This window comes from Salvelinus namaycush, chromosome 8 (assembly GCF_016432855.1).
Source record: "Salvelinus namaycush isolate Seneca chromosome 8, SaNama_1.0, whole genome shotgun sequence".
NCBI classification, from domain to species: Eukaryota; Metazoa; Chordata; class Actinopteri; order Salmoniformes; family Salmonidae; genus Salvelinus; species Salvelinus namaycush.
The window spans coordinates 11,105,980-11,250,158 of record NC_052314.1 but is presented as its reverse complement, the minus strand read 5'-3'; the positions used below and the strand labels follow the sequence as shown (position 1 = coordinate 11,250,158).

Genomic DNA, 144,179 nt, shown 5'->3' with positions numbered 1-144,179 from the left:
ACAGGCGGAATCCTCCTCTGTTGTGGACTGGTCAATTAAAGAACTGTTAGTTCCACTGGGGATGAACTATGACTGACTCACCAAATTAATCAGACAGGGGCTACGTCCCAAATGGCACCCTATTCGCTTTATAGTGCACTAATTTTGACCAGAGCTCTATCCCTGCAAACAATAATGTGTCGTTGTTAGGACGTCCATCGGACGTTACGAAATTGTCGCCTAAAGTCGTCAGGGCGTTGTGTCATGGTCCCCTGGAGGTTTTGTCTAGTTCACCTAGTGGTTGCAAAGAAAATGTTCTTCCCCTAAAAAATCTTCTACCCAGGGCACACCACCCTAGTTTCATTACACATCACCCTGTATTACTGTTGCCAAGCCCATCAAGGACCTGATTGGTGAACTGCTCAAGTCGCAGCTCTTTTGGCAACACTAGGGACAACCACACAAACAGTGCTTTTAACATAGTGTTTTTCAATTTACATATTTGACATACATGATTACATTATGTATGTGTATTCATACAGTAATGATAATTTCCTGAGATTGAAACTCACAACCTCCTGGTTCACAGCATTCTGAACTTCCTGCTACGCCATCATGTCTGTATTAATGACTGATTTCACCTATAGGCCTATTCCTACACTTTTCACTTCAAAATAAATCTCAGCTCTGTTAAAAATACACTGAATAAAAAACGATAATATTTTTCACAGTAATTCAGTAACATTAAAACAGAATAATATGCCCCACCAACATTAGACAACTATACTGAAAACCCAAACTCAAATTGCTGAAATAAGTCAATGAAATCAATGAGAGAATAGTCAGATGAACTGATAATTAAGTACGCAGGCACTATTTTGCTAAGTGCAGAGATGTATTTTAGGTAATGAATGTGTAGGGGACTTATGAAATACTACAGAGTTTGTGGCACAGCACAAAGATTAGCATACCCCAAAACCAGAGGTTGTGAGTTCAAATCCAAAAGGTCATGGGATGGCAGGGTAGCCTAGTGGCTAGAGCGTTGGACTAGCAACCAAAAGGTTGCAAGTTCAACTACCGGCGCTGACAAAGTAAAAAATCTGTTGTTCTGCCCACTGTACCTAGGCCCTCATTGAAAATAAGAATTTATACTTTACACCACTGCTTAGTAGGGGTGTGGCTTTAGGATATATCATTTTTTGGCCACCCGTTAGAGTAAAGGTTGAGCACTGACAGTTTTGTAGCTTCAATGAGGCTAACAGAAGTGTATGAGTTCAAGGGCCAAAATGAACCCCTGCCATCACAAAAAGGTTCCTCAAAGACCCTTTTCAGAGTGGTTCCTCTAGGAACCTTTTTCAACTGGAAAGGTTCCGCCGGTGTGGCAACACAAAAAGCTCTTCCAGTGTGTACTGCATCTATAACTTTGACCATTACTCCAACAGCCTGTTAGTCAAACAATTTCTTGGTCACCCCAATCCTAGAATAACCACGATATCTGCTACCGAATGTGATCATTTAACTTCATCTTACTATATTAGAATCTTAAACAAAAGTACTCCCTGTCTTCAAGGCGACTCTACAGATGACAATGAAAGCAGTATATTTAAATAAAATCACATCTAGCATGAGCTATAAATGCAATATGATTCTTTCTGATTCTCTATAAGGTGTTCTTAGTGCATTTATAGTCTAATGTTTCAAAACAGTGGTTAAGTTAATTATTCCCTAGGGGCGAATAGAGGTGTGTGGTTGTCTTTTAGAATCCAGCCCAGTAACAGCTGCTGAAGAATTTCCTAGCAGAGCCCATTACAATGAAGTTGAATCTTATGCTTGCGTCCCAAATGGCACCCTTTCCCCTATATAGTGCACTACTTTTGGTAAGTGCACTACTGTATGTAGGGAATAGGCTGCCATTTGGGACACAACATGTGTATGGTAATTCTATTCCCAAGGGGGGATTTACCAGCCTTCTATGTACTCCTTCTCACAACTGTCTCCAAGGACTGTTTTAAAAATATATAGACCCTGGCCCCGCTCCTCCTCATAGCCAGACTACATTACGGTTACCCTTGGGGGAGGTTATGCATCTCATTTACTGAGACAAAGACCCAGCTACTGCATACGTGCACTATGATAACCGTTTGTTAAGTTGATGTGTTGGCTCAGGGATTTAATATCGGCAATGATGTTACAATGTGTTATTTATAGTCCACCGGCTGTGCTGGATGTCAGAGCAGATGAATTTGTAGGAACTTAGTCTCCTGGTCAAACTGTTATTTCGGATGAGACTCATTATATTAAGAAGTCTGGGGTGTCTCAGGGGAAAAAAATATTTTAAGGAAGCTAATGTTAGATTGTTTGACAGTGACCTCAGTCATGTGTGTTGTCCTAGGGGTATTACATGTGTATGTTTTTCCAGTGGTTGCTGGGATTGTTGATCCTGACCTGGCTTCAATTTGGTAATACCAGAAGATGTAATGCTGTCTATAACAGATTTTCTTTGCTATGGCCGAGGATGCAGGCTGACTGGCTGAGGCGCTGAAGGTCTACAGGCTGCTGTCCATGAAGGTGAGGCCAGGTCACAGTGTATAGTACAGCACCGCCACAGCATTGGGAAGGTGTTATCAGTTCAATGAAGTCTCCCCTGGAGCACATATTATGCAATGTCAGAGTGGTGCGTGGGTAGGTAATTAAACAATTTCGTCCACGGTGTTCAGTGGCCTGAGGCATTACACGTGACATCCTGCATTGATGCTGATACAGGGACGCAGGTCCGGGTGCCTTGTGAGAATTTGTCGATGAGTGGTCAACCCGCCTCTACCATCCGTCCTATTGGACAACGTGCAATCATTGGAGAATAAACTGGATGAGCTCCATTCAAGACTTTCCTACCAACGGGACATTAAAAACTATAATATCTTATGTTTCACCAAGTCGTGGTTGAACGACGACATGGATAATATACAGTTGGCTGGGTTTTCTGTTCATCGGCAAGTCAGAACAGCTGCCTCTGGTAAGAGAAGTAGTGGCGGTCTGTGTTTACAAAATCTAATATTAAGGAAGTCTCTAGGTTTTGCTCGCCTGAGGTAAAGTATCTCATGATGAGCTGTAGACCACACTATTTACCAAGAGCGTTTTCATCTATCTTTTTCATAGCTGTTTATTTACCACCACAAATCGATGCTGGCACTAAGACCCCACTCAACGAGCTGTATAAGGTCCTAAGCAAACAAGAAAATGCTCATCCAGAGGCGGTGCTCCTAGTGGCCGGAGACTTTAATGCAGGGAAATTTAAATCTGTTTTACCTCATTTCTGCCAGCTTGTTACATGTGCAAACATAGGAAAAAATCTCAAGACCACCTTTACTCCACACACAGAGACGCATACAAAGCTCCCTCTCATCCTCCATTTGGCAAATCTGACCATAATTCTATCCTACTGATTCCTGCTTACAAGCAAAAACTAAATCAGGAAGTACCAGTGACTCGCTCAATACGGAAGTGGTCAGATGACACAGATGCTAAGCTACAGGACTGTCTTGCTAGCACAGACTGGAATATGTTCATATGACATTGAGGAGTATACCACATCAGTCACTGGCTTCATCAATAAGTGCATCGACGACGTCCCCCCCACAGTGACTGTACTTACATACCCCAACCAGAAGACATGGATTACAGGCAACATCCGCACTGAGCTAAAGCGTAGAGCTGCCGCTTTCAAGGAGTGGGAATCTAAGCCAGACGCTTATAAGAAATCCCGCTATGCCCTCCGACAAACCATCAAACAGGCAAAGTGTCAATACAGGACTAAGATTGAATCCTACTACACCAGCTCCAACACTCGTCGGATGTGGCAGGGCTTGCAAACTATTACGGACTACAAAGGGATGCCTAGCTGCGAGCTGCCCAGTGACACGAGCCTACCAGACAAGCTAAATGACTTCTATGTGCACCTCGAGGCAAGCAACACTGAAGCATGCATGAGAGCACCAGCTGTTCCTGATGACTGTGTGATCACGCTCACCGTAGCCAATGTGAGCAAGACCTTTAAACAGGTCAACATTTACAAGGCTGCAGGGCCAGACAGATTACCAGGATGTGTACTGTGAAGACGCGCTGACCAAGTGTCTTCACTGACATTTTTAACCTGTCCCTGGCCAAGTCTGTAATGCCTACATGTTTCAAGCAGACCACCATAGTCCCTGTGCCCAAGAACACCAAGGTAACCTGCCAAAATGACTACCCATAGCAGTCACGTCTGTAGCCATGAAGTGCTTTGAAAGGCTGGCCATGGTGCACATTAACACCATCATCCCAGAAACCCTAGACCCACTCCAATTTGCATACCGCTCCAACAGATCCAAAGATGACGCAATCTCTATTCATCTCCACACTGCCCTTTCCCACCTGGACAAAAGGAACACCTAAATGAGAATGCTGTTCATTGACTACAGCTCAACGTTCAACACCATCATGCCCTCAAAGCTCATCACTAAGCCAATGACCCTGGGACTAAACACCTCCCTCTGTAACTGGATCCTGGACTTCCTGACGGGCCGCCCCCAGGTGGTAAGGGTAGGCAACAACACATCTGCCACACTGATTCTCAACACAGGGGCCCCTCAGGGGTGCGTGCTTAGTCCCCTCCTGTACTCGCTGTTCACCCATGACTGCATGGCCAAGCACGACTCCAACACCATCATTAAGTTTGCTAATGACACAACAGTGGTAGGCCTGATAACTGACAACGATGACACAGCCTACAGGGAGGAGGTCAGAGACCTGGCAGAGTGGTGCCAGGACAACAACCTCTCCCTCAATGTGATCAAGACAAAGAAGCTGATCGTGGACTACAGGAAAAGGAGGGCCGAGCATGCCCCCATTCTCATCGACGGGACTGTAGCGGAGCAGGTTGAGAGCTTCAAGTTCCTTGGTGTCCTCATCACCAACAAACTATCATGGTGCAAACACGCCAAGACAGTCGTGAAGAGGGCATGACAACGCCTATCCCCCCTCAGGAGATTTGGCATTGATCCTCAGATCCTCAGAAAGTTCTACAGCTGCTCCATCGAGAGCATCCTGACTGGTTGCATCACCGCCTAGTATGGCAACTGCTCGCCCTCTGACCACAAGGCGCTACAGAGGGTAGTGCATACAGCCCAGTACATCACTGTGGCCAAGCTTCCTGCCATCCAGGACCTCTATACCAGACGGTGTCAGAGGAAGGCCCAAAAAATTGTCAAAGACTCCAGCCACCCAAGTCATAGACTGTTCTCTCTGCTACCGCACGATAAGCAGTACCGGAGCGCCACGTCTAGGTCCAAGAGGCTTCTTAACAGCTTCTATCCCCAAGCCACAAGACTGCTGAACAGGTAATCAATGGCTACCTGAACTATTTGCATTGACCGCCCTTTTCTTTACGCTGCTGCTACTAGCTATTTATTATCTATGCACTTTACCCCTATCACTTTACCCCTACCTACATGTACATATTACCTCAATGACCTCGACTAACCTATACCCCCGCACATTGACCCGGTACCGTTACCCCCTGTATAGAGCCTCGTTATTGTTATTTTATTGTTGCTCTTTTATTTGATTTTTTTTTAACTTTAGTTAATTTAGTAAATACTCTTATTTTTCTTGAAACAGCATTGTAGGTTAAGCATTTCACGGTAAGGACCTGTTGTATTCGGCGCATGTGACAAATAACATTTGATTTGATCTGTAGAGTATTTGTATTTATTATGGATCCCCATTACTCTTCCTGGGGTCCAGCAAAATGAAGGCAGTTTTATAAGATTAAAAAACACTACATTACATTTCACAACAGATTTCACAACATATTAAGTGTGTGCCCTCAGGTCACTACTCTACCACCACATATCTACAACACAAAATCCATGTTATCATGTGTGTATGCGTTTGTCTGTTACTGTGTGTGTGTCTCTTCACAGCCCCTTCTGTTACATAAGGTGTATTTTTTACTATATTTTTTATCAGATTTTACTGCTTGCATGATTTACTTGATTTGGAATAGAGTTCCATGTAGTGATGGCACTATGTAGTACTGTGCGCCTCCCATAGTCTATTCTGGACTTGTGGCATGTGTTGTGGGGTATGCATGGGTGTCTGAGCTGTGTGTTAGTTGTTTAAACAGACAGCTCGGTGCATTCAATATGTCAATACTTTTCACAAATACAAGTAGTGAAGAAGTCAATCTCTTGTCCACTTTGAGCCAGGAGAAATTGACATGCATATTATTAATGTTAGTTCTGTGTACATTTAAGGGCCATTGTAATTTTCCTGAGTCCCTCTTTGTGGCACCTGACCACATGACTGGACAGTAGTCCAGCTGCGACAAAACTAGGGCTTGTAGGACCTGCCTTCATGACAGCCTTGTAGAGAAGGCAGAGCAGCCCTTTATTATGTGCAGATCTCTCCCCATCATAGCTACTGTTGCATCAACATGTTTTCACCATGACAGTTTACAATCCAGGGTTACTCTAAGCGGTTTAGTCACATCAACTTGCTTTCAGTTTTGCTTTTAGTTTTTGAAATACTTAGGACTAAATGATGTATTGCCACCCCTTCTGAAACCGACTGCAGATCTTTTTTAAGTGTTGCAGTGATTTCACTTGCTGTGGTAGGTGACGTGAAGTCAGAAGTTGACATACACTTAGGTTGGAGTCATTAAAACTCGTTTTTCAACCACTCCACAAATTTCTTGTTAACAATCTATAGTTTTGGCAAGTCGGTTAGGACATCTACTTTGCGCAGGACACAAGTAATGTTTCCAACAATTGTTTACAGATAGATTATTTCACTTATAATTCACTGTATCACAATTCCAGTGGGTCAGAAGTTTACATACACTGAGTTGACTGTGCCTTTAAACAGCTTGGAAAATTTCAGAAAATTATGTCATTGCTTTAGAAGATTCTGATAGGCTAATTGACATCATTTGAGTCAATTGGAGGTGTACCAGTGGATGTATTGTATTTCAAGGCCTACCTTCAATCTCAGTGCCTCTTTGCTTGACATCATGCGAAAATCAAAATAAATCAGAAATAAGACCTCCACAAGTCTGGTTCATCCTTGGGAGCAATTTCCAAATGCCTGAAGGTACCACGTTCATCTGTACAAACAATAGTACACAAGTATAAACACCATGGGACCACAACACCATGGGACCACGCAGCCGTCATACCGCTCAGGAAGGAGACGCGTTCTGTCTCCTAGACATGAAAGTACTTTGGTGCGAAAAGTACAAATCAATCCCAAAACAACAGCAAAGGACCTTGTGAAGATGCTGGAGGAAACTGGTGGAAAACCTCCCTGGTCTTTGAGTTTGAATCTGTGTTTGAAATTCACTGCTCGACTGAGGGACCTTACAGATAATTGTATGTGTGGGGTACAGAAATTAGGTCGTCATTAAAAAATGATGTTAAACACTATTATTGCATACAGAGTCAATGCAACTTATTTTGTGACTTGTTAAGCAGATCTTTACTCCTGAACTTATTCAGGCTTGCCGTAACAAAGGGCTTGAATACTTATTGACTCAAGACATTTCAGCTTTTCATTTTGAATTAATTTGTAAAAATTTCGAAAAACATAATTCCACTTTGACATTATGGGCTATTGTGTGTAGGCCAGTGACACAAATAGCAATTTAATCCATTTTAGATTCAGGCTGTAACACAACAAAATGTAGAGAAAGTCAGGGGGTGTGAATACTTTCTGAAGGCACTGTATATGTAAATACATTTTCATTATTTCTGTCAATGGTGAAATTGGTTAATTTGTCATGGCACTGCATATTCTATTTTTATCTCTTATGTAAATATCTTGGGACAAAGTCAAATATGACTGGATTGCTGTGTGAATAGAGAAACAAAGAGGCCAGACCTTATCCAATCTTCTCCCTAGTATGAATACATTTGTTTATTGTAATAATAGTAGCTACTCTAGTCAAGCCAACCTCGCTGGCAACCGATTATTAGGACGTTGGCTCAATGTTATTACCAGTATAATAATTGTTTTGTCTTTTACATTATACATTGTTTTCTTTGTCAATGAAAAGGAGCAATGTGAGCAATGCAAGGATATATTTTTAATTAGTTCACTAGACATGACATTACATTTTGTAAATAGATCTTGCATAATGCAAAACACAAAGATAAATGGTACGGATGTATAATTACTTAGCGGAACAAATAAATATATATATTTTTAAACAAGACAAAGGGAGACAATTATGTTGTAAACTCTTGGAACAGTTGACAAGTACAGTTAACCAGTGTATTTGTTATGTCATTATCCAGCACCTGCAAAGCTTCCTTTGGCACTAATAACCCTGGTTGCACCTCAAATTGCACCCTATTCCCTGTAGTGCACTAATTTTGACCAGGGCCCATCCCAGCAAACAGGTGATGTCATGAGGATGTTTGGTTATGTTCCCATTAGGTCCCTTAAGGGTTTTGGTGCGATGTTATTCCACTGACATTCTGAGAACGTTTGAAGAACGTCCCCGGGACAAACCGGGAACTATAAAATGGTCCCCAAGGGAATGTTTTCTTTGGTACCTCTGTATAGTTCCTTGTAAGTTACCAGGATGTCACTGAAGACCATGTCTGGAACATGTCAGGTCCTTTTTAGGACATTCTCAGGACTTTCATTTTAATTGTACTTAGGACATCGCGTGATGGTCCCAAGGGAACGTTCTCTCGGACCATTTTATAGTTCCCGGTTTGTCCCGGGGAAGTTTTTAGTACATTGTTGCATGGTCCCCTGAAGGTCCCCTGAACGTTCTTGGGATGCTGTGTCATGGTCCCCTGGAGGTTTTGTGTAGTTCCCGGTTTGTCCCAGGGACGTTTTTAGGATGTTGTGTCATGGTCCCCTGAACGTTCTTGAGACATTCTGTAATGGTACCCTGGAGGTTTTTGTCATGTGATTGTCCAAGGTGTTCCAAACAATTATAAGTAAAGTAATTACATTGTATGGGGGTTTTAAGGTAAGTGGAACGCTGTTCAGCTAAAATTGTGTAAAAATCTTTGTCACGATCGTGTAGAGGAGAGACGGACCAAAACGCAGCATGTGGAAAATAAGCCATCTTCTTTTATTATAGAAGAAGGCAAAACGAAACAAAACACTTACAAACTATCAAAACAACAAACGACCGTGAAGCTATAAACGTAGTGCACATACACAGGCTACAAACGTTCACCATAGACAATTCCCCACAACAAACTAAAGCCTATGGCTACCTTAAATATGGCTCCCAATCAGAGACAACAGAAACCAGCTGTCTCTAATTGGGAACCCATTCAGGCAACCATAGACTTTCCTAGACAACTACACACAACATAGACACAGCTAGACAACTATACTAAACATAAACCCAACTACTCTAAATAAACCCCCTAAACCTTACAATCACCCTGGACACTACAAAACCCACATAAATACCCATGTCACACCCTGACCTAACTAAAATAATAAAGAAAACAAAGAATACTAAGGCCAGGGCGTGACATAGCCCCCCCCTTGAGGTGCGAACTCCGGGCGCACCAGCACAAAGTCTAGGGGAGGGTCTGGGTGGGCATCTGACCACGGTGGTGGCTCAGGCTCAGGGCGAGGTCCCCACCCCACCATAGTCAATCCCAGCTTATATCTCCCCCTACAAATGACCACCCTCATATTACCCCCACTTAATCTTTTGGGTAACATCGACACAAGGGGCAGCACCGGGATAGAGGGATAGCTCAGGACAGAGGGATAGCTCAGGATAGAGAGGTAGCTCAGGATAGAGAGGTAGCTCAGGATAGAGAGGTAGCTCAGGATAGAGAGGTAGCTCAGGATAGAGGGGCAACTCCGGACTGAAAGGCAGCTCCGGACAGAGAGACAGCTCTGGACTGAGGGGCAGTTCTGGATAAATAGCCGCTCTGGCCTGAGGGACAGCTCATGACTGGCTGACGGCTCTGGACGCTCATGGCTGGCTGACGGCTCTGGACGCTCATGGCTGGCTGACGGCTCTGGACGCTCATGGCTCACTGACGGCTCTGGCAGATCCTGTCTGGTTGGCGGCTCTGGCAGATCCTGTCTGGTTGGCGGCTCTGGCAGATCCTGTCTGGTTGGCGGCTCTGGCAGATCCTGTCTGGTTGGCGGCTCTGGCAGATCCTGTCTGGTTGGCGGCTCTGGCAGATCCTGACTGACGAATGGCTCTAGCGGCTCCTGACTGACTAACGGCTCTGACGGCGCTGGACAGACGGATGGCTCAGACGGCTCTGGACAGACGGATGGCTCAGACGGCGCTGGGGAGACGGATGGCTCAGACGGCGCTGGGGAGACGGATGGCTCAGACGGCGCTGAGGAGACGGATGGCTCAGACTGATCCTGTCTGGCGGAAGGCTTTAGCGGCTCCTGTCTGGCGGAAGGCTCTAGCGGCTCCTGTCTGGCGGAAGGCTCTAGCGGCTCCTGTCTGGCGGAAGGCTCTGTAGGCTCATGGCAGACGGGCGGCTTTGCAGGCTCATGGCAGACGGGCGGCTTTGAAGGCTCATGGCAGACGGGCAGTTCAGTCACCGTTGGGCAGACGGCAGACTCTGGCCGGCTGAGACGCACTGTAGGCCTGGTGCGTGGTGCCGGAACTGGAGGTACCGGGCTAAGGACACGCACCTTCAGGCTAGTGCGGGGAACAACAACAGGGCACACTGAGTTCTCAAAGCGCACTATATGCCTGGTGCGTGGTACCGGACTGAGGGCACGCACCTCAGGACGAGTGCGGGGAGAAATAACAGTGTGTACAGGACTCAGGAGACGCACAGGTGGCTTAGTGCGTGGTGCCGGAACTGGAGGCACTGGGCTGGAGACACGCACCATAGGGAGAGTGCGTGGAGGAGGAACAGGGCTCTGAAAACGCACTGGAAGCCTGGTGCGTGGTGTAGGCACTGGTGGTACTAGGCTGGGGCGGGGAGGTGGCGCCGGAAATACCGGACCGTGCAGGCGTACTGGCTCTCTTGAGCACCGAGCCTGCCCAACCTTACCTGGTTGAATGCTCCCCATCGCCCGACCAGTGCGGGGAGGTGGAATAACCCGCACCGGTCTATGTAGGCGAACCGGGGACACCATGCGTAAGGCTGGTGCCATGTAAGCCGGCCCAAGGAGACGTACTGGTGGCCAGATATGTAGGGCCGGCTTCATGACATTTGGCTCAATGCCCAATCTAGCCCTACCAGTGCGGGGAGGTGGAATAACCCGCACTGGGCTATGCACCCGTACAGGAGACACCGTGCGCTCTACTGCGTAACACGGCGTCTGCCCGTACTCCCGCTCTCCACGGTTAGCCTGGGAAGTGGGCGCAGGTCTCCTACCTGCCCTTGGCCCACTACCTCTTAGCCCCCCCCCAAGAAATTTTTGGGTAGTACTCACGGGCTTTTCAGGCTTCCAGCCACGTCTCCTTGCTGCCTCCTCATATCTCCGCCTCTCTGCCTTCGCTGCCTCCAGCTCAGCTTTGGGGCGGTTATATTCTCCTGGTATTTCTCGGTCCAGAATTTCCTCCCAATTCCAATAGTCCAGTGTAGGTGGGTCCTGTTGTTGTTGCACACGCTGCTTGATCCGATAATGGTGGGGAATTCTGTCACGATCGTGTAGAGGAGAGACGGACCAAAACGCAGCATGTGGAAAATAAGCCATCTTCTTTTATTATAGAAGAAGGCAAAACGAAACAAAACACTTACAAACTATCAAAACAACAAACGACCGTGAAGCTATAAACGTAGTGCACATACACAGGCTACAAACGTTCACCATAGACAATTCCCCACAACAAACTAAAGCCTATGGCTACCTTAAATATGGCTCCCAATCAGAGACAACAGAAACCAGCTGTCTCTAATTGGGAACCCATTCAGGCAACCATAGACTTTCCTAGACAACTACACACAACATAGACAAAGCTAGACAACTATACTAAACATAAACCCAACTACTCTAAATAAACCCCCTAAACCTTACAATCACCCTGGACACTACAAAACCCACATAAATACCCATGTCACACCCTGACCTAACTAAAATAATAAAGAAAACAAAGAATACTAAGGCCAGGGCGTGACAATCTTCAATCAATGGGCTTACATAACTTCAAAATGACCCCACCTGGGATTTTTTATTTTTTATTTTACTAGGCAAATCAGTTAAGTAAAAATACTTTAAAGTACTACTTAAGTAGATTTTTTTGGTATCTGTACTTTACTATTTATATTTTTAACAACTTTTACTTTTACTCCACTACATTCCTAAAGAAAATAATGTACTTTTTACTCCTTACATTTTCCCTGACACCCAAAAATACTCGTTACATTTTGAATGCTTAGCAGGACAGGAATATTGTCTAATTCACACACTTATCAAAAGAACATCCATGGTCATCCTTACTGCCTCTGATCTGGCAGACTCACTAAACACAAATGCTTTGTTTGTAAATTATGTCTGACTGTTGAAGTGTGCCCCTGGCTATACGTACATTTAAAAAACAATAATATCGTTTTACATTTTGATACTTAAGTATATTTAAAATCAAATACTTTTAGACTTACTCAAGTAGTATTTTACTGGGTGACTTTCACTTTTACTTGTGTCATTTTCTTTTAAGGTATCTTTACTTTACTCAAATATGACAATTGGGCACTTTTCCCACCACTGCTATTAAGCCACGCCTCTACTCCAGGATACTTCCAGGAACTCCTTGCTACATTGAACCATTAAAAGTTCCTCCAAGAACCCCTCAACTAATCGAAGGTGCAGATATGAACCATTGCCTAGCAATGGTTCCTTGAGGATCTTCAGGGTTCCTCGAGTCACCACTAATTCTAAGAGTGTAGTAAATATAATAGGAGTACTAAGTTTGAGATCTCACCCCAAAGTGTTGATTTGATTAAAATAAGGAAGTGACAACATCATACTGTATTTACTCTCAGTCTCGCTCGATCAATACTAAATTGAAGGAATAACAAAATCGATGGGTTTGTTTACTTGTTTACTCACATCACACAACCCAGTGGCTTCCATCCAAAAAACAAGTTGAACCTGGATGCTTTCCAGGATCTTCATGCTCATGTGCACTTCAGATAAGGGAACAACAATTATTTAAATGTTTCCTGAAAGTTCTGAGGAGATCGTTCTTCCCCGAACGATCTACCTCAAAAAAGTCAGACTTAAAAGAATTAAAGTACTACTTAGCAGTGCACTCGCCATTAAGTCTGTGAAAAACATTGTCAGAGATAGTGGATATAATGACGAGATGCTTGTGTCTCCTCCCTAACAATGGGATTTGTTGTCCACAGAGCGGAATGGCGGACTGTCAAGCTCCCGGCTTATTCCTCTCTTTGGATCGGTGGATACATCTAGTTATTTTAATACTTTTTTGAATATTTGATGAGAGATGTTGACGTCAACCGCCTGTATTCAATGAGGAGAGATGCTATGCTACAAGCCTCATGTACAGTATAAGCATAGATGGTCTCGAATTTCAGCAGGGACACCGCCGATATTAAGTGTTTTTCTTAAAGTTGCCAGGATATTACGTGCATCACACATATCAGTACACTCGTAACAACCTAAGCATTGCAAAACTTATATTAGATCAAATAAGCCTCACGTATCAAAATCAAAATACATGTTTATCTTGACTAAATTAGACAAATCTGCTTAACGTGATTTCGGGCGGAGTAAAGCCTCTTGCTTCGCCTCTTCCTCTGTGATAATGTCAACCCCTACAATTATTGAAATGAGATTCAAATGTCCTTTGTGCCTTCAAGTGAAATTCTCTGTAAATATTTCTAATCAGTAAAAGTTCATATCTGAAATGGCTGAGCCTGATGACCTTGTTAACTCTCCTGCAACCCTGATACAAGAAAGAGGCACACTGCTGTAACACTTCACCCTGCTGAAAAACAGCAGACCCTCATGTCCCTACCACAATCAGAGACCGTGAACAAACCTGAGTGACGTGGTACATTATTAATATGACAGTCTTCAGGGGCAGCTGTAGAGCAACAGAGGTGCCCAAAATGATCTTTCCCATGTGCATCTCTTGCTGAGAGAGTGGAAATAATGCATCGTGTTCGCTAATGCAACGTCAAACTTAACGTTTGGTGCCTATGAGTTCTTCTGGCAGTTTTATGCAAGCAGTCCACCACTCGTGAACGAGCTCTGATCATGGTGCCACAGAACCACCATAGAACCCCCCCACCACCAATGTTAGAAGTAGGTAAAATGGTCCATTAGACATTTTTTTAAATTATAAAAAATATACATATTTAAAAAAAAAAAGCAGATTCATTGAGGGACTTTTATTTGAAGGCCTCTGCTGCTGGAACATGAGTCACTTCCCCCTGCCCCCACTGACTGTTCTCACTCTCGGTTGTAACAAGCAGTGTGGTAGTGTGTGAGTGAGAGAAAAAGCACTGTGCAGCACCACCATCATTACTGACCGCATCGGGGAGTAATGAGGTCATTGTTGTTAGCAACAACAAAGTAAGTTTAAGTAAAAAGTGTATCAATGTGAATAAACTTTGATATGTTAAAACTAACGTGAGCAACTATAAGCTTTCTCCTGGCTAGTTAGCGTTACAGTTTCATTTTGAGCTGTGTCAGGTTTTATCTAACTAGCTAACACCGGGTAGTTCTGGCTGTGTGAAAAACTGATAGGGAATGTTTCTTTGAAGTCACGAATACTTGCTAGCTACAGAATTACATGCACAATCACTGTCTTAGTCTTCATCATAGGGTCAGTAAGTTAGCAATGGATGCTCACCACTTAAGAGAAAAAAAAGAGGACAAAAGTTTTTTTCATTGGAGTGTAAGGACTGTAAGTGATGTTATTGGCAACTGCCTGCACACCACCCCTGGCAAACCAGCTGGCAAATGTGAGTGCTTTCAGTTTAGATGTCTAAAACTTCATCACAGTGATTATGGGTCATGATGGTGTGTTCCATGTGTTAAGACATTGTTTGGTGCTATCGTGATCATGGCAGGATAGTGAAAGCCATGAACAGACAGACAGGCAGAGAGAGACTGGCCACAAACCAACAGGTAAGCCCACAGAGTACATAGACTGATTATCTGTCATTGTGTGATCAATCTGAATGATCATATATGATCTCTGATGAAATGATAGCATCTTGAGTCTAGAGGGTGTATTACATGTGCTAACTTCCCATTGACTGCAATGTACTGAGAAGAACATCAACCCTGTGACACTCATCTTTTCCCATTCACTTCAATGTACTGAGGGGAAAAAAGTCAAGCCTGTGACACTCATCTTTTCCCATTGACTATAATGTATTAAGAAAAGCTTTAAACTTTTTGCAAAAACGTGCCAGGATGACATTTTCCTATGTTGGCAGGAGAGAGGCAGCCATGATTATATTTGATTTGTGTGTATAATTGTGTAGAGTGGATATTGATTCATTACAGTTTGACCTTTCATACCTATCTTTTTTTAAATATTTAAACTGTTTGTAACTGTGTATGTTGCTGGTTATTACAGTATAAAAACTGTATTATAAGTTGAAAATATTAAGTTTCAAACCATACAGTATGTAGAGCAGCAGTAGTAACAACCTGACAGGGGAATTGAGAAAAATACTAGAAAATTAATCATACAGTAGCAGAGAAAGAATACAAAATGGTTGTTTATTTGAATATATTCACATTAACAGTTAGACTGGTATTCAGTACGGTATGAATGGCCATGGCCCTAAGACTGATTACACTGTACCAGTGTAAGTGCCCCTCTACAAGGCCCCCCATTAGCCTTGTTTTGTCAATTTGTAAGTTAAGATTTGTCTGTATTTCTAGTGACCAAAAGTCACTGGAAATTAGCATTTAAAACCAGTTTTGCCCCCAAAAAATACTCACCCTAATGTGTCCCCACCCCAATGTGACAATGGCAGTCGCTCCTACGCCCCTGTAGACATGAGAGTCTGTCTGACAGATTTACAGCAGAGCAGCTGAAGTTATTCTGACCCACAGCATGCATGGCAAGAGCTGAGTTGACAGAGACACAAAGTAAATCTGATCAGAACGCTGAATTTAGCCAAGCTGTCACCAGGAACATACTGTAGAGTATGTGAATGTAACAAGAGCATGCATATGATTACAATTAAATTAGCACCAATTATGTTATTTTTCTGCCTCACACTTCTGTTCCAAGCCACAGGCAGAAGGGACCGGGTGTTGGGATGGCATGGGGTTGGGGCGGGGGGGGACAGCAGAACAGACAAAATTACAGAACAACAGCCACAGTAATATAAATGTCTATCCCCGTACCAGCTACCCTGTATGACAGATATTCCAGTCGACCCAGCCCCCAAAATAGCCCTTCTAAAGCATGACAATCAGTCAGGTAAATTATAGAATTTACTGTATGCTGTAGAGGTAATTATCTAGGCAGATTAAGATTATCCTTATTGAATGTGCAGTACCAGGCCGGTTGATGGAGAGGGCACTAGAACCGCTGAGGACTCTTGTAAACGGGATCATCTTTCTCTGATGACCCACTGCTGATGGAATGCTTGTGGCTTGCGCTCTACTGGCTTTGACCAGCAGAATGAGTGGAGCCATGATTTGTTTTGACTGAGCGTTTCACTGGCCACAAGTCTGATGCTCTAATGCTGCCAGAATACCACTACACTCCATTGTTCACATCCTGGTCCTGGGCAATGGAGCGGTCACATATTGTCTGCGGCCAAAATGGCAACCTATTCTCCCTATATGGCAACCTATTCTCCCAATGGACCCTGGACAACAGTAGTGCACTATATAGTGTATAGTTTGCCATTTCAGATGAATCCATTGTTAAAGAACGACTGCCCCGAAAAAACAAATCATCTCTTTGAAAACGGCCTATGTGGCTTCGATATGAGTCAGAAACATTTATTCTTAATAGGATAATTTTGTTCATAACGTCAGTCTCGTCTTAAACTGAGTTTGGAACCTAAGTGCGTCACAACGAGTAAATTAAGGTTAGGTTTGGATGACAATTATGTCTACAATTCATGCCCCCTTTTGCCAAGCTCCACGTGCAAATCGCCCCTCCACCCACTTTGCTTCTCTTCATTGAATGGGGCTCCATTGTTTTATCGCGTTCAAAGGATCAGACTGTTTGAGACTGAAAAGGCCTATACAGATTGACAATGCCTCTGGCTCCGGTTCAACAATGCATGCTTCATGTAGGATGCAGAGTCAACAATGGTTTGCATGTCCTGCTGAAGGACCCTACCATGCGGAATAGGTGGCTGGAGTTGGTTCCCAATGGTAGTGAGTATATTGGTAGCTAGACCATATACTGCTGGCTTTGTATCTGGTTATGTACAGTATATTTTGATAATCATTATCACTATCATCGCTAGCATAGCTGACGTTAGCTAGCTAGCTACCTAACTAGCTAGCTACCTGGCTAACGTTAGCCTACCTCAATACAACTCAGATTTGGCTTGGAAACACGATAACACTGATCCTTGGTCGTGAACGGATGCCGGGACCTACCAAAAGGAGCAAAGGTGGGTATCATAACATGTCCAGCAATGTAATTGCAATGGTTTAGTGACCTCCAAAAATAATTTATTTCACTGTACACTTGCTATTTTACAGCTTGTCAGGCAATACCTTATGAAAAAAAGTGTGTCATGCGACACAAGTACGAGTCTCCCTCGACTCCTATGAAAAGGACACACCATCATGAGGCCTCATAGTGACCCGAGTTACTGCCCTGATGACACAGACAGCTCCATCAACACAGTGTTCATTTCATCAACAAAAATAGTGCCGAAAATATTTGTTAAACACCAATTTTTCAGTGGCAATTGACGAGACAATAACTGACTAAATAGACACACAAAAAACTATAACTAAACGAAAAATATTTTTCATTTCGGTTGAAAAAAACGAGAAGGGACTAAATTATCTCTATAACCAAAATCTGACTAGTAAGTGGACTGTGCAAGAGTTTTTGGAGAAATTGAGAGCTTTTCAGTGTTATTAATTTGGTCCAATCAAAAGCATGCATGAAATTAGAAAAATAGTAAAGCTTTCTCACTGCAATGTTTCAATGCTGTTATTGGAAAATAAATACAATGCCGGGTCATTCACGAGTCACGTCTCTGCCGTCAACCGTTCTCCAATCTGTCGGCAACAAATCATTGATGCAAATAAGGCACACGCGATGTTTGGAGACACTTTACTTATCATGTTAATTCAAACAAGACCCAAATGCAACGTTTCCACAGGAAAAGAGACCGTTTGCCCCACAAATTGACTGAGGAAAATACTACCAACCTCAAGAGACATCTGTAACGCACCATAACAATATAAACCAAGTATACTAAACATTAAGAACACTGGATCTTTCCATGACATAGACTGACCAGGTGAATCCAGGTGAAAGCTATGATCCCTTATTGATGTCACTTGTTAAATCCACTTCAGTCAGTGTTGATGAAGAGGAGGAGACAGGTTAAAGAAGGATTTTTAAGCCTTGAGAGATGGATTGTGTATGTGTGCCATTGAGAGGGTGAATGGGCAAGACAAAAGATTGAAGTGCCTTTGAAGGGGGTATGGTAGTAGGTGACAGGTGCACCGGTTTGTGTCAAGAACTGCAACACCGCTGGGTTTTTCACGCTCAACAGTTTCCGTGTGTCAAGAATGGTCCATTACCCAAAGGACATCCAGCCAACTTGACACAACTGTGGGAAGCATTGGAGTCGACACCTTGTAGAGTCCATGCCCCGACGAATTGAGGCTATTCTGAGGGCAAAAGGAGGAGGGTGCAGCTCAATATTAGGAAGGTGGTCCTAATGTTTAGTATACTCAGTCTATACTCTCAGGTAATAATAGATTGACAATGTGACTTAGTTTGCTGCAACCTAACAGACCACTACTGATGACATAACTTTGATTACAATATAGCTACAGTATGTCAAAATACGTTATGGTCCAAACATCCTCTTTTTTAGCAGCTAAAACCATGAGTTGGTCAAACAGTAAAGTGCATGATTCCTGTATTGAAAGGGTCTGTCCAGCCCCTAGGCCTGTTTTGCTTGGACCTGTTTCTCTGGGACCTGCTGCTGTGACAAGTGAGTCACTTGATGTGCGCTCTGGGAGAGAGAAAAAATGCTTCTGATTGTATGAAATTTAATAATCCAATATTTGGGGGGAATACATAGCTTATTAGCAACTACTGTTGTTCTCAGTTTTCTTGTCATCTCTTTAATATTGAGCTCAATAGCAACTATTTTACAACCAATATATTTTATACGACCAATTGTGCATCAGCAATTGTGAGTGCATAGGGGTAGCAGAATACAACTGCAAAGGACATTAAATTCACTGTTAGATTAATACATGATTACTAGCAGTGATTATTATATTTAGTCTTAGCGATCTAGCTAATGTATTTTGAGTTTTAAATCCCTCCTTGTAGTGAATTAGCCCCAAAATAAATTAGCCTATAATATCAGCGCACATACAATTTTTGACAAATTCATCTATATTGAACAACAAAATTCAGAAAATTCTGGAGCCCTATTTTAACAGTATAATATAACAACAATAACCTATTGTCAACCCACAACTAGGTTGCACATCAATATATCTTGAATCATACATTTCTGTTTGACATGTTAGATGAAACAACTTATGACACCGCAGAAATAAATTGGTGCGACCAAATCATGGGCTGGTGCGACCACCTGAAAAAGTTAGTGGCACCAGTGCCACAATGGGAAAATGTTAGTCTGGAGCCTCACCTCTTGCCTGCTCACCAATGGCTGCCATTGGGGAGAACAGAATAAGGTAGGTTTAGTCTGACCGGTTCAAATTTCACCATGGTATCTGTTTGTGTGTCAGATATGACCTATTCTAACTGCCATTTGTAATAGAACAGTGACTATGTGTATATGTGTTGACAGAAATATGTGCCTGTATGGAGCCAGCACCAGGGAGACTTGCAAGATGATGTGGTGGATTCCAGACTGGCAGACAGGCTTGATGGTGATGTCTCTGAATGGCGAGAGACCTTGCACTTAGCAATACAATTATATAAGACACATCGATTACTTGTTATCGTCTTTTATTATTATTGAATCGGGGGGGAATTGTGGAACACATCATCCACAATATTATGTGAAGGATGACTTATTCCAAATGGAACTATTACACATGAAAGTTATCAAAACACTTTGTTTACAATATCTACATAAGTTCAGCAATTGTGAGAAGAGTGCCATCCTTCTGCATCTCACATTTGCCTGTAGTTATTGAACTCTGTCTGCTGGATCCATGAGGCAAACTTTGTCATATCCAGGACGGAGTGCCATGCACATCACCCCTCCTGCCATATGACTGCACATGTCAATAACCTGTAAAACATTACATCGATGGAAGGGACTTCATCACCCACTGGAGACTTGAAGACAGAACCACACCCATAGAGCTGTGCATGTCAGTATGTTAGACATCATTAGATTTGGGCAAATAGACCATAGAAATACAAATGCCATTCTAGTTCTGGTTAAACAATTGAAGTTGTACTCTACACACAACTGATGTTGATTTATTAGGTAAAGTGTAGGCAGAACTTTATAAGTCTTCATAAGCATATCAATATGATGTTTACAGTAGAAATGTTTTGTCTTTGTAACATGAAAACATCCATCGACTTTTAGTTGATGTATCTACGTACACTCAAGCTGGGCGATGTTTGTGCTATGTCCACATGTAGCTTACACCTGTAGGCATATTAGTTCTGGGATTTGTCTACCGGGAAAGATCTAACAGGGAACATAATGAGAGACAAAACTAGTCAGTTATAGAATATACAGTTGAAGTCGGAAGTTTGCATACACCTTAGCCAAATACAGTCGTGGCCAAAGGTTTTGAGAATGACACAAATATTACATTTTCACAGTCTGCTGCCTCAGTTTGTAGGATGGCAATTTGCATATACTCCAGAATGTTATGAAGAGTGATCAGATGAATTGCAATTAATTGCAAAGTCCCTCTTTGCCATGCAAATGAACTGAATCCCCCAAAAACATTTCCACTGCATTTCAGCCCTGCCACAAAAGGACCAGCTGACATCATGTCAGTGATTCTCTCGTTAACACAGGTGTGAGTGTTGATGAGGACAAGGCTGGAGATCACTCAGTCATGCTGATTGAGTTCGAATAACAGACTGGAAGCTTCAAAAGGAGGGTGGTGATTGGAATCATTGTTCTTCCTCTATCAACCATGGTTACCTGCAAGGAAACATGTACCGTCATCATTGCTTTACACAAAAAGGGCTTCACAGGCAAGGTTATTACTGCCAGTAAGATTGCACCTAAATCAACCATTTATCAGATCATCAAGAACTTTAAGGAGAGAGGTTCAATTGTTGTGAAGAAGGCTTCAGGGCGCCCAAGAAAGTCCAGCAAGCACCAGGACCGTCTCCTAAAGTTGATTCAGCTACGGGATCGGGGCACCACCAGTACAGAGCTTGCTCAGGAATGGCAGCAGGCAGGTGTGAGTGCATCTGCACGCACAGTGAGGCGAAGACTTTTGGTGGACGGCCTGGTGTCAAGAAGGGCAGCAAAGAAGCCAATTCTCTCCAGGAATAACATCAGGGACAGACTGATATTCTGCAAAAGGTACAGGGATTGGACTGCTGAGGACTGGGGTAAAGTCATTTTCTCTGATGAATCCCCTTTCCGATTGTTTGGGGCATCCGTAAAAAAGCTTGTCCCTGAGAAGACATGGTGAGCGCTACCATCAGTCCTGTGTCATACCAACAGTAAAGCATCCTGAGACCATTCATGTGTGGGGTTGCTTCTCAGCCACTCACATTTTGACTAAGAACACAGCCATGAATAAAGAATGGTACCAACACATCCTCCGAGAGCAACTTCTCCCAACCATCCAGGAACAGTTTGGTGATGAACAATGCCTTTTCCAGCATAATGGAGCACCTTGCCATAAGGCAAAAGTGATAACTAAGTGGCTCGGGGAACAAAACATCAATATTTTGGGTCCACGGCCAGGAAACTCCCCTTAATCCCATTGAGAACTTGTGGTCAATCCTCAAGAGGCAGGTGGACAAACAAAACCCCACAAATTCTGACAAACTCCAAGCATTGATTATGCAAGAATGGGCTGCCATCGGTCAGGATGTGGCCCAGAAGTTAATTGACAGCATGCCAGGGCGGATTGCAGAGGTCTTGAAAAAGAAGGGTCAACACTCTTTGCATCAACTTCATGTAATTGTCAATAAAAGACTTTGACACATAAAATGCGTGTAATTATACTTCAGTATTCCATAGTAACATCTGACAAAAATATCTAAAGACACTGAGGCAGCAGACGTTGTGAAAATGAATAATTGTGTCATTCTCAAAACTTTTGGCCACGACTGTACATTTAAATTCAGTTTTTCACAATTCCTGACATTTAATCCTCGTAAAAATTCCCTTTCTTAGGTCAGTTAGGATCACCACTTTATTTTAAGAATGTGAAATGTCAGAATAATAGTAGAGAGAATGATTTATTTCAGCTTTTTTTTCTTTCATCACATTCCCAGTGGGTCAGAAGTTTACATACACTCAATTAGTATTTGGTAGCATTGCCTTTCAATTGTTTAACTTGGGTCAAACATTTTGGGTAGCCTTCCACAAACTTCCCACAATAAGTTGGGTGAATTTTGGCCCATTCCTCCTGACAGAGCTGGTGTAACTGAATCAGGTTTGTAGGCCTCCTTGCTCGCACACGCTTTTTCAGTTTTGCCCACAAATTTTCTATAGGATTGAGGTCAGTGCTTTGTGATGGCCACTCCAATACCTTGACTTTGTTGTCCTTAAGTCATTTTGCCACAACTTTGGAAGTATGCTTGGGGTCATTGTCCATTTGGAAGACCCATTTGCGACCAAGCTTTAACTTCCTGACTGATGTCTTGAGATGTTGCTTCAATATATCCACATAATTTTTCTACCTCATGATGCCATCTATTTTGTAAAGCGCACCAGTCCCTCCTGCAGCAAAGCACCCCCACAACATGATGCTGCCAACCCTGTGCTTCACGGTTGGGATGGTGTTCTTCGGCTTGCAAGCCTCCCCATTTTTCCTCCAAACATAACGATGGTCATTATGGGCAAACAGTTCTATTTTTGTTTCATCAGACCAGAGGACATTTCTCCAAAAAGTATGATCTTTGTCCCCATGTGCAGTTGCAAACCGTAGTCTGGCTTTTTAATGGTGGTTTTGGAGAAGTGGCTTCTTCCTTGCTGAGCAGCCTTTCAGGTTATGTTGATATAGGACTTGTTTTACTGTGGATATAGATACTTTTGTACCTGATTCCTCCAGCATCTTCACAAAGTCCTTTGCTGTTGTTCTGGGATTGATTTGTACTTTTCGCACCAAAGTACGTTCATCTCTAGGAGACAGAACGCGTCTCCTTCCTGAGCGGTATGATGGCTGCGTTGTCCCATGGTATTTATACTTGAGTACTATTGTTTGTACAGATGAACGTGGTACCTTCAGACATTTGGAAATTGCTCCCAAGGATGAACAAGACTTGCGGAGGTCTACAATCTGAGGTCTTGGCTGATTTATTTTGATTTTCCCATGATGTCAAGCAAAGAGGCACTGAGTTTGAAGGTAGGCCTTGAAATACATCCACAGGTACACCTCCAATTGACTCAAATGATGTCAATTAGCCTATCAGAAGCTTCTAAAGCCATTACATCATTTTCTGGAATTTTCCAAGCTGTTTAAAGGCACAGTCAACTTAGAGTATGTAAACTTCTGACCCACTGGAATTGTGATACAGTGAATTATAAGTGAAATAATCTGTCTGTAAACAATTGTTGGAAAAAATACTTGTGTCATGCACAAAGTAGATTAGATTTTTAAACTCGGACAAAACAGAGATGCTAGTTCTAGGTCCCAAGAAACAAAGAGATCTTCTGTTGAATCTGACAATTAATCTTGATGGCTGTACAGTCGTCTCAAATAAAACTGTGAAGGACCTCGGCGTTACTCTGGACCCTGATCTCTCTTTTGACGAACATATCAAGACTGTTTCAAGGACAGTTTTTTTCCATCTACGTAACATTGCAAAAATCAGAAACTTTCTGTACAAAAATGATGCAGAAAAATGCATCCATGCTTTTGTCACTTCTAGGTTAGACTACTGCAATGCTCTACTTTCCGGCTACCTGGATAAAGCACTAAATAAACTTCAGTTAGTGCTAAACACGGCTGCTAGAATCGTGACTAGAACCAAAACATTTGATCATATTACTCCAGTGCTAGCCTCTCTATACTGGCTTCCTGTTAAGGCAAGGGCTGATTTCGAAGTTTTACTGCCAACCTACAATGCTTTACATGGGCTTGCTCCTACCTATCTTTCTGATTTGGTCCTGCCGTATATACCTACACGTATGCTACGGTCACAAGATGCAGGCCTCCTAACTGTCCCTAGAATTTCTAAGCAAACAACTGGAGGCAGGGCTTTCTCCTACAGAGCTCTAATTTTATGGAATGGTCTGCCTACCCATGTGAGAGACGTAGACTTGGTCACAACTTTTAAGTCTTTATTGAAGACTCATCTCTTCAGTAGGTCCTATGATTGAGTGTAACTGGCCCAGGAGTGTGAAGGTGAACGGAAAGGCACTGGAGGAACGAACCACCCTTGTTGTCTCTGCCTGGCCGGTTCCCCTCTCTCCACTGGGATTTTCTGCCTCAAACCCTATTACAGGGGCTGAGGCACTGGCTCACTGGTGCTCTTCCATGCCGTCCCTAGGAGGGGTGCGTGACTTGAGTGGGTTGAGTCACTGACGTGATCTTCCTGTCTGGGTTGCCCCCCCCCCCCCCTTGGGTTTGTGCCATGGGAGAGATCTTCGTGGGCTATACGCGGTATTGTCTCAGGATGGTAAGTTGGTGGTTGATTCCCTCTAGTGGTGTAGGGGCTGTGCTTTGGCATAGTGGGTGGGGTTATATCCTGCTTGTTTGGCCCTGTCAGGGGGTGTCGTCAGACGGGGCCACAGTGTCTCCCGACACCTGTCTCAGCCTCCAGTATTTATGCTGTAATAGTTTATGTGTTGGGGGGCTAGGGTCAGTCTGTTATATCTGGAGTATTTTTCCTGTCTTATCCGGTGTCCTGTGTGAATTTAAGTAAGCTCTCTCTAATTCTCTCTCTTTCTTTCTCTCGTTCTTTCTTTCTCTCTCCCGGGGGACCTGATCCCTAGAACCATGCCTCAGGACTACCTGGCCTGATGACTCCTTGCTGTCCCCAGTCCACCTGGTTGTGCTACTGCTCCAGTTTCAACTGTTCTGCCTTCGAAAATGGAACCCTGACCTGTTCACCGGACGTGCTACCTGTCCCAGACCTGCTGTTTTCAACTCTCTAGAGACAGCAGGAGTGGTAGAGATACTCTGAATGATCGGCTATTAAAATCCAACTGACATTTACTCCTGAGGTGCTGACCTGTTGCACCCTCTACAACCAATGTGATTATTATTATTTGACCTTGCTGGTCATCTATGAACATTTGAACATCTTGGCCATGTTCTGTTATAATCTCCACCCGGCACAGCCAGAAGAGGACTGGCCACCCCTCATAGCCTGGTTCCTCTTTAGGTTTCTTCCTAGGTTCTGGCCTTTCTAGGGAGTTTTTCCTAGTCACCGTGCTTCTACACCTGCATTGCTTGCTGTTTGGGGTTTTAGGCTGGGTTTCTGTACAGCACTTTGTGACATCAGCTGATGTAAGAAGGGCTTTATAAATACATTTGATTGATTGATTGAAGATCTGCGGGCATTCAACTTGCAATAGTTGATATCGTTTCCACAGTAACGTGTACACTGTATATCCATGATGTGATGAAACATTGAAACTAAGTTGCAAGCTACTTTTGCAGCAACGCATTGTGGAACAAGTGTTATACAAAAGCACATTTCAGACACTGGCTCATGCTATCTTGCCATAACTGATTTGTCAGAGAAATACACTACATGACCAAAAGTATGTGGACACCTTGCTGAAACAGGAAAGGGCCTTCCCAAAACTGTTGCCACAAAGTTGGAAGCACAGAATTGTCTAGCATGTCATTGTATGCTGTAGCGTTAAGATTTCACTTGATTCCACTGGAACTAAGGGGCCTAGCCCGTACCATGAAAAACCGCCCCAGACCATTATTCCTCCTCCACCAAACTTTACAGTTGGCACTATGCATTGGGGCAGGTAGCATTCTCCTGGCATCCACCAAAACCAGATTCTTCCGTCAGCTCCCGATGAACAGTTTGGAACTCAGTAGTGAGTTTTGCAACCGAGGACAGATGATTTTTATGTGCTACGCGCTTCAGCTTGTGGGCTTGTGTGGCCTATCACTTCACGGCTGAGCCTTTGTTGCTCCTAGACGTTACCACTTCACAATAACAGCACTTACAGTTGACCGGGGCAGCTCTAGCAGGGCAGAAATTTGACTCACTGACTTGTTGGAAATGTGGCATCCTATGACGGTGCCATGTTGAAAGTGAGCTCTTCTGTAAGGCCATTCTACTGCCAATGTTTTTCTATGGAGATTGCATGGCTGTGTGCTCGATTGTATACACCTGTCAGTAACGAGTGTGGCTGAAATAGCCGAATTCACCAATTTGAAGGGGTGTCCACATACTTTTGTATATACAGTCTTTCAGACAGCTAGATAGGCTAGCCAGCTGCTATCCCCAAGTAATGCTAACTAACTGCTGTCAGCTTGGCTAATCACAAGGTCAGCACAGCCTTTAGCCTACACAGGACTGAATTAGATGGCGAGTCAGGAGGGAGGGAGAAGTTCTCAATTTTAAAACTTCGTTCTCTCCATAGCAAAGCTTAGCTTACCTTGCTGTACTCCCTACTGCACTTGTTTGTTGTGATTGAATGGCAACGACACACCCAAGAAATACCCACATCAAACCACATCCCCAAGACAACTTTAGTTTGCCTTCGGTCAAGGCCGCAAGCATTTCTTAATGAGCATTGATGAACACAAGGTCAGACCAGGAAGTGCAGTTGATAGGCCATTAGACACTTTCTATTCCTCAACAGCTTGAAAGGCACCAATCTGTCAGTGGTGTGGGGCAACAGTGGGTGATGAGGAGGGACTCTGCCTGCCCTTAGGAATTTACATAATGCAAGTAAGAGGAGACATTTTAATCTCAGTGCCAACTGTACGTTGCTTGTGTATGAGTGCAGTGGCAGATATAAACGTAATGAGTGCAGTGCTAGATAAAAACCTAAACAGTATGAAGTAGAAACTGACACTGGTGCATTTTTACTAGCCATGTGGAATACAAATTCCAAAAACACAAACCACTTGATACAAAAATTTGGCTCAGTATATGGACACTTTCAAAGTATTCTTGGCAGAAGGAAAATGGAAACTGACATGGGCAAAATATAACTCCTAAATCCGACGATGATCAAAATTGGAATCAATATCAAATTTGAGGCTAAAAGCACTGATCTGCAGAGCAAGGTTGACCTCTGTCATTTTTAAAGACCAAAGAGTAAGCTCAGGTGTTACACTGTAGAACTGTGAGGTGGTCAAACAGTATCCATCAAGATCATCTGTTAATAAATGAAAGATTACTATATGACTGAAGTAATAACCGCCTTCAATCTGATTCAGAACCTTTTTTACCCGGAATATTTATGAATATAGTATATAATTTCATAAAAATAAATTAACTACAATATTGTTGCTTTTCAAAGAATCTATCCATAATGTCTGTGTGAATATCATATTATGATATCATAATATGATACAGTGTATGAACTGAACTCTAAGGGAACACACATGTAATATAGACTCTGTTACTGTCCTGTATGTTAGGTTATTGCACATTGTAAGATGCACCCCAATGGGCACCACAGAATGCTGATTAGATAATGTTAAAAACATTCAGCATTATTGAGGTCATTAGTAAGGTACACCTACAAGTTTCCACAGGCTACGAGGGCAGAGGGTATAACCCCTGAGGAGTCTAACAACATAATCATCAAATCATCATGTCTCACATGTGAACGAGCATCAGGTGCATCCAAAGTGCACCTGATGCTCATTCAGTCATTTGGGCCCGTATCCGATGCACCCATATGTTTTTATACTTTTAAAGACATTCGCCCATCTAGATTAAGCTTGAAATTGAGGATTATTGGATGACAGCAAAGTGAAAATAATAAAACAAGGCGCATGACTGAGCATTCATTGTTAAAGAAGTGTGTTTTGGGTGTGAAACCAAAGAAAAAAGGAAGGTTAATAGCACTCACACCATTTATGGCAAATATCATACTATTATTTTCACACCAGTTCTGAGCATGGAGAAAATTGGTTTTGATTTAAGAGAGCAAAACAATGTCAAATATTTCCTCTGGGTGAGGGATAATGAAATTGATACCATTTAAAGGGAATTTTGTCACGCCCTGACCATAGAGAGACTTTTTATTCTCTATTTTGGTTAGGTCGGGGTGTGACTAGGGTGGGTGATCTAGTGCATTTATTTCTATGTTGGCCTGGTATGGTTCCCAATCAGAGGCAGCTGTTTTTCATTGTCTGATTGGGGATCATATTTATGCAGCCATTTCCCCACTGGTTTTTGTGGGATCTTGTTTTCGTGTTGATGCCTGTGAGCTCTACAGAACGTCATGTTTCGTTGCTCTTTATTGTTTTTGTGAGTTTCAATTAATAAACATGTGGAACTCTACGTACGCTGCGCCTTGGTCCGAGTATGATTACCACGACGATCGTGAGAAATGTAATGAGATTGAAACTAGTATTGATGTCATTCCTAATGTCAAAACAACTTTCTTGTGGAAATTGAAATCTATTTGATCAGTAGACTATAGATCATGAATATCATAGTGCACTTGCACTAGGAGGAGCACTGCCAGAGCCCTGCAAAATGACCTCCAGCAGGCCACAAATGTGCATGTGTCTGCTCAAACGGTCAGAAACAGACTCCATGAGGGTGGTATGAGGGCCCGACGTCCACAGGTGGGGGTTGTGCTTACAGCCCAACACCGTGCAGGACGTTTGGCATTTGCCAGAGAACACCAAGATTGGCAAATTCGCCACTGGCGCCCTGTGCTCTTCACAGATGAAAGCAGGTTTACACTGAGCACATGAGCACATGTGACAGACGTGACAGAGTCTGGAGACGCCCTGGAGAACGTTCTGCTGCCTGCAACATCCTCCAGCATGACCGGTTTGGCGGTGGGTCAGTCATGGTGTGGGGTGGCATTTCTTTGTGGGGCTGCACAGCCCTCCATGTGCTCGCCAGGGGTAGCCTGACTGCCATTAGGTACCGAGATGAGATCCTCAGAGCCCTTGTGAGACCATATGCTGACACATGCACATTTGTGGCCTGCTGGAGGTCATTTTGCAGGGCTCTGGCAGTGCTCCTCCTGCTCAAAGGCGGAGGTAACGGTCCTGCTGCTGGGTTGTTGCCCTCCTACGGCCTCCTCCACGTCTCCTGATGTACTGGCCTGTCTCCTGGTAGCGCCTCCATGCTCTGGACACTACGCTGACAGACACAGCAAACCTTCTTGCCACAGCTCGCATTGATGTGCCATCCTGGATGAGCTGCACTACCTGAGCCACTTGTGTGGGTTGTAGACTCCGTCTCATGCTACCACTTGAGTGAGAGCACCGCCGGCATTCAAAAGTGACCAAAACATCAGCCAGGAAGCATAGGAACTGAGAAGTGGTCTGTGGTCACCACCTGCAGAACCACTCCTTTATTGGGGGTGTCTTGCTAATTGCCTATAATTTCCACCTTTTGTCTATTCCATTTGCACAACAGCATGTGAAATTTATTGTCAATCAGTGTTGCTTCCTAAGTGGACAGTTTGATTTCACAGAAGTGTGATTGACTTGGAGTTACATTGTGTTGTTTAAGTGTTCCCTTTATTTTTTTGAGCAGTGTATAATTGCTGCTGTTGTTGAAAGGAGTAGTTGCCATATTATTACAGATATTATTATGTAGGCCTAATTCAACTCCAGCTCCGGCTCCAGCGCTAAATGAGAGCAAACATGAACAATAGGCAATGCTTTAATAAGCAATTTCTTGGTCATAGTTTATGGATTATGTATAATATCATTGAAGTGTGTCATAGATAGTTTTAATTGTACGAATGCACTGCAGCCAGCACATGACATTTGTCACTCACACAGCAAATTTGAGATCAGAATTTGTTCTGGACCTGGACACTGTGAAGAGACCTCTGCTTGCATGTCTTGTGTTGTACCAATGAGTGTCCGAACTGTGCGCCAACTGCTTGAACAGAGGTACCTTCAACACATCAATGCCTCGCACAAAGACCAATAGTGATGCAGACAATATCTCCTCAACTTTGAGCCAGGAGAGACTGACATGCATGTTACTGACACTTTCCCTCTGTGCACATATAAGTGCGATACGTGGTGCTTTGTTCTGGACCAACTGCAATTTACCTATGTCCTTGATTGCCGCACATGACCACACAGCTGGGCAGTAGTTCGGGTGCGACAAAACTAGGGCCTGTAGGACCTGTCTGGTTGACTGAGATGTCAAGAAGGCAGAGCAACGCCCTATCATGGACAGACCTCTTCCCATTTTAGCAACCATTGAGTCGATATGTTTTGACTATGACAGCTTGCTATCTAGGGTTACACGCAGCAGTTTAATCTCCTCAACTTGCTCAATAGCCACATTGTTAATTAATAGATATAATTAGGTTTAGCGTTGAGCGAGGGATTTGTCCCAAAAATGATGCTTTTAGTTTTTTAGATATTTAGCACCGGACTATTGCTAGTTACCCATTCTAAAACTGACTGGAGATCTATGTTAAGTGCCTCAGTTATGTATTTTACTATTGCATCCGAAGTGTATACTCTTGAGTCGTCAGTGTACATAGACACAGAACCTTTATTCAAGGTCAGTGGAAAGTCATTTGTAAAAACAGAAAACAAAAATGTCCCTAGCCGGGCTGCCCTGCGGTACACCACACTCAACTGAATTTGAATGAGAGAGGCTTCCATTAACGAAAACCCTCTTGTGTTCTATTACACTGAACAAAAACATAAACGCAACATGTAAAGTGTTGGTTCCATGTTTCATGAGCTGAAATAAAACTTCGATACCATTTGGAAATGAAACACATTTTATAAGGAGGATGTGATCCACCCAAATCATTTGGGTTCCTGGATCCTTTCACAGCATTATAAGGCTGTGTTGAGACAATGACTTATCAATGACCCAAGCCCAGCTCAGTTAATCCCTACCATTGTGTCACTGAGTCATCATAATGCTTTAGCAAATGTACATTATACCAATAGCATTGGTAGACACAATGTAAGTAACCTAATTTATGTCCCTCTAACTGCCCTGAATGCATCTGCTGATCCTACAGCTATTGTATACAGCAATCATGTGCCTATGAACCAGATGTATGCTGTTAGCACTAAGGCGGTGTGCCCTAGAAGGAAGTCCACTGTGTGCAGCTCATCCTGCACTAACATAAATAACATGATAATATCTACTTCTGCTAAGCTTCCCAGTAAAGCAATGAAAACAAACAAGCATCCTAGAAAAGTGCTCAAAATCGCCCACGGTAACATGTGTAGCTTAAGAAACAAGGTTTATCAAAGTAATAACTCAAACTCACTTGGACAATACCTTTGATGATACAGTGGTAGCAATACAAGGTTATAACATTTACAGAAAGGACAGAAATGCCAGTGGTAGAGGTCTTGCTATATATATTCTAAACCACATTCCTGTAAAGTTAAATACTGTTGAAGAAATATGGCTACAGTTTAATATGCCTCACCTAAAGCCCATTCTTGCGGGAAGCTGCTATAGACCACCAAGTGCTAACAGTCAGTATCTGGATAACATGTGTGAAATACTTGATAATGTACGTGATTTCAACAGAGAGGTATATTTTCTGGGTGATTTAAATATTGACTGGCTTTCATCAAGCCTCTTGTTCAGCTCAGGTGTTTGGTGTTGCCGACCTTCTAGCTGCTGCCGAACCTGCTGCTGGCAAACGCCCTTCACTCATCAACCCCGGACTTGTCTCGTCATCATTACACACACCTGGTTCCAATCCCCACTCTTTCACTGTATATCTACTCCCTCTGTCATTTGTCTTTGTCGGTCATTGTAAATGTTGCTTGGTTTCCTGAGGAATCTCTCCTAGTACTTCCTGAGTACTTTATTATTTTGCACTTTGGGTTTCGTCACGCTTTTATTATGGTGCTTTAATATATTCAGTATTTCTGAACCTGCGACTGCCTCCTGCCTACTCCTCTCTACGCTTGTGACACAGGGGCTGAACCTGTTTTTAATTCCATTTTCTTTATGGGAGCGTGTTTGTTAACAATATCACTGAAAATATTAGAAAGAAGGTCCAAGCGTGTTCAACAGAGGGGATCAAGCTGATTCTATACCAATTTACAGAGGCCAGGTCATGAAGAAAGGCTTGCTCATTAAAGTTTTTTAGCAAGCGTCTATGACAAATCAGGACAGGTCATTTCATTGATCAGCCATTATGAACACAGGCTGTAAAACAGTGATCACTAAGGTCATTACAGAAAACACCAGACTGATATCTGTCAGGATTATTTGTGAGAATAACATCAAGAAAAGTAGAATTTTCTGGGTGTTTGGAGTCATACCTTGTGGGATTGGTAATAATCTGAGAAAGATTTAGGGAGTCCTATTGCTTTAGGACTTGATCAGGTGGTTTAAGCATGTCCCAGTTTAGGTCACCAAGCAGGACAAATTCAGACTTACTGTAAGGGGCCAGGAGAGAGCTTAGGGTAGTTAGGGTACAGGCCTGTACTGATGGTGGACGATAACACCCAGCAACAGTCAACAAAGAGCTTTTTGAAAGTTTAATGCTTAAAACCTGCACATCAAATTGTTTGGGGACAGACTTGGTGGAGACAACCGAGCACTGAAGGGGATCCTTGGTAAAGATTGCCAGTCCACCACCTTTGGAAGATCTGTCTTGCCAAACAAGGTTATAACCAGAAAGGTTAACAGCAGTGTTCAAAACATTCTTCCTTAATCACGTCTCAGTAATGACCAACACATCTGGATTGGAGCTGTGAACCTACACTTTCAATTGATCCATTTTAGGTAATAAGCTTCTAGTGTTAATGTGCAGAAAACCCAGGCTTTTACGAGAGCAGAAATCAGTGAAGCAGATATCAGAGCACAAGTCTGAATTGGGGCTATCAACAGTAGATGGGCCAGGGTGTTGTCGTGGAATTATTCTAATCAAAGGAGAGACTTTTAGATTTCTTCAAAACAATTGAACTTTATAAATTACTGCAGTAATGTTAAACTTTCATTGAGTCTCCAATATGGGATATATATCTTATGGAATATGAGATGAAACTATCCCAGTCATTTTGTATTGTCCATCCAATCATAGGATTAGGATCAGAGAATGAACCTAGTGTGTTGTATTGGGGTTGTGCCGAAGATCATTATGGGGGGGGTTCTATGTGTTGAGAAGCTTGGTGAGTTGGTGACATTATTAAATAGAGATTGAAAAGGTGATATTTGAGCATTTTTGGGATATTATTCAATTCAAATTAATTTCTTCAAATTACAGGAGACGAAGGAGGTAGATTATAAATAGTTTTCTTGGTTTTAGAACATCATTTTTGTGTCCAGTTAGTACAATTTATTTAAATTTGTCTTGCTAACTTCAGTAGCAAGTACCAGTAGCTAGCTCGAGTGTGCAGTTTTCGCCGCCAACACTACCGCAAATTTTGTTGACTTTTTGTTGAAGAATCCCTTTCATTCTCCAGGGTACGCTAAAAATTTGCGAATTAAAAGCGAGGGTCGACCTCTGACCTCTGCCTGAGATCAGTTTCATGAAGAAGGATGAGAAGGTGAGGATGTTCATTACCAACTGGTATCAAAAGTATAGCTGGTTAACAGGGAGTCTTTCATCAATACCAACTGGTATCAAAAGTATAGCTGGTTAACAGGGAGCCTTTCATCAATACCAACTGGTATCAAAAGTATAGCTGGTTAACAGGGAGCCTTTCATCAATACCAACTGGTATCAAAAGTATAGCTGGTTAACAGGGAGCCTTTCATCAATACCAACTGGTATCAAAAGTATAGCTGGTTAACAGGGAGCCTTTCATCAATACCAACTGGTATCAAACGTATAGCTGGTTAACAGGGAGCCTTTCATCAATACCAACTGGTATCAAAAGTATAGCTGGTTAACAGGGAGTCTTTCATCTAGCTGCCTGTATTGCTGGCCTTCCCTGCTTTTTAGAAAGTCTGAGCCTTTGGTGAAAGAGAGGTACAGTGACCTGAAGAACATTGATCGTACAGCTAAACGGCAAAACAAAAGCAGGGAGCATATAAATGCCCACATCAGATTCAAGCTTCTGGGAAGAAGCTGCATCGATCATGACGAAGGTCTGCCTATTCAAACTGCGCAACACAATGAGAAGTAAGAAGGCATAAGTATCAAATACTTATGTCATGCAATAAAATGCAAATGAATTACTTAAAAATCATACAATGTGATTTTCTGGATTTTTGTTTTAGATTCCGTCTCTCACAGTTGAAGTGTACCTATGATAAAAAATTACAGACCTCTATATGCTTTGTAAGTAGGAAAACCTGCAAAATCGGCAGTGTATCAAATACTTGTTCTCCCCACTGTATTTGAAACAGTATGTTAAACTTTCATTGAGTCTCCAATATGGGATATATATCTTATGGAATTTGAGATGAAACTATCCCAGTAATTACCTGTATTGGCAATCTATTTGAATTAACTCATCAATTAAAATCATGACCATTCAAACACATTATCATAATTGACAATAGGTTATGATCATTAAAAAAATCCACTCATGGCTTTATTAATCAGAATATGATTTGAATCAGAGCTGTGCCTTTATGAAGTGCTGAGATGTTTCTTTGCTGCAAGGCTGTATTTCTGACCTTTTCCAAACGCAATCATGGTTGCATGGACTCATAGTTGCAATCATAGTTGTATGGACTTGTGTGTCAACATTTTGATTGTATGATTTAAATTGCCCTTTTTTTCTTTAAAAAAGTGACTGCCGAAGTGAATGTGTTTTAATTAAAAGTAAACTCTTCATGACCACATATAGAGAAGGGGTAGCTGCATCTCAATATGGCGACGGGAGTGTGGGCAAGGGGTTGTGTTGAAAGTAAAGTAGTGGGCGTGTGGAAAGGAGTGGGTGTGTCGAAAGCCCTCTGCTATAGGTTTCTTACCACGCAACTGCCATACATTGAGCTACCATACTGCAACTGCCATACATTGAGCTAACATACTGCAACTACCATACATTGAGCTAGTAATGGCTGGAATGGAGCGAATGGAATGTATTTGATACCATTACATTTATTCCGCTCCAGCCATTACCAATTAAGGTGCCACAACCTCATGTGGCCCAAACATAGATGTTCAGATGGGTATGATGCCTCTGCAAAAAAACACTCACTGTGACTGACAAGTAGTCGAACAAATGCATGCACATAACTCTTAAATTGTGTCTTGGACTTCGGTTCAAGGACAGAGCATGAAAACAGCCAGAACAGGTATAAGCGGCTTTAAGCACCTGGATTTGGAATGACGGACTTGATAAGCCTCATCAGTTTAACTGAAAATAACTAGGCTGCGGAGAGACACAGCAGAGTGCATAGCCTTTCGATAGTGCGGTGCCAAAGTGACTCGATTTTAAATAATATACAACGGGATTAAATCTAACGCTTCAGGGTGGACTGGCAGTTTGATTAATTTCGGTGATATCTACCTGTTATTGTCAACTGGAACCCCGCATAAAGAGAGCGCGCGAAAGCTTCTTGTTGGAAAGCATAGGCTAATGTCGCTCTGTGGCTCTGTCCAGCGCGCACAGGACTGAAAAGACAGACGCGCATGATTCAGGACAACAAGGCGTCTCAACAGTTTTCGGGAATGAAAACTTCAACATGGCAAAATAAACCCATCCTGCATACCTGTTTGAAACGATGCCTACATGAAAATCCCTTTCACGACTGCCGCTTCCGCTCGGACCGGCCGTCACAGAGCGGCTTCTTCTTTTTCTATTGGAAGAGAGGGAGAGAGGATCCTTTTCCGTGCGAGAGCGGCTGTCCGCAGAAATGCCAGGCAACCTCACTGTCTCAAACAACACCGTGCTAGTTCTGGGTGCTGAGATTAACACCGCACAAACCCGGGACACTGACTATAACTTCCCTGCTCTGATACTCGGAATATTGCTAATTGTGGTCATCATTTGTGGAAATCTGCTTGTGTGCCTTAGCGTGTACAGGGAAAAAGCTTTGAAAACTACAACCAACTACTTCATAGTCAGTCTGGCTGTGGCTGACTTGATGTTGGCAGTTTTGGTTTTGCCACTGTTTATATATGTGGAGGTGAGTAAAATATATTTTACTATATTTTACTATCTTTATGATACCTTGATGATGATGATGATTGTTAATATTGATAGTATTAATTAATCATGAATTAAAACATAATTATCAAAATATGATATTCATAAGGGTCAATTAATTATGCTTAGAAGCCATTTCAAATAAGAGCACATAATGTAACATTGTAATATTGTAATATGCCATTTGTCACTCCAAACCATAGACTATGACAGAACAGACCACATGTTTAATCAATAAAAAAATTGTCATTTCACATTGATATTATGCATAGTTAATAGTATGAAATATTTACACAATTGGTTATTGTCTAGTGGGGAAAGGTTTATTACATGTGTTGTAGCTGATGCAAGGATGCACACTGCACAGAATAGATGACGTGCTTACTGTATTAACACAGTTAACTCATTAATACAATGGTTTGCAAAGGAATGTGAACCTAGATTGCTGTTGTCCAACCTTCTCTATATGGTTCGTCGACTACATTAAGTATTTGAGCCAGCTAAATTATCATTACACAACATGGCTTCACTAGATCTATTTCTGCTGCATGGTTTGTAATAGTGAACTTTACCAATGATGATAAAAGAATACTGTAACTACACTGAAAAAATATATAAACGCAACATGTAAAGCGTTGGTTCCATGTTTCATGAACTGAAATACGTGAAATATACCAGAAATGTTCCATATGCACACAGTTTATTTCTCTCAAATGTTCTCACACATTTTTTTACATCACTGTTAGTGAGCATTTCTCATTTGCCAAGATAATTCATCCAAATGACAGGTGTGGCATAGCAAGAAGCTGATTAAACAGCATGATCATTACACAGGTGCACTTTGCGTTGGGGACAATAAAAGGCCACTAAAATGTGAAGTTTGGTCAAAACAACACAATGCCACAGATGTCTCATGTTTTGCGTGTGCAACAGGAATGTCCACCAGAGCTTTTGCCAGAGAATTGAATGATCATTTCTCTACCATAAGCTGCCTCTACTTCAACCGGCCTCACAACCGCAGACCACGTGGAACCACGCCAGCCCAGGACCTCCATATCTGGCTTCTTCACCTGCGGGATCGCCTGAGACCAGTAACCTGGACAGCTGATGAAAAAGTGGGTTTGCACAACCAAAGAATTTCTGGACAAACTGTCAGAAACCATCTCAGGGAAGTTCATCTGTGTGCTTGTTGTCCTCACCATGGTCTTGACCTGACTGCAGTTCGGCGTCGTTACCAACTTCAGTGTGCAAATGCTCACCTTCGATGGCCACTGGCACGCTGGAGAAGTGTGCTCTTCACAGATGAATCCCGGTTTCAACTGTACCGGGCAGATGGCAGACAGCGTAGCGTATATGGCTTCGTGTGGGCGAGCGGTTTGCTGATGTCAACATTGTAAACAGTGTACCCCATGTTGGCGGTGGGGTTATGGTATGGGGAGGCATAAGCTACGGACAATGAACACACTTGCATTTTATCAATGGCAATTTGAATGCACAGAGATACCGTGATGAGGTCCTGAGGTCGATTGTCGTGCCATTCATCCGCTACCATCATCTCATGTTTCAGCATGATAATGCACGGCCCCATGTCGCAAGGATCTGTACACAATTCCTGGCATGCATACTCACCAGACATGTCACCTATTGAGCATGTTTGGGATACTCTGAATCAACGTGTACCAGTTCCCGCCAATATCCTACAACTTCGCACAGCCATTGAAGAGGACTGGAACAACATTCCACAGGCCACAATTAACAGCCTGATCAACTCTATGAAAAGGAGATGTGTCGCGCTGCATGAGGGAAATGGTGGTCACACCAGATAGTGACTGGTTTTCTGATCCATGCCCCTACTTTTTTTTAAAGATGTCTGTGACCATCCGATGCATATCTGTATTCCCAGTCATGTGAAATCCATAGATTAGGGCCTAATGAATTTATTTAAATTGACTGATTTCCTTATATGAACTGTAACTGTTACGTTTATATTTTTGATCGGTGTAAGTATTTCAGAAATAATCAGATAACACTGACATCCACTGTCTCTAAAAAAAATCATACACTGTATGAGGATTGGAATCTAACTTCAACCATGTAGCTATAGCTACGCTGTAGGCATAAACTCTATTTGACCCCTCGGGCAGACGCGTGGGTTGCCTCGCCACTGATAGTGCCAGAACCCCCTGAAATGAGTCACTACACAGATGCATCCCCATTCCTTTTGCCACAGCACATGCCTCACTCGCAGCACCACACACACATTTTCCCAGCGGCAGTCATCACTGGGCCGGGAAACTGAAGCTGACTAGCACCTCCCCTATGCCCCTCTCCTCCTCCCCTAAGCCAGACAGCCACTAGTAGCCCAGAGACCCAGCAGAGGAACAATGGTTTGTCACTGACAGAACATTCCATTCCCAAGGCCACTGTCCCAAGCGCCACACTGGACACCGTTATGGCGCCTTCAGAGGGGACAGGACAGCTTGATTTAGCATCCGACTGGCCAATCTGATGAAATTATTTAGTGGCCCATCTCCCTCCCGTCCTTGGGGTGATCGCTGATCTGACATGACTCAGTGGAAGTGGTGGAATCCAACCAAGTTGGAACAGTGATTAGGCTACTTCAAGGCTGGGGAGAAGGAAGGAAGAAGGAAAGTGTTTAGCCTATAGTGTTGAAACCGAGACTCATGTATTACATCAAATGGCAGACTGTGGCAGTGAACACATGCCGTCAACCTGGCAGCCATATATGGGGCATTTTGATCAGAGAGAGAGAAGACATTAAGAAAAAGCCAATTAAAAGGTTTGTCCATTTATTGCTCAGGTGATAGAAGGCCATTAAAATCCTTTCAATTTTGATGAGGACAAAACGTGCCATAACCCGGCACTGCGTACCACACCTGCATTTCCCAATCAGCCAGAGGGGCCGGGCTGGAGAGTGGTGTGTTTTACTCTGCTCGGCTGTATGACAGAGCTGCAGCAATGCTAATGATGAAATTAAGATTTCTCACACAGCCAATCTGGTGGGTGCAGAACACTAGCCTGGCGGAATACCTTGTGGAAGTGATCAGAGGCCAGGGAGGGGCAATGAGTTGTCAGAAGACTCTCTCTAAATTGGCTCTCTAAATTAATTTAATTATCAGCTGTATTGAAGGAGACTGTATAAGGTGCCTCCCCTCTGACCTTTTTCAATGCGTTTTGAGAAGGAGGCAAGAACAGAGGATGTGGGGAATCGGGGAAAGATGAATGGAGAAAGAGACTGATGTTGACTCCTCAGCCAAGCTGAGGAGCAGCATCCAGGCCTGTAGGAAGTTCCAGGAGGCTGCTGCCTCCTTGCCCCTGCTGGCTCCCACTGGCTGATGCTGCTCTCTGACCATGTGGGTTTTGTTGCTCTGATCTGTTTCAGTTCCAGGATGGTCTATGGTCACTGAACATGCACATCTGCGATGGCCTGATGACCATGGACGTGATGTTGTGTACAGCCTCCATATTCAACCTCTGTGCCATCAGCATCGACAGGTGATCAGCCTTTAACTCTCTGTTAACATTCTGTCCGATTTCTCAGGTGGTGGTCGAAGCTCTGACGTCAAGTATCACTTTATGACAGAAACAGCATTGCATTACAAGCATGAGTCAATTCATCTTATTAGGAAGAATGACCATGCCTACAGCAATGACCTGTCGTCTCTCTTCCCCCTTCTCCCTAAAAGCACTCACTCTTAACAGAAAGCACAAATGAGGCAGACAGAAAAAAAAAAACGAAAACAGAAGCCTCAGGATAAAATATGTTTCCATGTTGATCAACTGCCAGAATTGGCATGGAATCATTAGCTATTTGCCTTGATATGATTATCCTTATCTTTGCTCACTGTTGCAAAGTCTCTCACTGACATGAAGATGTATAGGGCCTGTTGAAGTATTTGTTGCCTCCATGTTGCCTATAGCCAAGCAAACATCATTAGCTTTCCGACAAATGGAAATCTGAAATAAATGAGAATCCAACGCGTACACCAACATACATTTACTGCATTTCTGTCAAATGTGATGTACTAGAATGACAGATCTAAGTTAATCATTCATTTATTTATTCGTAAAAATTGATCTTCTACACAGAGTATAGATACAGCTCCTCTCAATCTCTTCTCTGGTTGATGTGATTCATTCAGGTTCATCGCTGTCTCCATCCCACTCAACTACAACCGTAAGCACGTGGACCAGAGACAGATCTTCCTGCTCTCCGCCACGTGGATCCTGGCCTTGGCGGTGGCCTCGCCCGTCATGTTCGGCATCCAAAACGTCCCCCAGCGGGACCCAACAGAGTGTAAGCTAGAAGATGACAACTACGTGGTGTATTCCTCTGTCTGCTCCTTCTTCATCCCCTGCCCCATCATGCTCCTCCTCTACTGCGGGATGTTCCGGGGCTTGAGGAGGTGGGAGGAGGCGCGCAAGGCCAAGCTGAGGAGCAGCATCCAGGCCTGTAGGAAGTTCCAGGAGGCTGCTGCCTCCCTGCCCCCGCTGGCCTCCCTGCCTCCTCCTCTGCCCCCCGTTATCAAGCGGGATGAGCTGACAGACATGAAGCGGGAGCTAAAGGATATTAACCTGGAGGAGCTGGACCCTTACCCCCTAGAGTCTCCAGACGGCCCCTATAACAACTCTTCACCAGACACTCCAGACTTTCCCTATAACTCCTCAACAACTCCAGAGTACAAGGATGGTCCTGTGCCCACTGTGGTGGCCTACTGTAACATTAAGCATAACCTCCACCTCACACCAGACTCTCACAAGAAGAAGAGGGCCAAGATTAATTGCCGAGAGAGGAAGGCCATGAAAGTGCTTCCTGTCGTTGTGGGTAAGTGGTATTCTTTTTGTTCTCTTATCTGTTTGGTTGCACTTTGCGGAGCCTCTATTGTGGTAACAGTATTGGCCAGGGCACTGATGCAACTGTTCATGTAACTGTGTAACTGTTGCAGTGTCAATGCTACAGAAAGAAGGTGCCTGTCTTTGTTAAAAAGCCAGCACTCACAGAAAACACTCCCTCGACCCAAACCCAAGTTCAGAGTCAGGCAGTTCTCTTGAATTTCCATTAACGCTGCGTATTAAAAAAGCTAAATAGACATTTCTGATTTAAATGCAAAATGTAGGTCTCTATTTTAATAAACCTAATGCAATGTAAAATCTTGGCACTGACGGTAGCGTTATAGGTTCCGGGGGTGTGTCAGAAATATTTTTGCTATTTTCACAACTGTAATTATTGTCGCAGTAGCTGGTGGTGGTGTGAAAGGGCTGGGTTTTGATGAATAAACAAGTGGATGTGTCGTGACTTGGCCCCTCACTGGCCAATCAGAACGTACTCCATGGCTAGATGTGGTTGCTTCAAGTTGTGTATTTGAGGTCTTTTATGTATTGCATTGTCATCAACTCCAATTTGAATGTTAGTCCGTTATACCCTAATTCGTTAAATAGCCTGTCCCATATTTGATAAATATGTTGAACATGTTTTCAGTCCACATTGTTCAAATTGCATTGCTTCAATATGGAACTACATTGTTAAACATAGGCTATAGCAGTCTGGACATGAAAATGCCAAACATAGTCAATAAGGAAGATTAAATTCACTAGGCTATTGATAAGGCCTTAAAAAACAGTGTATAATTCTAATCAAATTCTACTAAAAACGAAACAACAGCTTGTTTTAAATAGTCTATGTCTAAATACAGTTCCAGCCACAATAATTGCTCACCGTGGGCGTATAATACAGACAAGGCACCTTAAGACTATGGAGAGTTTTCCACACATACCATACACTGTACACATTTTTCATAGGAGCTGGATAAAGATCCAATATAAAGAGAAAGGGAGAATTTTCACTCACCATTATACTCGCAAATGTAATGTTTTATAAACATCATGGTACCATCTTACAAATCATATTTGCACTTCTCCAGAAATAGCGGACGGAATTGCATTGCATTTGAACAAAGTACGTTCTCACCATAAACCCATGGCCGGGGAATCTTTCTACATAATCATTTTGGCTGTTAATCAACTTAAACGAAAAACAAATCACTGTTTTATGAGATTCACTGGTACAAAAGGCACATCTCTCCTTCCATGGGCACTGTACATCATGGATGGATAGGCTGCGCTTCCACTCTCAAAATCCATGCCATCATCAACTGCGTTGCTCAAATGCATGTAAAGCCTGACAATATTCCAGAAATGCATGGCTATGACATCTAGTCTACAGGGTAGCCAAAGTGGTTCCTAATTCAGCTTATTAAATTACTCTTTACGTAGTGATCAATGGAGATATTTTTTTGGGCCACCAAGCCAAAACATTGGCAGTGATATAATTATAAACTGTGTTGTTCGAGATGCGGAGTGCCTGGACACAGTTTTGAGGAGTGTGCAATTGGCAAGCTGGCTGCAGGAATGTCCACCAGAGCTGTTGGCAGAGAATTGAATGTTCATTTCTCTACCATAAGCCACCTCCAACGTTGTTTTAGAGAATTTGGCAGTACGTCCAACCAGCCTTACAACCACGTGTAACCACGCCAGCCCAGGACCTCCACATCCGGCTTCTTCACCTGCGAGATCTTCTGAGACCAGCCACCCGAACTGATGAAACTGAGGAAGATTTCTGTCTGTAATAAAGCCCTTTTGTAGGGAAAACTCATTCTGATTGGCTGGGCTTGGATCCCCAGTGGGTGCACCCATGGCTGCACTCCTTCCCAGTCATGTGAAATCCATAGATAAGGGCTTAATTTATTTATTTCAATTGACTGATCTCCTTATATGAACTGTAACTCAGTAAAATCGTTGATCCAGATATGCTTTTTGAAAATAAGGACGATTTGATGCATTTCTGAATTTTGGATTTCCTCCGGATATTGACTCATTAGATATCCTGAGATAGAAAATAAAATGTCCACATAGGCCTGATGACAAATACTGACAGTAGGGATACATAGTATAGTTTCTCAGCACATACCGTACAAGCCATATGCTCTTGACTGAGGTCCATATCAGGATCTTGATATGCTAAATAAGGACAATTTCTGATGCTTATTTGAGTACATGCTCAATAATTTGACAAATATTAAATCCATATCATTCTTTCAGACACTATACTTTTTCTATTCCCTCTAGATAAAGGCACAAGCAAACCGCAAGCTAAAGCACTAACTGGTAGCCTAGCAACAAGAATCATGTATTTTCTGCTGTGGAGTTCCAAGTATAATTTTTTTATTTGGGCGGCACAAATGACTGTGTAAATGGTGTGTGGTCGAACTGACAACTGGAGAAATAAAGAAGTGAGAAGTTGTTCAGAAAATACCTCCAAGAGGTTAACGCTAAAGTGAGTATCTAATTTGAGATCTTTTATTTATCTTAGCAACTGTAGTTCTGTCCTTGAGCTGTTCTTGTCTATTCATGTTCTGTATTATGTCATGTTTCATATTTTGTGTGGACACCAGGAAGAGTAGTTGCTGCTTTTGCAACAGCTAATTGGGATCCTAATAAAATACCAAATACCAAACTAGAATTTGGCTTGATATGTGGGTACAAGCTAACTGGTAGCCTAGTTAGCTAACAAATAACGAAAACCTTTTCACCCCCTATCAAGCCTCAAGGTGAAAGCTAATGTTTTAAAACATTTAGGCGTATTTTGCATTACCGGTTAATATAAGATAGCTAGCTTGTTCCAGTTAGTTTTGTCATCATGAATGAAGGAGGTAGAGTAGCTACCTTGTGGTATGGTTATGTGAAACACATTTTTTTGCAATATTGACTCAATTTTGATTAATGATTTATGCATTTACAGTTTGGAGTGGATCATAGACCAGCACGACCACCATGTTGGGTATAGACTGCAAGGGACCGCCACTGATGACCCAATTTGCACCCATCACATCCATCGTCCATAAGAAACAGGGCAGGCAGGAGTATTGAGAGTGTGCAACTTTTATTTTCTATTAAATTAAATAAATGTTTAGCAAAGATTGGCTTACGTTTGCATTTTCACAGAAAACCTGTTGTGATTGGAGCTCTAGATTTGCTATGCTGCATTTTTTTTAAACAGAAATAGCAGAGATATTCTTTGGAAATAGCAGCTTAAATATGATAATGTTTCCTTTCCGTGCCTTGTATAGCTTACTACTGAATATGGTGTAAATGTATCCTCAGATATGTCACCTTCAAGTGAAGAAGCATGATGATTTTCAGTGCCTGAACAGGTAAAATAATTTGGCCACTGGACCACTGGAGTCGGATTTAGCCCATTTTCGATCAAACATACGAGGATGAATATTACATATCATGTAACGAAATCTACTGAAATAGTTTTTTCGTTTTTTAAATACGGATACATTAATTATCAGGTAATGACAACAGATATGTTCAAAAAATAAATATGTGGATTCGTTTATGCCTAACTATAAAGGCTTAGATACAGTGCAGTGCATTCGATACAGTGCATTCGGAAACTATTCAGACTCCTTGACTTTTTCCACATTGTTACGTTACAGCCTTATGAAATTGTTTTTTCCCTCATCAATCTAAACACATTACCCCATTATAACAAAGCAAAAACTGGTTTTTAGAATTTTTTCCAAAGTTATTACAAATTTAAAAAAAATGAAATATCACATTTACATAAATATTCAGACCCTTTACTCAGTACTTTGTTGAAGCAACTTTGTCAGCGATTACAGCCTCGAGTCTTCTTGGGTATGACGCTACAAGCTTGGCACACCTGTATTTGGGGAGTTTCTCCCATTCTTCTCTGAAGATACTTCTCTGTCAGGTTTTCAGATCTCTCCAGAGATGTTCGATCGGGTTCAAGTCCGGCCTCTGGCTGGGTCACTCAAGGACATTGAGACTTGTCTCGAAGCCACTCCTGCATTGTCTTGGCTGTGTGCTTAGGGTTGTTGTCGTGTCTGGAGCAGGTTTTTGTCAAGGATCTCACTGTACTTTGTTCCGTTCATCGTTCCCTCGACCCAGACCCTGCCGCTGAAAAACCTCCCCACGGGCATGATGCTGCCACCACCATGGTTCACCATAGGGATGGTCCCAGGTTTCTTCCAGACGTGACACTTGGCATTCAGGCCAAAGAGTTCAATCTTGTTTTCATCAGACTAGAGAATCTTGTTTCTAATGGTCTGAAAGTCCTTTATGTGCCTTTTGGCAAACTCCAAGTGGGCGGTCATGTGCCTTTTACTGACGAGTGGCTTCCATCTGGCAACTTTACTATAAAAACCTGATTGGTGGAGTGCTGCAGAGATGGTCATTCAGGAAGGTTCTCCCATCTCCACAGAGAAACTCTGGAGCTCTGTCAGAGTGACCATCGGGTTCTTGGCCACCTCCTACCCCAATTGCTCAGTTTGGCTGGGCGGCCAGCTCTAGGAAGAGAGTTGGGTGTTCCAAACTTCTTCCATTTAAGAATGATGGAGACCACTGTGTTCAAGGGGACCTTCAATGTTGCATAAATTTCTTTGGTACCCTTCCCCAGATCTGTGCCTCGACACAATCCTGTCTCAGAGCTCTAAAGACAATTACTTCGACCACATGCTTTGGTTTTTGCTCTGACATGCACTGTTGACGGTGGGACCTTATATAGACAGGTGTGTGCCTTTCAAAATCATGTCCAATCAATTGAATTTACCACAGGTGGACTCAAAATCAAGTTGTAGAAACATCTCAGGGATGATCAATGGAAACAAGATGCACCTGAGCTCTATTTTGAGTCTCATAGCAAAGGGTCTGAATACTTATGTAAATAAGGTATTTCTGATTTAGAAAGGTTATACATTTCCAAAAATGTCTAAATCACTATTTTCGAATTGTCATTATGGGGTACTATGTGAAAAATGTATGAGGAATCATTTTTATTTAATCCATTTTAGAATAAGGCTGTAACGTAACAAAATGTGGAAAAAGTTAAGGGGTCAGAATACTTTCCGAACGTACTGTATGTCAGCAAGTTGATACATACCCTTTCAGGAGTTAGAATATTCTACAACAGTGGTTACCAACCAGTTGATCCTGATCGACTGGTCGATCTTCAAGGCATTCCTAGTCAATCACCAAACATTTCTGTAAAAAAACAACGATAAAGCCTTGCGGGCCTTTTTTGTTGTTGTTGTTGGCGGTAGGTGCATTTCATTCAGCAGCCCTAGCGCCGGGAAGGCAGTGTTCCCATTTTTAACCCTTTCATGTGTCTGAAGGTAGAACTCCGCCTACCCAGCAGGCCCAAAGTGCAAATCAAGTGCACCTATAGGCCTACCGCTGGCCAATCAGATAGCTCAGATCACCATGTCGGCACAGTTTCCTCGAGCCATAGACTCTAAAAAGAAACCTTGAATACACAGTAAAGTTGATACTGTGAGATTTAAAAACATTTAAAACCATGACTAGAGAGAGACTCAACAAATATAGCCAAGAGCTGCTGTTTTTATGAGTAACTTCACGTTTAAGTTGTTATTCAGCACGGTCAACACTTTGTTCAACACTCACACTACAACCAGCACTGCAGCTGTATTGAATGAGTATAGCAAAGTTGTCCGATAAGCTTGCGTTATTGAATATTTCACTTTCTTTGGTCATAGGAGTAACAACATGAATAGGTGCTTGAGGCATACATAATGCAGTGTGTCTTGAGTTCCTGGCCCCTTTTCTCAGTGGAGGGAGGGAGAGCGGAGGGATGGTGAGTCAGGTGAGAGGCAGCCTCACAGCTGCTGCCTCCCCTCAGACTGATGCAGGCCATCAGTCCAATAAAAAAATAAAAAATAAACATTATTATGCTCACTTAGCTGTCCCTCACAAGTAATAACAAATTATATATTACCAGTGTAATAATATACCTACATTCTTTAAATATAATTTCAAAATTATTTCAGAAGAACAACATTGGCAGGGCAATTCAAGCATAGCCAATATGCATGGTAATAACATGGCATTGTTGAATACTATTTTCTGATTGGTTTGAACAGCATTCTAGAGTGTGCATTATTTCAGTTTAATGCATGGTATATTTTCACAGTATAATTCAATGGCTATGGTTAATTCTTACATGTTTTATGTTTGAGCTGCTTTTGAAAGCAAAAATCAAATTGAAAACATTATTGGCATGGTTGAATTTGATATTCATAATAGCAAGCTAGGTTTGGTTTGCTAAACTAGCAAGTCAGTTTGTATGGTTACCAAGGCAACTACTGTCGCAATCTAGTAAACCTGCTAGCTGCTTCAGTGGATGTTGAACACATTTCTAGCGGCAAATGTGTTAAATTATAGCCATGGTATAAAAGGGATAATCAACTTGTGGCTCTATGCGTTCTCTGGAAAATAATGCAACCCCGTGGAAGGTTAGTTCACTATACATCACGTGTCAAGGCATATGAACTAATTATAGAGCAAACGCAATTATCACAACACATAGGTTGTAATATGGCGTTTTGTTTCCTGTATTGGCTTCCCCGGTGATTTTACCCACGCACCGCTACTGATCTTGACTCAGAAAAGGTTTGTGGCCACTGTTCTACAAATATATAAGCGGGTGCACGCTCACACCCCAGATATCTCCCTGGACTCATACAATAGCAGGGAGATTTCTGAGGTCCGGATTGGATGCATGTAGAAACTGTCCATTTATGGAGAATATTCTAGTTCCGTATATGAAATTCATGACATGCGTTTCTGGAGCATGTCTACTACTTATATCTAATCAAATGTCAGATATCCGGAAATATATACAGTAGATAAAGATATCCCCTGATATTGACCCTTTTCGCCTAGTATTCACCATATTAAAACGAGAGTTCAGTTCACGTAACAGTTGACTTTAAGACTTTAATAACTACGGCTTTACAATGAGTATGGTTCTGCACAGTCAGATTGGATAGTTTGATTAATATAATAATTTGGTTAAAACGTTTACATGCTTTGCAATAAGAACGAATCCCATAATAATCCTGTTTACATGGACACATCTGAAATCAGGCTACCTGATGGCACTCTGATAAATGCAGAAAATCACCAATGTAAATAAACGTTCTAGACATTGTTGTTCCGAACTCACTTTACTCGCGCTAAAGCAGGAGGCTCGCTCGGCTGGTGCTAGCACATGCAGATAAAATACACCGCTGGAACTCCGATTAAGGTGTTTACATATCGTAATAATTTGAAAGATTGCTCAGAAAATCAAGTGTTTTAATCGGTGTATGCTTACTTCGATTTTGACCTTATGTAACGGCTTTCTTCCTGGGATGAAGGAGAGGACCAAAATGCAGCGCAGTTAGTGTTCAACATGTTTAATTAAACAATAAACGATGAACATTAACAAACATTACAAAACAACAAACGTGAAAGCCGAGACAGTCCTATCTGGTGCAGAACATAAACACAGAGACAGGAAACAACCACCCACAATCCCCAACACAAAACAAGCCACCTATATATGATTCTCAATCAGGGACAACGATTGACAGCTGTCTCTGATTGAGAACCATATCAGGCTGAACATAGAAACAGACGAACTAGACACACAACATATAATTCCCACCCAGCTCACGTCCTGACCAACACTAAACAAGCAAAACACATAAGAACTCTGGTCAGGACGTTACACCTTACGCCGATTAAGATAAACAGAGTAAGGTGTTAACATGACTATTGCATAATCTGCCCACTGCCATAATCCGTTTAATATCGAATTATTAGTGTGCATGTAAATGTACTGAATGACTGATTATTTTGGGGGGTTATTGGGTTAAAATCTTCCAAGAAGTCACAGAGACTGTGTAACGGATGTGAAATGGCTAGCTAGTTAGCGGGTACGCGCTACTATCGTTTCAATCAGTTACGTCACTTGCTCTGAAACCTAGAAGTAGTGTTGCCCCTTGCTCTGCAAGGGCCGTGGCCTTTGTGGAGCGATGGGTAACGATGCTTCGTGGGCGACCGTTGTTGATGTGTGCAGAGGGTCCCTGGTTCGCGCCCGTGTCGGGGCGAGGGGACGGTTTAAAGTTATACTGTTACATTGAAAAAGGAGGAGGTTGAAAGGGGGGTGAGTGTAACGGATGTGAAATGGCTAGCTAGTTAGCGGGTACGCGCTAATAGCATTTCAATCGGTTACGTCACTTGCTCTGAGACCTGAAGTAGGGTTTCCCCTTGCTCTGCAAGGGCCGCGGCCTTTGTGGAGCGATGGGTAACGATGCTTCGTGGGTGACTGTTGTTGATGTGTGCAGAGGGTCCCTGGTTCGCGCCCGTGTCGGGGCAAGGGGACAGTTTAAAGTTATACTGTTACAACTGCACGGAGGGACATGTCAAAATGCAGAATTTAGGCACTTTAGCAAGTCTTTATTCATATAGAACATTCAGATTTATTGATTTCTCAATGTGGTCTGTATTAAAAGGGCACTTCAGTTCATATTAACAGGCTTTTACAATTCAATATTGGTGCATAATTACAGTACTACTTAACATACAGTATTAAAGGGTCGCAAAATGCACTCATTTTTGTGGAACGACACAGTGCACGATAACTTCTGCTTGTTGTACGTTGGTTGCAGTGCTCTCGTCAAATTCATTTGTTTGTTTGTCATATGCACATGAAAAACATGGAGTCACTACAATTGTTTTAGTAATTTAGATGCATGTTAATGTTTTTGGTATCCTCTGGTATGTGTCAAGTACAATAAAAATGCATCTTGACAAATTATATTGTAGCGCTGGCAGCCTATTAGAAGACTTGGGGGCGTTGCTTGTTAGGGGTGTGGCTTTCTTGTAGAGCTTTTTGGCCTCCCATAAACCGGATTGTCATGCCAGTTAATGTGTTATGTTGTGCTCTGAGATTTAAGGTTAAGCTTCTACATGTGAAAATCTATTATAAAATATATGAAATACATTCAACATACACTGAGTGTACAACACATTAAGAACGTATGCCCTTTCGTTTCTGATCTATTATTAATTTCACTGTGTAAAGAATGATTTTTAAGCCTTGAGACATGGACTGTGTGCCAATCAGAGGGTGAATAGGTAAGAAAAAGTATTTAAGTGCCATTGAACAGGGTATGGTAGTACGTGCCAGGTTTGTTTCAAGAACTGTAGCACTGCTGGGTTTTTCATGCTCAACAGTGTATCAACAATGGTCCACCACCAAAAGGTCATCCAGCCAACTTGAAAAACTATTGGAAACATTGGAGTCAACATGGGCCAGCATCTCTGGGGAATGCCTTCGACACCGTGTAGAATCCATGCCCCGATGATTTGAGGCTCAATATTAGGAAGGTGTTCCTAATGTTTGGTAAACTCAATGCATATACCTTTAAAGTACATTTCGTAATATGTTTGAATGTATTTAAAAAATAGTTTTATTAAATACATTGTTTTGCCAATTTTAAGTATTTCACATTTATCCTAAAAAATGTATCATAATATATATTTTAAATGTAATTATTTTTGTATAGGAAACGATGTGTCATACAAAGAATACAAGCACAAGTTGAATGCTGGCTTCAAGCATGAAATAGCAAAAACAAGTTTCATCAACAACAGTGACAGATCTTACAGCATTGAACTGGAGTTCCACATGGTATTTCTCTCAACAACCCAGCCACACAACAACCGCAAGAGATTCGTCGTAAATATTTTTGATGGTCCATCTTCTGTGTACTGAGCGGTCTGAGTCATCAACACGAGAACTAACATATCACTCTAGCTATACAAAGCTTTCTAAAACCTCACCTCTGGACTAAAGTCTTGTGTGGTCCTTTGGATGTTTTTACTCTCTAAACAGTTACGTCTTTCTTACGTGTAAACACCTCATTAAGGAAAAAGGATAAACAGGGTCATTATTGGGCCTAATGAGTCATTATGATACCCTAGCCAACATTGGCTAATTACATTAACCCTCAATCCAATCATTATGTAAGGTTTGCCTGAGGCCTTAAGACCTAGAGGGAGTTATCCCTACAGCATCAGCATATTGTTGTGTAGAGGGCTCAGCCTTCTGACTGGCTGCATGGTCCTGGAAACACAGCTGAGTAAACACAGATGAATGATCATCGACAGTGGACTGTATGGAGTCTTGGAAGATTTGCCCCATTGTGGACAACTCTGATCTTTTTTCCACTAATTGGTCTTTTGTCCCAATCACCTCAGATCTTTTCACATCAGATCCTTTTTAGAGCTGATCTAATTGGTCAAAATACCAATTAGTGGTGAAAAAAAGATCAGAATTGGGCTTCCTGTGTAAAAGCTGCCAACGAGAATCCAAGCTAACTGTAGGCCATGTGTTGGAATTGTCATGACGTTGCCCTTTTTGGGTACAGCAAGCCCCTTCCCCCTCTCTCTGTCTCCTACACTCAGGCTGCTGCGACCTCTAGGTCGTAAATTCCTGGAGGAGATTATACTGTGGCCATGAGGAGATAGAGACAGAGGGAGTTTACAGAAAGAACAAAGGAATTTCTTCCACCTCACAGAACTTGAGGTCCGAACAACATTTATGTTCTGTGGAAGGTATAAAAGATAGGTATAAAAGAAGAATCCAGCTACGAACTGGTCCGTTTGGTACAATTTTGTGAAACTCATGAGAGACAATACGGCCACATTACCATAACGCTGTTTATACAATAGCCTCAGATATGAGGCTTACATCTAATTGTTGTATAAGATGAATGAGTGTGGATGATACTGTTTGTGAAATTGTGTAATGTGATTTTGGACTGTTTAATGAAGGAAACTCCAATTCCCTTTGGAGTTTAACTAAATCAGAGGACCGCCCATGAGCACAGTTATGGTCTGGCGTCCTGGAACAGGCCCTTTTCTGCTCTTCCGAATAAAACCCCCACCCGGGTTTTCTATCACCAGACCATGTTTCTCTCAATTACGAGAGGACAAAGGTTGCAGACCAGCTTACCTCGATAACAAGAGGGCCAAGGTTTGAGTAGATGGCTGAATCTTTTAACCATACCACGTGGTTAAACTCTTAGACTATCGATACCGACAGAATAAGAACAAGTCTTTGATATTAATTACTAGTCTGCAAGCTAGGAATTCGGTATCATTGAACGCGAAGACCGACAACCGCCGAAACATCTATTCTATAACGACATGAATGAATTTCACTCTGAACTATTCATTCTAACCACGACATAGAGAGAGAGAGGGCGGACAGACTCTCCAACAGAAACAAACTTTTCAACAGAGATCCCGACGACACACTGAGCGTAAATATATATATTGATTGCAATTGTTCCCGAATGAGTGAGCGTTCATGTGCAAAGGATTAGCATTTCAATTGTTATAATTATCAACTCTGTAGTGACTTCTCAGCTGACCCCCACTCCCCTTTTGTCTAACAAGCCGCCATGCCGGTTTAGCCCACTAGGGCACATTCCCCTATCATTTCTTGTAACCATATTTACTGTTTGTTTGTTTGTGTGTGCACTTCTGTGATTGTTTAGTTAGTTAATAAATAAATGATTTAAGACAATTGATGTATGGATGACTCATAGTGAAGACTGGGTTCGTGCAGATAACCAACAATTTACAACTTTCAGATGAGACTGAAATAAGGTGACGATTAATATTGACTGCTATTGATGTAAAATATTACTAGGTCTTTAAGAGTTTATTCGGAAGATAACAGCTCTATAAATATTATTTCGTGGTGCCCTGACTTTCTAGTTAATTACATTTACATGATTAGCTCGATCAGGTAATATTAATTACAGAGAAAGGATTTTATAGAATAGCATGCCATCACTTAATCCGGCATAGCCAAAGACATGACAGAATGTTCATGTATTCTACAACTATCAGTGGATGCTGCTGAGGGGAGGATGGCTCATAATAATGCCTGAAAGAGAGCGAATGGAATTTATATTTTATTTTTTAACCTTATTTAACTAGGCAAGTCAGTTATTTACAATGACGGCGTACCACAAGGCAAAAGGCCTCCTGCGGGGACAGGGGCTGGGATTCAAAATAAAAATGTATTAAATAAAAATATAGGACTAAACACACATCAAGACAAGAGAGACAACACTACATAAGAGACCTAAGAGAACAACATTGCATGGCAGCGACTCATGACAACACAGCATGATAGCAACAACGTGGTAGCAACACAACATGGTAGCAGCACAAAACAGGGTACAAACATTATTAGACACAGACAACAGCACAAAGGGCAATGCAAAGCAGCCACAACTGTCAGTAAGAGTGTGCATTGAGACTTTGAATGAAGAGATTGAGATAAAACTGTCGAGTTGTGTTTGTTGCAGCTTGTTCCATTCGCTAGCTGCAGCGAACTGAAAAGACGAGCGACCCAGGGATGTGTGCTTTGGGGACCTTTAACAGAATGTGACTGGCAGAACGGGTGTTGTATGTGGAGGATGAGAGTTGCAGTAGATATCTCAGATAGGGGGGAGTGAGGCCTAAGAGGGTTTTATAAGGTGCTTCTACACCTGCGTTGCTTGCTGTTAGGGGTTTTAGGCTGGGTTTCTGTACAGCACTTTGAGATATCAGCTGATGTACGAAAGGCTATATAAATACATTTGATTTGATATAAATAAGCATCAACCAGTGGGTCTTGCGACAGATATACAGAGTACAGAAGAGTATAGAGTGCAGTGATGTGTCCTATAAGGAGCATTGGTGGCAAATCTGATGGCTGAATGGTAAAGAACATCTAGCCGCTCAAGAGCACCATTACCTGCCGATCTATAAAGTCTCCTTAATCTAGCATGGGTAGGATGGTCATCTGAATCAGGGTTAGTTTGGCAGCTGGGGTGAAAGAGGAGCGATTACGATAGAGGACACCAAGTCTAGATTTAACTTTAGCCTGCAGCTTTGATATCTTCTGAGAGAAGGACAGTGTACCGTCTACCCATACTCCCAAGTACTTGTATGAGGTGACTACCTCAAGCTCTAAACCCTCAGAGGTAGTAATTAGGGATGCACAATCTATCGGTGAAGATATCGTAATCGGACGATATTAGCTAAATATGCCAACATCAAGATCGGCCGATGTCTAGTTTAACGCCGATATGCAAAACCGATGTCAAAGCTGTGCATACCTATATAACGTAGGTACATGACGTAATGACGCCACAAAATGTGGCACTACGTGTGCAACACAGCATTCCTAAACTAGCACACAATGTCTGCTGTGTGGATCGAGCAGTCAACAAGTCCAGCAGTCATTTGAAAGAGTAACAACATTTCAGCGAGACAACTCAAAGGCGAAATCCATTAACGCCAAGATAATGGAATTCATTGCCCTTGACAATCAGCCATTCTCTGTCGTGGGTGATGTTGGCTTTCGCCGACTGGTCGAGCACCGGTACACACTAACGTTACCAAGTGTGCTATTTTTCAGATGTTGCCCTACTGGAGTTACACAGTAATAGTATCACTGCTATTAGCTTCACGACTGACATTTGGACCAGCAATATCAGCCCCATGATCATGCTGAGTCTGACAGCACAGTGGGTCGTCAAGGATTTTGTACTGAGGAAAGTCGTATTTCATGCTCATGAATGTACTGGTTGTCATACCGCTGCTGCCATTTCAATACCATTTGAGAACATGTTTGAAACATGGAAACATGAACAAACTAGGTAGCTCCATTCGAACAACTGACTCAAGAAATAAGCTCATCAACTGCGGCTGCAGCAGACGTGATACCCTCTGTCATGGCATTGAAACGCCTGCTCAACAAAACTGGCAACATAGGCTGTGAACAAGCAATTAGGTGGCATTTTCTCTTTGCTGTGACGCCACCATGCTTGATGCTATGTACAAGGACCGCTACTTCGATGCAGACAAGAAACAGGGTTTATGTGAAATGTTACATACACAGCTGAACAAGATGGAAACAGACACAGTGACAGTGCGCACCGAGGAAGAGAGGCCACGGACAGACAAAGCTGAAACTTCACTGCTTGACATGTATGATGAAATCCTGGTTGAGAATGAAACGACTGAACAAATGAACAACGAAACAGCACAGCAAGTAAGTGAAAGAAATAGGTTTTGATTATGTTTTACTGGTAATGGGGACATAAGTAAATGCCAACAAAATAACTTTTTGGTCAGTGTGGTGTGTGTGTGTATATGTGTGTAACCTTTACTTAACTAGGCAAGTCAGTTAAGGGCAGAGAAAGCTTGTTGGACGCTAAGAATGCTTTGTTGTAGAGTGTTTAACACAAAATCCGGGGAGGGGCTTACAAGAATGAAATGGTCTACCGTAAAACTTGAAAATAGCAGTGCAACATTGCTTAGAATCAAGGGCAATGGTGACATTTCCCTTGGGCGGAAACCAGATTACTTACCAAAGAATACTATAGACATCAAGAAAGTTTCCAACACTTTTGATAAACAGGGCAAAATAGAAATAGGCCTATTAACAGTTAGGATCAGCTTGATCTCCGCTTTAAATAAAGGATGTACCGTGGCTGCCTTCCAAGCAATGGGAACCTCCCCAGAGAGGAGAGACAGGTTAAAAAGGTCACAGACAGGCTTGGCGATTATAGGGGCCGCAACCTTAAAGACGAAAGGGTCTAAACCATCTGTTTAAGGTGCTCCTTTAGCACCTCGGACTCAGTGACCGCCTGCAGGGAGAAACTTTGTAGCAGGGCAGGGTAAAAAGAGGGAGGAGCATCAGGGCTAGTCGCATTAGAAAGGGTAGGCGATGAGGAAATGTTGGAAGGGCAAGGAGACATGGCTGAGTCAAACAGGAATCCTGACTTAATGAAGTGGTGATAAAAAAGCTCAGCCATGTGCTTCTTGTCAGTAACAACCACATCATCAACTTTAACTTTAACCGTTTTCAAGAAGTTCTTGGGGTTAGACCCACAGAGAGAAAATTGCTCCTTAAAGTAACTAACTTTGGCCTTCTGGATAGCCTGAGTGCACTTATTTCTCATTTGCCTGAACGAGAGCCAGTCAGCCCGAGTATGCGTGTGCCGAGCCTTTCGCCAAATGCAATTCTTCAGGTGGAGTAACTCTGCAAGATCATGGTTGAACCAGGGGCTTAACCTGTTCTTAATTCTCATTTTCTTTATGGGGGCGTGTTTGTTAACAATATCACTGAAAATATCAAAAAAGAAGGTCCAAGCGTCTTCGACAGAGGGGATCAAGTTGATTCTATACCAATTTACAGAGGCCAGGTCATGAAGAAAGGCTTGCTCATTAAAGTTTTTTTAGCAAGCGTCTATGACAAATCAGGACAGGTCGTTTCATTGAGCCATTACGAACACAGGCTGTAAAACAGTGACCACTACGATCATTACAGAAAACACCAGACTGATACCTATCAGGATTATTTGTGAGGATAACATCAAGGAGAGTAGCCTTTTCTGGGTGTTTGGAGTCATACCTTGTGGGATTGGTAATAATCTGAGAAAGATTTAGGGAGTCCTATTGCTTTAGGACTTGGTCAGGTGGTTTAAGCATGTCCCAGTTTAGGTCATCAAGCAGGACAAATTCAGACTTAGTGTAAGGGGCCAGGAGAGCGTTTAGGGCAGGTAGGTTACAGGCCGGTGCTGATGAAGGACGATAGCACCCAGCAACAGTCAACAAAGAGCTTTTTGAAAGTTTAATGCTTAAAACCAGCAAATCAAATTGTTTGGGGACAGACTTGGTGGAGACAATCGAGCACTGAAGGTGATCCTTGGTAAAGATTGCCACTCCCCCACCTTCGAAAGATCTGTCTTGCCGAAAAAGGTTATAACCAGAAAGGTTAACAGCAGTGTTCAAAACACTCTCTGGATTTGCTGCTGTGAACCCACACTTTCAATTGATCCATTTTAGGTAATAAGCTTCTAGTGTTAACGTGGAGAAAACCCAGGCTTTTACGAGAGCAGAAATCAGTGAAACAGATATCAGAGCACAAGTCTGAATTGGGGCTATCAACAGTAGATGGGCCAGAGTGTACATGCACATTTCTAGATATCCTCAACAGTAATACAATCAAGACACGGCAGAGGACAGGGAGCTCTGCAGTGTTGATTTATGACATTTGAATGTGCATTAGATGGCAACAAGATCATATTATACAGCAATTTCATCAGTTAACATGAATACAAAGCTGGCGAGAGGTGGTTAGAAAAGTCTGTGTAACCAATAGAGAGCCAGAGTCCCAAGTGTGGGAACAAACATGGTCTGTCCCACGGTTGGGTAAACAAGAAGGTTCATAGTCAACAAAGCATACAGAAGTCATGTGGCAAATAGCAAAATGCACAAGAAAAAAATTATAACTAGCCATTTGTAAGTTCAGAGTCACTCGCCCCAACAGTGCCTATGTGCTGGAGTTGAGCGAAAGCTCGGGAGAGAGGGGAGAGTGTGGTGGGGGTGCCTATACCAGACGGGGAGACATGCCACGGCAGACGGTGAACAGATTGCCAGGTGGAATCCAAGCAGCAGTGCAGCAGACAACGGGAGTAGGTGTCACACCCACTTGGGAGAAGCTTTTATTTCTGGAGGCAGATTTCTTGTAGAAAATGCCAGTGAATTGGTCTCTGAACAGCGGGAGTGGGCTTCAAGGCCTCTGGATTTGGGTGGTGGAGCCTGCCATTTGTTGGGCTCAAAGGCTTTGACACCTCACACTTCACACCTCAGTGCTAATTGAAGTTGTATCTGGTCTGACTGGTCTGTCTCAGTTCCAGGAGTTTGGATTTTTGATCTGGAGTGAAGGTTATGCTGTGGATTGGCATCAAACACATAGAAACCATGTGTTTGATACTTATCCACTTATTCCTCTCTAGCCATTACCACGAGCCAACCCCCCCCCCCCCACACTAAAATACACAGTGCCTTCAGAAAGTATTCTTGTATGCTTGTAATTGTTAAGGACTGGGGAATTTTTCAGGATAAGAAATAAACAGAATGGAGTTAAGCACAGGCAAAATCCTATAGGAAAACCTGGTTCAATCTGTTTTCCACCAGACTGGGAGATGAATGCACCTTTCAGCAGGACAATAACCTAAAACACAAGGCCAAATCTACACTGAAGTTGCTGACCAAGAAGACAGTGAATGTTCCTGAGTGGCCGAGTTACCGTTTTGACTTAAATCTACTTGAAAATCTATGGCAAGACCTGAAAATGGTTGTCTAGCAATGAACAACAACCAATTTGGCAGTTCTTGAAGAATTTAGAAAACAATAAAATGCGCATATGTTGCACCATCCAGGTGAGGAAAGTTCTTAGAGACTGACTCAGAAAGACTTACAGATGTAATCGCTGCCAAAGGTGCTTCTACAAAGTATTTACTCAGGGGTGTGAATATTTAGGATATTTCTGTATTTCCTTTTCAATAAATTTCAGTTAATGGATGTGTCCACATTCAATGCTAAAGCTCAGAAAACAAATAAGATTCTGCGCTACAAAAAGACAGGGTAATGTATTACCAAATGTAAATGACAATTATCCGGATGTAAGGGCGCTTCTAGCATTTCACACATTCTTTAATGCAGTTTTCCCCCTTGAGAAGTTGTGTGCCTGCTTTAAGCCAGAGACAATCCTGTAGTCTTTCACAGTAGATGCACACACACACACACACACACACACACACATTCTGGTTGTCTACCTATTGGAGGGTACGGGCAGAGGGCATGGCAGGAAATTGTTCTGGATGATCCTTTCAAGACCCAGGCCACAATCCCAGGCAAACCCAGGCAAAGTCACACACCTAAAGGAGCAGCACACACACACGCGCACACAAAAACAGAGCTAAATGAGTCTACTAGAACAGAGAGAGAAAAAGGGGGATAAAGATAAGGGGAGAGGGGAAGGAACGGGGAGAAAGAGAGAAACTCTGTCACCGTCAATCAGCCTTGTGTCCTTGTGCTATCTGTGAGTCCATCTAGCCAGGGATGATGTAGATTAATGGAGTTGGTGAATTCATTGAAAATGCATATCAGAACTGAAGCGTGGCCTATAGTATGGAATTTGAGGGAGCTATCAGGGAGTATTTCAAACCCTGTGTTCAAGGGTCAATGTGAAGAGGGCACAACAAAACCTATTCCCCCTCAGGAGACTGAAAAGATTTGGCATGGGTCCTCAGATCCTCAAAAGGTTCTACAGCTGCACCATTGAGAGCATCCTGACTGGTTGCATCACTGCCTGGTATGGCAACTGCTCGGTCTCCAACCGCAAGGCACTACAGAGAGTAATGGGAACGGCCCAGGACATCACTGGGGCCAAGCTTTCTGCCATCCAGAACCTCTATACCAGGCGGTGTCAGAGGAAGGCCTTAAAAATTGTCAAAGACTCCAGCCACCCTAGTCATACTGTTCTCTCTGCTACCGCACGGCAAGCAGTACCGGAGCGCCAAGTCTAGGTCCAAGAGGCTTCTAAACAGCTTCTACCCCCAAGCCATAAGACTCATGAACATCTAGTCAAATGGCCACCCAGACTACTTGCAGTGCCCCCCCCCACTGCTACTCTCTGTTGTTATCTATGCATAGTCACTTTAATAACTCTACCTACATGTACATACTACCTCGACTAACCGGTGCCCCCACACATTGACTCTGTATTGGTACCCCCCTGTATATAGTCTTGCTATTGTTATTTTACTGCTGCTCTTTTATTACTTGTTACTTTTATCTCTTATTCTTATCCTTATTTTTTTTTACTGCATTGTTGGTTAGGGGCTCGTAAGTAAGCATTTCACTGTAAGGTCTACACCGGTTGTATTCAGCGCATGTGACTAATAAAATTAGATTTGAAGTCAATGAAATAGATTTGAAATAACGGTGGATCTTATCTGAATCAGGATACTAACACAAATAGTAACTTACACTGCAGTAGTAGCCTACATTGTAAATAAATAGTTATGTGGGGAAAAGACTACATGCCTCAAAGTCAGGTGGTGTCTGAAAATAGGGGACTCTTGGAGAGAAGACACCATTGCAACCAGCCTCACTCAAGCTTTAAATCCTTTTCTTGATTTAATAGTAGGAGGTGAGAATGGATCTACAACAACTCCAAATAGCAGGAGTGATGGAGCTGTCTGGTCAGAACTGACTCAGAAACCCAGAATTCCATTAGATAAGGCTTTCCTAATCCTGGCCCTGGGGGGTTATAATAAGACGCCCTATGACAGGTTTCTCAACTGGTAGCCCACGGGACGGATTTCGCAGGTGGTTTTATTTGGCCCCCCCCAAGTTTTCTGAGCAAAAAAACTAGTAAATTACAATATATACATACACACACACACACAGTACCAGTCAAAAGTTTGGATACACCTACTCATTCAAAAGGTTACTCTTTATTTTTACTATTTTCTACATTGTGTAGAAAATACATCTTGGCATTCTCTCAAACAGCTTCACCTAGTAAAAATAAAGAAAAACCCTTGAATGAGTAGGTGTGTCCAAACTTTTAACTGGTACTGTATATACAGTTGAAGTCGGAAGTTAACATACACCTTTGCCAAATACAGGAGTTTTTCACAATTCCTGACATTTAATCTTCGTAAAAATTCCCTGTCTTAGGTCAGTTAGGATCACCACTTTATTTTAAGAATGAAATGTCAGAATAATAGTAGAGAAAATGATTTATTTCAGCTTTTATTTCTTTCATCATGTTCCAAGTGGGTCAGAAGTTTACATACACTCAATTAGTATTTGGTAGCATTGCCTTTAAATTGTTTAACTTGGGTCAAACATTTCGGGTAGCGTTCCACAAGCTTCCCACAATAAGTTGGATGAATTTTGACCCATTCCTCCTGACAGCTGGTGTAACTGAGTCAGGTTTGTAGGCCTCCTTGCTCACACATGCTTTTTCAGTTCTGCCCACACATTTTCTATAGGATTGAGGTCAGGGCTTTGTGATGGCCACTCCAATACCTTGACTTTGTTGTCCTTAAGCCATTTTGCCACAACTTTGGAAGTATGCTTGGGGTCATTGTCCATTTGGAAGACACATTTGCGACCAAGCTTTAACTTCCTGACTGATGTCTTGAGATGTTACTTCAATATATCCACATAATTTTCCTGCCTCATGATGCCATCTGTTTTGTGAAGCACACCAGTCCCTCCTGCAGCAAAGCACCCCCACAAGATGATGGTGCCACCCACATGCTTCAGAGTTGGGATGGTGTTCTTCGGCTTGCAAGCCTCCCCATTTTTCCTCCAAACATAACGATGGTCATTATGGCCAAACAGTTCTGTTTTTGTTTCATCAGACCAGAGGACATTTCTCCAAAAAGTATGATCTTTGTCCCCATGTGCAGTTGCAAACTGTAGTCTGGCTTTCTTATGGAAGTTTTGGAGCAGTGGCTTCTTCCTTGCTGAGCAGATTTTCAGGTTATGTCGATATAGGACTCGTTTTACTGTGGATATAGATACTTTTGTACCTGTTTCCTCCAGGATATTCACAAGGTCCTTTGCTGTTGTTCTGGGATTGATTTGCACTTTTCGCACCAAAGTACATTCATCTCTAGAAGACAGAACGCGTCTCCTTCCTGAGCGGTATGACAGCTGCGTGGTCCCATGGTGTTTATACTTGCGTGCTATTGTTTGTACAGATGAACGTGGTACCTTCAGGCGTTTGGAAATTGCTCCCAAGGATGAACCAGACTTGTGGAGGTCTACAATTTTTTTTCTGAGGTCTTGATTTATTTTGATTTTCCCATGATGTCAAGCAAAGAGGCACTGAGTTTGAAGGTATGCCTTGAAATACATCCACAGGTACACCTCCAATTGACTCAAATGATGTCAATTAGCCTATCAGAAGCTTCTAAAGCCATGACATCATTTTCTGGAATTTTCCAAGCTGTTTAAAGGCACAGTCAACTTAGTGTATGTAAACTTCTGACCCACTGGAATTGTGATACAGTGAAATAATCTGTCTGTAAACAATTGTTGGAAAAATTACTTGTGTCATGCACAAAGTAGATGTCCTAACCAATTTGCCAACACTATAGTTTGTTAACAAGAAATTTGTGGAGTGGTTGAAAAACGACTTTTAATGACTCCAACATAAGTGTATGTAAACTTTTGCATGTTCATTACATTTGCAAAAATGTCTAGAAACCTGTTTTCACTTTGTCATTATGGGGTATTGTGTGTGAAAAAAAAACAAAGGGTCTCTCCTTGGCCCAGCCAGAGGGGAATGGCAGGAGTGATGGATATCTCTAATATTATTCAATGGTTCAAACACAAACCAAGGTAGATGTCTGGTGGGAAGGAACTCTACATTACATAAGACTATCTTATTCATGCTCCTGAGGGACCTACCTTAGATGACTAGGAGACTTTATTCGCAGCTTGAGCTTCTCCGAGGAATGGTGAACCGCTGGAAAAAATCAAATGCTATTCCTGCCTCACATTGTTGTTCAACCAAAGCCCTCCCTCCACAGTAAGTGAATGAGTCAGAGAAAGGAAAGCCCAGCTTCCAGAGAGAGTTGGTGCTCAGAGCAGGGATATGTCCCAAATGACACCCTATTCCATATAAAGTGCACTACATTTGAACATGACCCATATGGCTATGATCAGAAGTAGTGCACTATATAGGGAATAGGGTGCCATTTGGGATGGAACAGTTTGTTTCTGATCCATCACTCATCCTAACCTCCATTCTAGATTATTAATAGAAATCTCATCAGCATTTCTGAATTATTCAGCCGAGCGGGGGCTAGGCAGGGAGGCTGACTGGTGTAGTTCGAACGGTGGTGGAGGAGCATTTGTAGCGCAGTTTATCTTATATATACCCTACACCTGTATACACACTTCTCATTTTTCTGCAGGCATACTTCTTTACGTACAAACATCATTTGATCTGGCAAGGTTCTGCTTATATCTGAAGTATTCACCCAATACACTTTGCTCCTGTATGAGCAATTGGTTTATGTATGGGCAAGTTTGATTGAAAATGTAATTTTCCTACTTAAAATACAGATCGGTTCCGTTTTATTACCCTAGTCACATCACGCTGATAGGAAATGACACATTAGCATTTTTTTTTTTTAAATCACATCTATATTACACCATGGGGATATGATCACACTTCATGATGTATATGTAATTGAGCTCTCAGTGATGTGTAGAATCTATTCAGCAGTGCCTCTTCAGGCTACTTCAATCTGAAATACATTCATCTGGATGGGGCTTTAAGAGGGGGGCGGCTTACAGTAGTTCTGGGCTCAGTCTTTGATTTTGATTGTGTTTGACTTGATCATTATTGCTAGCTATATCTTTTCCCATTGGCCGCTCATTCATGTCCTCAAAGTAAGACTCATGATCTATTGAGCAATTCCAGTTTTATTAAATGTAGTATGCGTTCCAAATGGCACCCTGTTCCCTATAAAGTGCACTACTTTTGACCAAAGCTCTTTGGGCCCTGATCAAAAAGTAGAGCACTATAAAGGGGAAAGGGTGCCATTTGGAACCCAATCGTAGCAATACAGTTTCAAGCCTGTGTTAGCCTGACATACAATCCTTTCATAAATGAGAGAAGTCTTAGAGGTGTAATTTTACTGCGATCCCTGTGGTTTACGAAATCTAAACCTCTTTGCGTGTGTGTTTTGTGTGTGCCTGTGTCTGCCCATTCGTGCCGTTCTGCCTGTGCGTACCTGTGTGCATGTTTTCCTACGCTTGTTCCCATGTGCCTTCCTGCGTTTGTGCGCTTGTGTATGTGCCTGACTGCCTCTGTGTGTGTGTGTGTGTGTGTGTCTATTCCATCCCAGGTGTCTTCCTGTTCTGCTGGACCCCGTTCTTCGTGGTCCACACCATGCGGGCCCTGTGTGCCACCTGCTTCATCCCCCCCGCCCTGATGAGCATTGTCACCTGGCTAGGCTACGTCAACAGCGCCCTCAACCCCATCATCTACACGGTCTTCAACACAGAGTTCAGGAACTACTTCAAGAAATTCATCCACAGCTGCTGTACATACCGGTAGACAAGACGGCACAGCTAGCCTGGTTCAGATCTGTTTGTGCCGTCTCGCAATCTCTTATGGTCAACTCCTATGGCAACGTCAGTTGGCAACACAGCACAAACATATCTGGGGCCAGGGTAAGCCACCGCCGCCAATAAATGGACAAGAAAGCACAAACGATACCATTGTATAGATGTGACAATATCAAATCTGAGCTTTGCTGTAGAGTATATCTTGCCATTGCATATTTTTCTCCCAATTGGGATTTTATTTTTGTACATAATGTTTTCTGTTGATTTACGCTTGTGATTTATCTTATTGTGACAGCAATGTTTGTTTGTCAGCTGGCCATATGCCGTTTCAATGTTTATTGTGGAAATCTTTGTGGTGAGGAATAGCATTGAATCCATTCAACTGAAAAAGATATTCAGAAATAGAAGCCATTTCTGAGGTTATTAGAGGTAACTGAATGTGTACAAAATGAATCTTTAAGATTAAATGTTTTTTCACTTAAAATGAGGACTTCTGTCTTCTGAACATTGAGGACCAGGGTTAAAAACATACTCCACGCCACCACACCTACCTCTCATCAACAAAAAATAATAATTCTCCACACAACCACGACTATACTGCAAATCCTGAGATGACTCCTGACTTAGTCTGATAAAGATCATCACAACAAAAGGAAACCTCTTTAAAAAATATCCCTCACGCCTGTACGGAAATTGAGGCTTTGACAAACTGAGAAGTGGTCAACTCAAAAGGGCAAAAGAACAAAGAAAGTTTCCTCTGTGTTGCCTAGCAGCTCAAATCATGTATCTAAGACAGGAAAATAACAAAAAAAGAGAGTGATGGTTCAAACCCAAGGAGAAAGCTTTGGGAGGGAGGATTAAATATGATGGAGCAATTTCAGACACCATCTGCTTGCAGTGTGACAGGTATTGAGAGAGTAATTTAAATCCACATGCTTCTCCCCCCCCAGGATGATTGGTCCATTAGCCACAGGTGGATGACAGAGGTTAGCCTAGCAACAACATCAGGTGAAGACAGAGGCCAAAAACATTAGTCCCATTTCAAAATCAGGGTAGGGTCAAACTAGCATTGATGTGCTAACAGAAAAGTCAACTCCAATTGAGGGCATTTAGAAGAGTGACCAGAAATTGTAATCACTCTGTATATCTATGAACACAAAACGGCTGTGTGAGTTGAAAGGTTTAATGTCAGTCCTTCCATAAACTTTGTTTTTCACACGCCTCTTCATGAAAAGGTCTCGCTTACACTATGACATTCTTCTTCACTCTCCTCCAAGACAGCTGATGCGTATTTTATTCAAAGATATTCAAGTCTATCTCAACTAGGAGAATGGAGAGAAAGCAGAGAAGAAAAATCTTTGGATAGGACTGCTGTAAAATGTGATTATGGAGGTGAAATTGTGGAGGTGGGTGGACAGAGAAGGAAGTGGGTGTCTGACTCCCAAGCTTTTAAGTAGACCTGAGTGTGTCATCTCTCATTACAATCACAAAGCTACAAAGCATCAGACTGTCTGCCAACAGATGGCCCAGGACAACTCTTCTAACTCCCTCTCGACCTCCCCATGATCCAAAGTAACTACTGGAGTGGGGTGAGTATTTATGTCAGCAATAACGAGAAATGTGGAGGCGAAGCTACTCTTAAAATAAAGGATAACATCAAATGACAGCTGGGATACTCCACCCTGCTTAGCAAGCACGGACAAGTTGATGTCCAAGTCCAAAGCTCATCTTCACAACCCTGGGCTCTCAAAGACCAAACTTCAGAGGGAAGTTTGTCTCTCTTTATTCATTTTTCAATGTCATTGTGTGGCTTGTATGAGAGACTGAGGTGTCAGATGTTTTTTCATATTGGCCTTTCCAGCTGGGTTTATCCAGACTACAGGCACTAATAACTGGGATAAATGCTCAAAGTCACTCTATATGGTGACAAATTATTTATTTAAATTCTGAGGCACTTTTCGTGAAAGGGTTACAGATTCACACAGGTGTCCAAACCCAAACAAACAAGTCTAGACAAAGGAGTTAGAAGTGAGCCATCTAACCATAATGAGATAAATTAATAGTGCATCCTCCTACACACAGACTCCCTCCACTGAAACCTCTTTTCATGGAACTCGATGACAGAATGAGAAAGGAAACTGTAGCATCAGCAGCAGCACAGTTTGGAACGCCTCACCCTGGTACAAGTGTCCCTGTTCTCCTGGGCTTAAATCTTTCCTCAGGTGCCTCTGGCCTGGGTCACAAATAGACCACAAATCTCGCAACAGGTGCTAGCCTACAGGGTGCACACTGATTTGAAAGCAGTCAGTACCACAGGGATTCATAGCATACACACACAGTAATATGAAATGTCATGTCTCAACAGGTTCTATCAGTCAAAAGCAATGCTTTTGGGGAATAGGGTACCATTTGGGACACAAGCCTTGTCATCCACTGAGATAGCAAGGTGCCTACTCCCCACTGACACTTCCCCAGCTCCCCTACTGGCAACCCAAATAGAAAAGCTCAAATTGCAGCAGTAAAGATGAACACATTGGGAGAATACGTGAGTGACTCACTGCAATGTTGCTTATAACCTGGGGTACAGGATAGGTGTTCATCATATGGGGCTTGGCTCCAATTTCATTAATATGATTAAAATACTATATGCCAATCCCTCAGTCATAGTAATAAAAGACACTACCTGCTCTGTTCTGTTCAGAATAACTACAAATAGCAGGCTAGGTGATCCCATATTTCTCCCTCCTATTTTTATTGTCTATGGAGCTCCTGGCCCAGGCAATTTGAAAATCAATAGAAATTACACCAATATCTCTCAATTCTACGGATTACATCATCTTACTATACACTGACGATATCTTACATTGTCTAGATAAAGTATCTCAATCCCTCCCAAAAGCTTTGAAGATCATAGACAAATTCAGCGCCATCTCAAGTTATGAAATAGATCTAACCAAATATGCCCTACTGCCTCTCAAGCCCCCGATGGAGGACTCTCTTCTTTTGGAATCCCAATCGTTTCCCATTTTAAATATTTGGGAATAGATATATTTCCGTATTTAGATAAAACCATTGCCAAAAACTTTAACAGAACGCTCAACTCAATTCCATCCGACCTCAGCAGAGCCGGAAGAATATCTATTGTCAAAATGAATATATTACCACGTCTGAACTTCTGTAGTTCAACGCTTCCCTTGTCTCCCCCTTCTGGCTATTGGGATAAAATCCATAGCGTGGTTTCAAAATGTACACCAAGTGTTCAAAACATTAGGAACACCTTCCTATTATTGAGTTACACCCTCTTTTGCCCTCAGAACAGTCTCAATTTGTCAGGGCATGGACTCCACAAGGTGTCGAAAGCATTCCACAGGGATGCTGGCCCATGTTGACTCCAATGCTTCCCACATTTGTCAAGTTGGCTGGATGTCCTTTGGGTGGTGGACCATTCTTGATACACACAGAAACTGTTGAGCGTGAAAAACACAGCAACGTTGCAGTTCTTGACACATTCGAACCGGTACGTCTGGCACCTACTACCAAAGGCACTTAAATATTTTGTCTCCTCCCCTTCATCTACACTGATTGAAGTTGATTTAACAGGTGACATCAATAAGGGATCATGGCTTTCACCTGGTCAGTCTTTGTCATGTAAAGAGTAGGTGTTCCTACTGTTTTGTATACTCAGTGTATTTGGCAAGGTAAGCGAGCCCGGATAAAATGAACAAACTTGCAAAGAGGGAAAGATGTAGGAGCACCAAAGTTTATATTGTATTTCTGGAAATCAAAATGGCATGCCCATACTCCAACATTTCACAATAATGCCTTGCGCTACATATGTAGAGTGGACTTTTGTCATGGACAGTCTTTGTTTGAGAACATTCCAAGATCTGAAAGACACATAACCATGCAACTCCTTTTTTTATTTTTTATATTTACCTAGGTCAGCTATACTGGCTTAGGGAGTCCCCTGGAAAACCCAACTACTGAACCATCCAATGATGGGATTTAGAACTCAATTATCTGGGCTCCCAACAGGACTGATCTCTATAATATGTAAACAACTTTTGGAAAGCTCATATTCTGAGCTAGCCATTAAAAAAGTACGGTCCACAGATCTGAACAACCCTTTAACTGGAACAGAATGTGGAAAAATATGACCTTGGCATCCCGTAATAGACCTCTTTCTGTGTTTGCAAACATTGCCGCACGAGGGTGATGCGCGCAAGTTGGTGGCAGAACAAGGGGGAGTTCTTATAGAGCGCCAGCCTATATTTACATACTGCTTATGAGTGCATTTCACAGTACTTTTAGATTATAATTGGATTAAGGCTCATATGAATGTCCTGTTTAATATAAATGTTTGTGTCATCATCATCATCACAGATCAACTGCATTATACAAAAAAAACAAAAAAAAAACACTTCAACTAGTAAAATGTCTCTTTGGCTAGCTTTTGCTGCAGCCTATATCAACGAGCGTTTAGCATTCTAGCTAACAACTGCTGCATCCAAAATAGTTATTTTGCAAAGATCACAACCAAATATAAATCTTAGCAACTGTTCAAGCAAGAATCAGAATATCATTGTAAGCGTATGAGAACCCCACAAAAGTGATTTTGTTTAGAATTAATAAAAATGTAAATCTAGGCTGTTGAATGGGTGCAGATGGCGATGACTTTCTTACTGCCGCCAAGAGTCGGGCGCATCTGTAAAAATCGTTGAGTGTGGACGTTGCAACATTAGCACAAGAACTGTTTGTTGGGAGCATCATGAAATGGGTTTCCATGGACGAGCAGCCACATACAAGCCTAAGATCACCATGAACAATGACAAGCATCGACAGGAGTGGTGTAAATCTTGCTGCCATTGTCCTCTGGAGCAGTGGAAACTTGTTCTCTGGAGTGATTAATCACACTTCACCACCAGCCAGTCCAATAGACAAATCTGGGTTTGGCAGGAGAACGCTACCTGCCCCAATGCATTGCGCCAACTGTAAAGTTAGGTGGAGGAGGAATAATGGTCTTGGGCTTTTTCCCATGGTTCGGGCTAGACCCCTTAATTCTAGTGAAGGGAAATCTTATCACTACAGCATACAATTACATTCTAGACGATTCTGTGCTTTTAACTTTGTGGCAACAGTTTGGGGAAGGCCCTTTCCTGTTTCAGCATGACAATGCTCCCGTGCACAAACCATTTCTGTATGGACCTCGCTCGAGGTCCATACAGAAATGGTTTGTCAAGATCGATGTGGAAGAACTTGACTGGCCTGTACAGAGCCCTGACCTCAACTCCATCGAACACCTTTGGGATGAATTGGAACGCTGACTGCGTTCCAACCCTAAACGTCCAACATCAGTGTCCGACCTCACTAATGCTCGTGGCTGAATGGAAGCAAGTCCCCGCAGCAATGTTCCAACATCTAGTGGAAAGCCTCCCCAGAAGAGTGGAGGCTGTTATAGCAGCAAAGGGGGACCAACTCCATATTAATGCCCATGATTTTGGAATGAGATGTTCGACGAGCAGTTGTTCACATACTTTGGGTGATGAAGTGTATAAACTGTGTAAATTGAGATGAATATTTTACCTGTAACCCCCCCCTATCCACCCAACCCAAAGAAATTGACAAAGCAAATAAACTATTTGATTTTTTTCTTCTTTTAAGGATAGGTGTTGATCAGAGGCATACAAGAGAATCATTACATGACAGAGGGAATTCATAGGAGCTCCCAGACCTAGAAAATTGACAAATAACCCCCAACCGGGCTCATCTGCAATTTCCTCCCCCTTTCTCCTCCACCTCTCCCTTCACCCTCTCCCCTTCCTAACATTCCACGAAAAAAAATAAAAAAATCTAAAATCTACCTTGAGAAAAGCATTAGGGGTTAGAGGGGAGGGACAGGTGAAGGGAAAACATTGTAGAGGGCTTACACATCCTCCATGGAGGTGGAAAGTGGAGAGGGGTAGAGGTGGGGTAGAGGGTATTTGTCTCACCACATCCATATGGGCTCATCTGCAATTTCCTCCCCCTTTCTCCTCCACCTCTCCCTTCACCCTCTCCCCTTCCTTGCAGCTGAAGTCCTTGTCAAATATACCAAATGGGACAAACGCAACAGAGTGGCTCTCAGTCCAGGGCATCAGATTAGAACCACTGTTAATTTCCTTCCACTCTCCCTCCCTGTGCCCTGGACACAGGCTCAGCCCAGCGGTGGTTGGGCAGCCACGGTGCGGTACAGCAGCAGTAATTTCATGCCTGATACGGAGAGTGACACGTGAGTTTGACAGATGCAGGGGATTACAACGCCAGACAAGACAAGGCTGTCTGCTCAGTGTTGGAGAGCTGAGGCTGAGGTCATTGTGCAGTGCTCCATTGCATAAGGAACATTTTTCTTCCATGAGTCTATTTGGTTAGTTCTCTAATCTAACTAAACGAGGAACAGAAGGGGAGAGTGAGAGAACTCATTGATGACAACAGCATGTATCGAGGTGACCTCTCAAGAGAACATGACTGACCTCTGTATCTGAAACATTGAAACGGATGTACCTGTCAAAGTAATATACTGGATAACGTTAACCTTTCATTCCCAAAAACCTGGTTGTTGGGCTTACTGTGATTACTGACTCCAGAGGCCACAGGAAGTCTGGAGGACTCCCCCAGAAAGTTGGGTAGGTCATTGTGGGTCTCAAAACTCTTCCAATCCCTGAACAGCAGTCTCAATTTATCAATGTAATGGACCCTCTTTTGGACAGGTAGCTGTTGCTCAAATTGACCCTCATTTTTCATACTAGTTCTCCGGTGAGTAGTGATGTTGTTGGTCTTCACAGAAAGATAGCGGGTCGTACTGTATGCAGCACAGCACACACATCCTCCCCTCCTCCAGTCACCTGACAGCTTTAATCCATTGGATTAATCCACATCAGTGCAGCTGTGTGGCAGTTGACAGCTATCACTGAGAAAAGCTCAGATAATCTCACTAATGTCCACCATCCATTAAATAATAACCATGGCAGTAACACACTTAACGATGATGTCCACAGAGACAGTGGGTGGGTGGATGGCAGTTGCCTATGTGTCAGACAACTCTTGCCATGCATGACCTCCTGACTCAAGGCAAAGTCTCAAGCCAATATCCTTGTGGAAATGTACAAATGAAAAATGTGTTGAAAATGCATTGACTGTATTGCTGTGTTGCAATGTAATCAAAACATATTTTCACCCAGTCAAACCCAAAGCAAGCTGGTTTGAAATGCATTTTCAGTTTGCAGGTTTGTTGCAAGTTACATAAAAATCTGTTAAAATGACAAGCCGTGTGAAATTCTCAGTAGAGTCACTACATATCAATGTGACTTTGCAGAATTATTTAGGTCATTACATCCCGTAATCTCTCACAGCAGGCAGTCACTGGGAACAAGCAAGAGGACAATCGACAAGGTCATTGATTTGTCATTGTGTGTTTTATATAGAACCTACTGTTGTTTACCAGCCTGTCCTGCTCCATTCAACGTAGGACAGAGCCAATGTAATACATAAAACATATTCAATAAAATACATGTATTGTTAGAGCAAGTCTTTTTTCGGCAACAGGCATTCTGTGTTTTTAAACCCTGGTAGTGGACTACATTTGAAATGTACAGTCATTCAGTAATCGTCTGGTTTCCAGGATACATCTACAAATCGAACTAGACACCAGTGTCTGTTGAGGGAAGCAAACACTACTCTTCAAATACTTGATCATCTGAAGCACACAGGCCTCGGAGCTGCATTTGTTAGAGGAAACACAATGACAGAATTCCCGGGGTGTAATGTAGTGTTTTCAGGAGTCAAAATCTTCACATGTATTTCTTCAGACAGGAGACAATGTAATAGCATACTGCAAAACCTCTGTTTGGTGTAAAATAAATCCCAGCTATCATCAAATGCATGTTCTAGGGACATGACAAAGTCTAGCAACTATCTTTGATGTATTCAAAAGAGCAGCACCAGCACTTAAGTTCCAGCTGGCTGAGTTCTGAATGAGAGGCCATGCTCAAGTCTCCAAGGTATTGAAAGGAGAACTTTGCTGTTTTTACAGAATCTGTTTTCAGTGTCTATACCTGCTAGACCTTGACTTTGTCCATGTCTATGGTTGACATGGGCACCTCGTCCTGGACAGCCACAGCCCCACTGGTCTGGCAGCAGTTGTGCTGGTGCTCCTTCCAGTCCTGCAACAAGAATAAGGCAGACTAAAGGAGTGAGACAAGTGGTCAGTGGTGGGTGAGTTGAGGGGGCGATTCAATCTCGACACAATTTCAGGAAGTAATGTTTTGCCCTCATTGTGCCTGTTTTTGGTTCCTAAGAGTAGGCTGTTTGATTGAATCACACCGCCACCACTGACAAGGGATCAGTAGTGGGGAAGGTGGTGGGCTGTGATCCAATCAACAGACTTGATGACATGTTCATGGGTCCTAAGAGACCTTTTATGCCCTGCAGAACGCCACGGTCTGTAGAGGGTTAAGTCTTACCTTTCTCTGACAGAAGGTGGAACAGTAGTTGACCTTGTGGCATCCCGTGCATTGGCTCATGGCCTCCCGTCCACAGTTCACGCACATTTGCTGTGGGAAAGAAAGTCACAGAATGGAATCGAATTACAATCTAAAAAAGGGATAGAATTGATTTGAAAATGAACTGGTCATACTTAGCATGATAGAAGAGGTTTGATTTGTTGTTACTCAGCCCCATAGTGCGCTACCACACCACGCACATACACAAGTTCCCCTGAGACATTCCCTCTGACATATAACCGGCATAGCCCACTTGTGATTCCTTACAACCAAACACAGACAAACACCACAACAACCCACAAATTGCTTCTCCAGGGGAACCAAGAGGCACAAAATGTCACCGCTGGCTTTTTTGTTGATATGATACCAGGGTTACATTTCCCTTTCCCCCATTCTATCTAACAAATGCTCTCAGGTGGGAGAAGTCATGTGGCTTCAAGGTTGTTTGTTTCTCTCGTAACTATATTGTTTATGTGTGTGAAGTAGCAGGCGTGATATTTCAACCAGCTCTGACAGTTTTATCCTCCAGGGGGAGACCTGGATAAAAGAGACTTTTTCTCTTTAATGGACTGAATGGAACACAGCCAAGAGAAAAAGAGAGTGAGAGAGATAGAGAGAAAAAGAGAGGGAAAATGAGAGAGAAAGAGAGCTAGAGGTCTCTCCATGTACCTTGATGATGATCTCAGTGATTTCTGAGCCTCTCTTCCCCTCTGGGTCGTCTGGGTGCTGGAATGATATCTGACTCTGGAAGGGCTGGGTGAGTGTACACTGCAGGAGGGAAGACCGCAAATAGAAGTCAAACTAAAATTCATTTAAAAAAAAAAACACCTCAAGACACCCAGAAGAAAATGCTACAGTGCGAAAACGTTTCACTACATTGTGCCCTAATGACCATGACCCTGGACTAACCACCAGGGTCTCCTCCAGTCCCCTCACCTCCTTCCTGCTGCCGTGGATCTTGTCCTGGCTGAAGGCATCCTGGCCTGCCTGGCAGTGGCAGGCCTGCTTGGCCTGGTCGATCAGTGCCTTGAGCTGCTGCACCGTGCTCAGCAGGCTGTTGGCCGTCTCCTCCAGGTAAAGCCATGTCCTCTGGCCCTCCCTGACCCCAGACACCTCCAGCCCCCCGTTCACCAGCCCCGGGGAGGGGGATGAGGATGGAGACTCCACCTTGGCCTGGGGGGCCATGGCCAGTGCCGGGAGCGCTGTCAACACTGTAGGGAGGGGGGGAGGGGTTAGATTGTACGTTTGGAATGGAAAGGTTTAATGAGAGTATTCATTAATAATTTCTAAATTATTTGAGGCAAGGAATGTAGAATATGGATTATGAACCAATATACTTTCAATAAGGGCATTGGTATGCATAGAATGTTTGATGGAAAAACAATCAATACATTGTTTGACAGAAAACAAATATATGCATTTAAATGTGTATTTATTGATAATAGTGATTGATAAAAATTTTAGGCCCGTCCAATTAATATGTAAGCCAGATATAAATCAGGGGAAAAACTACTTTCTGAAATCATGTCAACCCCAACAATAGCTGCCCTTCCTCAAACCTTGATCGCCCCACACCTAGTAACTTCTGACCTGACTCCTTATTTTATGCTTCCAAAATAAGACAGGAAAAGGGGGAAAAAGTGGGTGGAAGGAGGGAGAAAATTAGGCCAGATAAGCCTGCCTGCCCCACCCATTGTTCAAGCATCATGAAGGAGGAGAGATACGTGTGGCGGTCAGTGTCTTTTAAGATGAGGACAAAAAAAATATTGATGAGCATGTCCTTTTTCTATGACAGCTTATTGGATGACTGTCATTCATATTCCATTCACCCAGTTCAATGTAACAGCGACAGGTTTAGACTACTTCATGATACTCAAATTTTCCCTATACTCATCATGAGGTTGCTACAACCTAGCATATGAATGAACATTTACAACATAGGTGCAGACAGGTCGAGAGACAAGTACAACAGTTGCAAAGTTTCTATTGGATAAATTCAGGTATGTTTATCCCCGTTTTGTTCCCTTTGCTTCCGTTTAAGAAAAGTATTAACAGAATTGGCAGAATGAATACACCCCTGTTCACACTTAAACACAGTTCACTTTCATAGCAGCCACGTTGTATTCCTTCTCACGTTTATGCACTTTCCTCCTCTCACCTCTTCCCTTCGCTTTTGGACTTAAGTGCACAACACATCAGCTGTATGTGACCAGGCGAAAAAAAACTTTCCAAGAAAACCGCTAACAACAACCTACATCGTTCTCACCATATTAGATAAAGTAACATCATAGTTAGCATAGCTAATAGAACTAACGCTGCGCCACTCGGGGCTCCCAAGTGCTTGAGGCATCACTACAGACACCCTGGTTTGAATCCAGGCTGTATCACATCCAGCCGTGATTGGGAGTCCCATAGGGCGGCGCACAATTGGCCCAGTGTCATCCGGGTTTGGCCGGGGTAGGCCGTCAATGTAAATAAGAATTTGTTCTTAACCGACTTACCTAGTTAAATAAAAGGTTCAATTAAAAAAATATGTTAGTAAACCCAATAGAATCAAGCAGTAACGTTACAGTGTACAGTCAGTGAGAGTTACACCGGCAGGCCCCGGTGGCAATACATTTGTAAAACCAAAAGCTTACCTTGACTGTTCCAGTGTTGTGTTGGGAAAATATAGCCAGCTAGCTAACATAGCATCCCTCTCTTTGAGCAGGGTGTTTCAGTAGGCTAAACTAGCTAGCTGCATTTACTAGCTAAGTAAGTGACCCTGAAATAAAAGACACTCTCTCTCTCTTGCGTCCCTTTCATTTTGGAATAAATTAATCTGTTAAAAACTTAAACTATTGTCTCTCTCTCTTGGAGTCAACTACTGACCACATTTTATGCACTGCAGTGCTATCTAGCTGTAGCTTATGCTTGTAGTACTAGATTAATTCTCTGATCCTTTGATTGGGTGGACAACATGTCAGTTCATGCTGCAAGAGCTCTGATAGGTTGGAGGACATCCTCCAGAAGTTGTCATAATTACTGTGTAAGTCTACAGAAGGTGGTGAGAACCATGAGCCTCCTAGATTTTGAATTGAAGTCAATGTACCCAGAGGAGAATGGAAGCTAGATGTTCTCCGGCTACACCATGGTGCTACCCTACAGAGTGCTTTTGAGGCTACTGTAGACCTTCTTTGCAAAATAACATGTTTTAATCAAGTATTTGGTGGCACGTGATTATATTTAGTTTAGTTTTATCTAAAAAGGATAACTTTAATGTTTTACAATTTTTATTTTTATGAAATTCACTGAGGAGGATAGTCCTCCCCTTCCTCCTCTGAGGAGCCTCCACTGGTCTGTGGCTGTGGCTGAGGGAAAGGTTTAATAATCATAGGGTTCCACCCCACCAAGCAGCACACCGTTGGAGAGATAAATCACTAGTGGGCTTTCATCTTCCTCCAACTGTACCAGAGAGCACAGCAGAACAGACAAAGAGCAACAACAGTCTAAACAAAGAAGCCCCATCTACTCCGGAGGGAGAGAGAGGGAGATGGAAGGAGAGAGAGCAACAAGCGTCATCACATACATCACATGAGCCCTAACACACACACACACACAGCATGAGGCTCAAGACACACACAAACGCACACCATGCATGCAGTCATACACTCCCCATCCAACCTGAAAGAGATCGAGAGAATCTGCAGAGAGGAATGAGAGAAACTCCCTAAATACAGGTGTGCCAAGCTTGTAGTGTCATACCCAAGAAGACTCAAGGTTGTAATCCCTGTCAAAGGTGCTTCAACAAAGTACTGAGTAAAGGGTCTGAATACTTATGTAAATGTGATATTTCATTTATTTAAATGTTTATATTTATATATATATATATATATATATATATATAATATATATATACACACACACACACACACATTTGCAAAATTTCTAAAACCCTGTTGTTGCTTTGTCATTTTGGAGTATTGTGTGTAGATTGATGAGGGGGGAAAAACTATTTAATCAATTTTACAATAAGGCTGTAATGTAACAAAATGTGGAAAAAGTCAAGGGGTCTGAATTCTTTCCGAATGCACTTTGTGTGTCACTATGCAGTGTAGTCTCCCAGGCCCTGCCGCTGAAAAACATACCCACAGCATGATGCTGCCACAACCATGCTTCCCCGTAGGAATAGTGCCTTCTGGAAGGTTCTCCCATCTCCACAGAGGAACTCTGGAGCTCTGTCAGAGTGACCATCAGGTTCTAGGTCACCTCCCTGACCAAGGCCCTTCTCCTCCGATTGCTCAGTTTGGCCGGGCGGCCAGCTCTAGGAAGACTCTTGGTGGTTCCAAACTTCTTCCATTTAAGAACAACTGTGTTCTTGGAGATCTTCAATGCTGCAGACATTTTTTGGTACCCATCCCCAGATCTGTGCCTCAACACAATCCTGTCTCTGAGATCTACGGACAATTCTTTCAACCTCATGGCTTGGTGTTTGCTCTGACATGCACTGTCAACTGTTGGACCTTATATAGACAGGTGTGTGCCTTTCCAAATCATGTCTAATCAATTGAATTTATCACAGGTGGACTCCAATTTGTAGAAAAATCTCAAGGATGATCAATGGAAACAGGATGCACCGGAGCTCAATTTCGGGTCTCATAGCAAAGGGTCTGAATACTTCTGTAAATGAGGTATCCGTTTTATAAACGTGCAAACATTTCTAAAAAACTGTTTTCGCTTTGTCATTATGAGGTATTGTGTGTTGATTGATGAGGAAAACATTTCATTTAAACCATTTCAGAATAAGGCTGTATTGTAACAAAATGTGGATAAAGTCAAGGGGTCTGAATACTTGCCGAATGCACTCTATATACAATGCATGGGGTGGAAAAGAGGACATTCATTTGAGCAAGGAAATATAATCAACAATGACCAGTCCCATCATGTCACATCACCAGGTGTGATGCAAGCTTGTGATTGTTCATTCAAAACAAGGTTTTCCCCCTTCAGACAGCCAACATCTTCCACCTATCAAACAAGGTGTGTGTGTGTGTGTGTGTGTTTGTGTGTGTGTCAGTGGAGGCTCCTCAGAGGTGGAAGGGGAGGACCATCCTCCTCAGTGAATTTCATTTATTTTTCAAAGCGAAACATTTAAAAAGTTATCATTTTTAGATAAAACTATACTAAATATATTCAAATCAACAAATAATTAAAACAAATTGTTTAGCCATGAAGGTCTACAGTAGACTCAGCAGCACTCTGTAGAGTAGCACCATGGTGCTGCTGGAGGACAGCTAGCTTCCGTTCTCCTCTTAGTACATTGACTTCAATACAAAACCTAGGAGGCTCAGTTTTCAACTCTTTCCATAGACTTACACAGTAATTATGACTACTTCCAGAGGACATCCTCCAATATATCAGAGCTCTTGCAGCATGAACTGACATGTACCTAGTACTGAAAGCATATGCTACAGCTAACAAATTAATTTCTTCAAAAATGAAGGTGGAGAAAGAGAGAGCAAGATATTTCGTAATTTTCTCTCTTCTCACTTAAATGCAGCTAGCTAGTTTAGCCTACTCAAACACCCGGCTCAAACAGAGGGATGCTATGTTAGCTAGCTGGCTATAAATTTCAAAACACTGGAACTCTTTCAAGTCAAGGTAAGCTTTTGGTTTTACTAAATTATTGCCACCGGGGCCGCAGGTGTAACCGTTAAACTGCTTACTGACTGTACACTGTACTGCATGATTGTAGCAGGTTTACTAACGTGTTAGTTCTATTAGCTATGTTGACTATGACGTTACTTTAGCTAATATGGTGACAACGATGTAGGCAGTGTGTAGCAGTTATGATATGAAGGCCTGGTCACAAAAAGCTGATGTGTAGTGCAGTAAAAGGTGAGAGGAAGAGAGCGCGTAGATGCGAGAAGGAATACAACGAGCTGTTTGTATGTTTCTATGAAAGTGAACTGCTTGCATATGATTAGGGGTGTATTCATTCCGCCGACTCTGTTGAAAAACTTTTCTTAAGCGGAAGCAAACGGAACAAAACGGGTATAAACATACCTGAATTTGTTCAATAGAAACTCTTGCAACGGTTGGACTAATGATTACACCCTAGATCAGCTAGATGCAGGCGAGAGTGTGCAAGGCGATATTGAATGTGTCACTGTCTGTCCATGTGTCACTGTCACCTCAAATTTTTATCTTGACCTGTGTGCACCTACTGTGTAAACTTTAATTTATAGGCTAGGTTGTAGCAACCTCATGATGAGTATTGGGAAACTTCAAGTAGCCTTAACCTGTCACTGTTACATTGACCTGGGTGAATGGAAAATTAATGACAGTAATCCAATATGTTGTAATAGAAATAAGACCATGCTCATATTATTTATTTATTTATATATATATATTTTTTTAAATCGACCTCATCTTAAAAGGCACCGACCGCCACTGGTGTGTGTGGACGTGCATGCGGGTGTGGGTGTACGCTTGAGTAAAAGAGATCTGCAGGGAGTACATCAATGCACTCGCACACAGCACGGCTACAGACAAAAGGCTATATTTGCAAACAGACTGATTGTATGCAGTTTCCAGAGCACTGAGACAATGACTCCGGCTGTGTTGATGGACGGCCTGTTTGTGTTGTGGCATCGTAATACAGAATTATATAAGGATGCTGAGAGAAAGAGAGCGCAAACAAGAGAGCGAGAGCTTGAGAGCAAGCGAGATAACTATAGGAAAGTGAGCTATAAAAAGATGGGGATGAGACGAGATAAATAAATATATGGAAGAGAAAGAAAGTGAAGGAAACAGAGAGAAATATGTGGAAGTCAAAGAAAATTATACAGAATGAGAGCAAAGAGAAAGCGAGACAGACCGAGAGAGTGAGAGGAAGAGAAAGAGAGACAGACCGAGAGAGTGAGAGGAAGAGAAAGAAAGTGTGAGAGGAAGAGGAGAGAGAAAGTGTGAGAGAGTGAGTGTGCGAGAATTCAAGAGCTAAAGAGAGAAAGAGAGGGACTGCTAGAGAGAGACTCCTGAGAAGAGTGACACCTGTGATCTCCACCTGTAAAGCCTTGATTAGAGGATCAATGTCCTGGAGGTGCACAACTGCCGAGGGAATAAAAGTCCAAAACACTCTCCTAGGAGAGGAGAGAAATATCTCCCTCAACAAACTTAGTTCCTCATTGTTCACTTGAAAAGACAGTGAGATGCATCAGGGGTTGAGAAGAGGACTCTAGAACAGACAGTACAGTGCCATCCTAACTAGGTGGCCAGAGAGAACAAAGAAAACAAAAAGACAGCATGCCAGACAGACAGAGAGTGTATCAGTCTATACCAGGGTTCTCCAACCCTGTTCCTGGAGAGCTACCTGTAGGTTTTCATTCCAACCCTAATCTAGTGCACCTGATTCTAATAATTAGCTGGTTGAAAAACTGAATCAGGTTAATTACAGCTGGGGTTGGATTGAAAACCTACTGGAGGGTATCTCTCCAGGAACAGAGTTGGAGAGCCCTGGTATATCCACTAAACAAAGACAGCAGGCAGGCAGACAGAGTGCTTCGGTCTATACACTTTTGCCTTCTCACAGTACTAAATGAAGGTGTACTATTGCTGAGCTTTTTGACGTCGGTTCGGTTTCGCTTGTTAAAAAATAAGTTTTCAATTTCAAAATTCTTTTTTTAAATGAAATGCATAATGACATTTTTTAGAGCTTTTTAATTGAACTTGCAAAGCCAAAAAAAGGCAAAAATTCAATTGCCAAAACAAAATATTCCATCATCTCCGTCAGGTCCACATTGGGTAGACAAAGGAAAAATAGTAAATTACGATGAAATAATAATATTTCCGTCCTGTACTTAAATATTATTTGAGGACATTATTATTTTTCATTCGTTAAAGTCATCTTCTCAACCAGGCAGTAACAGTCAGCCAGCCAGCCAGACCACGTTATCTGTTATCTAACGTTATCTGTCTTTAGTCATCCTATTCAGCGAGGCTATCCTGCTGCAGAGCTGCCTGACGTGTTGTGTACATTCCTCTCTCATGCGATCTGTGTAAAAGTGTATCAAAAACAGATGCAATGGATTATGGTCATTATAGTTAAATACCATGTTTCTGTGCTGAACTAGGATGAAAATTTGCTTAATGGAAACTACAACTCCCTTCAGCCCAGTGTCCCACATAGGTCCGGACTTGATTTCTGTCTTGAATTATTTAAAATTCTTTCTAGAGAAACAGTGCGTTGGGAAAAATGGAATTCAAGTAATTGAAGCGACGGGCAATTAGTTCAAATCAAACCTTATTAGTCACATGCGACGAATACAACAGGTCTACGGAGACCTTACAGTGAAATGCTTACTTACGAGCCCTTAACCAAAAATGCAGTTAAAAAAAAAATAATATGGATAAGAATAAGAGATAAAACAAGTAATTAAAGAGCAGCAGTAATATTACAATAGCGAGACTATATACAAGGGGTACTGATACAGAGTCAATGTGCGGGGGCACCGATTAGTTGAGGTAGTATGTACATGTAGGTAGAGTTATTAAAGTGACTATGCATAGATGACAACAGAGAGTAGCAGTGGTGTAAAGAAAGGGGGGGGGGAGAAATAGTCTGGGTAGCCATTTGACTAGATGTTCAGGAGTCTTATGGCTGGGGGGGTAAAAGCTGTTTAGAAGCCTCTTGGACCTAGACTTGGTGCTCTGGTACCACTTGCCGTGCGGTAGCAGAGAGAACAGTCTATGACTAGGGTGGCTGGAGTCTTTGACAATTTTTAAGGCCTTCCTCTGAGACCGCCTGGTATAGAGGTCCTGGATGGCAGGAAGCTTGGCCACAGTGATGTACTGGGCCGTTCGCACTACACTCTGTAGTGCCTTGCGGTCGGAAGCCGAGCAGTTGCCATACCAGGCAGTGATGCAACCAGTCAGGATGCTCTCGATGGTGCAGCTGTAGAACCTTCTGAGGATCTGAGGACCCATGCCAAATCTTTTCAGTCTGCAGAGGGGGAATAGGTTTTGTCGTACCCTCTTCACGACTGCCTTGGTGTGATTGGACCATGTTAGTTTATTGGTGATGTGGACACCAAGGGACTAGAAGCTCTCAACCTGATGGTGTTGATTTGAGCCATAACCAGCCTTTTAAAGCACTTCATGGCTACAGACGTGAGTTCTACGGGTCGGTAGTCATTTAGGCAGGTTACCTTAGTATTCTTGGGCACAGGCACTATGGTGGTCTTCTTGAAACATAGTTGGTATTACAGACTCGGACAGGGAAAGGTTGAAAATGTCAGTGAAGACACTTGCCAGTTGGTCAGCGCATGCTCGCAGTACACGTCCTGGTAATCTGTCTGGCCCTGCGGCCTTGTGAATGTTGTCCTGTTTTTAAGGTCTTACTCACATCGACTGCGGAGAGCGTGATCACAGTCTTCCGGAACAGCTTGTGCTCTCATGCATGTTTCAGTGTTATTTGCCTCGAAGCGAGCATAGAAGTAGTTTAGCTCGTCTGGTAGGCTCGTGTCACTAGGCAGCTCTCGGCTGTTCTTCCCTTTCTAGTCTGTAATGGTTTTCAAGCCCTGCCACATTCGACGAGCCGGTGTAGTAATGTTCGATCTTAGACCTGTATTGACGGTTTGCATGTTTGATGGTTCGTCGGAGGGCATAGCGGGTTTTCTTATAAGCTTCCGGGTTAGAGTCGCGCTCCTTGAAAGCGGCAGCTCTAGCCTTTAGCTCAGTGCGGATGTTGCCTGCAATCCATGGCTTCTGGTTGTACGGTCACTGTGGGGACGATGTCATTGATGCACTTTTTGATGAAGCCAATGACTGATATGGTGTACTACTCAATGCCGTTGGAGGAATCTGTGCTAGCAAAACAGTCCTGTAGCTTAGCATCTGACCACTTTTTTATTGATCTCGTGCTTCCTGTTTTAATTTTTGCTTGTAAGCAGGAATCAGGATGATAGAATTATGGTCAGATTTGCCAAATGGAGGATAAGGGAGAGCTTTGTATGCGTCTCTGTGTGTGGAGTAAAGGTGGTCCAGAGTTTTTTTCCCTCTGGTTGCACATTTAACATGCTGATAGAAATTTGGTCAATCGGATTTAAGTTTCCCTGCATTAAAGTCCCTGGCTACTAGGAGCGCCGCCTCTGGGTGAGTGTTTTCTTGTTTGCTTATGGCGGAATACAGCTCATTCACTGCTGTCTTAGTGCCAGCCTCCGTCTGTGGTGGTATGTAAACGGCTATGAAAAATACAGATGAAAACTCTCTAGGTAGATAGTGTGGTCTACAGCTTATCATGAGATACTCTTCCTCAGGCGAGCAATAGCTCGAGACTTCCTTAGATATCGTGCACCAGCTGTTATTTACAAAAATATGTAGTCCGCCACCCCTTGTTTAACCAGACGCCGCTGTTCTATCCTGCCGGTGCAGCGTATAACCAGCCAGCTGTATGTTGATAGTGTCATCGTTCAGCCATGACTCCATGAAGCATAAGATATTACAGTTTTGAATGTCCTGTTGGTAGTTTAATCTTCCGTGTAGATATTCTATTCTCCAAAGACTGCACGGTTTCTAGCAGAATGTAAGGAAGTGGTAGGAGCGGTAGAGATACTCTTAATGATCGGCTATGAAAAGCCAACTGACATTTACTCCTGAGGTGCTGACTTGCTGCACCCTCGACAACTACTGGGATTATTATTATTTGACCATGCTGGTCATTTATGAAAATTTGAACATCTTGGCCATGTTCTGTTATAATCTCCACCCGGCACAGCCAGAAGAGGACTGGCCACCCCTCATAGCCTGGTTCCTCTCTAGGTTTCTTCCTAGGTTTTGGCCTTTCTAGGGAGTTTTTCCTAGCCACCGTGCTTCTACACCTGCATTGCTTGCTGTTTGGGGTTTTAGGCTGGGTTTCTGTACAGCACTTTGAGATATCAGCTGATGTAAGAAGGGCTATATAAATACATTTGAAGTGGACGTTTATTCAATCGCCTATGAATTCTCAGAAGGCAGTCCGCCCTCTGGCCCCTTTTGCTCTGTCTCCTCTTCACGCAAATCCCAGGAATCTGGGCCTGTTCCCGAGAAAGCAGAAAATCATTCGCGTCGGGCTCATCAGACGTGTTAAAGGGAAAAAAGGATTCTGCCAGTCCGTGGTGAGTAGTTGTTTAATAACCGGGGGGAAAACACAAACACTAAATCCCAGAAACAGCCTGGTACATGAGGTGGACTATCACTCTCAGCCTCCACGCCACTCCACCAACCATGGTGAGGGGCTACCTTTCTCTTCACTAGGCAGCTCCTAAAATAACCAGGCATCCATCTTTGCCGAGGGCTTAATTGTGTGAATGTTTCCAGGTGAGCCAGGGAGAGAGAGCGATGGGAACAGAGAGAGAGAGCGATGGGAACAGAGAGAGAGAGCGATGGGAACAGAGAGAGAGAGCGATGGGAACAGAGAGAGAGAGCGATGGGAACAGAGAGAGAGAGCGATGGGAACAGAGAGAGAGAGCGATGGGAACAGAGAGAGAGAGCGATGGGAACAGAGAGAGAGAGAGCGATGGGAAGAGAGCGATGAGAAGAGAGGTGTGTGTGTGTGTGTGTGTGTGTGTGTGTGTGTGTGTGTGTGTGTGTGTGTGTGTGAGAGCCTATGTAGAGAGAAAGGGGATCATGACAGGAAGTCAGAGCAGCACTCTAAATTAGGATGGGGCGTCGGTCGGAGGCAGCTTCTGCTGACAACCGTCATCCTCGGGCGACCAGGATCTGCACGATGCAGGGAGGAAGAAAGGCTTCTGGAGGACATGTGAGCAGGTAGGAGATGGAGGAGTGTTAAGAAACTGGGACTACAACTAAAGGTTACACCAAAGTACTTTTAAATATCTTTCCATACAAGTCTCCTCCACTTCTGGCCAATGATCTCATTCTGAAAGTACCGCATAGGGGGTAGCGATATGACCTATTTAGGACATTTCCCTACTCAATAAGTACCCTACCAAGGAAGGAACAAAGTACAGGAGGGATGTTTGAGAGACTTGGGAAATGGACTCAACACAGCACAGCAGGATCAGCATCAAAAATGTATACAATAATATCAAAAGAGAAATGTCATCCACCTCCATCTTTTGAGACCTCTGCTTTCACAACCACATCTTCCACCATCCTCATAGAGCAGCATGTCGTTTAGTGGCTGCCAGGCAGCTATCAAGGACGTAACAGCATTACCATTCAAGGCTTCGCACTAGTCGCTTTACAAGAGGGTCTACTCTCTCTCTCTGCCATCCTGAAGAACCACCACTGACACAGAGTTCATTACTAAATAACTAGAGAAGTTCATTACTGGCCAGGAAAGTGAATTACTGGCTAGCCAACCAACCCACGCTAGTCAGGTCCGTGCTTTGCTCTGCCCGCCAACCAGATGGCTAATTAAGCCCAGAGATCGTCATTAACCTTAACATTAGCAGCAGTCACACAGAGGATGCGGCTCACACCATTACAGCTGGCTGAGTATTCTGCTGGATACCTGTCTGACTCACAGGGAGGGTGGATGAGTGCGTGGGTCAATCCCTCTTCTTAATGTAGAGCGACTGAGCAGCAAACGCCAGTCATTCTGTACAAAATTGGTTAAAATCCTGTATAGACCATGGAGAGCAAACTGCAATTCTTTAAGAGAGGAAAAAACAGTGCAAGCTAGAAAGAAACGAAGGGATGCAAATAAATAGGAGAATATCAAATGGGGGACAGGAAATAAGGGGGGAGCGAAATAGTTAAACGTTAAAATGGTAATTGTGGCCATTTTTCACACGGGGAGCGGAGCGCGTCGGTCGGACGGGTATCCTTGACAGAGACGCTTAGTTAATAAGGAGGCGTCCCCCGGGAGCTCGTTAGCTAGACAGAGGAACGGAACGCACGTCACACACACTCAAACCAATCAGGACACAGACACGGCCCGGGCATCCCTGGGTTATGATAGGATGATTAATAGGGGGTGCATACAGACTGGTGTCTGCCGTCTGGGTTGGCGCCCCCCCCCCCTTGGGTTGTGCCGTGGCGGAGATCTTTGTGGGCTATACTCGGCCTTGTCTCAGGATGGTAAGTTGGTGGTTGAAGATATCCCTCTAGTGGTGTGGGGGCTGTGCCTTGGCAAAGTGGGTGGGGTTATATCCTTCCTGTTTGGCCCTGTCCGGGGGTATCATCGGATGGGGCCACAGTGTCTCCTGACCCCTCCCGTCTCAGCCTCCAGTATTTATGCTGCATTAGTTTGTGTCGGGGGGCTAGGGTCAGTTTGTTATATCTGGAGTACTTCTGTCTTATCCGGTGTCCTGTGTGAATTTAAGTATGCTCTCTCTAATTCTCTCTTTCTTTATCTCTCTCGGAGGACCTGTGCCCTAGGACCATGCCTCAGGACGACCTGACATGATGACTCCTTGCTGTCCCCAGTCCACCTGGCCGTGCTGCTGCTCCAGTTTCAACTGTTCTGCCTGCGGCTATGGAACCCGGACCTGTTCACCGGACGTGCTACCTGTCCCAGACCTGCTGTTTTCAACTCTCTAGAGACCGCAGGAGCGGTAGAGATACTCTTTATGATCGGCTATGAAAAGCCAACTGACGTTTACTCCTGAGGTTGCTGCACCCTCGACAACTACTGTGATTATTATTATTTGACCATGCTGGTCATTTATGAACATTTGAACATCTTGGCCATGTTCTGTTATAATCTCCACCCGGCACAGCCAGAAGAGGACTGACCACCCCTCATAGCCTGGTTCCTCTCTAGGTTTCTTCCTAGGTTTTGGCCTTTCTAGGGAGTTTTTCCTAGCCACCGTGCTTCTACACCTGCATTGCTTGCTGTTTGGGGTTTTAGGCTGGGTTTCTGTACAGCACTTTGAGATATCAGCTGATGTACGAAGGGCTATATAAATACATTTGATTTGATTTGCCGGGCACAGACAGGCAGCAGGTAATTGGGGCAGCCAGAGCCCTGTCTAGTAGGGATTCCACCACTCACTACCAACCACAGGTCATATGACCCTGTCCCCCCTCACTGTCTGTCAGACACACAGAGCAGAAGACTCAAGGACAATTGTCCAGCTTTCTTAGGGCAATATGTTAAATGTGCACGTTGGAAACCAGGTAAATACATCTATAGAGTCCACTTTGCTTGTGGAAATAGCTAGCTATGCATTTTGGATCCAGCTGTTAATTCAAAACCACTGTTTAATCCAGAGTGACTCTGTGATATATCCTCTCAACTGAAGACCTTCGAGAATTGGATGCCTGACTATGGTTGAGGGCTAACCTCCTGTAGGTACCTTCTGTGTGATGGTGGTGTGGTAACCTACTGTAGGTACCTTCTGTGTGATGGTGGTGTGGTAACCTACTGTAGGTACCTTCTGTGTGATGGTGGTGTGGTAACCTACTGTAGGTACCTTCTGTGTGATGGTGGTGTGGTAACCTACTGTAGGTACCTTCTGTGTGATGGTGGTGTGGTAACCTACTGTAGGTACCTTCTGTGTGATGGTGGTGTGGTAACCTCCTGTAGGTACCTTCTGTGTGATGGTGGTGTGGTAACCTCCTGTAGGTACCTTCTGTGTGATGGTGGTGTGGTAACCTCCTGTAGGTACCTTCTGTGTGATGGTGGTGTGGTAACCTCCTGTAGGTACCTTCTGTGTGATGGTGGTGTGGTAACCTCCTGTAGGTACCTTCTGTGTGATGGTGGTGTGGTAACCTCCTGTAGGTACCTTCTGTGTGATGGTGGTGTGGTAACCTACTGTAGGTACCTTCTGTGCTGGTGAAGACCTCGCCATGTGCCGTGCCCTCGGAGAGAAGGGCTGTGGCGTCCCCGGGAGACGTCCGGTCGAAGGTCAGGGTCCCTGACGTGGTGATCTGGCCTGACGGAGACACTGTGACTGGAGTGCAAAAAGAAGACAAAGACAACGCATTGATTGATTTCAGAATAAAAACATTTGAGTGCTTTATATTGTCCCCAACTACAGGGTCAGTGGGACTTGGAAACAACTTTTTACAAGACAAGATACTTTGTGTCATGTCATATATATATATATATCCTTTTTATTTTTACCATTATTTAACTAGGCAGGTCAGTTAAGAACAAATTCTTATTTACAATTACGGACAGGGAACAGTGGGTTAACTGCCTTGTTTAGAGGCAGAACGACAGTTTTTTTACCTTGTAAGCTCGGGGATTCGATCTAGCAACCTTTCGGTTACTGGCCCAACGCTTTAACCACTAGGCTATACGGCCAATAGAGCTGTGAATCATCTAAAATAAAAACTGGTCTCAGAACATTGACAGCCAAAAACAATGCAATGTCATAAAGATATGGTCCAATATGCAGTAGATCTAAAACAAATGTGGAAACTATTATAGTCTGTTTTGGTAGAGAGCAGGATAGAAATCAATTGCCTCAACACAGCAATTGAAGATAAACAAAAGGAAACAGACTCACTATTACCATTGTAAGTGATAAGAAAATATGGAGCTGGATTGAGGCACAGACAAGCTTAATTTCCCCATGGGATAATGTTGCACTCAATGGGCTAGCTCAGTAGTACTCCAACTTGTTCAGCGGGGACCCCATTTTTTAACGAGACCTCATTTTTGGGCCAGAAATTCTGGAAACCCCACCCCAAATCTGATGCCAGCCTAAAAGTCTGTAAATTTAGATTTTCATGTCAACAAATAACATTCCATTCATTGCATTTCGACCAATAAATGCATATACTCAATAGAAATCTATTTTCCAAATGATGTTTCTCAAAAACATTTGTATATTATCTTATAAAATAATCTGCACTCTCAATTCCCCTACCACCCGACTTTGAATACTACTGTGCTAGCTACTAGCAGAGAACCTCTATGGGGGGGTTTACAAAATGGTGCCAACAGCTACCCTGTGGTCCCATTTTGACAATGTAATCACAGATGATGACTGAGCAGGATTTACTTTGTCTTCTGTCCTGTGCTTTGACTTGTCTGTAACACATATTTAAAGACTTCCCTCTGAATGACGGGACCCATGTATGTCATTCAAGAGGTTAAGGGGAGGACGTCGGAACGTCTGTCTGTGGTATCTGAAGAGTATGTGCGTTTAAAGTTGTATTAGTCATATGTACAGGTTAAACATGGTATACACCAATGAAATGCTTACTTATTCCTTCTCAACAACGCAACAACAGTAAGAAATAATAAAATGCAAGAAAAAAAACTAAGTAAATGGCTCAGTGGAATATAATTGACATTTTAACATAAATATAATACAGAATATTTACACGTGTTTTGGGGAAGGGCGGAAGCGAGTAAGTGTTTAAATTGTGCAGTATTTCCCCTCATCTTTCTCCCTCTGACCTAGTAGACTCATTTAGCTGTGTGAGTGAGTGAGTGAGTGAGTGAGTGAGTGAGTGAGTGAGTGAGTGAGTGAGTGAGTGAGTGAGTGAGTGAGTGAGTGAGTGAGTGAGTGAGTGAGTGAGTGAGTGAGTGAGTGAGTGAGTGAGTGAGTGAGTGAGTGAGAGAGAGAGAGAGAGAGAGAGAGAGAGTGAGAGTGAGTGAGTGTGTGTGTGTGTGAGTGTGTGTGTGAGTGTGTGAGTGAGACTGACTCACATGTTGCCCCCGGTGCCAGTGTGATGTTCTTGGGCGGTGGGAGGTCCTTCTTCTCTGGAGTGGTCGGCTGCTCGTTCTCCTTCTTGCGTCTCTTGTAAGGAACAAACAGTCTGACCGGGCCAGTCTGGACCAGAAGGAAAGGGGAAAGTATAATCACAGACAACAGGGAAAACCTGAAGCATCCGTTTACAACTTCCACTCACCACCAAGTATGGTGATGAGAGGAAGTCTAGTGGCGGAAAGTAGGAGAAGATGGAGACAGATGAAACCTTGCCAACATTCTGCTCATTTTCTCATCGATTAAACATTCAATCTCAATACAGTTTTCTGTTCCCAAAATTAGAATCTGTTACAAACAGAGTGCACTAACTTTTATAGACTTCACCCTTTGCCAAAGTTTCAAGAAATTGCGTAGTTTAAGAGTGCAAGGTCGAATTGAGTTATAGAGTACCACAGTATGTGTCATAATATCCATAAAACCTAGCGGTCAAACAAGGAAATGGTTGCAATCGTTTTTCAACAATTACATTTATCCCATAGGGGATTTTAGATACACTTAAAATAAGGTCTGTGTTTCATGTAGGCTTACCCTGGAGTTTCGTTTTGATAATCGTGTAAATCTCTCTGAACAAGGTGAATTAATTCAATATATTCACCTGTATTTACCCCCCCAAAATCAAATGCTAATTAGCTGCTAATGTGGCTATCATAAAGAACTACAAATGCCATGATGAGCGGGATGAGACTGCCGAATCGAGGCAAAGGTAAGAATCTCTGGATTAACCATCTAATGTTAGCTAAATGTAGTAATGAATACATTTAAATAAATGTACAATTCTGTGAACTGTCTTGTGCAACTTTTAAATTGACACAATACCTGTTAGCAAAGGTGTCAGCTAGAGATGATGTGCAGGAGCTTGCAGGGATTTGTAGTCTTACATGACGTCTACTTTGATGCTAATTAGCATTTTCGGATCTGAGCGTCAATAGAGATGAATATATTGATAAAAGTCAACTTGTCCGAGAGAGATTTATTAAATGGTTATCAAAACACAGCCCATATTTTCAGTGTTTCTAAAATTCCCTATGGGAAACATTAATGGTGGACAAACGATTGGAACTATTTCCCTGTTTCACTGCTAGGTTTTATGGGTATTATGACACTTCCACTGTAGGGCTCTAATACACACGCGTACTTCAGAGTGGGCATTCCCTAACAGAAATATGCAAATACATGCAAAAACACGCCAATAGAATCTCGCTAGCTCGTGCTTGGCTCTGCCCACCTCCTTGCTTGTTCTGCCCACTGCTTAATTTGCTCCCACTGGAAAAGACACCCATGACAAATCTTGGATTAGTTGCCAGTATCTTTGGTATAATGATTAGTCAGCAATAGTCGTGGTGGAAATAATATGTGATCAGTTTTTCCCACACCTTTGTGAACTGTTGGTCAGCTTGATTAGTTTCAGTAAAAATAACTAAAAAACAGTTAACAGTTCTATAACAGTAACGCTTACAGGCAGCTGAACGTTCTGTTTCATGTGATCAACAAAGTTATGAAAGATTGCCTTTGATGCAGATGGCAAAAGCAGCTGTGAAACAAAATATATGTTGTGCTGTAGGAAACAATTTCTCCCCTTATCTTGCAAACAATAAACCAGTCCCCCGGAGTCTATCCTTTATGTCTGCCAGCCCAGGGACCCGCTATAGTCAGGATCAGAGGAAGAACTATCAAACACTTAGCAGAGACACAAGATTGGCTCATTGTTGTTTACATTATGGCTGGCAATACATGTCATAAATAAATGGTACATACCATATTAATGTTCTCCCCTGCGTAAGATGGACTATCCTTGGTACACTAGGGGAAAATATAAGACAAAGAGAATGTGATTGGACAAAATGTAAAATGAGAATTTCACAACCAGGCCTTTAGAAGTGATGACCAATATCTACATGTCATGCAAACCGCACACAGAGCCTGTACTGAGCAGTTCTGTTTGTTACACCTATACCCTTGTGGCATCCTATCCCTTGAGCTACCGGCATGTTCAAAAGACATTCATTCACCGACATCTTTGTCTCTGTAAAGTCAATTAACTCACCAACGAGAGGTCGTCACAGCAGGCCGCACAAGTACAGGACGCAGCATGGGGGTTGAGGATGCGCTCCTGAGAAACCAATCATATGGCTGGTTACTAAACAATTATATATATATATATATATAACAATTGTATATACAGTGGGGTGAACAAGTATTTGATACTAGTATTTGAAGTATTTGATACTTCAATTGTGAGAGACGGAATCTAAAACAAAAATCCAGAAAATCACATTGTATGATTTTTAAGTAATTAATTTGCATTTTATTGCATGACATAAGTATTTGATCACCTACCAACCACTAAGAATTCCTGCTCACAGACCTGTTAGTTTTTCTTTAAGAAGCCCTCCTGTTCTCCACTCATTACCTGTATTAACTGCACCTGTTTGAACTCGTTACCTGTATAAAAGACACCTGTCCACACACAATCAAAACAGACTCCAACCTCTCCACAATGGCCAAGACCAGAGAGCTGTGTAAGGACATCAGGGATAAAATTGTAGACCTGCACAAGGCTGGAATGGGCTACAGGACAATAGGCAAGCAGCTTGGTGAGAAGGCAACAACTGTTGCCGCAATTATTAGAAAATGGAAGAAGTTGAAGATGACGGTCAATCACCCTCGGTCTGGGGCTCCATGCAAGATCTCACCTCGTGGGGCATCAATGATCATGAGGAAGGTGAGGGATCAGCCCAGAACTACACGGCAGGACCTGGTCAATGACCTGAAGAGAGCTGGGACCACAGTCTCAAAGAAAACCATTAGTAACACACTACGCCGTCATGGATTAAAATCCTGCAGCGCACGCAAGGTCCCCCTGCTCAAGCCAGCGCATGTCCAGGCCCGTCTGAAGTTTGCCAATGACCACCTGGATGATCCAGAGGAGGAATGGGAGAAGGTCATGTGGTCTGATGAGACAAAAATAGGGCTTTTTGGTCCAAACTCCACTCGCCGTGTTTGGAGGAAGAAGAAGGATGAGTACAACCCCAAGAACACCATCCTAACCGTGAAGCATGGAGGTGGAAACATCATTCTTTGGGGATGCTTTTCTGCAAAAGGGGACAGGACGACTGCACCGTATTGAGGGGAGGATGGATGGGGCCATGTATCGCGAGATCTTGGCCAACAACCTCCTTCCCTCAGTAAGAGCATTGAAGATGGGTCGTGGCTGGGTCTTCCAGCATGACAACGACCCGAAACACACAGCCAGGGCAACTAAGGAGTGGCTCCGTAAGAAGCATCTCAAGGTCCTGGAGTGGCCTAGCCAGTCTCCAGACCTGAACCCAATAGAAAATCTTTGGAGGGAGCTGAAAGTCCGTATTGCCCAGCGACAGCCCCGAAACCTGAATGATCTGGAGAAAGTCTGTATGGGGGAGTGGGCCAAAATCCCTATTGCAGTGTGTGCAAACCTGGTCAAGAACTACAGGAAACGTATGATCTCTGTAATTGCAAACAAAGGTTTCTGTACCAAATATTAAGTTCTGCTTTTCTGATGTATCAAATACTTATGTCATGCAATAAAATGCAAATTAATTACTTAAAAATCATACAATGTGATTTTCTGGATTTTTGCTTACATGCTTTTTGTAAGTAGGAAAACCTGCAAAATCGGCAGTGTATCAAATACTTGTTCTCCCCACTGTATACGGGTATATACCCTTAATTGTATATATACACCCTTAATTGTCTTCCGGCCGCAGGTGGCAGAGTTCCATCAGAGCCTGTCACGGCTGACAGACTGTGGGCTGAGTGGACTGGCTTGCTCACCTGGATTAGGCACTGCAGGGGACGGCCTGCATAGCGGATGCTTCTCTTCCAGTCCTTGCTGCTCGCCCGGCCAGACATGCCCTCAAACTCAGTGGGCGTGTACCAGTGGTTGCTGTGCTTGATGCAGCGTCCCTTTCCGCCTGGTTGTCAGTCGATTGGACAGGCAGCAGAGACAAGACAACACGGCCGCAATTGTTTACATGGAGATGGACATGTATAGTTAATTATTAAGACTATCCTCGCCCCTTCATTCACCATGACCCATGTATTCTCAAGTTGAGGGAAGAAAATCTGTCATCTGTAAAAAATGGCTTCTTTCAGACAACTTTTAGCAGCTGGATTTGTTAAAACAATCAACTCCAGAGAACCACCCCTATTCCCTATACCGCCACTCCTCAACAAGTTCACACATTTATTTCTCCAGTCTTGATACTTCAATTACAGGTCATCAGGGTGGCTGCAGTTTCCAGCCAGGGCTGAGGAAAGCTGTCCTCATCTTCAAACAAAGAGCTCCACCTTGTGGCCCAACTAGCCCTACCTGAGCCCAGTCTGTTCTTGTACAACATGCCGCTGGTGTTCCTGCAGCGCACTGGCAGCTCGTTGTTGTACACAGATGGATCCCAGTTGTACTTGGAGCCATCTTTCTCCTGCCCTGGATTCATTGGGGTGGAGGGAGTCTGGGGGGCTGGGGACAACACACAACACTGAAGTTACAGAGACACCTGAAATGTATTTCAGATAGCCTGACAACTCACTAAATTCTTCCGCTGCTCTGTCGTTCACTAGATACTTTAGTCTGAGACTGCCATCATTGAAGTCATTTGTAGTGACGTGGGGCGTTGTACAAAACAAAGTCAACAGCAATCGGATCGTCTCTAACCAATCAGAGTATTAAAGCCAATGACACATTTTCAAACTGCTGTTTTACCAACGTGTTCTCTGACTCTGGCCCAACCCATTAGTTTCTGGACCAATCAGACAGCCCCGAATGTGTTCGCATTCAGTAAAGGGTTGGGAAGGTACTCAGATAGACTCATTGGGGAGAAGAAAGTAACGTCCTTGGGCGTGGCGTAGCATTTGGCCAGAACAAGGAGTCTGCGTGGCCAGGCAATATTTCAGAGGCCATATACAGATTTAGACATCATTTAATTTATCCTGTCTTGGTTAGGCATCTCTGGAATAAAAGCACACAGGTCAAAGCAGATGCTGCTATCTATTGGCTACAAGCCCATTACAACAACTTTCCCAGCACAGTAATGATTGGTGATGGTAGGAATTTTATACAATACTTTCTATGAAAAGTATCGTACAAAATACAGGTCAAGAGCGCATTGAGATTCCCTGGTGCATACCAGAGGACATGGCGGCTGCAGCGTTCTTCAGTCCTGTTGCGTCCACTATTCCTTCAGTGTGAACCACTATCAGAGTGGCCTTCTGAGGATTGAGACCGTCGCCAATCTGTAGGGTGGTCCTGCCAGTCTGTCATGTGATGGAGGATCAGAGAGAAACATTACATTGCACAGTCTTTGCTGCTGGGTAGGTGATGTGACATATGGGTCTAGTTTTCCACAGTCTGTTTCTTTTCAGATTAGTTGTTGGAAAATCTAATACAAATGTGGTCCTAGAGTCCAGACGATATACGCCTAGTGAGTGGTCCTAGAGTCCAGACGATATACGCCTAGTGAGTGGTCCTAGAGTCCAGACGATATACGCCTAGTGAGTGGTCCTAGAGTCCAGACGATATACGCCTAGTGAGTGGTCCTAAAGTCTAGACTATGTACGCCTAGTGAGTGGTCCTAGAGTCCAGACGATATACGCCTAGTGAGTGGTCCTAGAGTCTAGACGATATACGCCTAGTGAGTGGTCCTAGAGTCTAGACTATGTACGCCTAGTGAGTGGTCCTAGAGTCCAGACTATGTACGCCTAGTGAGTGGTCCTAGAGTCTAGACTATGTACGCCTAGTGAGTGGTCCTAGAGTCCAGACGATATACGCCTAGTGAGTGGTCCTAGAGTCCAGACGATATACGCCTAGTGAGTGGTCCTAGAGTCTAGACTATGTACGCCTAGTGAGTGGTCCTAGAGTCTAGACTATGTACGCCTAGTGAGTGGTCCTAGAGTCTAGACGATATACGCCTAGTGAGTGGTCCTAGAGTCTAGACGATATACGCCTAGTGAGTGGTCCTAGAGTCTAGACGATATACGCCTAGTGACTGGTCCTAGAGTCTAGACGATATAAGCCTAGTGAGTGGTGAGGACGAATTAATGGAACTGTTAAATACTCATGTTGGGCTCTAGTGTGGCAGCTGTCAACATTAAAAGTTTAGTCATTTAGAAAACGCTCTTATCCAGAGTGACTTACAGTAGTGAGTGCACACATTTTCGTACTGGTCCCCGTGGGAATCGAACCCAAAAACATTGCGTTGCAAGTGTCATGCTCTACCAACTGAGCTACGCAGAAACAATACAAATCCACTAGTAGGCCTAGACCACAAGATATTCAGATCCAAAATGACCACCATGTGAGGACTTACAAGAACATGCTCTGGTATGGAGGCTGAGGTGGCAGTAAACACATTGTCCTCGGCTGCTTGGACATCCCCCACAGTGACTGTTGTGACTTCTGTTGTGAGAGATCACAGGTTGAAATAGTCAAATGCACTCTACCTACATGACTGGCCTGTCTCTCTTTGTAGTAGATCTCACTATGTGAATCACGTTAGTTTTGATGTATTTATTTTTTTATTTAAGGTGGCCATGATGGTATGCGGGCCAGATTGGGAATTTAGCCAGGACCCCAGGGTTAACACCCCTATTCTCACGATAAGTGCCATGGGATCTTTAGTGACCACAAAGTCAGGACACCCATTTAACATCCCATCCGAAAGACTGCACCCTGTAAAGGGCATCAACTGCCCTGGAGCATTGGGATTTTTCTTTTTAGGGACCAAAGGAAAGAGTGTCTCCTACAGGCCCTCCAACACCATTTCCAGCAGTATCTGGGCTCCCATCCAGGGCTACCAGGACCAACCCTACTTAGCTTCAGAGGTAAGCGACCATTGGGATGCAGTGTGGTATGCTGATAGTTGATTTGATAGGGAAACAAAAACAAGAACTGCGCCCAAATATTTGAATACCAAATATTATGTAGAAAACTGTCAACATGGGCGTCTTGCAATATTACCTGTATTTTACCTAACGTTAAATACAAATATCTACGGAAAATAAGATGTTTGGAGGTACATGTAAGGGGCTATGATGATAAGCCAATGTATACATTAGCTAGTTCATGCATTTCAAAATGGGTAACGGTACTATAGCTAATGCAGCTGAATTAGGTTAGACTGGTTGATTTAGCTAGTTAGCTAACCTGTTTGTGTTTGCCTATGCGTCTAGTATTGTAACTAACAGTACTAGCACAGATGAAAGGAAGTTAGCTAGTAAACATAATGTGGTACTTGCTAACGAGCTAAAAGATGTGTAGCTGGCATTTAGTTAGCTTGACGAGTATCAGTAACGTTAGCTGGCTGCATTCTCAAACTTGCCTGCAAAAGCTGTCTCGGCATCGTCAGAGTTCGGCAAGGACTCGGTTCCAATCTCGATGTTCCCCGGTTCTCCCATTACTGTCATCGTGGTGACTTCGGCCTCCGACTCAGTATCCGAATCCACCCCCTCCTCCACCGGCTCTCCGGCAGCGTCTATGGACTCCTCGTCCAACGCTAGTCCCTTCGTTGCCGAGTCCGTCTCGTCCATTTTCCTATGTCTAACGATTTACGCCGAATTTGACCGAGAAATAATCGGAGAATATGGCACCGACCCGATTATATTGTGCTGTGCATAAACCGCTCATGCACTGGAATAAAAAATTATAATTTGTGCCGTCGATTAAATTATTATTTCAAACCAAATGTATTAAAACGGGGAGAAATGGCGTCTTACGTTCGTTCTCTTTACGCTTTTCGGTCAAGTCTCACAGGAAGGAGATGCAACGGAAATTACCGAAACAAAACGACGTCACACGAATCGACGCTCAAGTCTCGTTTCATTTTTACACCACTAGGTGGCAATATAGACATGATAATATATTTTTTTAAATTAAGCTTTATTTAACCAGGTAGGCTAGTTGAGAACAAGTTCTCATTTGCAACTGCGACCTGGCCAAGATGAAGCATAGCAGTACGACACATACAACAACACAGAGTTACACATGGAATAAACAAACATACAGTCAATAATACAGTAGAAAAAAAGAAAACAAAAAGTCTATACAGTGAGTGCAAATGAGATAAGATAAGGGAGTTAAGGCAATAAATAGGCCATGGTAGCGAAGTCATTACAATATAGCAATTAAACACTGGAATGGCAGAGAACTGTAAGGAAAGGCAGCCAAAGGATGAATTGGCTTTGGGGGTGACCAGTAAGATATACCTGCTGGAGCGCGTGCTACGAGTGGGGGCTGCTATAGTGACCAGTGAGCTGAGATAAGGTGGGGCTTTACCTAGCAGAGACTTGTAGATGACCTGGAGCCAGTGGGTTTGGTGACGAGAGTGAAGCGAGGGCCAGCCAACGAGAGCGTACAGGTCGCAGTGGTGGGTAGTATATGGGCTTTGGTGACAAAACGGATGGCACTGTGATAGATTGCATCCAATTTGTTGATTGGCACAGCATCGTCCGGGTTAGGGGAGGGTTTTGCCAGGGTAGGCCGTCATTGTAGAATCAGAATTTGTTCTTAACTGGCTTGCCTAATTAAATAAAGGTGAAATAAATAAAATACAAATTTTAAAAATTGTGCGCAGCCCTATGTTATGTCTAATAATGAATAATTGTTCATCATTAGACCAACAGTAGATTAAGTCCATAAGCCAGGCGCAGGGTTTCCCAAACTAAGTGCATGTTTTGTTTTTTGCCCTAGCACTACACAGCTGATTCAAATAACCAACTCATCATCAAGCTTAGATTATTTTAATCAACTGTTTAGTGCTAGGGCAAAAACCAAAACATGCACTCAGGGTGGGGCCCCAGGACCGAGTTTGGGAAACCCTGAGCCAGGGGGTGGTCAGTCGGCTTCACTTGGGCCAACGATGTCTCATAGTGACTTTTTTCAAGGTCTATGACGTCCTTAGAGTTGGAAAATGTGTGATAGCAGTGCATCAATAGTAGCTTTCTGTGTTTTATCACTCACTCTTCCATCCCTCCATCCCATTCATTTATACTGAACAAAAATATAAATGCAACAATTTCAACAAAAAAATGTATTCTTTTTTTTAACCCTTTTTCGTGGTATCCAATTGGTAGTTACAGTCCTGTCCCATTCCTGCAACTCCCGTACGGACTCGGGAGAGGCGAAGGTCGAGAGCCGTGCGTCCTCCGAAACGCAACACAGCCAAGCCGCACTGCTTCTTGACAATGCCCGCTTAACCCGGAAGCCAGCCCCACCAATGTGTCAGAGGAAGCACCATACACCTGGCGACTGTGTCAGCATGCACTCTGCAAAGGGCCCAGCCATAGGAGTCGCTAGTGCACGATGGGACAGGAACATCCCTGCTGACCAAACCCTCCCCTAACCTGGACGATGCTGGGACAATTGTGTGCCGCCCCATGGGCCTCCCGTTCGCGACAGAGCCTGGACTCGAACTAGGTTCTCTAGTGGCACGGCCTTAGACCACTGTGCCACAATTTCAAAGTTACAGTTCATATAAGAAAATCAGTCAATTGGATAAAATAAATTAGGCCCTAATCTATGGATTTCACATGACAGGGAATACAGATATGCCTCTGTTGGTCACAGGTACCTTAAAAAGAAAGTATGGGCGTGGATCAGAAAACCAGTCAGTATCTGGTGTGCCCACCATTTTCCTCATCTGGCAGCGCAACATCTCCTTCGCATAGAGTTGATCAGGCTGTTGATTGTGACCTCTGAAATGTTGTCCCACTCCTCTTCAATGGTTGTGCGAAGTTGCTGGATATTGGCGGAACTGGAACACGGTGTCATACAGGTCAATCCAGAGCATCCCAAACGTTCTCAAAGGGTGACATATCTGGTGAGTTTGCAGGCCATGGAAGAACTGGGACATTTTCAGCTTCCAGGAATTGTGTACAGATCCTTGTGACATGGGGCAGTGCATTATCATGCTGAAACATGATGAATGGCACAACAATGGGCCTCAGGATCTCGTTATGGTATCTCTGTGCATCAATAAAGTGCAATTGTGTTCGTTGTCCGTAGCTTATGCCTGCCCATATCATAACCCCACAACCACCATGGGGCACTCTGTTAACATCAGCAAACCGCTCGCCCACATGATGCCACACACGTAGTCTGCGGTTGCGAGGCCGGTTGGACATAGTGAAAAATCACGAAAACGACGTTGGAAGCGGCTTATGGTAGAGAAATGAACATAAAATACTCTGGCAACGGCTCTGGTGGAGAACTCCGCAGTCAGCATTCCAATTGCACGCTCCCTAAAAACGTGAGACATCTGTGGCATTGTGTTGTGTGACAAAACTGCACATTTTAGAGTGGACTTTTATTGTCCCCAGCGCAAGGTGCACCTGTGTAATGATTATGCTGTTTAATCAACTTCTTAATATGCCACACCTGTCAGGTGTATGAATTATCTTGGCAAAGGATAAATGCTCACTAACAGGGATGTAAACAAATTTGTGCACCACTTTTGAGAGAAATAAGCTTTCTGTGCATATGGAACATTTCTGGGATCTTTTATTTCAGCTCATGAAAAAATGGGCCCAACATTGTACACTTACACCCTTTAATCATATTTGAAAGCTTAGATTCACAAGATGGTGAGGGTAGGTAGCAACACATCTACCACGCTGATCCTCAACACTGGAGCTCCCCAGGGGTGCGTGCTCAGTCCCCTTCTGCACTCCCTGTTCACCCACGACTGCATGGCCAGGCACGACTCCAACACCATCATTAAGTTTGCAGACGACACAACAGTGGTAGGCCTGATCAACGACGAGACAGCCTATAGGGAGGAGGTCAGAGATCTGGCCGGGTGGTTCCAGAATAACAACCTATCCCTCAACGTAACCAAGACTAAGGAGATAATTGTGGACTACAGGAAAAGGAGGACCGAGCACGCCCCCATTCTCATCGACGGGGCTGTAGTGGAGCAGGTTGAGAGCTTCAAGTTCCTTGGTGTCAACATCAACAATAAACTAGAATGGTCCAAACACACCAAGACAGTCATGAAGAGGGCACGACAAAGCCTATTTCCCCTCAGGAAACTAAAAAGATTTGGTATGGGTCCTGAGATCCTTAAAAGGTTTTACAGCTGCAACATCGAGAGTATCCTGACTGGTTGCATCACTGCCTGGTACGGCAATTGCTCAGCCTCTGACCGCAAGGCACTACAGAGGGTAGTGCGTACGGCCCTGTACATCACTGCCATCCAGGCTGCCTGCCATCTAGGACCTCTACACCAGGCGGTGTCAGAGGAAGGCCCTAAAAATTGTCAGACCCCAGCCATATACTGTTCTATCTACTACCGCATGGCAAGAGTACCTGAGTGCCAAGTCTAGGACATAAAGGCTTCTCAACAGTTTTTACCCCCCCCCCATAAGACTCCTGAACAGGTAATCAAATGGCTACCCAGACTATTTGCATTGTGTGCCACCCCCCCAACCCCTCTTTTACGCTGCTGCTACTCTCTGTTTATCTTATATGCATAGTCACTTTAACTATACATTCATGTGCATACTACCTCAATTGGGCCGACCAGCCAGTGCTCTCGCACATTGGCTAACCGGGCTATCTGCATTGTGTCCCACCACCCACCACCCGCCAACCCCTCTTTTACGCTACTGCTACTCTCTGTTCATCATATATGCATAGTCACTTTAACCATATCTACATGTACATACTACCTCAATCAGCCTGACTAACCGGTGTATGTATGTAGCCTCGCTACTTTTATAGCCTCGCTACTGTATATAACCTGTCTTTTTACTGTTTTATTTCTTTACTTACCTATTGTTCACCTAATACCTTTTTTGCACTATTGGTTAAAGCCTGTAAGTAAGCATTTCACTGTAAGGTCTACCTACACTTGTTGTATTCGGCGCACGTGACAAATAAACTTTGATTTGAATTATCCATCAGACACATTTTGGAATTTTCAGATCAGCAGAACCTCTGTTACATATCAGAATTACATGTAGGCCTATAAATGGCTTTAAAAAGGAAATCATGGCACATTTTAAACTTTGTTAGACAAGTGGTTCTGAAAGGCAATGAAATTACTTTTCAAATGGTTTAAAAATAGCCCATAAGTGCCAATGAATGTTGGAAGCTTAGCCCATAGAAATCCATGTAATGGGACAGCTATGTTTTGGAATTCTAACTTTAATAAGTGGCAACAAATTGCACACACACAGCTAAGCATGGGTATTAAAAAAGATTTGCAGATACAGGGCAATCAGAGAATCCCCGCATTAACCCCACAAAGGCTTTTTCCAATATTTTGCCGCCAAACAACTCAATGGGCTCTTATTGGACAATTTCGCATGGCCATACCTGTATAAAATATAATTGTAGTATGCCCGAAAATATCTTTCAAATGTTCATAGTGATGTAGAATATACAACCACATGAGCCATTGGTAATCCCGTTGGTAACCTGTTTATAATAGCAATAAGGCATCTCAGGGGTTTGTGGTATATGGCCAATATACCACGACTAAGGGCTTTGCTGGTGACACTGTCAGTGATTTATTTAGAATTCAAGGCACACTTAACCAGCATGACTACTACAGCATTCTGCAGCGATACGCCATCCAATCTGGTTTGCGCTTAGTGGGACTATCATTTGTTTTTCAACAGGACAATCACCCAACACACCTCCAGGCAGAAGAGAGTGACGTATGACGTAAAGGTAACGTAAGGGTAATGGCGGACTGAAGGGATTTATGTAGAGCACCTCAAGATAAAACATAATATTCGAAATATCTGCTAAATTAGACTAAAATATTAGCACTACTTAATCTGGTGAGTGATAACCTTCAATCTGGACAATAACACAAAACAAATCCTAAAACTAGAGACATTTATCGACAAATATTACGAAAACAGGCAACAACCAAACATGACGGAGAGTAAGACAGGGGAACCGATTACAAAACGAAAACGTGACTCTTCTACAGACACTGATGATTTAATATTCTCACCACCCGGAATGGTAAAGGTCGAAACCGATCTGTTAAAATCAATAAATGACAAACTGGGTATACTTGAATTAGTTAGTAAGGATATAAAAGAGTTGAAGGCAAGCCTAGAGATGAGTGATGAAAAAGCTGCGACATTGGAGAAGCAAACACACGCGCTAAAAGGGACAGTCAATAAGATTGAAACCGAAATGAATGGAATTAAAAAGGAGAACACCGTTCTGAAGGAAACCTTACTAGACATACAAACTAGATCCATGAGAGAGAATTTGGTACTTACAGGTATCCAAGAAAAAGAAGGAGAAGTTCCTGAATCTATAGTTAGAGAGTTCCTCCTTACAGCGCTTCAGATTCCACGCGAAGTTATCGACAAAATCCAACTTGAACGCGTTCACCGCTTCGGACAGAGAGGGCAGAGGTACGAACGCCCAATCGTTGCCAAATTTGCTTCATTTAAAGATAAAATAATGGTTAAAAGCCTGGGTAAAAGACTTGCTGGGACCAAAATTGGCATGAATGATCAGTTTCCGAAGGAAATTGCAGAACGGCGCAAAGTTCTGTATCCAATTTTCAAAGAAAATAGATTAAAAGCGAAACGAGTAGCTCTCGTCGTTGATAAACTATATATTGATAACCAGTTGTTCAGAGACACAAAGACTACTCCATGGTTATTTTAAAAAATTACAAAGTTCTCATAGACGAGGGAAATAAACACAATTCAAGCCCGGTTACTGATTGTAACAATACAATAAAAAATATAGCTTTTCTATAAATCTTCACATATAACTAATTGAACACACAAGCACTAATTCAACATAGTGAAGATAAAAACTAAGTAAACAGAAGGCACAGTATGTGTGGATGGTATGGTTTGTGTTTATTTTTTATTTTATTTGTTATGTTTGGAAAGTTGAGTGAGTGAGTAATGAAATGGTTGCATATCCCAGAGCCAATGTATTGCTGTGAGCCGGGTATGAGAGGGCTTTCAATGTTGTTCAGATGATGGATATACTTTTATAATGAATTATACGTCTTATTTATTTATTGTCCTATCATGGAGAACTACATTTTTTATTTATTTTTTTATAAATTATATCTAATTATTTATTATCCTATTTTAATGGTACGGTCCATGGCACTATACCCTAGACACCCACCTGAATGACCCAGATACTAAGGAGAAGTCCCTAACTGTTTTATGTGCCCGCTGTAAGCGGTCTGTATGCAGCTAAAATGAGGTCAGAGACCAAGAGCAGCACTGCCCCCTCAAGATTCTGAGCCTGCTTGGCAGGGTTGGTCCTGCAAAGCCAAAGCCCCAATAAGGGAGAGCATAATATACAAGGAAATTCTCAAAGCTGCTAATGAGAACCTTGACGACCTTGTACCTAGCCGGTGGGGATTCCGGTGGGGTGCCCCCACCCAGGCAGTGGCAGTGCTGGCAACACTAGCTGCAGTAACCCATGGGGAGGGGGTCACACTCGGACATTCAGAGAGGGGGTATATTATTGTGGCCCTGGCGGCACAAAATCAAAGTCGGACTGCATGGAGATGCGTGGGGACATGGTCATGACGGGTGGCCGTATTGTGGGTGTTTCAGGAATAAGGTGTACATTTGACCTCCATTATCTAGGATATGACAATGGTAAATAAATCTCTCAATTTTTGCTAATTTTTTGTGCGGTCTTGCAGGCCTTCTCATGCAGCTGCAACTGCAAGTGCATTTGTAAATCATGACCCATCTTGAGTTGGGCTCTGGGATGGTGCAATTGTTGAGAAAGTGAGCTTATGGTTGTGTAGGGGTAAGGGCTGAGTGTGTGTGGGTGTATGTGTGTATCCCACAACTGTTGCGAAGGAAGAAGTAAAAGATGTTAGGGACAATAGAGGATGATCCACAGATATATATAATACAAATCGAGGTGAGGGCAATGGAAATGCATATGGCAATTGATCTTCTTCAATTCGGTAAATGGCACTGTATGCTCTTTTCAAAGAATGGATCCCAGTCGGTTCAGGGCTATGGGATACAGGGGGTCGAGGGTGGTCTGCCGGGCATTGGGATGACAAGCCATCTCGAGATGAGGCCTTTTAGCGGGTGGAATAGTAGGGACCAATTGGAGGTTTACTTAGTAGAAATGCAAATATCATGGTACAACTATATAGACACTCAATCATTATGTTACTTTTTAATAGTACGTTTACAAAAATATATTCTGATTAAAAGAATGAAAGGTGTGTCTCATTATGGTAAGTGGTGAAATAAGTATAGCCAGTTACAATTGTAATGGCTTAGCAGATAATAAGAAAAGACGATCAGTATTTACCTGGCTAAAAGAGAAGGATTATAATATCTATTGTTTACAGGAAACCCATTCAACAGTTTTAGATGAAGTTTTGTGGAAAAAGAACTGGGGGGGCAAAATATATTTCTCCCATGGGCAAAGAAATTCAAAAGGGGTGATGGTTTTAATTAACAATAATTTTGATCCAAATGTGCAAATTGTCCAAACAGATCCTCAAGGTAGATGGATTATTTTAAATATGTTATTGGACAATAAACAAATATGGCTTGTTAACCTATACGGTCCGAATAATGATGATCCAAGCTTCTTTGAAAATATATATAAGAATTTATCAACTCTACAAGCAACACTAGACTCTATTATTATAGTGGGAGATTTTAATACGGTCTTAAATACCTCTATAGACCGGAAAGGAAATCACACTACAAACTATCACCCTCAGGCACTTAAGGAAATCATGAATGTCATGGATATATTGGAATTAGTGGATATATGGAGACTTAAATACCCTGATTTAGTGAGATATACATGGCGGAGGCTGAATCAAGCTAGTCGTCTTGACTACTTTCTTATACCATTCTCTCTGGCACCAAAAGTTAAAAAAGTGTTGATAGGGGACAGAATGCGGTCGGATCATCACATAATTGGCATATATATTTCTCTTACAGAATTTCCACGTGGGCGAGGATATTGGAAATTTAATCAAAGTCTACTAGATGATAAATTGTTTAGAACTAGGACAGAAGATTTTATAACTGACTTTTTCAGACATAACATAGGTACAGCAGATCCCCTTATTGTATGGGACACTTTTAAGTGTGCCTTTAGAGGCCATGCAATTCAGTACTCATCTATAAAACAAAAGCAATTTAGATCAAAAGAGTCCATATTAACAAAGGAAATTGAAGGACTAACAGTACAGTTAGATAGCAATAAAAACAGTACCATAGAGGCACAGAATAAGTTAGAGGAAAAACAAAAAGAAATGGAGGAACTTATTCAAGAAAGATCCAGTGTAATACATTATAAAAATAAAGCGAACTGGATGGAATATGGGGAAAAATGCACCAAATTCTTTTTCAATCTTCAATATAGAAATGCTATCAAAAAAAATGTATTAAAACTTGTTACAAATGATGGAGTCACGCATGATTCACCAAATGATATTTTGAAAGAGGAAGTAAAGTACTTTAAGAATATGTTTTCGTTTCAGGCTCCTCCATCTCCACTAACTGAAACTAATTGTATGGATTTTTTTCCTATTAATAATGTAAAATTAACATCTGTACAGAAAGACTCATGTGAAGGCCAAATTACAGAGGAGGAACTGCTTGATGCAATTGGGGCCTTTAAGGATGGGAAAACTCCAGGGCTGGATGGCATACCAGTGGAAGTATACAAAACTTTTTTTGATATACTCAAAGGACCATTATTAGCTTGTTTTAACCACTCCTATATAAATGGTAGATTATCAGACACGCAACAAGAAGGTCTGATATCGTTATTACTGAAACAGGACCCAAGTGGTATATATAAAGATCCAGTCCAATTAAAAAATTGGAGACCTCTTACACTTCAGTGTTGTGATGCAAAAATCCTAGCAAAATGCTTGGCGCATAGAATAAAAAAAGTTTTGTCAGATATTATTCATCCTAATCAGACAGGTTTTTTACATGGACGATACATTGGAGATAATATAAGGCAAGTACTGGAAACAATAGAACACTATGAAATATCGGGGACACCAGGTCTGGTTTTCATAGCTGATTTTGAAAAGGCTTTTGATAAAGTACGACTGGAGTTTATATATAAATGCCTAGAATATTTCAATTTTGGGGAATCTCTTATAAAATGGGTTAAAATTATGTATAGTAACCCTAGGTGTAAAATAGTAAATAATGGCTACATCTCAGAAAGTTTTAAACTATCTAGAGGAGTAAAACAAGGTTGTCCACTATCGGCATATCTATTTATTATTGCCATCGAAATGTTAGCTGTTAAAATTAGATCAAACATTAATATTAATGGATTAGAAATCCGTGGCTTAAAAACTAAGGTGTCATTGTACGCTGATGATTCATGTTTTCTTTTAAAACCACAACTAGAGTCTCTCCACGGCCTCATAGAGGATCTAGATACCTTTGCTATCCTCTCTGGATTAAAACCAAATTATGATAAATGTACCATATTACGTATTGGATCACTAAAAAATACACATTTTATATTGCCATGTAGTTTACCAATTAAATGGTCTGACGGAGATGTGGATATACTCGGTATAAAAATCCCAAAAGAAAGAAATGATCTCACTCCAATAAATTTTTATAGAAAGTTAGCAAAAATAGATAAGATCTTGCTACCATGGAAAGGAAAATACTTGTCTATTTGTGGAAAAATCACCCTGATTAACTCTTTAGTCATATCACAGTTTACCTATTTGCTTATGGTTTTGCCTACACCTAGTGACCTGCTTTTTAAATTATATGAACAAAAAATATTCCATTTTATTTGGAACGGCAAGCCAGATAAAATTAAAAGGGCCTATTTATATAACGAATATGAATTCGGAGGGCAGAAATTATTAAATATTAAAGCATTAGACCTCTCACTAAAGGCATCAGTCATACAAAAGTTATACTTAAATCCAAACTGGTTCTCTAGTAAATTGGTACGAATGTCTCATCCTATGTTCAAGAAGGGCCTTTTTCCCTTTATTCAGATTACACCTGCTCACTTTCGGTTGTTTGAAAAGGAAATAATCTCCAAAATATCCTTATTTTTTAAACAAGCCTTAGAAAGTTGGTTGCAATTTCAGTTTAATCCACCTGAAAGGACGGAACAAATAGTACAACAAATATTGTGGTTAAATTCAAATATAGTAATTGATAAAAAAACTGTATTTATCGAAGAAATGTTTAAAAAAGGTATAATTTTTGTGAATGATATCATAAATAGGACTGGTGGAGTTATGTCACACATGCAGCTCACACAGACATATGGAAATGTCTGCTCTACCCAAAATTACAACCAATTAATTGCAGCATTACCACAAAAATGGAAGAGGCAAGTAGAAGGGGAAAAAAGTAAGGAACTTGTATGTCGGCCCTGTATTAAAGAACATAAATGGTTAAAGAAAAGTGTGATAAATAAAAACATATACCAATTTCATTTAAGGACCAAAAAACTGACAGCTGTGCCATATAAATTGCAAAATAGTTGGGAAGAGATGTTCGATGTACCCATTCCATGGCACATGGTTTATGAATTGATACGCAAAACAACGCCGGATTCAAAACTTCGAATTTTTCAATTTAAATTATTGTACAAAATTCTTGCAACTAATAGAATGTTATATATATGGGGTATACAATCTTCCCAGCTCTGTAGATTCTGCTGTGAGGAGGCAGAGTCATTAGACCATTTATTTTGGTATTGTCCATATGTAGCTCGTTTTTGGTCACAGGTCCAGGAATGGCTGAAGAATTGCAACATTTGCCTAGAACTAACGCTACAGATAGCAATACTGGGGGATTTGAAAAGCCATAGTCAATCAATCAATAATATAATAATTATTTTAGCAAAAATGTTTATTTTTAATTTACAATCTGTAGAAGCTATGAGAATAGGAAGGTTCAAATCTTTTGTGAAGCATCACAGCACAGTTGAAAAATATATGGCAAATAAAAATCCGAAATGGATGATGTTGGAAGATAGATGGGAAGGGTTGAGTAGAACTGAAGGGTGGGACTAATAACAAGATAAACAATGTAGGGCATACGGGATCTGTGAAATGTGTATAGGTGCGGAGCTTTTGTGAAATAGCACAGTTACAAGTGGAAATAAAATTGGATGGACAACAGAAATAGAGGAAGGACTAAGAACAAACAAGAGAGAACTATTATAAAGTAGTCTGTGTCTGTAAAATAGGTATAAGATGTATAAATTGAAGGTAAAAGCAGAAGTGTTTATTAGTTTACTCCAATTGGGGGAGCGGTGGTAGGGTTGCGGGGAATAATAATAAAGGTATATTCTTTAAAAAAGTATGTATGTCTATATAGGTATGTGTATGTATATATGTATATATGTATGCATGCGTGTATGGATATATATATTTACCCAAAAAAATATGGGGGATTGGAAATGATGCAGACAATTACATTGGAAGCAACATTCTTTCCGCAATATTAAGCTGATCCACCCCAAAAAAAAAAAATAAATAAATAAATAAATAAAAATAAAAATAAAAACACACCTCCAGGCTGTGTAAGAGCTATTTGACCAAGAAGGAGAGTGCTGTAGCAGATGACATGGCCTCCACAATCACCCAACCTCAACCCAATTGAGATGGTTTGGGATGAGTTGGACAGCAGAGTAAGAAAAAGCAGCCAACAAGTGCTCAGCATATGTGGGAACTCCTTCAAGACTGTTAGAGAAGCATTCCACGTGAAGCTGGTTGAGAGAATGCCAAGAATGTGCAAAGCTGTCAAAGGGTGGCAACTTTGAAGAATATAACATATATTTTGATTTGTTTAACAGTTTTTTGGTTACTACATGATTCCATATGTGTTATTTCATAGTTTTGATGACTTATAGTAAAAAAAATAAAGAAAAACCCTTGAATGAGTAGGTGTGTCCAAACTTTTGACTGGTACTGTATAGTATGTAAAATTATTGATATAAATGTGGTAAGAATCTTCCAAAAACGCTGATTTCTGAAGATGTTATGATCGATAATTGCAGTATTTTTAATATTCAATCATGTTAAATGGATATGTACAGTACATGTGAATAGTCACGGATGTGAGCTGATTAAAATGAAATACGACGTTATCCTAGTAGCTGTTTTCATTGTGAGGTCTTTAGGCTGTACCATACATTCCATTACAGTACGTTTCCATCCAATTTGCGACAGATTTTCATGCGAATATTCAAAAATCTGCATAAAACAATATGCTAATTTTCCCACCAGAGATGTTTGGTGCAGCGGTCTAAGGCACTACATCGCAGAGCAAGAGGCGTCACTACAGTCCCTGGATCGAATCCAGGCTGAATCACTTCCGTGATTGGGAGTCCCATAAGGCGGCGCAGAATCGGCCCAGCGTTGGCCGGGGTAGGCCGTTATTAACTGACTTGCCTAGTTAAATAAAAATAAATGTTTCTATCAAACTGACTTTTTTTGGGGGGGGGGGGGTGAACATAAAAATAAATGTCACCGTGAAATTCCCATGTACCGAATGAAAAATACAAGTTAAATGGGGTTCCATCTCATTTTCAACTCTACTGATGGTTTTGTCACAAAAACTGTTGCATTATATACCAAATGTGCCCACTCTGGTCTTGGCACATGCACTCCAGCCAACAGCTCCCAGATTAGGGAGGCTAACTACATTATGGCTAACTACATTATGAGACTACTATAGATAAAAGTACAATTATTTGTATTTGTCAAACGGCAGCCAAGCATCTATCACCATGTCACCAGAATAAGACCCTCGATATTTATTGGAAAGGAGCATCAAGCTCATCACCTTGCACAACATTCACCACCCTTTGACGTTCATCATTACTTCATCTGTAGCCTAATAAACTGCATGCTTTCCCTAGTCGTAGCCGGAGGACCACACAACATATCGTCGTGTGACTCCCAAGTTTACTTCGATATGATGGTTATATCAATATTTGCGCATAAAGGTGTTTCCACCGACATTTTTCGCATAATTAATTTCACCGACACAATCAAATCCCACCAACAAATTGTTGGCATTTATAGAATTGTACTGGCAATTCAATTCATATCAGCACTTTCGTGACTTTTTTCATGCATCAGGTAATTCATTCGCATGAAATAGTTGGATGGAAACGTGGTTAGTGTAGTAAAATCCGATGTTGGGCCTGTTCAGGCCAATTACATTCATATTCTAGTAACAGACCAATGCATCTTCATTTAGATTAACTGCGTGTAATGATTTTTTGCTCTCACCATTAGGTTAAAACGTATGGGCATGCCTATGGAATTTACATTGTAATGTATGCGGCAAATGTCTAGTCCTCTGCTTTCTGAAAAAATAAAAGGATAACATTGTAATATTTTAATCAGCTCATATCCATGACTATTCACATGTACATATCCATGTTACATGTTTGAAGATGAAATGTTGCAACTAGTGACCGTAGTTTCTTCTGAAAACTGCAATTCAGACAGCTTTTTGAGCACATTTTTCACACAATTCAACATCTTTATATCTGGCACACCTGGCTGATGTGGTTTTGTATTCTACATCACTATGAACATTTTAATATAATGAATTTGTCAGCATACTACAATAATACTGTATTTCAAACAGGTATGGTATAAGACCCAATTGAGATGTATGGTGGTCATATTGGAAAAAGGCTTCTGTGGGGTTAATGTGTAAATTATGTGCTGGTCCTGTATCTACAAATCTTTTTAAAACTGTGTTCTAGCTGTGTGTGCGCAATTTGGTGCCTATCAAAGTTAGAATCTATAAATATAGATTCCCTATTACATGGACTTCTATGGCTAAGCTTCCAACATGGGCAATTTTTAAACAATAGTTGGAGCTGGTGCTTTCAAAGTTATATATAATTATTTGAAAGGTACTTTTATGACCTTTCTGAACCACTTGTCAAACAAATGTTATCAGTGTTTCCTTTTTAAAGCCATTAACAAAGGTAATTCTGATATGTACCCTAGAGGTCAAAGTTTGTCTCTCCTGATCATTTCCAAAAATGTGTGTCCGATGGATAGTTGTGAATCTAAGCGTTCCAATGATACATAATTAAAACCAATAACTCTGTATATTTAACCAGTGTGAAATGGCAAGCTATTTAGCAATGTGTGCTAGTAGCGTTTCAATCGGTGACGTTACTCGCTCTGAAACCTAGTTATTTACCTTGCTCTGCAACGGTTGCGGCTTTTGTGGAACGATAGGTAACGATGATTCGAGGGTGACTTGTGGATGTGTGCAAAGGGTCCCTTGTTCAAGCACAGGTTGAGAGCGAGGGGGGACGGAAGCAAAACTGTTACATATACTGACATTGTTTATTGTAGGGTAAAATCCCTAAGGGAAAAATGAATGGGCAGAGGGATGAAAGAGTGATACACAGAAACCTACCATTGCTGCACTGGTATCACACATTTCCCACCTCTAGGGACATAAATCACTAAAGATGTCGACAACCCATATTTGGTGGTCTGGCTCATGGACTAATTGGACCACTCAGATCTGGATAGTGGTAGATTGAGAAAAGTATTACTTACAACAGATTTTTGCAAAATCTCATTTAATATCCTTAAAATCTAAATTAAAATAAATGTCTTGCCATCTCTGTAAAATCAACCATCTACCATCTGTAAACTAGTCGACTCCTGATAAGTGAAATGGTTCCATTGGTTCAGGACTGTATTAACTACACGAACCAATGGAGCAGATATTCAGAGCAAGAAAAATGTAATCGGGACCTGTGGAGTTTTCACTTATCTGGAGTCGACTGTAGTATCAAAATGTTTATTACACATACATTACAAGGATTTATACAACTCACTGGAAAAAATGATGTTATGTAGTTGTTTTGGAAATGCAAGAACGATTAATTACATGCCAGGTGCTGAAAATATGTATATTATTACTCACACGGTTGTAGAAATTAGCCCAATGCTAAAGCACTAAATCTGAAACCCAGACACAGTTACTTGGTTTGTAAATTAGATAAGTCTGTTCTTGTTTTTCTGAAGCATAATTGAAAGTCATTGGGTATTGACAACTTAGTATCACAGAATAAGAGATTGTTAAAGTTTAGGCAATGTCTTAGAGATTCTACAGTACTTTTGTATACTTTTTAGCCCGTAGTTCTGAAAGTAGCGCTCACGGAAAATTGCGTACGACGTCAGTTTCCAGAAAAAAAAGTTGCTTTCAAACTAGGGATTTCATGGCTAATTGAGGTAAGACAGAAATTCTGCTCATAGATTATGCATGTGTGAACTACACAATGACACATCCTGCCCAAAGCAGGAGGTCTTAAAAAAGACTTTCTAAATCGCCAAAGTACCGGAGCATGTCTTCAAACTACTATTACAAAACACAAGAATAAGCCAAAACCGAGTACAATCTCTTATTGTACACCTATGGTCAGTACTGCATGTTTTGGCTCAGTAATGTGAAAAGGGCACTGGGGCATTCTTTGCCAATAATCTATAGGGCTATTTATCAATGTAAATAAAGGACTACCCTGCTTTCAACTGCATCCTGGTAAAGATGGGTTGTTGTTTTTTTTTTGGGGGGGGGGGAGGGGGGGGGCAACATTCAGTTTTACATGACTGGGGTCTTAAATAATGTATATACAATGACAGTTCTCATATAACTGAGACAAATTATATACACATCTGCACATACTGTATTTCTCATTTCGAGCAGAAGACATTATTATATAGAGAATTGGAGAGGGGGAGATGATTTCCTATCCAAAACCTTCACAATAAAAGTTTCTATTTTGTCTTTCTTGGTATAACTGAGAGGAAAGTAGCCAGCCACACTATAAAGTTCCATTCTTGTTAAAGCTCTTCAGTTCTGGACCCTGTAGATGAGATAGTAGAGCAGGAAGAAGACGAAGACCAGTCCTACTGAGACATAGCAGAGGATTTTGCGATTGTCTCTTCCAGATCGCACCATGCCAGAGAACCTCTTCACACTGCCAGTCAACAGTCCTGTAGCACTCAGAAAATTGGAATCCTAAAAAAAGAAAAGGAAGAGAGTGGATTGATGAACTTGCTACATACATCAGGAAACTCATTTGATGCAGAACTAGACAGCCACTTGCTACACACAGCTACATTCATATTACCCTGCCCCCACTCAAGACTTACCATGCCATCCAAATAGGAATTTTGGTCTTCAGCTTCTTTGTCAATGTCGTAGGCAAGCTTTAAAAATAACAAGATAATTACAAAAGTAAATAAAATAATTTAAGTTAATATTAGCAGCTAACTTTTACAAAAATACTAGCTATGCCTGCTACTTTGTTTGCAAGCTGTTGGTAGCATACCGCCGGTAAATTAGATGCAACTTGTCAGTGGTCATACATACCGATTTCAATCTGGAAACTTTGGACGCCAAATTGTCAGCCAGAAGCTTGTTTTCCGTGTCCAACATATCGTCAACAGCACCTTGTCCTACCATGACAAGCACAGGGAGTGAATAATATGATATTTACATACGAGCAAGATAGATATCACGTTAAAAAAAATAACGTAACGCTTACAAACTTATTAGATAACTACGACCAGTGACAGCTAACGTTAGCGCGACAATCTACACTTCACACTGGGTTAGACACATAAAAAGCAATCTACATACAATTCTTTCAAAATGACTAGTCCGTAAAAATGTTAGATTAAGAACATAGGTCAACAATGTTCATTATGAAGACGTGTCACTTATCAAATTACCTCGATTCCAGTCCGCCATCTTGGCTGTTGACGTATGAGCAAATTTACGGAAGCCGGTTGAAACCACTGCGCTGTTTGGATGCAATGACTGTGGGGGAAAGATTATGGATATACAGACAAGGTCTCTTCGCTCTAACAATGGGAATCTTTGTCCACAAGGTAGCCCAGTTGGCTATCTAGTTCCCGCCTTTCTTTGGATTGGTGGATACATTTCATTCATGTAATCTTTTTTTGAATATTTGATTAGGGTTTTGGACGTCAACCGCATGCATTCAATGAAGAGCGATGCTATGCTACTAGCCTCATGGCATGAATATGCATAGCCATCTCCGATATTAAGTGTTTTTTCTCGAAGTTGCTGGGATGTCACGTGTCCTATATTTTTATTTAACTAGGCAAGTCAGTTAGGAACTAATTATTATTTACAATGACAGCCTACCCCGGCCAAACCCTAATGACACTGGGCCAATTATGCGCTGCCCAATGGGACTCCCAATCACGGCCGGTTGTGATACAGCCTGGAATCGAACCAGGGTCTGTAGAGACGCCTCTAGCACGGAGATGCAGTGCCTTAGACCGCTGAGCCCCAAAATATCAATATTATATCAGTACACTCGTAACAACTTAACCATTACGAAACGTATATTTGATCAAATAAACCATTCATTATTTTGTTGACCAAATTTGACAATCTCATTGTCCCCCATGTGCTCCCGAATGGCGCAGTGGTCTAAGGCACTGCATCTCACGGCCGGTGTAGGCCGTCATTATAATTCAAATCAAATGTATTTATATAGCCCTTCATCAGCTGATATCTCAAAGTGCTGTACAGAAACGCAGCCTAAAACCCCAAACAGCAAGCAATGCAGGTGTAGAAGCAAATGAATTAATAATTTGTTCTTAACTGACTTGCCTAGTTAAATAAAGGTTCAAATAAAAGTACAAAAACTTCTTGCTTGGTGGGCGAAAAAACGCAATTTGCTGGAGGGAGCCAGATTTTCTGCAGTTGGCCTCTCTTTTCCTCTTCCTGCTGTAGGTTGGTTGAGACCAGGGGTGTATTCATTGCGGAAACCGTTTACCGTTCAAGAACCAAACGGAAGCAAACAAAGACAACTGAACAAAACGGGGAGGGACCTATCTGCATGTGTCCAATATAAGTTGTCCGTTTGCGTTTTCCGCTTGGAGTAAACCGTTTCTGTCGCAAAAATTGCAACAGACGAAACATTTTGCAAAAGAATCAGCATAACGAATAGCTACACCCCAGAAATAAAAATCGTTTCTTTGGTTCGCAGCGTGTAGACAGAATGTGATCTCGATACTCGAACGAGGCTAAATTCTGAATGTTGTCGTGCCGAGATGGGATGCAACTTTTGTCAAATTGACGTCTAAAGTAATTTTTGGTTTTGCATTTTAGTTCACCCTAACCATAACCTAATTTGATAAGTCAATTTTGACAAAAGCTGTATATTTTCTAGACAAAACCACAGAACGTAATACAATTCCGGGATTGTAAACGCGATTTATATCACATAATATGTGGACTGGTGGATTTGTTGTTACTCTTTTCCTTATCGGTAAGTGATGTTTATACACTTTACCGTCAGTTTTACCCGTTTTAATGAATGACTGTAGTCGCAGGGTTTACTACTACTTCAGCATGGATTATATGATGGTGGTGTAGGCCTATAATTAGGCCACTTTTGTGATTTATATCGAACGCTGACATTGCAATTTCTTACAGTACTACATTGATGTACCCAGGTATGCGGCCTAGTAGTAGTAGGCCTACATTTACAGCACCACCTAGGATTAGGCAAAATTCAAATAATAAGCATTGTTGCTGCTTTTTCGTATTTAGTGTGAGTAGAATGGATATTGATGCTCTTGGGGACTTTCATAATATATACATTCTAAATAAACCTATTGCATTAAAAAAGCATTGCAGAAGTATCTAGTTACAAAGCACAATGTTTTTGTCATTTGATTTATCAGTATTTGCATGATGTATTTTGAAATGATTCCAGTTTACTCACATGTTTGTCTCTCTACATTTCAGTTTACCTGTCAGTGCTTATGTGAAATAAAGTTGATGAATCAAAGATATGATGCCGTCTACACACCATAAGGGATGAAGTAACTGGCAAAACAATGTTGATCTGATTTCAAATACATTAGTTAAGGATATCATATCATCAGAAAGGGATGTTAGAGATGGACAGGGAAGCTCATGCAGAAGATGAGCCCAGAGGAGGGACTGGGTTAGTGGATGCCTTTAAGATCCTCTCTAAGGTCCCATACGAGAGACAGCTAAGCCTGACTTTCAAGTTGGGTGATAGCCTGGCCGAGGAGCTGGTACATGCCATGTCTCTCATCTGCCTCGGGAAGAGGTCAGAGGCACTGAACAAGCTCCAGGCTTTGGAGGACAACAACATCATTGCTAACCATCTGGCTGAAAAGGTGAGAATGTGTGGAGTCAAGTTGGAGGACTTAACAGTGAGCATTGTTCCTTTCCAAGAGTGTATTGTGGGCACCTTAGCAGACCTAGCGAGGATTTTCAAGGTGTTGGCTGAGGAGAGGTTGTGCGACTCCTCTCTGAGGGATTTGGCTTACCAGACAGCTCTAGCCACATACAAGAACAGTGGTGAAGAGAGTTCCGAATTAGAATACATACAGATGCAGCTGAGAGAAGAAGCCAACAGGGTCTGCGGGCCTCAGATTGAGGACACAGTTGGGGGGATGTGTTTCCCTAAGGACTCCTCATCAGGCCTTTGCTCCATCCCGCCGCTGGACCAAGGGGGCACAGCTTTTAAAAAATCAGGCTTTCCCAATCAGACAGGAAGTGGACACAGTCCGCCGTCCTCCCTACGGGATGACACCTCCATTTGTTCCTACCCTTCTCACTTGGAGATCAGTGTATCCGAAACATTTGGCTTTAAAACAAGCAACATCCCATCGCAGCCTCCTCCAATGAATTTGAAGCCTGTACAATCACCTGTTCCACATTATGGTACAAATACAGGAGATGAAGGTGCATTTAAATACTTTTCCAGGGTTACGTCTCGGGATATACCACCCACACAAAATGTGCCTAAGCCTGTTAAAGGAGAAATGGACAGAGTTACTAGTGTTGCAGTGTCTTGTGAACACAGAACGGGGTCAGAGGAGGTGAGAGTTTCACCCTTTTCGCCTGTCAATTTCACTCCAGCTCAGACTAAGTTCGATAACCCTGAGAGTCCAAACGCACATTCCAAACCACGCCCCAAAAATAACCTTGTGCCTCCCTCAAACACCAATAGGCCAACTTCTCATCCAACTACCACTGAACCAGTGTCAGCAAGTGTTCCGTTGAAAACCCCAAATCAGAAGATGGAGGAGGATGAGGAGGAAGTGTTTTTCTCCTTTGTCATCCTGCATGCAGCAGAGGATGTGGATATGGCTGAGAAGTTTAAAGAGGAACTAAAGTCTATAGTTGGTGGTGAAGGAGCAACCTTCTCTCAGGACTTTGCCATCCCAGGCAGGAACACCCTCATGTGTGTGGAGGATGCCATCAACAATTCAGCCTTCACTATCCTGATGCTTACTCGCAACTTCAACACCCGTCTGCTGGAGGTAGAAACCAGTTCTGTGCTCATGAATGCCATTGAGAACCTGCACAAGTACAACACTGTCATCCCTTTTCTACCACAGGAGAACCGTATGCCCCGAGAGAACATGCCCAAAGTTCTGAGGATCTTTATTCCGTTAGAGGAAGGTAATGCCTTTGAGAGAAAGGCAAAAAGGGCCATGGCTCCAGCAAGGATTGCTAAACAGAGGAGGTTGTGGTTGAGCGAGCAGGCAGTGAGGGCGCAGGTTAGGAGACAGGAGAGACTACGACTAGAGGAGAGGCTTCAAATGGATTTAATTCGTGGTCAGGAGACGGAAAGAATGCAGAGATATTTGTTGCAACAACAACTTTCCAATCAACCCTCGACTCCCGCAATGCCTCACTTTACTGCTCCATTTTTAGGAAGTACACCTATAAATGTGTCCAATACGTCAGTGACACCACCGCAACATGGGTGGAGTCACCCACCAGGAAACATCCACATCCAGAATGCTCGCTATATCATGTTTGGGAATGACTCTAAAATGACTGTCGGACAAGGAGGGGACAGCAGTGGGGATGAAGAGGACAGGTTCTAAATTGAATATGATGTAATAAAGAAGAGATGGTTAAATGTGGTCTTGTGAAAGCTAGTTATTCTGGAGTAATCATTTAGGAGTATATTACACTTGGAACAGAAATCCTGTTTATTTTCTTCTTGGTGGCCATTTTGTGTATTGATGGTGTTTTTGCTTTGAGTATGATCATAGTTCAATGTTACATTAGTTGATTGCTTAAACAAATAATTGCTGATGCTCTGTACCATTGAAGTGAAAGTTCTCATTTTGAATCAACTGTCATCGCTTGCAAAAGCTGTCATTTTAAATCTGGAGACAATGGTGCAGTCTCATGTACACCGAGAATGAGGGGATTGGTGCAAACTGGTGAATATGTATTAAGATAAGTTTGTTGTGGTTTAATATAATTGTTTCTCTTTTAAAATTCTATCAGTGTTTTGTTTTTTTCCATTGTGTTCAATTACTTCTGATATGCAATAAATACATAAGGCTCCAGTTCTTCTTTTTACTTGAACCTATTTGTTGATACTGTGTTTAACTTAACAAGGCCAACTATGTTTGGATCACCAATAGAGCAGCATAAAGGAATTTAAGCATGATTACATTTCATTCAATCAATAGTCTAGAGGTGCATAACATTTTATATAAAATACAAACAAAGATTTGGATAAATGCAGAGTTTGTAGACGTGTCAGTGAATGTGCATGGGTAAAACATGTAGTGTATGGGATAGCAAAAGAAACAAGAAGTTCAATGTAGTCAGTCATGATACAATGTAGTCAGACATGTATCTGTATTTTCCCCCATATCTGGTTTTCTGATTGTAATATCCTTTACAACAGGTTGGTAAATACATTTATTTTAAAATACTGGCTAAGGGAATATAATGTTCTTGAAGACTGTGGACCTCCATTGGCAGCCCGGCAGGGAGTAGAGCGGGTTCAGGCTCACTAACACACTGTTACATGACTCCTTTTCCCCGGTCATGCACACATGATTTGGGCCATGTATGTCCCAGCTATGCAGTCTCCATGTGGGTTTCATGGGCCAATCATAGCACCATGTCTCCGGTCGCATAGGTCTGTCATAAGAGTCCGGGAACCTCTCGATTGGGTAATAAGTTCCCAGAGATCCCACTCCATCTCCATGGAGCCTCTGTGAGTGACAGAAAGGCAAAGTCCAGTCCACAAACCCAGTAGTGTCATAATAACCTCTAGGTTCCTGTGGATGGTACTGTGGCTTCATCCAGCCCCAGGATCCATGCAGCCCACTTCTACCCCCACAGTGCCTCTCCCGATGGCTACAGCCTAGCTCTGTCCAGGACCAGCCCAGAGAGCCAGCTGTACTGTACCCGTCCTCCAGCTCCCTCTGGTGCTTGCTCCTGGCCTTCCTGTGCTGCCTGAAGTCCCCCAGCAGGAAGTTACCCAGGTGGGCTGGGTGGATGCCCCAATGGTGGCCCTTCCCGTCCTCGCAGCGGCCCACCTTGATTTATAGTTTGATACAATTTTGACTATAATTTTTTTTTAAATACATAGGCTATACAGCCAATACATTGTTTTTTTTAAACTATCAAGGATAAAACAATTGCTTATTTCCCATTATGGTCCTTTTATACAGAACAAAAATACAAATGCAACATGTAAAGTTTTGGTCCCATGTTTCATGAGCTGAAATAAAAGATCCCAGAAAAGTTTTGTTCGCAGAAATATTATTTTTGTCAAATTTTGTGCACAAATTTGTTTACATCCGTTAGTGAGCATTTTTTCTTCGCCAAGATAATCCATCCACCCGACAGATGTGGCATATCAAGATGCTGATTAAACAGCATGATCAATACACAGGTCCCCTTGTGCTGGGGACAATAAAAGGTCACTCTAAAATGTGCAGTTTTGTCACACAACCCAATGCCAGAGATGTCTCAAGTTTTGTGGGAGCATGCAATTGTCATGCTGACTGCAGGAACGTCTACCAGAGCTGTTTCCAGATAATTTAATGTTAATTTCTCTACCATAAGCCGCCTCCAACGTCATTTTAGAGAAATTTGCAGTACGTCCAACCGGCCTCACAACCACAGAACATGTGTAACCAGGCCAGCCCAGGACCTAGACATCTGCCTTCTTCACCTGCGGGATCGTCTGAGACCAGCCACACGGACAGCTGATGAAACAGGAGTATTTATATCTGTAATAATGCCTGTTTGTTGGGGAAAACCCATTCTGATTGGCTGAGCCTGGCTCCCCAATGGGTTGGCCTATGCCCTCCTATGGCTGCCCCCCTGCCCAGTCATGAACTCCATAGATTAGGACCTAATGAATGTATTTCAATTGACTGATTTCCTTATATGAACTGAAAATGTTGCATGTTGCATTTATATTTTTGTTCAGTATACTTTACCTTCACAAAGCACTCGTTTAAGGACAGGTTGTGCCTCACGCTGTTCCTCCAGCCCTGGCCCTGACCCCCCGACCCCCGGGCCTTGAAGTAGGGGAACCGCTCCTCCATGGCACTGTAGATAGAGGCTAGGTTGAGCTTCAGAGAGGAGGAGAGGATGACTTTGGCGATCAGGGCGACGTAGGAGAGCGAGGGCTTTGTAGAGGGATCTGGATCTCCATGTATTGTGTCCTCTCCCTCACGAGTTTTGTTTCTGTCTGAGGGCTCGGACTGAATGTCACCCGGCAGACTGGATGTTTCTGTGGGGATGTCCTCGCAAACAGTGCTGAGGTCTGTCTTGAGGACCTCACTCTTTACTGGAACAGTGTCAGGGTCTCTGACTGACCCTGACCACAGGTCTTCCATCTCTGTCTCCTTGGAAATTACTCCACCTACCTTTACCTCTCTGAACATCCCTTCTACTGGCTGGACTTCTAACTTCTCTTTCTCTGTGTCCATATCTGTTTGTTTGTCGTGAATTTCAGTTGTCAGCTTTGCAGTACAAGAGTGTCTTTAGAGAACATTCCTACATGCTGTCTGGTATTAGTAGAAAGGCATTTCTGCTTTTGGCTACCTGTGTTTCTTGTGATGGTTTGATCGGTTTGAGTCTTTTATAGCTACTTTCTTCTTAACCACATTCAGTCCCTGCATGATTTGGGTTGGGCATGCCACATTCTCACAGATAAAAGGTACACTCTGATGAAACATTCATCATCAAAAAGGAAACTGTACATAGTGAATTCTGATAAGATGCTAGGTGGTCATTGTTTGCCATTTTGAGTTGCACAATGGGGTTAACCCTTAAAGAATGTTATTTCTGATAAGGCTAAGTATGTTATGTTCTGCAGAGTGCAGAATTTTGGACATTATGATAGAAAAAAAAAGGCTTTTCATATTTGAAACATTTTGGGGCGTGTTGGCAGTTAACCTGAAGTGTCTATAAGGAGTATCATCTTCAAATCAAACATGTTTTATCCAGTATTTAATACACGATTAACCCTTCAACCCTTATTAGGAGAAGTTGAAGAACATTACTTTCCACATAGGAAACAACAAACTATCATAGAAAACGTTGTTTTGGTTTGAATATAGTCTTTTGTGACAGCGCACACATGAGATCTGGTTCTCGGTCTCGAGATTAGTTGGAATCAAATAGGGAAGTTAGTTGAAATCAGCCTATAATTCCAATGTATTACTATGTATATCATTGTTGCAAAGTAGTGTCTCAAAGAAGAGGCATTGAGATGATATGTTCTCAGTATCTCCTGAGCCCACACTGCATAGTTGAAGTCCCTTCTGACCTATTTATAGTGCTGGCACTTGCTACAATGTCATCTGTAACTCGAATCCATCTGTTTAGTCACAGCATGTTGAATGTCAGTTGCCAGAGAAAAGCAGAGAACTCGGCTCTGCGATTCCCCTTCACTCTGTCACTAGACAGCCCAATGGCTGTGGTCGAACCAATACCCACCGCGGTCAGCAGCCTCCTGGGTGTCCCAGGTCTTATCACCTGGGTTGGGGATGAGGCGAACAACGCGGAGGTGATCGGTGGCATCAGGCCCAAGTCCTCTCCTCTCCCACGGAGAAGGAGCGCCAATGACTTAAAGGACTGTGAGCTCGAGCTCACCCCATTCAGCTCTCGGAGAGTGTCCTTTGTGGACGCCCTCGGCCTAAACCTGGTAAAAGTGAAAGAGTTTGACTCGTGGGACATAACAATCCCGCTGAACTTCAATGCCATGGAGGGAGAGAAAGAGGTAGAGGAATACTACTTGTCCTCATTATACACTCCTTCACCATCCCAAGAAGCCATGGTCCTGAGAGTTCAGGAGCAGAAGCTAGAGCTGGAGAGTATTGAGTTACTCCACCAGACTACAATACTAAGGGGGGTGGTCCGCGTTCTCAATCTCTCCCTTGATAAGATGGTGTACATCCGCACCTCTCTGGATGCCTGGGCCACGCACTTTGACCTGCTGGCAGAGTACATACCAGGGTCCAGCGATGGAGACACTGACTGCTTCTCATTCAAGCTCACCCTGGTGCCCCCCTTTGGGGAAAAGGGGGCCAGAGTGGACTTCTGTCTCCGGTATGAGACCCCTGTTGGGACTTTCTGGGCCAACAATAGTGACCAGAACTATGTGATGTTTTGTCACCAGAAAATCAAGGAGTCGAAAGAGAAACCACCAAAAGACAAAAGCGGGCGCAGGAAAAGCATCCTGAAAGCCATCAGGTGAGGATGGTCAGATTAATCAAAACAGGTTTGTTTTGAGTGTCGATTGATGGAATGATTGAATGCTAGTACTTTTTTAATCAAATGAATAGAGGGGTTATGTGTGGTCCAGTCTAGTGGTCCAGTAAAGTGACAGCTACACACTGCTTTCATATTGATATTGCCTCACCTTAACATACACCCCTTTCTCATTCCAAAAATCTATATATTTTTACTTCCTAAAGATAAAAAAACTGACAGTTTATTAAAAAATGATGATATTACAGTAAATGTTGGACAATTGTTGTTGGGGTCTTTTTGCCCGAGCTTTCATTTAATTTATTTACAGTTATGAGTTTCCCTGTGATGAAAACTGGTCGTCAACCAATGCTGAATCTTCAGGTAATCATTCCTTGTACTAAATCATTCAAAAGTCAAACGACTCAGACGTACTGCGGATAAAATCAATTAGATGAATTAACTAAAACCAACTGGAATAAATCCTAAACTAATGTCAATTATTCCTCTCTAGACCTACACAACCGTGGAGGAAAGATGGCTAGTGTGAACACTTCTGAGTCTCAGTCAGGAGCACTCCAAGATGATCGTCAGAAATTAATGGTGAGTAGTACCTGTGGCATTTGGATTTCAAAACATCTAATGATGTGTCATTTATCTAGTGTTTTCTTACAACATAAGCCTTTGTGATACATAGATTTACATAACTTTTACGTAACTTTTTCAAATGGGCGTTTGCAGGGCTTAAAAAGGACACTGGGTCTCGATGAGACTCCTTATTAAAATAAAGGTCTAATTAAAACAAATATATATACACACAGTACCAGTCAAACATTTGGACACACCTACTCATTCAAGGGTTTTTCTTTATTTGTACTATTTTCTACATTGTAGAATAATAGTGAAGACATCAATACTATGAAATAACACATATGGAATCATGTAGTAACCAAAAAAGTGTTAAACAAATCAAAATATATTTTATATTTGAGATTCTTCAAAGTTGCCAACCTTTGCCTTGATGACAGCTTTGCACACTCTTGGCATTCTCTCAAGCAGCTTCATGAGGTAGTCACCTGAAATGCAATTAAATTAACAGGTGTGCCTTGTTAAAAGTTAATTTGTGGAATTTATTTCCTTCTTAATGCGTTTGAGCTAATCAGTTATGTTGTGACAAGGTATGGGTGTTATACAGAAGATAGCCCTATTTGGTAAAATACCAAGTCTATATTATGGCAAAACAGCTCAAATAAGCAAATAGAAACGACAGTCCATTACTTTAAGACATGAAGGTCAGTCAATTTGGAAAATTTCACAAACTTTGAAAGTTTATTCAAGTGCAGTCACAAAAACCATCAAGCGCTATGATCAAACTGTCTCTCATGAGGACCGCCACAGGAAAGGAAGACCCAGAGGACTTCTGCAGAGGTCTGCTGCAGAGGATACGTTCATTAGAGTTACCAGCCTCAAACATTGCAGCCCAAATAAATGCTTCGCAGAGTTCAAGTTACAGACACATCTCAACATCAACTGTTCAGAGGAGACTGCGTGAATCAGGCCTTCATGGTCGTACTGCTGCAAAGAAACCACGACTAAAGGACACCAATAATAAGAAGAGACTTGCTCGAGCCAAGAAACACAAGCAATGGACATTAGACGGGTGGATATCTGTCCTTTTGTTTGATAAATCCAAATTTGAGATTTTTGGTTCCAAATGCTGTGTCTTTGTAATACGCAGAGTAGGTGAACGGATGATCTCCGCATGTGTGGTTCCCACCGTGAAGCATGGAGGAGGTGGTGTGGGGGTGCTTTGCTGGTGACAATGTCGGTAATTTATTTAGAATTCAAGGCACACTTAACCAGCATGACTACTACAGCATTCTGCAGTGATACGTCATCCAATCTGGTTTGCGCTTAGCGGGACTATCATTTGTTTTCAACAGGACAATGACCCAACACACCGACAGCCTGTGTAAGGGCTATTTGACCAAGATGGAGAGTGCTCAGCATATGTGGGGAACCCCTTCAAGACGGTTGGAAAAGCATTCCAGGTGAAGCTGGTTGAGAGAATGCCAAGAGTGTGCAAAGTTTTCATGAAGGTAAAGGGTGGAAATTCTACAAATTAACTTTTAATAAGGCACACCTGTTAATTGAAATGAATTTCAGGTGACTACCTCGTGAAGCTGGTTGAGAGAATGCCAAGAGTGTGCAAAGCTGTCATCAAGGCAAAGGGTAGCTACTTTGAAGAATCTCAAATATTACATCTATTTTGATTTGTTTAACACTTTTTTGGTTACTACATGATTCCACATGGGTTATTTCATAGTTTTGATGTCTTCACTATTATTCTACAATGTAGAAAATAGTACAAATAAAGAAAAACCCTTGAATGAGTAGGTGTGTCCAAACTTTTGACTGGTACTGTATGGATATTTTTTTTAAAGAATAGTGATTTTCTTGTTATTGTGGCCTTCAAGGAGGGTTTAATTTAGTTTAATTAAGGGTTTAAACAGGGTTTAATTTAGTTACTTTTTAAATTTACAGTAAATAGCATGGTAAAATGCTATGGTTAGGCTTAAACATTTTGGGGTGACCTCTGAAACAAGATAGTGTGAACCCTGTTGCTCTTTCTCAATATGTCATGTGATCGCTGCTGTCTGAGCACTTAGGGTCATTACTTTAACATTCTGTCCTAGTTGCATCTTTATGACACTTGAGGACATACAGTTTGTGTCCCCCTGAAAGAGTTAAATGCCAAGTATTTATACATTTTGCTTTACAGGAGCTAAGAGGGGTCTTACATGGTCACATGAGTGACTGAACTATACATTGCATTGGTAACACGCTCTCTTTTAAATGTATATTAGTCTCTCGTGAGTCGTGACAAACAAACACATTATAATGTTACTGGCCAGAGGCCAGTGCTCGTGAGATTTTGTTCGGGGACCAAGATTAAATGTATATAAATATGTTTTTGCTTAATCATGAACAATATTTAATCTGAACGTGCCTCTCTAGATATCATCCTCACCAAACAAGCCTAACCATTGAGGAGGCATTGTGTGGGAAAGAGGAACTGAATCTATCCTTCTTGCTGTTTGACAGGTTGAGAGCAGCCGGAACTCCAGCAGAAGAAACCGACGAAAGGCAGCACGATTGGCGAAGGTGCGGGACTACCTCACCCAGAGAGAGGATGAGACCCAAGAGAAAGAGAAGGGAGCAGTGGAATCATCACAGATCCCACAGGAAAGCACATTCCCACAGGAAAAGCTTTCAAATAGGCCTGAGGTACAACCACTGCCACCACAGGGCAGGAAAGGGTTTGGGCTGCAGGCAACAGATTCTCTGTCTACGTGCAAACTGTCTCCTGGTATCCCAGACAGCACGTCTTGGCAGGAGTCAGTGAAACCTGAGAAAATAGACCCAACGTTCCGATCAGCCCCATCAGAGCTGAGAGGGAAACAGGCCTCACTGATCCCCAGCAGCAAGTCAGATTCAACTGATCAACCTGCTGCTGTGAGCCAAAATGGTGATACGTCTGTTTCCAGTGTGGAGGGAAGTACTCTGATGCAGATGGAAACGGAGAAGGGGGGATCTGCCATCAGCACAGACATAATACATTCAGATGACATTGTCAGGTTGGAGAACAGCACAGCAGGCTCAGTCCCAGGCAGCCAGTACAATAGCTTTATGTTTGGTAATGTTGTGGCCCCACCATACTGTCAGGGGTTTTGTAGAGTGGAGAGTGGGAGTCCGAGCTTCACCCATAGAGGGAATCGAACAAGTGGTCAATTGCATGAATGGGATTCAACAGCCTGCACAGCCCAGAGTTACCCATCCACAGAGGAAGTAGAAACTCACTCCTGTGTTTCAGCTGATACTCGTGGAACACCTGAAGAGAAGCCTGTATATCAACACGGGTCACTTAAATCAAACCCAGAACACTTCAGCTCTGGATTAAGTACAGAAAGAGAGTCTAAACCTAAACTTCTGTCAGAAGAGGCAGGAGGTCTTCTCAGGACTCACACTGCCCTGAACACTGCTGCTGCTCTCAGGGCACAAATCCTCAATGTGAGCTCAGGCCTCCAGGGGTCTGAGGAGAACATTCTGCCTCCTCAGACGCAGATGCGCCAGGACAGTAAGCTTTCACAAACACAAACCCCATTACCAAACACAACACCTTCACAAACTCCAGTAGACACAGCACTTTCACAAACACAAACTCTGATAGACGCAACACAAGGCAGTTTCCTACAGTCACAAACTGAAATGGGGTCAAAGCATGTCTCTGCTGAGATGACTCTGCACGGGGCCAGTTGTGGATATGAGAGACCTGATGAGTCAGATGAAATGGAGAACCCTCTCTCAGCCAACACAGATGAATGGTCAACAAGCCCATTCACAGAAATAGTAGACACACCTATAGCCATGCTAGAGCCTGTGGATGGTGACCTAAAAGTTTTCACTTCAACGACAGAGACAGAGGAAAAGATCACCACTGAGCACCAAAACTTTGCTGTGCCCTGTACGGACACACTGGAGGAAGAAACCAGTGGGACAGCATTGAAAGATGATTCCATTGTCATTAAGGAATGGACATCATTGGAGAAATTAATGATGAGAAAACAAACAGATCAAGTGAAGGATGAACTATCATTTGAAGTGTCAAACGCTTTATGCAATGAAGACAACCGGCATTCTATTGACAACGAGGATTATTTTGATGTAGATGGAGAGATGTCAAACTATGTGAGGTATGATTATGATAAAGACACTGACAAGGGCTCAAAGTTCAAAGAAGAAGATATTCATAAGGAAGTTGAACTGGTAATGATGAACAATAAGAAGTATTTAGTTCCTACAAAGAAGGAGATGGACGTAAGTAATGGACAACCATTTCTAAAGAAAAATCGAAAAGTAAAAGACTGGGAGGGGACTGTGGAAGAGGAAAAGGAGGACATGATGGGGGAATATGTGGAAGAGGACGAATGGAAAATAGAAGAAGAGGAGATGGTGGTTGGGACAAAGGAGTTGGAGGAGACAGGGGAGGAAGTGGAGAAGGAGAAAGAAGAAATTATGAAACGGGAAAAGATAGAAGGAATGGTGAAGGAAGGAGAGGTGGTGGTGAAGGGAGAGGGGGAAATGGAGAAAGAAATGGAGGAGGTGGTAGTTGAAGAAGAGATGGAGGATTTAAAGGAGGAGGATGTTAAGTGGATAGAGTGGGAGGAGGAGGAGATTGTAGAGGAAGAGGAGGAGGAGGAGGAGATTGTAGAGGAAGAAACTGCAGATGTAGAAGTAAAGGAAATTGTAGTAGATGATCAAAATGAGTTGGTAGATGAGTTTAGCATGAACATGGACAATATGAATGAGGGTGAGGGTGGTAAGAGCACAAATGTAAAGGTCACAGAAAAATCAAGCTCAGAAGATAATACATTAATGACAAATGAAGTGTCAAATCTTTGCCACAAAGAAGCTATCAATGACGTAAGGCACACCAAGCATTCTGGAGGTGAAGAAATGGAATCGATCAATGGAGAAAAGGAGTCCTGCATTCAATCGGATAAATCTGCCAGTGGGAACGAGGATGAAGGGGAGGGTGAGGAGGACCATGCTTCCACAGAGTCTCTGTCAGAGGATGAGATGGAGCTGTACATGCGCAGTCTAAGGGCAGTGCAGAAGCTACGAAACAAGGACTTAGCCTTGAGTCTTGGGAAACGGCCCTCCATAAGCAGAAGAGGCAGCAAACCGTCCATGACGTCCATCAGTGAGTCTATGGATGAGGAGCACCCGAGCAACCAGGAAGATCAGCCAGACACAGAGACAGTGGAGCATCAGCCTACAAGTACACTGCCCCTAGTGGAGGGAGGGCAGGATAGCACCAGGAGCAATATAATGTGGTGGAGAGAATCATTTTCTTGGCATAAACCCTCAAAAACACTGTTATACACCATCCTGTTTGTAGTGTTCTATTTTGCTGCATACCATTAGGAATTTCTGGTCTGTTTTAGTCTGGCTGGTTTGTCAGGGGGAGAAACAGCCAATGATAATAAATAATACAATAGGTTGAGACCTGTGAAAATATATTTCAGTGTCTATAAAGTGCACGACAATTAAGTTTCATTATTTGTCATTATGCCTCATCTCTAAATATAGCCTCTAAATAAATGTTAAACAATATATTTTAAGAAGCACATGCAGTGGCTGATAAAGAAAACAGATCTGGCAGTAAGAATAGGCTATAGATATAGATAGTCTTGACCATTTGGGACCCCTTGGCAATTTCGCTCAGGACAGGTTACAGCCAAGACTTAATCAATATTTCGTTTTGTCTCATTTATTGATATGGATATAGCCTCTGCGTGATGGGATTGTGCAATGTAAATGGTTTTAACAAGCCTACATACAGAGTGGAATTCATTAATACAACAGTCAAAATGCCTAATATAAAGGCCTACAGTCTGTGTTCCCAAATACTGAAAAAAGTGTGATTCATTAGTTTACATGATCACTACAGTAGCCCCACGCGGCTATACAAATGTATTATGCAATAATATGGCCATTAAATAACACACAACAGCATGGCATATTCAGATAGTGGAATAAGCCTAAATCATATTTACTTTCTATTTTGCAGCTCAGGCGGTTTTTCTAGACAAGGCTCTTCTGTGTCTTCATAGTATCATTCTCAAACAAGTCATTTGCTGAAGGCCCAAGCCTATAGTATGCCATCTACTAATATAACGTCATTATCGAATTGCGTTCTAAAACAAGCTCTAGACTTTTATTTTGGAAATGAAACCGGAAGCTGCAAAGCATCTCTAACGTCTGGGCTAGAGTTGCGTGATTGACTAGTTAACTTCGACTAGCTACGTTCGGTTCGGTTCATGTCCTTTGCAGATGCCACATTCCTGACAAAGGTTTGTATACATAAAAAAGATCTGTAACCGAGTAAAGGGAGACGTAATGTAAGAATTGATAGAATTCATTGTCGTAACATAGGGTTTGTGCATTTACAGATCTAATTTAACAGTTACGTTCCATGTGAAAATATATTTCAGTGTCTAAAGTGCTCGACAATTAAGTTTCATTATTTATCATTATGCCTCATCTGAGACTACATGTAGATGACACAAATGACAAAAGGTAACCATTTTTGGTAAAATGATTTGTGGGTAAAAAGTAGAATATAAATGTTGACACAAAATAAAGACTTTGAATTCAGTATATTCCTCGTTCTATTCAGATTTGATCAAAATAAATGTATATATTTTTTTACATTCTTATTAAAATTATATTAACAGGTGAGTATGTTTTATAATTAGCCTATGAGGGTCAGTTAGTTTAAGGCAGACCCTTCAATAGAGCACACAATATACACAATATTATTTATCCAATATGTTTTGTGACGTTTCTACATATTGGCCATACTACGGTTGCATCTTGTACAGTACGCTGTTTGAGCACAAAATAGTTTAAAGCCCTGTGTTCAAATAACTGTTCTTGGCTATTAAAGTTCTGTATTATGTCATGTTTCATGTTTTACGTGGACCCCAGGAAGAGTAATGGGTTATCCTAATAAAATACAGAATACCCAGTTACAAGGCTGTGGACCATTGCTTGGTGTGATTACTGTTAACAACTTTTATTGCATTATTTTATTTGGTGTAAATGAAGCTGATTTTAGATGTATTTTGTACCAATGCCTCCAGATTCATAATAGCCATGTACAGTATGTTAAATATGGTTAACAAAAATTGTCTATGAATCTCTTTTTCTGATAATATACTACAGTCAAACTGTAATTTCCTACAATCTTTCAACAAATAAAGCAAAAATAAAACCTAACAGACTATAATTGACCCCCATGCATACGTACAGTACACTCGACACACATTTAGAACACATCTGAACATTTCCCACAGTGTGACTCAAACCGTATGCAGAACTGTTGTGATGAAGCAGGGGCAGACTGGGACCATAAATCGGCCCAAGTATTTCTGACACACTGTCCCACCAGGGTCACATGGGCTGGTCCACTAAACTATTTAAAGCCGGTGCATGTGAAATGGAACAGCAGCCCCTTAGCCAAATAATGATAATTCTGCACCAGTGGAGGCTGTCAAGGACTACCTACTGGGCACAAACTGGTTGAATCAATGTTGTTTCCACGTCATTTCAATGAAATTACATTGGACCATTGTGGAATATACTTTGAATTGACATCTGTGCCCAGTGGGTAGTGAGTGGCGTTGTATTTAAGCAGAAGTTTAAATCTCTAATATCCCAGTGGTGATTTGCTCTCATCCAGGCTTCTTAAGGCTTTGTAATGACACATATCTTTCCTGTATTCTGGTACCTTCTTTAAATACTGTACTGGGCCTACTAAAATCTGTCAATCTGCCATTGAGCAAGGCAGGCAAACCCTAATTGATCCAGGGTCACCGTCAATAACGGCTGATTCCTGGCCGTGGCCCCACTCTCCAAGGGTGTCTCCGGGGGAGTGGGATATGCAAAAATCACATTTCCATTTCACACCACACACTTGTACAGGTTACAAACTTGTACGTGTGTGACAAATATAAGCACCCTTATTTGACCTTTGACCTGTAGAGGCCCCCCAACTCCCCTGTGTGAGGTTTACTCTTGGTAAATATACAGATTGGTATGTTTAAACATTTGAGAAGTTATGAAAGAGGTGTATACAGATTACAACGCTATCATGTGTCAATGTTGATGAATGGTTGATAGGGAAAACAGAAAGTCTTAAAACCATAGTCCACTCCTTACTCCCATCAGCTTTAGACAGTTTGAATCTCAAGACAATGCTGTGTATATTTGTTTTTCTGGTGTGTCAATATGTCTGTCTTGGCTGTGGTCGGATAAGATTTAGACTCAGGTGCCTGGTTTTTATTTCTGTTGAAATGTTTGTCCTTCCCTTTAACAATATGAATAAATTGACAGCAAAATGTTTTATCTAATTTCACACTGTTCACCCCTTTGTGCGTTCTGATTGCATTCACATAATCAATATTTTGTCACTGAACTAACAGTAACATACACTGACTGTACAAAACATGCTCTTTCCATGACAGACTGACCAGATGAATCCAGGTGAAAGCTATGATCCCTTATTGATTTCACTTGTTAAATCCACTTCAATCAGTATAGATGAAGGGGAGTAGACAGGTTAAAGAAGAGTGTTTAAGCCTTGAGACATGGATTGTGTGTGTGTGCCATTCAGAGGGTGAATGGGCAAGACAAAACATTTAAGTGCCTTTGAACGGGGTATGGTAGTAGGTGCCAGGCACATCGGTTTGAGTGTGTCAAGAACTGCAACGCTGCTGGGTTTTTCCACTCTAAACAGTTTCCGTTGTTTATCAAGAATGGTCCACTACCCAAAGGACATCCAGCCAACTTAACACAACTGTGGGGGTGTTTTCACATATAGTCCTGTTTAAAATAATCAATCTCAGTCCTCTTTAAAGTGAACTCTGGGATAAAAATAAAGCTAAAGAACTCGGTTGTCTTTGTATTCACACTAACCTTGCCTTGGAATGAGGACTCAACTCTTTTGGCAGTTCACTTCACCTTTTTTGAAATCTGAGTCCTCCTTGCGTTCACATTGCTATGTTTATAAAGGAACCAAGAATTGTTCTAACATTCACTCAATGCACTCTGGGTAAAAGTACAGGACAAGCCCTTCCATCAGAATGTGTTATAGGAAAGTTAGATATATCTATGTACATTTTGGAAGCTAATAGATTGCATTTAGGTAAAAGATTAGACATAATAATTGTAATCAGAAGATAATATTAACATGTAAATATTATTGGTAACAGATTAAATACCAGTAGAATAAATGCAGGTTAAATAATGCTGTAGGCCAATTGAAAATGTTACACCAATGTAGGCTACTGCCCCTTTTAGAGCTAGAATTGATTTTGTACCCTATGTTGTGATTTTCATCAAATATGTTGTCTTCTCACACTATTCACCCACACAATCGAATAAACAGTTTATGACGCTCTCAACATATAGAATAACATATTGCAAACAAATAATCTGAACATCGAGTCAGTATAAAACTCTACACATATTTTGGAATGCCTGTACATTCTGACAATCGCTAATCAATATCCAAAAACAGCACAAGTTTTTTCTGCGAACCTGCACATCATCATCTTCTCTCCAATGTGAAGGGTATTTAGGACAGGGGAAACAGCATCGCAGTAGTCTAGTGTGTGGTGAGGGGGAAATAACAAGCGAACCTGGGGAGCTTTGTGTTCACATTGCCCTTAAAAAGGGAACCGGATCACAGAATTCAAGCAAACCGAACACAGACCACCTCTAGAGAAGCGAAACGCACTGCGAACCGCACTGAATTTACAAAATTTGGCTGAAAGGGACCAAGTGTGAAAACTATGGAGCCAGATAGCTACCAAAAGGTTGAACGTATCTATCGTTTTGTATTTTCTTACGATCCTTAGATAAATTGTTAGGATCGTAAGAAAAGCCATGTGTTAAACATGGAACATAACTGTTCAATTAGATCTGTAAATGTACAAACCCTATGTTACGACAATGAATTCTATCAATTCTTACATTACGTCTCCCTTTACTCGGTTACAGATCTTTTTTATGTATACAAACCTTTGTCAGGAATGTGGCATCTGCAAAGGACATGAACCGAACCGAACGTAGCTAGTCGAAGTTAACTAGTCAATCACGCAACTCTAGCCCAGACGTTAGAGATGCTTTGCAGCTTCCGGTTTCATTTCCAAAATAAAAGTATAGAGCTTGTTTTAGAACGCAATTCGATAATGACGTTATATTAGTAGATGGCATACTATAGGCTTGGGCCTTCAGCAAATGACTTGTTTGAGAATGATACTATGAAGACACAGAAGAGCCTTGTCTAGAAAAACCGCCTGAGCTGCAAAATAGAAAGTAAATATGATTTAGGCTTATTCCACTATCTGAATATGCCATGCTGTTGTGTGTTATTTAATGGCCATATTATTGCATAATACATTTGTATAGCCGCGTGGGGCTACTGTAGTGATCATGTAAACTAATGAATCACACTTTTTCCAGTATTTGGGAACACAGACTGTAGGCCTTATATTAGGCATTTTGACTGTTGTATTAATGAATTCCACTCTGTATGTAGGCTTGTTAAAACCATTTACGTTGCACAATCACATCACGCAGAGGCTATATCCATATCAATAAATGAGACAAAACAAAATATTGATTAAGTCTTGGCTGTAACCTGTCCTGAGCGAAATTGCCAAGGGGTCCCAAATGATCTGTTTTCTTTATCAGCCGCTGCATATGCTTCTTAAACTATATTGTTTAACATTTATTTAGAGGCTATATTTATTTAAAATTATTCCGCAAGATTTGACACACTGAACTCTGTCAGAGAATAGTTGGTGAACCAGGCGAGGAAATCATTTGAGAAACCAAGGCTGTTGAGTCTGCCGATAAGAATATGGTGATAGACAGAGTCGAAAGCCTTGGCCAGGTCGATGAATACGGCTGCACAGTATTGTCTCTTCTCGATGGCGGTTATCATATCGTTCAGGACCTTGAGCGTGGCTGAGGTGCACCCATGACCAGCTCGGAAACCAGATTGCATAGCGCAGAAGGTACGGTGGGATTCGAAATGGTCGGTGATCTGTTTGTTAACTTGGATTTCGAAGACCTTAGAAAGGCAGGGTAGGATAGATATAGGTCTGTAGCAGTTTGGGTCTAGAGTGTCTCCCCCTATGAAGAGGGGGATGACCACGGCAGCTTTCCAATCTATGGGAATCTCAGACGATACGAAAGAGAGGTTGAACAGGCTAGCAATAGGGGTTGCAACAATTTTGGCAGATCATTTTAGAAAGAGAGGGTCCAGATTGTCTAGCCCGGCTGATTTGTAGGGGTCCAGATTTTGCAGCTCTTTCAGAACATCAGCTATCTGGATTTGGGTGAAGGAGAAATGGAGAGGCTTGGGGGAATTGCTGTGGGGGGTGGAGGGCTGTTGACCGGGGTAGGGGTAGCCAGGTGGAAAGCATGGCCAGCTGTAGAAAAATGCTTATTGAAATTCTCAATTATAGTGGATTTATCGGTGGTGACAGTGTTTCCTAGCCTCAGCGCAATGGGCAGCTGGAAGGAGGGGCTCTTGTTCTCCATGGACTTTACAGTGTCCCAGAACTTTTTGGAGTTTGTGCTACAGAATGCAAATTTCTGCTTGAAAAAGCTAGCCTTAGCTTTCCTAACTGCCTGTGTATATTTGTTCCTAACTTCCCTGAAAAGTTCAATATCACGGGGGCTATTCGATGCTAATGCAAAAAAAAAGTGTTTTAGGGAGCGTTTGACAGTGATGGGGGTGGTCGTTTGACCGCAGACCCATTATGGATGCAGGCAATGAGGCAGTGATCGCGGAGATCTTGGTTGAAAACAGCAGAGGTGTATTTGGAGGGCAAGTTGGTTAGGATGATATCTATGAGGGTGCCCGTGTTTATGGATTTGGCGTTGTACCTGGTGGGTTCATTGATAATTTGTGTGAGATTGAGGGCATCAAGCTTAGATTGTAGGATGGCCGGAGTGTTAAGCATGTCCCAGTTTAGGTCGAGAATATGCTTTGGCAAGATTTTGAGTGATGAAATACATTTCAAAATATTCTATAACAAAAATATTTTGGATGGCAAAGACTCCAGTGGTCATACATAATTAAAAGATTCACAAAACATCTATTATTATTCTTCTATGTTTCATTATTCTTGGGATATCCTACTGGTTATGATTACAGACAGAGCCCAGTGAATGGGATGGTGCAATATTAAATTAGTAACATTTTGATAAAGTGCATGCATGGGGATGTCCACGTCTCCCAGAGATATGCCCATACTGTAGAGAGATACACCTAGTGGACTGAAACTTTACTGTTGTAGGCATAACACAGCTAGTGCTATCTAGACTTGCGCTGGCAAAGACATCCATGACATTAGCTACCAAAATGTGAAGTAAATTCAACTGAGGAGTAATAGAGAATGGAGACTTTTAACTTGAAAACATGCAGGATACCTCTTTCTGGTTTCCCTGACTTTTTTAAATAATGTGCTATACTTGTTCGCATTGCACTCCTCACAGGCCGTTTTGTATACATTTTTTGTTGGTGAGATGAAACTGCCAAAACTCTGAAGGGTATTATTGTACGTCAGAATTGCAACACAAGATTTGTTCAAGCCTAAAATGTTAGACCATAATCGTAACATGGTGTTTGTTTGCTCACAGATGAAATTTCCCATTTACGTTTCATGTTTCACGCATGGGTTTTCTTACAATCCTAACAATTTATGTTTGGATTTTCTTACGAACCTAGCACTATGTATGTTCAAATTTTTGGCAGCTATCTGGCTCCATAGAAAACACCCTGGGAAGCATGAGTCAACATGGGCCAGCATCCCTGTTAAATGATTTCAACACCTTGTAGAGTCCATGCCCCAATGTATTGAGGCTCTTTAAGGGCAGAAGGGGGTACAACTCAACATTAGGAAGGTGTTCCTAATGTTTTGTACACTCAGTGTATATCCCAGATACATCTTTTTTGAGTTTTACTTTTCTAGTCCTTATGGTTCTATATAATAGGCCTATATCCCACATTACACCCCACTCTATCTAGCAACTGTATTACGTATGTCAGAGGGGTGTGTCAGGTCTGTCCCTATTCACTATATTGTGCACTACTTTTGACCAGAGCCATATGTCGGCCCTGGTCATAAATAGTGCACTATTTAGGGACTAGCATGCCATTTCGGACACAGACTCAGTCTGACCCAGATTCGAGAAGTATAAGCACTCAGCATAATGTATTAGTTACTTCTAGGAAAGGACGCCAGTTAATATTCACCCACGGATTTGAAGGAGAATTTACAGCCCCTCTTAAAACTGATGTTATAATTAAGATCACTTTATTTGTCAAATGAACACAAGGTCTAACCAAAAACTTCCACTTTAATCCCAACTTTTTCGAAAGAACCACATACAGTCGTGGCCAAAAGTTTTGAGAATGACACAAATATTAATTCTCACAAAGTCTGCTGCCTCAGTTTGTATGATAGCAATTTGCATATACTCCAGAATGTTATGAATAGTGATCAGATGAATTGCAATTAATTGCAAAGTCCCTCTTTGCCATGCAAATGAACTGAATCCCCAAAAAACATTTCCACTGCATTTCAGCCCTGCAACAAAAGGATCAGCTGACATCATGTCAGTGATTCTCTCGTTAACACAGATGTGAGTGTTAACGAGGACAAGGCTGGAGATCACTCTGTCAGGCTGATTGAGTTCGAATAACAAACTGGAAGCTTCAAAAGGAGGGTGGTGCTTGGAATCATTGTTCTTCCTCTGTCAACCATGGTTACCTGCAAGGAAACACGTGCCGTCATCATTGCGTTGCACAAAAAGGGCTTCACAGGCAAGGATATTGCTGCCAGTAAGATTGCACCTAAATCAACCATTTATCGGATCATCAAGAACTTCAAGGAGAGCGGTTCAATTGTTGTGAAGAAGGCTTCAGGGCGCCCAAGAAAGTCCAGCAAGCAGCAGGACCGTCTCCTAAAGTTGATTCAGCTGCGGGATTGGGGCACCACCAGCACAGAGCTTGCTCAGGAATGGCAACAGGCAGGTGCATCTGCACGCACAGTGAGGCGAAGACCTTTGGAGGATGGCCTGGTGTCAAGAAGGGCAGCAAAGAAGCCACTTCTCTCCAGGATAAGCATCAGGGACAGACTAATATTCTGCTAAAGGTACAGGGATTGGACTGCTGAGGACTGGGGTGAAGTAATTTTCTCTGATGAATCCCATTTCCGATTGTTTGGGGGGTCCGGAAAAAGCTTGTCCGGAGAAGACAAGGTGAGCGCTACCATCAGTCCTGTGTCATGCCAACAGTAAAGCATCCTGTGACCTTTCATGTGTGGGGTTGCTTCTCAGCCAAGGGAGTGGGCTCACTCACAATTTTGCCTAAGAACACAGCCATGAATAAAGAATGATATCAACACATCCTACAAGAGCAACTTCTCCCAACCATCCAAGAACAGTTTGGTGACGAACAATGCCTTTTCCAGCATGATGAAGCACCTTGCCATAAGGTGTCTCAGGGAACAAAACATCGATATTTAAGGTCCATGGCCAGGAAACTACCCAGACCTTAATCCCATTGAGAACTTGTGGTCAATCCTCAAGAGGTGGGTGGACAAACAAAAACCCACAAATTCTGACAAACTCCAAGCATTGATTATGCAAGAATGGGCTGCCATCAGTCAGGATGTGGCCCAGAAGTTAATTGTAAGCATACTAGGGCAGATTGCAGAGGTCTTGAAAAAGAAGGGTCAACACTGCAAATATTTACTCTTTGCATCAACTTCATGTAATTGTCAATAAAAGCCTTTGACACTTATGAAATGCATGTAATTATACTTCAGTATTCCATAGTAACAGCTGCCAAAAATACCTAAAGACACTGAAGTAGCAAACTTTGTGGAAATTAATGTGTCATTCTCAAAACTTTTGGCCACGACTGTACATATACAAATTGGAGAGGTTGGAGCAGGGGGCTGCCACATTGGGCGCCCTGTGGACCAGTTGACATTCCTTGCTCAAGGGCACAACGGCAGGCAATGGCATCTACTATGATTTGATACCATCTACTATGATTTGATACCACCCTCCATTTGCCAGCTCTCCACCAGATTTTTCCCACCAGACCCGGAATTGTGGAATTGTTAGATATTACTGCCCTATCAGAACTAGAAGCATGTGAACCATGTGTGTGACCAATAAAATTTGATTTGAACTTGCAACCCACCAGCTGCTGGCTCACCTCTAACAACTAGGCTACTGCCTTCCCTTTTTTCACCTGGCATGGGGCTTGAACCAGAGGTACCACAGATAGAACAATGAAACAGATATTTCACAAGATGTATAAATGTGAAAATCCGCTTGGTGTTTCCCCTCACTACCAAATATAGTTGTAAGAGTTGGCAGTGGGATGTTGGCAGTGGGAAAAGATGGAAGGAGATGGATTTTTAACTTCTGCAAATTTTCTCATCAATTAAACATTTGATCTCAGTACAGTTTTCTGTTCCCAAAACTACAATAGGTTATGAACAGAGTAAACTACTTTTTGTACACTTTAACCTTTGCCACAGTTGTAAAAAATTGGGTTGTTTAGAAGGGATGGAAAGGCGAATTGCGTTATTGTACACGTGAACTTCACAGTAGGCAGAAATATGCAGATGTATGCTAGAACGGGCTAATAGGATCTCGCTAGCTCGTGCATGGCTCTGCCCACCTCCTTGCTTGTTCAGCCCACTATGAGTAATTTGTTCCCATTGTAAACGACAGGCTGTGGTCTATATTGGCTTAGTTATACAAATATTTGGAGGTACCAACCGGCAACCAGTTCCGGCTACCGCCCCTGTCTACTGAGACTTCCTTCATGCGTTGGGACATTATATAAGGACTTAGCGCTAGAAAACTCAAGGCGCCCACGTGTGGCTCATGTGAAATACAATCCCGACGTCAATAATCATCGCTTGCGATACGGCTTTCGTAACACATGTATCGCTCATCAACGAGAAAGATAAAACAATATATTAACTTAATGTATCTGTTTTGAGTGTCATGATCAAGGGCTACTAAAGGCTAGCCCTACTATAGACTGCTACTACAAAATGATACATCCACATATTTTGATATATTACCAACATGCATTGTATAAAGCTATGATCACTAAAGTCAAAATCAAGATTATTATCATTTTAGACATTCATAATATTGCAACTGAATGTGGGCGTCTTCTTCGACGAGGTACATTGATGGCGATTGACATCCAATATTTGTTGCATTACCGCCACCAACCACACTAGAGTATAAATGCAGTATACTTTGTAACACTACTCATCTGTTCCTACACCAGCCAACAGACAGATGGTGCTGCTCAATGACGTGTATAATATGCACAAGAAGGCGTTCCAGTTTAATTTCATGCTCTCGGATTGGTCATCGTTTGTGTCCAGGGAAAGCAACCGGGGCCCGCGTTGTTGGGTTGTGTACTTGTCCTCTCTGAAGTGATTCGTCGTGCGCTTACCGCCTCCCACGTAGCCGAAAGAAATAAACTTCTAGCTAGTTTACCAAGCATTCCATAATTTAGCTAGGATTCTCGGAGAAATGTCTAAAATAGAGTTGTTGGGATTGATTTTCAACCAGGGATTTAGAGCGGCTCCTGAGTTGTTTAGAGCCGTTGAAAAAACTACAACAAAGTACCAGGGAAAACATTCCCTATCGAAAGAGGAGAACGCCCGTCTACAGAAGCTGCTTGATATCCTCCTGAAACCGGAGATAAAGTTACATAGAACAGGTTTGTTACGCGTTGCATCGCAACGTTTTTTCTAAACATTTCATTTGGTAATGTTGTTGGTGTGGTCAACCTGGTGAAAGTTGATTGCATTTGTTTTGGAACCGGGCTGGCTCCCGGGCATGACCTATATGAAGCTAGCCGCCTTAAATAAACGTCCCTCATTGAAAGTATTTTTATTTATTTAACTAGGCAAGTCAAATAGTGAAATCATGGACTATAAGGCTAAACAAGGTTCGAATGTGACAAATTCAACAAAATACAATAATTAGTTAATAGAAAATAAATTAAATCAGTTAATTGCACTGTGAATGTATTAGACTAACATTTTATTGGGAGCATACTTATCACTATACAGCCTTGCCCATGGATTGTGGATCCATAAAATGGGTATCATACTACTCAGCGACACCTACAGAACATAACTGTTTAGCGTTTAAATAAATAAACAGGGAAAAAAACATCCTCACTGTCATCTGCGGTTTATTTTCAGCAAACTTAACATGTGTAAATATTTGAATGAACATGAGATTAAACAACTGAGACAAACTGAACAAGTTCCACAGACATGTGACTAACAGAAATGGAATAATGTGTCAATCAAAAGTAACAATCAGTATCTGGTGTGGCCACCAGCTGCATTTAGTACTGCACTGCATCTCCTCATGGACTGCACCAGATTTGCCAGTTCTTACTGTGAGATGTTACCCCATTCTTCCACCAAGGCACCTGCAAGTTCCCGGACATTTCTGGGGGGGTGGTCCTAGCCCTCACCCTCCGATCCAACAGGTCCCAGACGTGCTCAATGGGATTGAGATCCGGGCTCTTCGCTGGACATGGCAGAACACTGACATTCCTGTCTTGCAGGAAATCACGCACAGAACGAGCAGTATGGCTGGTGCCATTGTCATGCTTGAGGGTCATGTCAGGATGAGCCTGCAGGAAGGGTACCACATGAGGGAGGAGGATGTCTTGGTGTTTTTCAGAGTCAGTAGAAAGGCCTCTTTAGTGTCCTAAGTTTTCATAACTGTGACCTTAATTGCCTACTGTCTGTAAGCTGTTAGTGTCTTAACGACCGTTCCACAGGTGCATGTTCATTCATTGTTTATGGTTCATTGAACAAGCATGGGAAACAGTGTTTAAACCCTTTACAATGAAGATCTGTGAAGTTATTTGGATTTTTACGAATGATTTTAGCATCATAACTCATTGCAGGACTTTGAAACCACTGAAATTAGCCACATTTAAGCTTACCTGTCAACCTACTATGAGTATTAGACATTCACATTGCACTGTACAGCCTTATGTATAGATTAATTGATTCACAATATTCCAAACATGTTTAGTATCATTTTGTCAATATGACATGATTCCAATGTTTGTATAAATGTATCACTTTCAATTAGTAACTTTTTATTTTGAAGGCGAACCGCAAATTCCACTATTTTGGCTTATCCTTATTGTGGCTAGCTTCATAGGTCAGGGCGTGAGCCAAGTGCCCTGTTCAAAGCAAAGGGCCAGGGTCTTGGTCTAGAATCACGGTTTCAACTGCTCATACAGATTTACTTCGATACTGCAGTTTAACTGACCCCGTCCTAGAAAGACAATTTCCATAGACGGCCATATAGAGAAGTCAAATTTGAAAATGACTAAGACAGTCATCCTCGTACACTAATCATCTATTGAATTATTCTAATAATTGTCGCTCAAGCGTTTTTTTTTTCTTTCACTCAGACGAAGATATTAACATTTTATATTCATTCAAAGTCTACCATGTTTTTTGATGATGTGATGACATTGTCGCTGCTCCCTGTGTACACACGCTCAGTTCGCATATAATGTTGGTCCATATAAACCATAGAGAATGAGATGGGACTCTTCTGGCTATATTAGTATGGGCAGCGCGATTGTAGGCTTCTACCATTTTAATGTCATCAACTGGGTAGGACTTCCAACTTCATTGGCTGATCCCTCCTTGTGACCCTGTTGGAGGGATCAGCCAATTATGAAGAAGAAAATAGTCTCAATGGCACTACCCTTGCTGTCACCGATGCTATAATGGCACAGGTACAAAGATGAGTCCTCTAGCTCTATGGTATAAACCGAATGCAACCGGATATAGAAGTCAATGAATTGGCTGTGCGAACGTGAGTAGATTACCTTGAATAGGGAGAAGCTATACGGACCCGCCAGGTGCCCAAATTGAAGAGGTATGTTGCGCAGATGAGACGAATGGATTCAGTTCAGTCAGTCCTTGAAAAATAGGGGTTGGGTTGTAGAGAATTGAAGGACCATGAATGTAATGAGAAATCTTAGGTGCAGTATAGCCCCTCCCCCTTAAACGATGATCGGACATCTTGTTCTCATTATACCTCAGTGGTTAAGGCCACGGTCGAAGTCGTCTCAAAACAAATGTTATGCAGTTGAGTAATGAGTAGGATTGTGTTTGTGCGAAAGTGATTACTTTGAATAAAATTACTGTTGTGTGTGTGTATATATATATATATATATGTTGCACCATGCTGCCTTGTTGACAACATAACCGAGCAGCACAGGTTACTGCTCCACTTGAGAAGGTCACTCCTCCCTCTCTGCTTTTGCGTGTTCACATCACAGGCCATAGACCGGTGCCCTGCGGCTCAGCATAATCCAATCCACCCAATATCTATCTGCAGACTGCAGTTACTACAATGAACACCCCACAAGAAACGTCCATTAGCATTGCGTCATTACATGCTACGCCCCTTGCCATTTGAAGCTGCTTGTAAAAGTACTGTTGGTGACACAATTATCCACACTATGTGGTAAGTTTAGCTTTGGCTTCACACACAAAAAGACATTAAAGGCCGGGCGCTAGTTAAAAAGAGTTATGTTTCGATGTGCGAGCAAGAAATAACCTGTAATATTGGTCACCATCTGAATGTCACAGTGGCAATAAGCTAACGTTACTGCCTTCGGGAATGACCAGTGCACACCTGTGTTGTATTGAGGTGGCTGCCGACCTGAGGTGCTTCCCACTGGGCAGCTGTATCAAATCAAACTGTCACATGCGCCGAATAGAACAAGTGTAGACTTAACTGTGGAATGCTTACTTACAAGCCCTTAACCAACAGTGCAGTTCAAGAAGAAGAAAATATTTACCAAGTAGACTAAAAAAGTTATCATTAAAAGTAACACAATAAGAATAACGTGGCTATATACAGGGGGCACCGGTACCGAGTCAGTGTGCAGGGTTACAGGCTAGTTGAGGTAATCTGTACATGTAGGTGGGGGCTAAGTGACTATGCATAGGTAACAAACAAACAGCAAGTGGCAGCAGTGTACAAAAGGGGGGGGTGGGGTCAGTCAATGTAAATTGCCCGGTGGTGATTTTATGAAATGTTCAGCAGTCTTATTTATGGCTTGGGGGTAGAAGCTGTTAAGGAGCCTTTGTTCTAGACTTGGCGCTCCAGTACCGCTTGCTGTGCCGTGGCAGAGAAAACAGTCTATAACTTGGGTGACTGGAGTCTGACAATTTTCTGGGCTTTCCTCTGGACACCGCCTATTCTACAGGTCCTGGATGGCAGGAAGCTTGGCCCCAGTGATGTA

At 42.3% G+C, this 144,179-nt stretch overlaps 4 protein-coding genes across 4 annotated transcripts; 2 read left to right on the top strand and 2 right to left on the bottom strand.

The window, feature by feature from the left end:
• Positions 1-36,211: 36,211 nt before the first annotated feature.
• Positions 36,212-70,691, top strand: LOC120051793 (D(4) dopamine receptor-like). Its single transcript, XM_038998682.1, has 6 exons — positions 36,212-36,484; positions 39,908-40,020; positions 40,668-41,215; positions 41,276-41,350; positions 64,197-64,394; positions 70,489-70,691. Exons 1-6 carry the CDS (start codon positions 36,212-36,214, stop codon positions 70,689-70,691), a joined length of 1,410 nt encoding a protein of 469 aa, XP_038854610.1.
• A 1,160-nt stretch (positions 70,692-71,851) lies between these two features.
• deaf1 (DEAF1 transcription factor) lies at positions 71,852-97,397 on the bottom strand. The gene is made up of 13 exons (XM_038999260.1): positions 96,961-97,397; positions 95,950-96,038; positions 94,771-94,897; positions 93,957-94,103; positions 93,419-93,558; positions 91,653-91,718; positions 91,364-91,408; positions 89,548-89,671; positions 87,707-87,835; positions 73,893-74,167; positions 73,626-73,724; positions 72,918-73,007; positions 71,852-72,617 (listed from the first exon to the last, which is right to left on the bottom strand). Exons 1-13 carry the CDS (start codon positions 97,166-97,168, stop codon positions 72,513-72,515), a joined length of 1,644 nt encoding a protein of 547 aa, XP_038855188.1. The 5' UTR covers positions 97,169-97,397; the 3' UTR covers positions 71,852-72,512.
• Positions 97,398-111,944: 14,547 nt separating this feature from the next.
• Positions 111,945-114,744, bottom strand: bet1l (Bet1 golgi vesicular membrane trafficking protein-like). The gene is made up of 4 exons (XM_038999259.1): positions 114,367-114,744; positions 114,005-114,090; positions 113,785-113,841; positions 111,945-113,650 (listed from the first exon to the last, which is right to left on the bottom strand). Exons 1-4 carry the CDS (start codon positions 114,383-114,385, stop codon positions 113,483-113,485), a joined length of 330 nt encoding a protein of 109 aa, XP_038855187.1. The 5' UTR covers positions 114,386-114,744; the 3' UTR covers positions 111,945-113,482.
• A 538-nt stretch (positions 114,745-115,282) lies between these two features.
• On the top strand, positions 115,283-119,022 carry ticam1 (toll-like receptor adaptor molecule 1). Its single transcript, XM_038999258.1, has 2 exons — positions 115,283-115,940; positions 116,423-119,022. The coding sequence occupies exon 2, from the start codon at positions 116,569-116,571 to the stop codon at positions 118,546-118,548; it is 1,980 nt and encodes a 659-aa protein (XP_038855186.1). The 5' UTR covers positions 115,283-115,940; positions 116,423-116,568; the 3' UTR covers positions 118,549-119,022.
• Positions 119,023-144,179: the final 25,157 nt, after the last annotated feature.

Coding starts and splice junctions, on each gene's coding strand:
- ticam1 (XM_038999258.1), top strand. CDS start 116,569: ATGTTAGAGATGGACAGGGAAGCTCATGCAGAAGATGAGCCCAGAGGA.
- LOC120051793 (XM_038998682.1), top strand. CDS start 36,212: ATGCCAGGCAACCTCACTGTCTCAAACAACACCGTGCTAGTTCTGGGT. Junction 41,216..41,275: donor AACTCCAGAGTACAAGGATG/GTCCTGTGCCCA, acceptor ACCTCACACCAG/ACTCTCACAAGAAGAAGAGG. Junction 41,351..64,196: donor AGTGCTTCCTGTCGTTGTGG/GTAAGTGGTATT, acceptor ATTCCATCCCAG/GTGTCTTCCTGTTCTGCTGG.
- bet1l (XM_038999259.1), bottom strand. Junction 113,842..114,004: donor AAGTTTCCAGATTGAAATCG/GTATGTATGACC, acceptor TTATTTTTAAAG/CTTGCCTACGACATTGACAA. Junction 113,651..113,784: donor ATTCCTATTTGGATGGCATG/GTAAGTCTTGAG, acceptor TTCTTTTTTTAG/GATTCCAATTTTCTGAGTGC.
- deaf1 (XM_038999260.1), bottom strand. CDS start 97,168: ATGGACGAGACGGACTCGGCAACGAAGGGACTAGCGTTGGACGAGGAG. Junction 73,008..73,625: donor TCACTGAGATCATCATCAAG/GTACATGGAGAG, acceptor TCTTTCCCACAG/CAAATGTGCGTGAACTGTGG. Junction 72,618..72,917: donor CCACCTTCTGTCAGAGAAAG/GTAAGACTTAAC, acceptor TTCTTGTTGCAG/GACTGGAAGGAGCACCAGCA.